The 144,179-nt window shown below is 34.5% G+C and overlaps 5 protein-coding genes across 6 annotated transcripts; 1 reads left to right on the forward strand and 4 right to left on the reverse strand.

The window, feature by feature from the left end:
* Positions 1-8,569: 8,569 nt before the first annotated feature.
* Positions 8,570-16,298, reverse strand: LOC131804733 (ornithine decarboxylase 1-like). The gene is made up of 8 exons (XM_059127856.1): positions 16,168-16,298; positions 12,739-12,933; positions 12,429-12,678; positions 12,232-12,355; positions 11,067-11,240; positions 10,751-10,996; positions 8,892-8,960; positions 8,570-8,831 (listed from the first exon to the last, which is right to left on the reverse strand). Exons 2-8 carry the CDS (start codon positions 12,911-12,913, stop codon positions 8,625-8,627), a joined length of 1,245 nt encoding a protein of 414 aa, XP_058983839.1. The 5' UTR covers positions 12,914-12,933; positions 16,168-16,298; the 3' UTR covers positions 8,570-8,624.
* Positions 16,299-21,254: 4,956 nt separating this feature from the next.
* Positions 21,255-26,754, reverse strand: LOC101893438 (ornithine decarboxylase 1). Its single transcript, XM_005187842.4, has 7 exons — positions 26,507-26,754; positions 26,198-26,447; positions 26,003-26,126; positions 22,182-22,355; positions 21,877-22,122; positions 21,504-21,566; positions 21,255-21,433 (listed from the first exon to the last, which is right to left on the reverse strand). Exons 1-7 carry the CDS (start codon positions 26,679-26,681, stop codon positions 21,260-21,262), a joined length of 1,206 nt encoding a protein of 401 aa, XP_005187899.1. The 5' UTR covers positions 26,682-26,754; the 3' UTR covers positions 21,255-21,259.
* A 1,860-nt stretch (positions 26,755-28,614) lies between these two features.
* Positions 28,615-29,429, reverse strand: LOC131804738 (ornithine decarboxylase 1-like). The gene is made up of 3 exons (XM_059127871.1): positions 29,182-29,429; positions 28,873-29,122; positions 28,615-28,801 (listed from the first exon to the last, which is right to left on the reverse strand). Exons 1-3 carry the CDS (start codon positions 29,354-29,356, stop codon positions 28,630-28,632), a joined length of 597 nt encoding a protein of 198 aa, XP_058983854.1. The 5' UTR covers positions 29,357-29,429; the 3' UTR covers positions 28,615-28,629.
* Positions 29,430-35,648: 6,219 nt separating this feature from the next.
* ODC (ornithine decarboxylase) lies at positions 35,649-38,024 on the forward strand. Its single transcript, NM_001286891.1, is given in 7 exon segments — positions 35,649-35,900; positions 35,973-36,222; positions 36,566-36,689; positions 36,749-36,922; positions 36,998-37,246; positions 37,694-37,765; positions 37,824-38,024. Coding segments are annotated over 7 exon segments (1,191 nt in total). The 5' UTR covers positions 35,649-35,725; the 3' UTR covers positions 37,971-38,024.
* Positions 38,025-46,559: 8,535 nt separating this feature from the next.
* On the reverse strand, positions 46,560-81,134 carry LOC131804730 (insulin-like growth factor-binding protein complex acid labile subunit). Of its 2 annotated transcripts, XM_059127855.1 has the most exons (9): positions 80,731-81,134; positions 59,917-60,659; positions 58,148-58,370; positions 57,955-58,091; positions 57,743-57,895; positions 57,485-57,665; positions 47,011-47,150; positions 46,728-46,940; positions 46,560-46,663 (listed from the first exon to the last, which is right to left on the reverse strand). In XM_059127855.1, exons 2-9 carry the CDS (start codon positions 60,371-60,373, stop codon positions 46,641-46,643), a joined length of 1,527 nt encoding a protein of 508 aa, XP_058983838.1. In that variant the 5' UTR covers positions 60,374-60,659; positions 80,731-81,134; the 3' UTR covers positions 46,560-46,640. The 2 variants fall into 2 exon arrangements, with proteins under 2 accessions (XP_058983838.1, XP_058983837.1); XM_059127854.1 differs by having other exon boundaries at positions 46,560-46,940.
* Between the last annotated feature and the right edge of the window lie 63,045 nt (positions 81,135-144,179).

Raw genomic sequence — 144,179 nt, forward strand, 5'->3', positions numbered from 1 at the left:
CAAACACAAAAGGTCACGAATGAAATAAAATTAAATTTGTTTATGATCATCGTTATTGTGTTTGAATGGTTTCTCATTCCCTCTCACCTCTGCACCAGGGGTCATTTGAACAGACACAACAACAACGACAACATAATGATGATGCTCACTTAATGTTAAGGACAAAATGGGCACACACAAGCACTCACACACACACACACACACACACACACCACAATAACTCACCGAAATATTTGAAATTGAATTTAATTGAATTGCATAATGACACCCCTCGAACAGCCTCTCATTCTCTGGCACTTCATCGCTTCTCAAAATGATAATGTTGTCTTGATTGATAAATCCCCCGCCTCCTCTGTGCCGCGAACGACCTTCAATAATCATCAATGTGGCAAGATTTAAATTTACGATGCATAATATTTGCCATTGTAAATTATTTTAATGTATTCAGACATACCTCTCAAACAAACGAACGACCGACCGCCCGTCCACTTCATTTCGCAGGACGACACTGACAAACATATCAATTACACACTTTATTGGAAATTACCATCACAACTTTTAGGAAGCTACGGACGGTCGCCAAAGGGCGAGAATATTTGTTCCGGTTATTGAAATCGAAATGAAAATGAAATTATTAATAAAATGTTAATTTTCCAGTTCAACTGATATTTAATGCAAGTCCCGTGTGAAGTGTCAATAATACTCATATGTGTGTATGCGATGTTTGGGTGTGTGTGTTTGTGGTATATGCAAGGCATGTTATTGGCCTTTGAAATGAGTGCATAGAATGGCATACATTTCATTGAAGGCATTTAAGGGTGGATATTCTAAACACTAGCATTATTTCTCAAGTATTGTAAAGACCAAGAAGACTTCTTGTGAAACAAATCAAAAATTATTCTTCTGTAGAAATTTAGAAAATGCCATCTCCTTAGAAGCTCAACTCGAAAGAGCAAAATTATCAAATATCACCATCGTATGGCACATTTCAAATAAAAAGAATAATTTTTTGTTTGATGGGCAGACATACTCCTTGTTGTAATATATGAAGAAAAAAGTATCGTTTATTATACCCTCAGCCATATGGCTACAGAGGGTATATATCATTTGATACGGTCAAAACGTGTCTAGTCGAAATAATGGTTTCTTTGGACCAAATCCGTTTCAGAACATTTGGAGTCGATCTACCGATGTCCGTCCGTCCGTCTGTCTGTCTGTCTGGCTGGTGCGCACGATAACTCTCGAAGGGAGTATCCGATTTGATACAAACTTAGTACATCGTAATATTTTTGTCAGACTTAGATGGAGTTCGGAGATGGGCAATATCAGTCCACTCCTTCTGGTACCTCCCACACAAAATGTCAAAATTTTCAAAGAAAATAATTTATTGCACAGAAAGAGAAAGGATAATCCGATTTTGCTCGAACTTTGCGAATCCTAATATTTTCATCAGTGCCAGGTCAGGTGCGAAAATGGACAATATCGGTCCACTCCATCAAGTACCTCCCCCACAAAAGGTCAAAATTTTGAATAATTACAACTCCTATAAAATGTGATGTAAGAGTCCGATTGTCTTCAAATTTCACACATCCGAATAATTTTATTAGCCCAAGGTCTGGTGTGAAAATGGAATGTATCGGTCCACTTCTTCGGGTAAGTCCCCCACCAAAGGTCGAAATTTTCAAAAACAAAAAAAAAATTTTTTTTTCTGCACATAAAGAGAAGCAATAACCCGATTTTGCTCAAACTTTGCAAATCCTTATATTTGCATCAGTTCTAGGTCAAGTGCGAAAATGGACAATATCGGTCCACTCCATCAAGTACCCCCCCCCACAAAGGGACAAAATTTTTAATAATTACAACTCTTATAAAATGTGATGTAAGAGTCCGATTGTCTTCAAATTTCACATATCCCAATATTTTTATTAACCCAAGGTCTGGTGTTAAGAGGGAATACATCGGCCCACTCCTTTTGGTACCTCCCCCACAAATGGTCGACATTTTCAAAAATATATATAAAATATATTTTTTGCACAGAAAGATTTTGCCCTAACTTTGCAAATCCTAATATTTGCGTCAGTGCTAGGTCATGTGCTAAAAAGGGCAGTACTGGTCAACTCCATCAAGTACCTCCCCCACAAAGGGTCAACATTTTGAATAATTATAACTCTTATGAAATGTGATGTAAGGATCCGAACGTCTTCAAATTTCACACATTCCAATATTTTTATAAACCCAGGATCTGCTGTTAACATGGAATGTATCGGTCCACTCCTTCTGCTACCTCCCCCACAATTTTGTCGAAATTTTGAATACCCATGAAGCTCATAAAACGCCACATTAAGATCCGATTCCATTTAGGCCGGGCACATCTCAATATTTCTATCAACACAAGATCTGTTATAAAGGTGGTATAGATCGAACCATTTCTTCTGGTACCTCCCCCATACTTAGGGTTCAAGATTTTGAGAAACAAAACGCCCAAATAAAGCGAAATAAGCATCCAAATCTCTTCAAATTTCACACATAAAAATTTGTTTGCTAACACAAAATCTGTTATGAAGTTGATATATATCTGCGAACCCCTTCTGGTACCTCACTCACAAAGGGCCACAATTTTCAATAATTTTATCTGTCATAACTTTCGAAGCAATTTAACAATTCTTTACTACTTGCTATGCTCAAATATTTCTCTCAATAAGAAGCCTGATATGAATATGACATTTATCGGAATTTATGATTTCGCATAAAATTGGACATAAATATCATTTCTTGTAATTTAGCCCAATATTTCGCTCAATTTTTTTTATTTGTATCAGATGAAGTATAAAAATGGAAAATTCCGGTATATGGTACATCACGCACATTTTGATATATTTTGGGTCTGATACAAAATGGACAATATTGGCCCATTCCTTCGGAACCGGCTCCATAGAGGGTCAAACGTTTGAATAACTGTAACACTAGCCAAATATATTTCGATTATTTAATCGAACATAGGTTGAGGGTATATATCGGTCAGCAATACCGACTGATACTTTTTAACTTGTTTTTATATGACTCCCATATTAAAAAAAGTAAAAAAGCAGCTAAGTTCGGTTATAAGGGGACTATACGATGACGTGTACCTACGTGTTTTGTCATAAGCTGTAGTGCCCATTACGAAATTTAAATACGAAATTTCCTATAATCACGGTGAATAATGTTGCTGAAATCACCAAAATACCGACTATCGAGAGGTATCGTTACAAGGGGGCTGTACGAAGACGCCATAGGGGGCTATACGAATTATTGTTATAGGCTCTAGTACCCATTCCGAACTTTAAATATGAAATTTGAAATAATTCAGGAAAATAATGTCGTTAAAGTCATGAAAATACCGAAGTACCGTTATATGGAGGCTATACGAAAACGTGGACCTACATGGCCTACATTTACATTTACGAACTTAACCTGCCTACTGGTAAACTATGCTTGTATGCAAAATCTTATTCTTCTATATCAATTCATTTGAAAGATAGCGTGATTACAAAAGACAGACGGACACCGCTAGATCGTCTTAGAATTTTACGCTGATCCAGAATATATATACTTTGTATGGTCTATTATGAATATTTCGAGAAGTTACAAACGGAATGACGAAGCTAATATATACCCTCCATAATATGGTGGAGGGTATAAAAAAAAACATTTTTAACCTAAAATCGGAAGAATTGGAATTGCCAAATTCCATCCCATTTGGACAAATATTAGACGCCTAGTGCACAATAAAAGGTAAATCGGACGAAGTTATATATGGGAGCTATATCCAAATCTGAACCGATCTCGATAAAATTTAGCAAATGTATTTCTGAGCTGTATTTGATATATTTCCCCAAATATTGTTGTTGCATAGTGCATATTACGGCGGCGGTTGACAAAAATAACAAATCGGATGAACAATATATATGGGAGCTATAGCTATATCTGAACCGATTTCGATCAAATTTGGCATACATATTTTCAGGTCTAATTTGGGTGTATGTGCAAAATTCCATACAATTCGGGCTGATATTACACGTTTGTTGCACAATAAAAGGCAAATCGGACGAAGATATATATGGGAGCTATATCTAAATTTTGACCGATTATCTCCAATTTCAATAGGGTTCGTCCTTGGGCCAAACAAAATATCTTTTCAAAATTTCATCTGGATCGGGCAATAAATGCGACCTGTACTTTGTTTACAAAAATACATGGACAGACGGACGGACAGACGGACGGACAGACGGACGGACATGCATAAATCGATTCAGAATGTGATTCTATGCAGATCATCAAAGGAACTATGGGTCTATCTCGTTTCCTTCTGCCTGTTACAAACAAATGCACAAAGACATAATACCCTGACCACCTTGTGGTGTAGGGTATAAAATCTGCAACAAAGTCAAACGCCATAGTTTTTACATTTTTTTAATTTTATTGAATGAAAGCAAAAAAGGTCGGAAATAGCATCAAATATTATTCGAATTGGTCACCTTTGGTACGAATTATGGCCTTCAAACGGCAAATGAAACTGGCACACACTGTCCGAATGTTGCTCTGCGGTATTTTGGCTCATTCCCGGCGAAGCGTTGCTTGAGTTGATCGACATGATTGGTATTTTTATTCCCAACCTTGATTTCCAAAATACTTCAGACACAATAGTCCAACGGATAGGTATCTGGATATTTTGGTGGCCATTGTGCGCTGGAAATGAAGCGAGGAACCTCATTTTGTAACCATTCTTGGATGGCGCGTGCTGAGTCTTGTTGGAAATGTCCGGGGTCTGCGGCCAAAATGTTTAGGTGCCCAAGTCTTTTTTAAATACGAGCGGAGAACGACAATTGGCTGTTATGGCGGCCCACACCATCACCCTGGCCGGCACTTGAGTTCTGGTGGCCAACCGAAGGTGCACATTTTCAGCTGACTTCTATGGCAAGTAAACACGATCATTTTGTTTCTTCACAAACTGATGGATAAAGAATGTTTTCTCATCGGAGAAAACCAAATTTGGCAGTTCACCACTTTCGGCCTAGCGAAACAACTCTTTAGTTTTTTTGAGTCTATTTTCTTTCTGTTGCGGTGTAAGTTCTTGTACATTTCAATAGCTTTACCCTGAGCTCATTTTCAATATTTGCCGATATGTTCAGCTCACGAGCCATTTTTCGGCCACTGCGACGTGGGTTTCGATCAAGTTATAAAATTGCTTAACATAAATGCAGATCTACATATATCTCTAACCTTAAGTATATATTAGCCTTTATAGCCTAACTTCGGTCATGTGCGCTAAAATTTGTCAAATTTGCGAAAAATTATGGATTTGGTGCACAATAGGAGCTATATTTAAATCTGGTTTAATTGAACCAATTTCATTAGGATTCGTCTTTGGGCCAAACAAAAATTTTTCATTGCAATCGAACATGTAATTTGCTTACAAAAATACATTGACAGACGGACGGACATGCATAAATCGCGCCAGAATATGATTCTATGAAGATCATCAAGACGAGCTATGGATCTATCTTTTTATACCCTCCAGCATAGTATGGAGGGTATATTATATTACCTCGAAATATACATTTTAGTCCCCACAAAAATGCCGTCTGCCCGTCTGTGGAAATCACTCTAGCTTCCGAACGAAATGAAGTAGATTGATAAAATTTTATTCAATTGTATATTATGTCTGTAGGACTTTTGGTTTTGAAAATTGGCCATGTTGGTCCACGTTTTGGTATAGCCCCCATATAACGGAATTATTTCAAATTTGGTATTTGAAATTCGTAATGAATACTACAGCCTAAGACAAAAATTGTCTGCGCAGATCCACGTTTTATAACCATCATGGTCCACGTCGTCGTATAGACTCTAATATAGGTATTTTTAATATAATATATTAGGTATTTTTAGGTATTTTCTAGATTTTAACAGATTTTTTAACGGATTTTAGTTTTTTTGAAAATTGTTAAATTTGTACCAAATGGTGGAGGGTATTCAAAGTTCTGCTCGGCCGAACTTACAGTTTTTTTACTTGTTTTTTCTAGTTTCGCATTTGAATACTGTAATCGCTTATGACAAAAGTTGCTATGCAGGTCCACGTGGCTGTATAGATTCTAACATAACGGCTACATTCGGTATTTATACCCTACACCACAAGGTGGTCAGGGTATTATGTCTTTGTGCATTTGTTTGTAACAGGCAAAAGGAAACGAGATAGACCCATAGTTCCGTCCGTCTGTCCATGTATTTTTGTAAACAAACAGTTCGTATTTATTGCCCTATCCAGATGAAATTTTGCACATATCATTTGTTTGGCCCTATTGAAATTGGAGATAATCGGTCAAAACTTAGATATAGCTCCCATATATATCTTCGTCCGATTTGCCCTTTTTTGTGCACCAAATGTCTAATATTTGCCCAAAAATATGGAATTTTGCACATACAACCAAATTAGGCCTGAAAATAAGTATGCCAAATTTGATCGAAATCGGTTCAGATATAGCTCCCATATATATTGTTCATCCGATTTGTTATTTTTGTCCTCCGCAGCCGTAATATGCATTCTGTAACAACAATATTTGGGGAAATATATCAAATGCAGCTCAGAAATATCTTTGCCAAATTTTATCGAGATCGGTTCCGATTTGGATATAGCTCCCATATATATCTTTATCCAATTTCAAATTAATTGTGCACCAAATGGGCATTACGAGTCCGATTTTAAAAGATACAAATGCTTCGGCATATTGAGTCTTTTGAACTTAAAATTATAATTATAATCGTAGCGTGTATGGTTGAACTCTCCCATAAAAACTTTTAATTGTTATGTGGAGCTCTACTAAATTAGCAAAATGGTGTAGGGTATCATAAAGTCGGCCCCGTCCGACTTTAAGCCTTTCTTTACTAGTTATACCCACCACCTTGGTAAGGAGGGTATATTAACTTTGTCATTCCGTTTGTAACATCCTTAAATATTCGTCGTAGACCCCATAAAGTATATATATTCATAATCAGCATAAAATTCTAAGTCGATTTAACGATGTCCGTCTGTCTGTCTGTCCGTCTGTCTGTCTGTCTGTCTGTCTGTCCATCTGTCTGTCTGTCTGTCTGTCTGTCCGTCTGTCTGTTGAAATCACGATACAGCCCACAGTATTTCACGTAGAGCGCCAAAATTTTGCAGAGCAATTCGCATTGTGTCTAGGATGGTTGGTATTGAAAATGAGATATATCGGTCCACGTTCTGGTATAGTCCCCATATAACGGTACCTCCCGATATTCGGTATTTTGATGATTTATGCCACATTTTTCCACGGATTTGCTTGAAAATTTGGTATTTGTAGGTCATAACGGGTCCCTGTACGTGTGGCAAAACATTGCATGTATAGGCCTACGTTTTGGTATAGCCCCCATATAACGGTACCTCCCGATATTCGGTATTTTGATGGTTTTTGCCACATTTTTTCACTGATTTGTCTAAAAATTTGTATTTATGGATTATAATGGGTCCTAGTTCGTGTGGCGAAACATTGTAATTATAGGTCCACGTTTTGGTGTAGCCCCCATTTAACGGTATCTCCCGATATTCGGTATTTAAATGGTTTTTGCCACATTTCTTCTAATGTTTCTTTAGGTGGAGGGTATTAAAAGTTTGGCCCGGCCGAACTTAATGTTTTTTTACTTGTTTTATTTTAACAAAATTTTTAACGGATTTTATTTTTTTTGAAAATTGCTAAATTCGTTCCAAATTGTAAAGAGTATTCAAAGTCCGGCCCGGCCGAATTTACAGCTTTTTTTTTCTTTTTGTTTAAATTTTGCCTCTCCTATTTTTTGTGGGTCTTATATCTTGTAACAGTATAAAGTTTTGATTCCCTTTTTGAAAAATAGTATATTAGTTGTTTTAACTGACTTTTATTTGAGTTACAAAAACAGAATACAATTATTATTTTGACTTGTCTTTTAAAAATGTGCGCCGAAATCTATCCTCCTTATTATCGTGTATTGCAATTTTATCGAAATACAAAACACTATTTCGACCATAACCATTAAAACGTGTTGTTAGCGGTATGCTGTAGGCACCCATATTGGGGAATATCAAGAAATCTCCACACTCCAAATTGGGTAATTCCAGACTGTCACCAACCTGTATAATAAATGATTTAAGTTCCAAATTCGTATATTTTATGTTGATTTTACAAATGCGAGATCATACCTTATCAAGGGGATCACAAGTGGGACCCCACAATATCGTTTTGTATGTTGGCATTACAACAGCTTCCTCTCCATCCTAGGAAGGTGAATAAGTGATCGTTATGATAATATAGATTTCAATACTGAGTGATTTGAAAAATTATGTCTTCATAGAGAGGAATTCTTAAGGTTCCAACTTTGCTAAAGCCATAAAAGTGCGTTCACATACATTCACATCATTTTTCGGGTAAACCATGATAATTGACTACTCACAATAAAGTCGAGGGTTAATTATCACTCTTACCCCGTCTAAAGATTTCGTATGTAAACGCGCTATAAAAACAATCAAAATTAAAGACTGGGTTTCTAAGGTTTTATTATTGCTTTGAAAATGTCCATTATAATGTTTTTGTATTGATTTAAACGCCCGGATATGAAGTAATGCGCATGCTTCTAAATTTCTCCTCGACATTATCCTCCGTTAAGATGGTTCTATCAAAATATATAATATTTGGCGATCCAAACCCATTGAAACGTGTCGACAGCGGTAAGCTATAGGCACCCATATTGGGGAAAATCAAGAAATCTCCACACTTCAAATCGGGCAAATCGAGATTTTCTCCAACCTACAACAACACGATGACAACTTTGGGGACATCATACATATTTAAGTTGTATATATTTACCTTATCCAAAGAGTCTCCAGTTGGACCCCACAAAATTGAATTAAACGTTGGCGTAATATTTTTGTTATCCTGAAAAGATGTTCAGTTTTGTATTGATAAAAAGTATTGGAGAAATTGTAATTCATGCCACTCTTCAATAGATAGGAGATAGGATCTTAGAGTGCAGGTGTAAGATATTTCACGCATTATTGTCGAAGACATTCTATATACTATTGGAAAGTTCCCTCCCTATATAACCTTTGGAAAATTATATTTTTATACCCTACAACACTATGTGTTCGGCCGCGTAGCAGAGGCCGAAAAATGGCTCATGAGCTGAACATATCGCAACATTCCATTCGGAAAATATTGAAAAATGAGCTCGGGGTAAAGCCATTGAAATTCCGAAAAGTGTAAGAACTTACACCGCAACAGAAAGAAAGTAGACTCAAAAGAGCTAAAGAGTTGCTTCGTTTGGCCGAAAGTGGTAAACTGCCTCATTTGGTTTTCTCCCATTAGAAAAAATTCGTTGTCCAGCAGTTTGTAAACAAACTAAATGATCGTGTTTACTTGCCAAAGAGGTCATCTGAAAATGTGCACCTTTGGTTGGCCACCAGAACTCAACCGCCACCCAAGAATGGTTACAAAATGAGGTTCCTCGCTTCATTTCCAGCGCACAATGGCCACCAAAATCACCGGATACCATTCCGTTGGACTATAGTGTCTGGAGAATTTTGGAAAGCAAGGTTGCCACTCAAAAATACAAATGTGTCGATCATCTTAAGCAAGCGCGTCGTCGGAAATGGGCTAAAATCCAAATCCAGTGGGTTTACCCAGTTATATGTAAACGTACTGTTGATCGTTCTCGATAAAATTTGGCAAAGGTATTTTCGAGCTCTATAAAATATCTGGTACCAAATATCATTGTTGTCGAAAGCATATTGCGAATTTGAGCGACTTAAATACCAAATCGGATGAAACATATATATGGGAGCTATAGCTACATTTGAACGGACTTTCTCCAAATTCGATGTAATTGCTTCTAGACTGAATTCGGCCGTATGTACAAAATGCAGGACTTTTGGACTAATATTGGCCATATGGGAGCTATAGCTTTATCTGAACCGATTTTCATTAAATTTAATGTACTTACTTCTAGACTTAATTCGGTGGGACATGCCAAAATTCAGTTCATTTGGACTGATATTGGCTATTTGGTGCACAATTAACCCGAAATCGGTTAAGTATATGTATATTGGAGCTATTTCCAAACCTGAACCGATCTTGATAAAATTACGAAGAGTTATTTCTGGGCTCTATAAGATATCTGGTACCTAATATCATTGTTGTCGAAAGCATATATCTGAACCGATTTTCTCCGATTTCGATGTTCTTGCTTCTAGACTGAATTCGGTCAGATATGTCAAAATTCAGGTCATTTGGACTGATATTGTCCATTTGGTGCACAATTAAATCATCTCAATCGGCTAATAAATGCGACCTGCATTTTGTTCACAAGAATACATTGACGGACGGACAGGCGGTCTGACATCGACTCAGAAAGTGATTCTATGAAGATCCTCAATAGTACCTATGGGTTTATCTCGCTTACTTTTCCATGTTACAAACAAATGCCCGAAGACATAATACCCTTACCACTATGTGGTGTAGGATATAAAAAACATGGATGTATACGTAAACAATGATCAACACACGAACATTTTATATCATTTCAAACTTCACCAAACAATTGGGATTAGGAAGTTGGATTTAGAAATAGAGTCGATTTTAAATGACTAGTCTAAATGGACAATAATATGATGTCTACATTAGATTCGCAAAGAAATAAAACCCGAATAAGTTAAATCAAGTTTACTTACCAACAAATGTTCGACGACAACTTTATAATTTTCCGTCACGACATTGTTGAATGACACATAGACCCCATCATTCAAATAATAATGCTTGATTATGCCACCATCGCAAGATTTCGCCTCCCGCTTCGAATGCACCTTACAAATCAAAGTGTAAGCCGACTCCACAAAATATCTTCCAGGCTCCGCAATGATGTTCACATTGTCCTCTGGGAAATTGCGTTCCAGAGAACGGCACACAATATCAGAGATCTAAGAAAAAATATTGCATATGAAATAAATAAATTAGAAAAATACCCCCTCCTTTGACAGTTCTTCAAACCTTTTTGAACGTCACATTATCACTGCCCGGAAATCCCCCACCAATATCCAAGAGGCTCATATTGAATCCGAGTTTCGTACCAAAATCAAAAAGAATTTTCGATTCAGTGATTGCCCGATCATATGCTGGCAGCTCATTGCAACCGGTACCCACATGGAAACTAATACCAATTACCTACCAAAATAAGAAGAAGTAAATTACTTAAAATGCTCATGAATACAGGATGAGATGAAAAACTGCAACCAATTTCAGACTGCTGTCATTTCTAAGCCACTCGGCCGACAGCTGTTAAAATTATTCCAGTGACAGCTCATTATATTGTTTACAAGCGCACAAAAGCATTTTGTTGAGAGTTTTCCAGAAAAAAAGTTATTCGTGGTGGAATTCAAGCGTGATAGTGTGATTTCTTTATGTTTAGCTTGAAAACCACAAGTGGCAATCGTTAGAGCACTCCAGCATTTATATGTGAATAAATCTTTTGTGTCTCGTACCATCGCTCGTTACCGTGCTACTGTTAGCGTAGCCCGACGTCTAGGAAGTGGACGGAAGGAAACAGCAACATCAGCAGAAATGGTTCGGACACCAAAATCTCCGGATACCAATCCGTTGTATAATTGTGTCTGGAGAATTTTGGAAAGCAAGGTTGGCACTAAAAATACCAAAGTGTCGATCACCTCAAGCAAACGCTTCGCCGGAAATGGGTCAAAATACCGCAGAGGAATATTCGGGCAGCATGTGCCAGTTTTATTGGCCGTTTGAAGGCCATAGTTCGTTCCAAAGTTGACCAATTTAAACAAATCTAAACTTATTCTGAAATTTTAAGCTATTTTCGACAATTTTTCTTTCATTCAATAAAATTTGAAAAAAAAATGTGAAAACTATGGCGTTTGACTTTATTGCAGTTTTTTATCTCACCCTGTATATTAGCCTCTATCAAATTAATTGACAATCTAAATGGCTTGTTTTTTTTAAAGCCTTTTTGGTATGTTTACATTTGAGCTTTTTGCTGGATTACCCACTTCGATGAGTATTTATTTGAAATATATATAACGAAATTGACCATTTAAAATGTAAATATACTACTAGTTCGTTTACAAAGGTTACGGTACTTACCAACTCAGTGCTACAGTTCGTTTCACAAACTCAGAATTTGGCCAGTACTCACCTTTAAATTCAATTCTTTGGCTAGTAACATTAAAGCCGGAGCCTCTGTCTTGACATTGCAACCAAATTTTTCACCAAAAGACAATTTGACATCGGTGGCATCGCAACGAATGCGTATTACCAAACTGTAGGACAAATGCAAAAAATATGATTTTCGAAAAATAAAAAATAAAAAGAGTCAAGGAATCGAACACCTACTTGGATTCCGGAAAATGCTGATGTAACTTCAGTATTTCATATTCTGAATCAACGATAGAGGTCATAACACCCTTCGCCTTGGCATAGGCCACATGTGTCAATGGCTTACACGGCTGGGCAAATATAATGCGTTCGGGCTCAACATTCTCAGCCAGAACCAATTTTATTTCACCCATTGAGGCACAATCGAAATTGGCACCCAAATCAGCTAAGGTTTTGAGAACCACCGGATCATCATTACACTTTACAGCTAAGGGGAAGAGATTAAGTTGGATATGACATGGAGATGTGTAATAATTGCATTGGTTACCATAATAGGGCTTAACTCGTGGCATCAGCTGATTCCATATCTCATATTTCCTGCGAAGATCATTTAGATCGCACACAAACAATGCCTCATCGGTGTCTTGCAAGCCTTGCTCTTCAATCACTTTTTGAATGTTGATTTTATTGTTATAGAATTCAATTCGGTTGCCTTTTATCATTTTTTGTTGTTATTGAGTTTCTGGTGAATTTTAAAGAATTACATAAGTAAAACACAAGTAAAAAAGCTGTAAGTTCGGCCGGGCCGAACTTTACGTACCCACCACCATTTCAAACGAATTTGGCAATTTTCAAAAAATAAAATTCTTATAAAATCTTAAAAATACCGAATGTATTCGTTATATTAGTGAACGTGGACCTGCATAGACAACTTTTGTCATAAACCATTACAATATTCAAATGCGAGATTCGGTGAATAATGTAACTAAAATTATAAAATTAAAAAAAAAAAAAAAAACAAGTAAGCAAAGGCTACAGTCGAGCGGGGCCGACCGTTGAATACCCTACAACACTATAATAAACGATACAGTTTATATAGGCGAGAAACTCGAAAGAATTCCACAAGATAATGTGACAAATGATAAAAGAAAACCATCATGTTTCGTTCTCTAATTGTCGAATAATAGCAACTTAAACTAATTTGCTCATTTCCAATTTATTGGCAGATTTTGCACGTAGATGGTCTTCCTAGATCTGGAACCAATATTTCCCAAAGACCTATAATCTCTCAGAAGTGGCAAAAGATTAACATTTATTATTGGTTTTTGACTGAAACGCATCTATATGAGATACAGACATTTGACTATATTCTTCAACTAAATCAGCGTTAACGAAATAGTCAGAAGTGCGTCTTTCCTGTATTTGTGAATTCTCCAAGAAGTCACTGTAATGGACGTTTTCGTATATTGTCTACAAAAGTTGGCAAACTATTTCACACATTGAATATTTTTGGATGGCCATCCAAAACTGCTTGGCTTTTGCAATGTCCGGTAACCCACATTCAAATGTGCGTGAGGATCGGGCGATATTACGATCTGCCGACAATTTTGCAGTTTTTTTGGTCCATTTCAACCCCTAAATATATGACGATCATCTCCAAAAAGAGTAGGCTTCTATTCTGACCCTCATCTTATCCCTATGCAAAATTTCATAAGGATCGGGCCATAAATGCGATCTGTATATGATATCCTGATATTCTAACTACTTAGTTTTGTTAGCTGTAGAAATATTACCAAATGTTTAATTTAAAATAAAAATAAGCCAAAAATATGACAAAATTGAAAAAATATGAGAAAATGTTACAAAATCAATATTTTTATCTTTAGAGAGATATTTTTATGCGATTTTTTTAGACGTTTTTTCTTTCCTGCCAAAAGGCCATTCTGAATTAATGAGAACTGTCGAAATCAGTTCAGCCGTTCTCGACATATAAGGGATCTTTCAAGCATATCTTCTTTGATAGACATATATATCGCACATATTTTGCTATATATCCGATTAGTTGGATATTAACATCAATGTAAAGGTCAGAAGTAACCTTGTCATGGCTTTGTGATTTCGCCGGGATTTAAAATATTCGCGGTTTAATGAAAAATTTAGATTTTTTTCAACACAAAAGATATGGTCTATTTTTCCCGCTAAATATTGTCCGATGACCACCCAAATTAGTAGGCTACTTCCCCGCCCTAAACTCTAGCTAAATGCGCAATTCCGCGTCGATTGGTCTATAATTGCGACCTGTAAAGCTACTGCAAAATCAGGAAATTTTTCAGTTTTTGGTCCATTTTAACCCCTAAATATTATGCGATCATCTCCAAAAGAAATAGGGTTCAATTCTGGCCCTAGCACCACCTTCGTTCTAAATTTCGTGAAGATCGGGCAATAATTGCGACCTGCAGAGTGATTACAAATTAACATGGACAGACGGACAGACGGACGGACGGACATACATAGCTAGATCGACTCAGCTCGGCGAGCTAGGAAGATCCATATATACTTTCCTATATGGGAAACCAATATTTCGAGGTGTTACATAAATTCTGGCCCACTCAAACTTATAATACCCCCAACACATAGTGTTGTAGGGTATAATTATCATTATATGGGGGCAATATGAAGACGTGGACCTGCACAGACAATTTTCTGTCATAGGCTGTAGTATTCATTACGAACTTCAAAAAAAAAATTGAAACAATTCCGGTGAATAATGTCGCTAAAATCATAAATTTTCTGTCATAGGCTGTAGAATCTATTACGAACTTCAAATACCAAATTTGAAATAATTCCGGTAAATAATGTCGCCAAAATCATGAAAATATCGAATATCGGGATATACCGTTATGTGGGGGCTATACCAAAACGTGGACCTGCACGAACAATTTTTTTGTCATATGCTGTAGTATCTATTATGAATTTCAAAAACCAAATTTGAAACGATTCCGGTGAATAATGTCGCTCAAATCATCAAAATTCTGAAAACAAGAAGGTAGCGTTATGTGGGGGCCATACGAAGACTCGGACCTGCATTCAAACATTTTTGTCATAGGCTGTAGTACCTATTACGAACTTCAAATACGAAATTTTAAATATTTCTTGTAAATAATTTCGTTAATATCAAGAAAATACCGAATATCGGAAGTACCGTTATATGAGGGCTATACGAAAGCGTGGACCTGCACGGACAATTTTCTATCATAGGATGTAGTTTCTATTACGAACTAGGAAATACCAAATTTGAAACCTTTTCGGTGAATAATGTGGTTTAAATCATCAATATACCAAATAAGAAGGAGGTACCATTTTATGGGGGCTATACCCATTTTATGGTGACCTACATGGCCCATTTTTAATACCAAAAGTCCTACAGACATAACACACACTAAAGAAAAATTCTAAAAGTCTAAACTTACTTCATTTCGTTCGGAAGCTAGAGTGATTTCCACAGACGGACGGACATACGGATATCGCTAAATCGACATAAAATTTAATGCTGATCAAGTATATATATGTATACTTTGTGGGGTCTAAAATGCATACTTCTTGGTGTTACAAACGGAATGAAAAACTTAATATACCCTCCATACTGTAGTGGAGGTATAATAAATTCGCTGAATTACTATTTTGTTAATTGATCGACCCGATATCGACGAGCAGAGCCAATTTTAGTTGTGTGATTTCTTTACATGCTTTATTTTATCAGATCATTTTCGTACTTAAGATGCATAAAAATCACCAAACAGAATAAATGCAAATGATTGATGCTTCTAAGGATTTTTGTACATCTGATTTTACAGATTTAACTTAAAATTGAGTTCGCGTCAATTAAAAATCATATTTTTGCTGAATTGTGTTATTATAATTTTTGCAGTGTATTTATACGCCGTTCATTAAAATAATAATCGAATATTACACTTACTGCCAAATATATATAACGTAGATTCACACTCTGTTTTGCACTTTTCAAACACTATTAATTTCAATTGGATTTGTTCTTTTCTAAACAACGTTCTAATTTTAAATTAATAATTTATTTGGATTATTGGAACTCGCAACTAAGTGCTGTGTGTGTTAAGTTCACTGAAGCTATACTTCACTTAAATCGAAAACGACCCTATTTATATTTATCTATGGGATAATTTGTCATTATCAAATTGCATAATAAATATTTATCAGTTCCGCAATGGTAATATATAAATATTGATAAAAATTTAAATATTCGGAGTTTTTATTAGAAATTCACATTTTTCTGTGACTTAATTATGGTGTTACATATGGGGGTTATTTAATTCAATTTTTTTTAGTAATTACATTACACCACATTGTGAGAAAGGAAAGAATTACAACTTGCTTTGACGTGGATGTGACGGACAGAAAAGTTCTGTTAATCTGCCTGGAAAAGTTCTGTTAATGTGCTGTTGAAGATCATACAGCTCATGTACTCAGAGAATGTAACATCTAAAAAAACTCAGTTTTTCAGATAAAAGGGCTGGACAATTAAAAGGTCAGACATCCGATATTTTAAAATGTCGATCTTTTGTTTTATAATAATATAACGCTGTACCAAGTTTGGACCAAATCGGATACTCCGTTCGAGAGTTATCGTAGCTAGATCGACTCCAAATGTACTGAAACGAACTTGGTCTAAAGAGACCAAGGGTCTAAAATCGTTATCTCATTTTGACATATGATAATGATGATATATGATCAAATGATATATACCCTTTCTAGCTTAATGGCTGTGGGTATTGAACAATTCAAGCCCAGAAAAGTGATCACAAACAAGTAAAAAAGTATCAGTCGGCTTTGCCAACAGATGTATACCCTCAGCCAATGTTCGGTTATTTAACAATATTTTGAAATTTGTGACTCTTTGCAGGTGAGGTACTAAAATGGGTTCGCAGATATAAAGCATCTTTACAACAGATCTTGTGTTAGCAAAAATGTTTGTATGTGTGAAATTTGCATAGAGTTGGATTTTTATTTCGTCTTCTTTCAGCTTTTTGTTTTTCAAAATCCTGAACTCTATGTGGGGGAGGTGCCAGAAGAAATGTTCCGATCTCTACCATCTTTATAACAGATCTTGTCTTGATGAAAATATTGACACGTAACAAGTCTGAATAGAATCTGATCTAATAATTATTCAAAATAGGTACTTGATGGAGTTAGCCGATATTGGTCATTTTCACACCGAAGCATTGATGGAAATATTAGGATTTGCAAAGTTGGAGCAAAATCGGATCATCCTTTCCCTTTCTGTGCAGTAAAATATTTAATTTTTGAAAATTTCCATCTTTTGTTGCGGAGGTACCGGAACGAGTGGACAGATATTGCCCATCACCTAACTCGATCTAAGTTTGATAAAAATATTACGATGCACCAAGTCTGGACCAAATCGGATACTCCGTTCGAGAGTTACTGTGCGCAACAGCCAGTCAGACAAACATACGGACGGTCGGATATAGCTAGATGGACCCCAAATGTCTTCAAATTATATACACCCTCTCTAGCCAAATGGCTAAGGGTATAGAAAGTATTCAATAATTCAAGCCTAGAAAAGTGATCACAAAAAACTAAAAATGCCGAAAACTCAATATTTAAGGAATTATGGCCATTTCAAAATGTACAATTACTCATGCTTTAAAAATTGATCACAAATAATAGCTAAAATCGCCGAAAACTCAATTTTTAAGGAGTTATGGCCATTTTAAAATATTCAATAATACATGCATAGAAAAGTGATCACAAATAATAGCTAAAAACGCGAAAACTCAATATTTAAGCAGTTATGGCCATTTTAAAAGATTTTCAATAATTCATGCTTTAAAAAGTGATCACAAATAATAGCTAAAAACGCCGAAAAATAAAAAAAAATATTCAATAATTCATGCCTAGAAAAGTGATCACAAATAATAGCTAAAATCGCCGAAAACTCAATTTTTAAGGAGTTTTGGCCATTTTAACATATTCAATAATTCATGCCTAGAAAAGTGGACACAAATAATAGCTAAAAACGCCGAAAACTCAATACTAAAGGAGTTATTGCCATTTTAAAATATTTAATAATTCATGCTCTAGAAAAGTGATCACGAGTAATTGCTAAAAACACCGAAAACTCTATATTTAAGGAGTTATTGCCATTTTAAAATATTCAATAATTCATGCTTTAAAAAGAGATCACAATTAATAGCTAAAACGGCAGAAAACTCACTAATTGAGGAGTTATGGCCATTTTAAAATATTCAATAATTCATGCCTAGAAAAGTGATCACAAATAATAAGTAAAAACGCCGAAAACTCAATATCTAAGCAGTTATGGTCATTTTAAAATATTCAATAATTCAATAATGATTTTGTGATTTCTTTATATTTGGCTGAATAACCACAAGTGGCTATCGTTAGAGCACTCCAGCATTTAAATGTGAATAAATCTTTTGTGTCTCGTATCATAGCTCGTTACCGTGATACTGGTAGCGTAGCCTGACGTAAAGCAAGTGTACGGAAGAAAATCGCAACAGCAGCAAAAATGGTTCGAAAAGTAAAGAAGGGACGCTGTGACCGAAAAATGGCTCGTGTGCTGAACATATCGCAATATCCCATTCGGCAAATATTGAAAAATGAGCTCGGGGTAAAACCATTAAAATTCCAAACAGTGCAAGAATTTAAACTGCAACAGAGAGAAAAAAAACTCAAAAGAGCTAAAGAGTGGCTTCGCTTGGCCGAAAGTGGTGAAATTGCCGAATTTGGTTTCCTCCGATGAGAAAACATTCGTTGTCAGCAGTTTGTAAACAAACAAAATGATCGTGTTTACTTGCCAAAGAGGTCAGCTGAAGATGTGCACCTTCGGTTGGCCACCAGAACTCAAGCGCTGGCCATGGTGGTGGCGTGGGCCGCCATTACAGTCGATGGTCACTCTCCGCTCGTATTAATCGACCGTGGCATCAGAATAAATGCCGAATATTATCGCGAAAATATTCTGGAGTATGTATTAAAGCCTTTGGCACGCAAACATTTTGGCCACAGACCTTGGACATTTCAACAGGAGAGGATTCCATCGCACTCAGCATGCGCCACCAAAGAATGGCTACAAAATGACGTTCTTCGCTTCATTTCCAGTGCACAATGGCCACTAAAATCTCCGGATACCAGTCCGTTGGACTATTGTGTCTGGAGTATTTTGGAAAGCAAGGTTTGCACCAAAAAATAACAAAGTGTCGATCACCTCAAGCAAGCGCTTCGCCGGGAATGGACCAAAATACTGGAGAGCAACATTCGCGCAGTGTGTGACGGTTTCATAATTCGTGCCAAAGGTGGCCAATTCGAACAAATCTAAACTCATTGTAAAAGTTGATGCTATTTCCGATTTTCAATAAAATTCATTCAATAAAATTAAAAAAAAAAACATATAAAAAAGCTGTATGTTCGGCCGGGCCGATGGAGGGAATAAAAATTTAATTATTATGGCGTTTGACTTTGTTGCAGTTTTTTACTTACCCTGTACATTATATTTAGGAAAAAGTTTAGAAACTCACTTATTATACATTCTTTGTCCGCATACAAAGTAACTGGCATTTGCTAGTATTGGTATATTAGAATTGTCCGAGAACGTGTTTTTTTTTTCTCCGTTGGACTCAGTTGTATTGAAGCAGGAGAGTGGGAATATGAACCTATAGTGCGATTCTATAACTAGTTAACGACTGAATTACTGACCGGCCAATGAATTGCGATAATTGTTATTTACTAACATTTTATTACGAGTCCGCTTTTTTCTATATCCTGCTCCATACATAGCATGGAGGGTATATAAAGTGTGAGATTCCGTTTATAAATCTTAGAAATAATAAGATTGTACAGACATATCATAGATACTAAGTACCTATTAAACTGCAACCAAGAATCAAGTGCAGAGCAAGTGCAAGTGCTGTCATTTTAGTTTTAGAACGTTAGATTCGAATTTGTGTTCAATTTAATTAGACTTCATGCTTTGTTTGTCTGACAGAGGAGTTGAACTGGTAATATTTTAATTGGTATTAGGGCACATTATGTTCTCAGTTTCTGATACAAAAAATGTTTGTCCACAAACTCTTCGTATTTTTGTTATTTTTGTACCCCGTAGCCGTAATATGCACTCTGTAACAACAATATTTGGAGAAATATATCAAATACAGCTCAGAAATACATTTTCTAAATTTTATCGAGATCGGTTAAGATTTGGATATAGCTCCCATATAAAACTTTGACCGATTTACGTTTTATTGTGCACCAAACGTCTAATATTTGTCCAAATGGGATGGATTTGGCACTTACGACCGAATTGAGTCTAGAAGGTAGTATGTCAAATTTGGTGAAAATCGGTTCAGATATAGCTATAGCTCCCATATATACTGTTCATCCGATTTGATTCCTTTGAACTTTAAATTATAAATATATTTATAATTATATAATTATAATTGTTATAATTATAAACATAATTGTAATTATAATTTAAAGTTTTAATTATAATTATAATAATATATATAATAAAAATTATTAATTATAATTATAATAATTATAATAATTATAATTATAGCGTGTATGTTGAATTCTCCCATTAAAACGTTTAATTGTTATGCGGAGCTCTACTAAATTAGCAAAGTGGTGTAGGGTATCATAAAGTTTAAAGTTTTCTTTACTGGTTATTTTTGATGCGGAGATTGAAACCACCTACTTTAGGTTTTTTAGGTTCTCGTTCTGTGTCACTGTTATTTATTACTTGGTAATTCATTTTGTTTTATATTGCAACATTCTTGTACAGCAGAGTACTCGCACAGAATCGTCATTATTTGTTGCCTATTTGTAGGGGGTATGTAGTTGTCATTATAAGATTTGCTAAAAATTACGTATATGTCTGCAAATTTTTAGGTGGGAGAGGATTTGCAAAGTGAAGTACAATAATTTAGACAATTTTTATTTCTTTTTATTTAAAATAACATAATAACCTTGAGTTTTTTATATTTTTATATTAAGTGTATTCATCTTATTTTATTTTCCCTGCCACCATCAGTTGAAGCTTTATCTAAGTATAAGATATTAGATGGACCCCAGCCATTAAAACGTGTAGCTAGTGGTATGCTGTAGGCACCCATATTAGGGAAAATCAAGAAATCTCCACACTCCATGTTAGGAAGTTCCAGGTTTTCACCGACCTATAATTTAGGGTAAAATGGTTATTTATAATAGGTTATATTGTAGTATAAAATATTTAAAGACACTTACCTTATCGTAGGCATCACAGGTGGGACCCCATATTGTCGTTTTGAATTTGGGCAATAAATCATCCTGAAATTTTTACTACATATTTATGTTGCTTGATAAAGAATCAACCTTAAGTTTTCGCAAAAGCCTGAGACTTCCCTTTTACAATTATGGAGCCAAATTATCGCAGTCGATTTTGGAAAAAATCGATGGAATATGTATTTTATTATGATTGAATGTTATGCTATAGACATTTTCATCAATCTAAAATGCACATAAATAATTTCATCTCGATCGAAACGAATGCAAGAATTTGGCCCCAAAGTGATGAAACAAATTGCAACAGTCGATTTTTGTAACATTTACTAGAGTGGAAACACAATCCCCTACTTACCAACAAATGTCGCACCAGTACATGATAATGTTCCACGACAACATTTGCAAATGACACAAAAACTCCATCGTTTATGTAGTAATGTTTCGTTACACTTCCATCTGGCAACTTTGTCTCACGCTTGGAATGGATTTTACAAATCAACGTATAAGCGGATTCGACAAAATACCTGCCGGGCTCAGCAATTACGTTTATGTTTTTCTCAGGAAAGTTACGCTTAATGGAGCATTTAATGATCTCAGACATCTGTAGAGTTAGATTTGAAAATTTCGCTAAAAGTAGAAAAAACTTGGATAATTACAAACCTCTTTGAACTTGTTATAATCACTGCCCGGAAATCCACCACCAATATCCAAGAGAGTCATGTTGAAGCCATGTTTCGTTCCAAAATCGAAAAGTTGTTTTGCTTCAGTTATGGCTCGATCGTAGGCTGGCAGCTCATTGCAACCGGTACCCACATGGAAGCTAATACCAATTACCTAAAAAAGATGGTAGATATTGAAGTGTGTCGTAGGTTATAAAAAGTTATGCCATTTTAAAATTTGCTGAATGAATCTGAACTACCCTACTTAGATCAGCTGTCAATAGGTTGAGTAGATCAGCTGCAGTTTAACGATTTGTCATTGTCATTTTAAAGTATAGATGAAGTAAGCGAAATTTAGGATTAAGTGCCGTTATGGTTTGTATATCAGAACTATGATTTCGTCGCAAACGTAAAATGATGAATTAAATGTTTAAATTAAAGTTGACAGCACTGTTGCTATCGATAGGACTTATTGTCTACTTTACCAACAAACGTCGTTAATTACCGAATTTATTAGAATTTTAATGTTAAAGATTTTTGTCAATAACTCTTACTCTCTAACATGAATCGCACCACAGGAAAGGATAGAGTTACATACGCCGAACTTTGAATACCCTCCATACCGTTTAGAACGAATTTGTAAATTTTCAAAAAATTAAATCCGTTAAAAATTCTGTTAAAATCTTAAAAATACAGAATATAGCCATTATATTTCGATCTATTCGACCTAAATGAGCTTTGTTTGTCATAAGCCACTACCATTTTCAAATTAGAAACTTGAAATAAACGGTGAATAATGTAGCTAAAATCATCAAAATCCCGTATATAGGGAGGTACCGTTATATCGGAGCTGTACGAAGACCTGGACCTTCATAGACAATTCTCTGTCAAAGGCTGTAGCTTCCATTACGAACTTCAAATACGACATCTCAAACAATTTCAGTGTGTATTGTACCTAAAATCGTCAAAATACCAAATATAAGGAGGTACTAATATATGGGGCCTATACGAAGTTCTGGACCTGCATAGACAATTTTCTGTCTTAGGCTGTAGTATCCATTACGAACTTCAAATGCCAAATTTGAAACTCCTCCGGTGAATAATCACGCAAAACTCATCAAAATACTGAATATTGGGGGCTACACGAAGACGTGGACCTGCACAGACAATTTTCTGTCATAGGCTGTAGTATCCATTACTAATTTCAAATACCACATTTGAAACAATTCCGGTGAGTATTGTAACTAAAATCGCCAAAATACCGAATATAGGAAGGTACCGTTATGTCGAAGCTATACAAAGACCAGGCTGTAGTATCCACTACGAACTCCAAATACCACATTTGAAACAATTCCGGTGAGTATTGTACCTAAAATCGCCAAAATAACGAATATAGGGAGTTACCGTTATATGGGGGCTATACGAAGTTGGTGGACCTGCACAGAAAATTTTCTATCATAGCCTGTAGTATCCATTACGAACGGACAAAAGGATAGACGGACAGACTGACGGACGGACATCGCTAAATCGACATAGAACTTTATGCTGATCAAGAATATATTTACTTTAAGGTGTCTAAAATGTATAAAATGTATTCGAGGTGTTACAAACGAAATGACAAACTTAATATACCCTCCATATTATAGGGTGAGGATAATGATTATAATACGCTCTTTCTCACAACTATTCACGGCGACAATTCGATTGTTTCTTAATTTATCGCGAGCGATAAAGTTGCAGAGCGCACAAGCATTTACAATCCCTCGCAAGCATAAGCAATGAAAAACCACTAAAGAAAGTCTTTTAAGTTGGGTTGGGCCGACTTTATGACACCCTACACCACTTTGCTAATTTAGTAGAGCTCCGCATAAAAATTAAAATTTTTATGGGAGAATTCAATCATACACGTCGTGATTATAATTATAATTTAAAGTTCAAAAGACTAAATATGCCGAAGCATTCGTATCTTTTAAATTCGGACTTGTATTGCCCATTAATTTGAAATCGGATAAAAATATATATGGGAGCTATATCCAAATCGGAACCGATCTCCATAAAATTTGGCAAAGATATTTCTCAGCTGTATTTTTCCTGAATATCGTTGTTACGGAGTGCATATTACGGCTGTGGGTAACAAATATAACAAATCGGATGAACAGTATAAATGGGAGCTATAGATATATCTGGACCGATCTTCACCAAATTTGACATACTAGACTCAATTCGGTCGTAAGTGCCAAATTCCATTCCATTTGGGCAAATATTGGACGTTTGGTGCACAATAAAAATTAAATCGGACGAAGTTATATATGGGAGCTATATCCAAATCTTATCCGATCTCGATAAAATCTAGAAAATGTATTTCTGAGCTGTATTTGATATATTTCCCCAAATATTGTTGTTACAGAGTGCATATTACGGCTACGGGGACAAAATAACAAATCGAATGAACAATATAAATGGGAGCTATAGCTATATCTGAACCGATTTCGATCAAATTTGGCATACTTATTTACAGGCCAAATTCGGTTGTATGTGCAAAATTCCATACTATTCGGGCTGTTATTACATGTTTGGTGCACAATAAAAGGCAAATCGGACGAAGATATAGATGGGAGCTATATATAAATTTTGATCGATTATCTCCAATTTCAATAGGGTTCGTTCTTGGGCCAAACAATTGAGTTGTGCGATTTGCCTTTTATTGTGCACCAAACGTGTAATATCAGCCCGAATAGTATGGAATTTTGCACGCACGATCAGATTAGGCCTACAAATAAGTATGCCAAATTTGATCGAAATTGGTTCAGATATAGCTATAGCTGCCATATATATTGTTCATCCGATTTGTTACTTTTGTCCTCCGCAGCCGTAATATGCACTCTGTAACAACAATATTTGGGGAAATATATCAAATGCAGCTCAGAAATGCATTTGCTAAATTTTATCGAGATCGGTTCAGATTTGGATATAGCTCCCATATATAACTTCGTCCGATTTACCTTTGATTGTTCACCAAACGTCTAATATTTGTCCAAATTGGATGAAATTTGGCACTTACGGCCGAATTGAGCGTAGAAGCTAGTATGTCAAATTTGGATTGGTTCATATATAGCTATAGCTCCCATATATACTGTTCATCCGATTTGTCATATTTGTTACCCATAGCCGTAATATGCACTCCGTAGCAACGATATTCAAGGAAATATATCAAATACAGCTCAGAAATATATTTTCCAAATTTTATCGAGATCGGTTCCGATTTGGATATAGCTTCCATATATATTTTTATCCGATTTCAAATTAATTGTGCACCAAATGGGCAATACAAGTCCGAATTTAAAAGATACAAATGCTTCGGCATATTTAGTCCTTTAGTCCTTTAAATTATAATTATAATCATAGCGTGTATAATTGAATTCTCCAATAAAAACTTTTAATTGACATGCGGAGCTCTACTAAATTAGCAAAGTGGTGTAGGGTATCATAAAATCGGCCCTGCCCGACTTTAAGACTTTCTTTACTGGTTTTTATTTGCATCTTTTTATGCAGATGCTAATAGAGTTTATTCTTTTCTGTCAAAATGCCATTCTGGATTGGAGAGAATTGTCAAAATCCTACCAGTCATTCTTAAATTATGAGCGGTGTAAGTAGCATCTCCTTCTTTGATATATGATATTGTATGTGTTTTGTAGAAGAACTGCAATATCAGGAAATATTTTCCGATTATCTTAAAAAACAATAGGCTTCTTTTCTGACTATACACCTAACTTCTTACAATTTTCGTTCGTTTTCACCTGATTTAGTTATAAAATCACTTACATTCAATTTCAATTCCTTGGCCAATAACATTATGGCAGGAGCCTCGGTTTTAGCATTGCAGCCAAATTTTTCACCAAACGACAATTTCACATCGGTAGCGTCACAACGTATTCGTATTACCAGACTATCGAAAAAAGTGCAAAATAAATTATCCTCAAAAAAACAAAATTTGTCTGCAATAAAAACATCACCCACTTTGACTCGGGAAAATGACGATGTATCTTTAAAATTTCAAAGTCAGAATCAACTGTACTGGTTATAACTCCATTCTCCTTTGCGTAGGCTAAATGCGTCAAAGGTTTACAAGGCATGGCAAATATGATGCGTTCTGGTTCAACATTTGCATCCAGTACCAGTTTTATTTCACCCATCGAAGCGCAATCAAAATTGGCGCCCAATTTAGCCAGGGTTTTAATAACCATGATATCATCATTACATTTGACAGCTGGAAAATACAGCTGATGCTATTCACTTCAGGAAATTTCGAAAATACTATTCTCTTACCATAATGGGGTTTAATTCCAGGCATTAGTTGATCCCATATTTCATATTTCCTGCGAAAATCATTTATATCACAGACATACAACGCATCATCGGTGTCTTGCAGGGCCTGGTCTTTAATCACTTGCCTTATATTTATTTCTTTTTTATAAAATTTTATTTCGTGGCCTTTCGTCATTTTGTGTTGAGAAAAGAAGATTTTGAAATGTATGTTTGAATCGATCAACGTTTTCGAGCGAACAAAGACGGATTTTTTTTGTTGGGTAGTGAAAGTGAAATATTCTTAAATATAAAAAAGTAGAAAGAAATAAAAGCAAAATAAGGGTATTATTGTTTATTATTTTATCACTAAATGTTTATCAGTATTTGATTTGTGATGACCATAAAGAATACATCAACAACTCCATAAAATTTGGCAAAGATATTTCTCAGCTGTATTTTTCCTGAATATCGTTGTTACGGAGTGCATATTACGGCTGTGGGTAACAAATATAACAAATCGGATGAACAGTATAAATGGGAGCTATAGATATATCTGGACCGATCTTCACCAAATTTGACATACTAGACTCAATTCGGTCGTAAGTGCCAAATTCCATTCCATTTGGGCAAATATTGGACGTTTGGTGCACAATAAAAATTAAATCGGACGAAGTTATATATGGGAGCTATATCCAAATCTTATCCGATCTCGATAAAATCTAGAAAATGTATTTCTGAGCTGTATTTGATATATTTCCCCAAATATTGTTGTTACAGAGTGCATATTACGGCTACGGGGACAAAATAACAAATCGAATGAACAATATAAATGGGAGCTATAGCTATATCTGAACCGATTTCGATCAAATTTGGCATACTTATTTACAGGCCAAATTCGGTTGTATGTGCAAAATTCCATACTATTCGGGCTGTTATTACATGTTTGGTGCACAATAAAAGGCAAATCGGACGAAGATATAGATGGGAGCTATATATAAATTTTGATCGATTATCTCCAATTTCAATAGGGTTCGTTCTTGGGCCAAACAATTGAGTTGTGCGATTTGCCTTTTATTGTGCACCAAACGTGTAATATCAGCCCGAATAGTATGGAATTTTGCACGCACGATCAGATTAGGCCTACAAATAAGTATGCCAAATTTGATCGAAATTGGTTCAGATATAGCTATAGCTGCCATATATATTGTTCATCCGATTTGTTACTTTTGTCCTCCGCAGCCGTAATATGCACTCTGTAACAACAATATTTGGGGAAATATATCAAATGCAGCTCAGAAATGCATTTGCTAAATTTTATCGAGATCGGTTCAGATTTGGATATAGCTCCCATATATAACTTCGTCCGATTTACCTTTGATTGTTCACCAAACGTCTAATATTTGTCCAAATTGGATGAAATTTGGCACTTACGGCCGAATTGAGCGTAGAAGCTAGTATGTCAAATTTGGATTGGTTCATATATAGCTATAGCTCCCATATATACTGTTCATCCGATTTGTCATATTTGTTACCCATAGCCGTAATATGCACTCCGTAGCAACGATATTCAAGGAAATATATCAAATACAGCTCAGAAATATATTTTCCAAATTTTATCGAGATCGGTTCCGATTTGGATATAGCTTCCATATATATTTTTATCCGATTTCAAATTAATTGTGCACCAAATGGGCAATACAAGTCCGAATTTAAAAGATACAAATGCTTCGGCATATTTAGTCCTTTAGTCCTTTAAATTATAATTATAATCATAGCGTGTATAATTGAATTCTCCAATAAAAACTTTTAATTGACATGCGGAGCTCTACTAAATTAGCAAAGTGGTGTAGGGTATCATAAAATCGGCCCTGCCCGACTTTAAGACTTTCTTTACTGGTTTTTATTTGCATCTTTTTATGCAGATGCTAATAGAGTTTATTCTTTTCTGTCAAAATGCCATTCTGGATTGGAGAGAATTGTCAAAATCCTACCAGTCATTCTTAAATTATGAGCGGTGTAAGTAGCATCTCCTTCTTTGATATATGATATTGTATGTGTTTTGTAGAAGAACTGCAATATCAGGAAATATTTTCCGATTATCTTAAAAAACAATAGGCTTCTTTTCTGACTATACACCTAACTTCTTACAATTTTCGTTCGTTTTCACCTGATTTAGTTATAAAATCACTTACATTCAATTTCAATTCCTTGGCCAATAACATTATGGCAGGAGCCTCGGTTTTAGCATTGCAGCCAAATTTTTCACCAAACGACAATTTCACATCGGTAGCGTCACAACGTATTCGTATTACCAGACTATCGAAAAAAGTGCAAAATAAATTATCCTCAAAAAAACAAAATTTGTCTGCAATAAAAACATCACCCACTTTGACTCGGGAAAATGACGATGTATCTTTAAAATTTCAAAGTCAGAATCAACTGTACTGGTTATAACTCCATTCTCCTTTGCGTAGGCTAAATGCGTCAAAGGTTTACAAGGCATGGCAAATATGATGCGTTCTGGTTCAACATTTGCATCCAGTACCAGTTTTATTTCACCCATCGAAGCGCAATCAAAATTGGCGCCCAATTTAGCCAGGGTTTTAATAACCATGATATCATCATTACATTTGACAGCTGGAAAATACAGCTGATGCTATTCACTTCAGGAAATTTCGAAAATACTATTCTCTTACCATAATGGGGTTTAATTCCAGGCATTAGTTGATCCCATATTTCATATTTCCTGCGAAAATCATTTATATCACAGACATACAACGCATCATCGGTGTCTTGCAGGGCCTGGTCTTTAATCACTTGCCTTATATTTATTTCTTTTTTATAAAATTTTATTTCGTGGCCTTTCGTCATTTTGTGTTGAGAAAAGAAGATTTTGAAATGTATGTTTGAATCGATCAACGTTTTCGAGCGAACAAAGACGGATTTTTTTTGTTGGGTAGTGAAAGTGAAATATTCTTAAATATAAAAAGTAGAAAGAAATAAAAGCAAAATAAGGGTATTATTGTTTATTATTTTATCACTAAATGTTTATCAGTATTTGATTTGTGATGACCATAAAGAATACATCAACAACTAATTAAAAAGACGATTATTGTTTGTGTGTTTATGCGATCAATCTGCTATCTAATTTTTATTTTATGGAAGTTTTTATCTACTATGAAGTGGATGGTATACCCTACAATGGACTGGTGGATATATTTGAAGCTTTATTCACCTTGTAATGTATTGGAATATTTTAAACGATCAAATGCCATTTATGAGAACAATGGATTTTTATTAGCCGAATGGCCACCAAAGCCATATAATTTAAAAAAAAATTAAAACGCTAAGTGGTTCTGTTGTTGTTCAGATCTATATCATCCAATAGACAGCGTAAACCATTCATTTAGGAAAATTGTTCAAATCAATCATTTTGGAAAAGGTAAGGTCCAATGGAACCGACGGATAATTTTTTCTTAACAATTTCTAGATCATTAATCTGATGGTCCTGGAAAAATTGATCGATTGATTGGTAGATTGATAAAATCTTGCTGAGATATATTTTAAGTCAGAAACATTTTTGGAATGAACCTGTACTACCAGCCATATAGTCATATTTTTGACACATCTCTGCAAAGAACTGTCCTAGAGATCCAAGTTTAGGTATAGTCCTCATGCAAACTGTACCCTCCGATATTCGGTATTTTGTTGAATTGTGTCACATTTTCCACTTGGATTGTATTAAATTTGGTGTTCAGTGTTCATAGTGAATACTACCTCTGCTGACAGAAAATCGCATATAAGCCCCTATAACGGTACCTCCCACTATGCGATATTTTGATTATTTTAGTTAAATTTTTCAAAAAGTAATAAGCACCTTTGTATCGCTGGCAGATAATTGGCTCTAGAGGTACACATTCTTATATAGCCCCGTATAACTGTAACATCTTACATTCGGAATTTTGACAATGTAAAAAATATATCACAAAATATTCACATTTTATTAGTACATTCCAAGCCAGTAAAGAAAGTCGTAAAGTCGGGCGGGGCCGACTTTATGACACCCTACACCACTTTGCTAATTTAGTAGAGCTCCGCATAACACGTTATGATTATAATTATAATTTAAAGTTCAAAGGACTAAATATGCCGAAGTATTTGTATCTTTTAAATTCTAACTTGTATTGCCCATTTGGGGCACAATTAATTTGAAATCGGATAAAGATATATATGGGAGCTATATCCAAATCTGAACCGATCTCGATAAAATTTGGCAAAGATATTTCTGAGCTGTATTTGATATATTTCCCTGAATATCGTTGCTACGGAGTGGGTATTACTGCTGAGAGTAATAAATATAACAAATTCGATGAACACTATATATGTGGGAGCTATAGCTATATCTGAATCGATCTTCACCAAATTTGACATGCTAGCTTCTAGGCTCAATTCGATAGTAAGTGCCAAATTGCATCCCATTTGGGCAAATATTAGACGTTTGGTGCACAATAAAAACGTAACTCGGACGAAGTTATATATGGGAGCAATACCCAAATCTGAACGGATCTCGATAAAATTTAGCAAATGTATTTCTGAGCTGTATTTGATATATTTCCCCAAATATTGTTGTTACAGAGTGCATATTACGGCTGCGGAGGACAAAAATAACAAATCGGATGAACAATATATATGTGAGCTATAGCTATATCTAAACCGATTTAAAATTAAATTCTGCCATACTTATTTTCAGGCCTAATTTGGTTGTGTGTGCAAAATTCCATACTATTCGGGCTGATATTACACGTTTGGTGCACAATAAAAGGCAAATCGGACGAAGATATATATGGGAGCTATATCTAAATTTTGACCGATTATCTCCAATTTCAATAGGGTTCGTCCTTGGGCCAAACAAATGATTTGTGCAAAATTTCATCTGGATCGGCTAATAAATGCGAACTGTTCTTTTTTTACAAAAATATATGGACAGACGGACGGACATGCATAAATCGACTCAGAATGTGATTCTATGCAGATCATCAAAAGCAACTATGGGTATTACTCGTTTCCTTTTGCCTGTTACAAACAAATGCACAAAGACATAATACGCTGAACACCTTGTGGTGTAGGGTATAAATAGCAAAGACATGAAACTATAAAGACTGGACAAAATCCATATTTGCTTTAAATTTTCTATTAGGTAGTAGATGGCAGGCGATATAACAGAAATGCATTGGAAATTTTAGAAAAATATGTTATTCCGATATCGGAAATACGTGGAAAAAAGTATCAGGTATGATAGACATTCTCTGGAAAATCTATTCCAGAGCATTTCCTTGTACATTGAATCGATAAAAATCAACAACAACCCTTAAAATGTGTCAGCTCTGTTAAAGTATAATATAATGCTATGTCAGGATATCGTGACATAACAAATTTTTCCACTATCAACGCCATCTATTGAACAAAAGTAACAATGTAATGTCCCATCTTATTAAATTATATGTCTTTGAAAATAGTAAGTAAATATGGAGAAAAAAATCATGCAAAATAAAACATTACATTTGTATATTTCAAAAGTCAAAATAAAAAATTTCAAATTTCACATTATTACTCGATTTTTTTGGATTTTATCTTTTTCTACCCAGAGACAATCCCCAACAATATTTAGTTGGTAAAATCTATATATATAGGGTAAGTGTGCCTAAGTTCGGCATGTCCCAGTAGTCGGCACTTTTTATTTTCAAACCCAAATAAATGAAAATATTATAACTAAATATATTGCCAGCTATCTTTGTGTACAATTTCGCTAAGAAAAGATGATTTATTCTAATAAAAATTAAATTTTTGCCTGTGAAGGTCCTCAACAATCCATAATCTTAAGAAAAGTACAATAAATGCGTCACATCAGTTTAACTAAACAAAAATATTATATTTTAATGAATTAATTTATTATTATTATTAATTATTCTTACAAAAAAATTGGTACGCCGACTGTTGGAACATGCCATACCAACAATTGGCAAGTGGTGCCGACTACTGGCAAAAAAGCATTGTTTTAATAAAACTACAAATTTATGAAATTTAATAAAAAGTTATTAAAACTTTATTTATATATACAAAACTTTATTTATTATACAAAGTTTTGAATCTGAAAAATTAACTTTGTAATAATTGAAAAGTTCCAACCAGAATGGTGAGCGATTAAAAACGCGAAAATCCTAAAAAGGCCGACTACTGGATCTCCCCATCGGATCTCCCCAGCACTAAACTCTAACCCGACGATTGGATTATGATTACGCCCTGTAACAGCAATCATGAATTTTTATGTTTTAGATAGGAAGATTCATATATAAAAATATTTCAAGGTGTTAAATAATTTTTGGCCCAATCAAACTTTAAATACCCCCAACAACACTATGTTGTTGGATATAATAATTAAGCGAAAAAGTGATAAAATTGAATAAAAAAAGACGTATAAGCAAAAACGCGGACCGAACTTTTAATGCCCTTCACCATGAAGATGGGATTGAATATTGGATCAACTTCCATTTTTGCAGGTAAAATCGGTTGGAAAAAAACCTGTAACTTCGATGGTACCGGGTTCCTACCAAAAAAGTTGACAAAGTGTCAAATATCAAATTTAATAAGATGTACTGATAAAAATGTGACTAAAATGACCAAAATACGAAATATTCGGATGTACCGCTTTGTGAGGAACCAAAGAATTAAAAAAAATAAAAGAAAACAAGTTAAAAAACAGCTAAGTTCCGCCGGGCCAAACTTTTCATACACTCCACCATTTGGAAAGAACTTGAACTATTTCAAAAAAAAAAAAAAAAAAAAAAAACAAGTAAAAAACATTTAAAAAACATTAAGTTCGGCCGGGCCAAACTTTTAATACCCTCCACCTTATGGTAAAGGAAAAATTAGAAGAAATGTGGCAAAAACCATTAAAATGCCGAATATCGGGAGGTACCGTTATATGGGGGCTATACCAAATTGTAGACCTACACATGCAAGGTTCCGCCAACGGAGCTAGAACCCATTATGACCTACAAATATCAACTTTCAGAAAAATACGTGAAAAAAATGTGGCAAAAATCATTAAAATACCGAATATTGGGAGGTACCGTTATATGGGGACTATTCCAAAACGTGGACCTATACATACAATGTTTCGCCACACGAACTGGAACCCATTATGACTCACAACTACCAATTTTTAGACAAATCAGTGAAGAAATGTGGCAAAAACCAACAAAATACCGAATATCGGGAGGTACCATTATATGGAGGCTATACCAAAACGTGGACCGATATACCTCATTTTCAATACCAACTATCCTAGACACAATACCAATTGCTCTCCCAAATTTTGGTGCTCTACGTCAAATAATGTGGGCTGTATCGTGATTTCAACAGACAGACGGACATCGTTAAATCGACTTAGAATTTTATGCTGATTATGAATATATATAATTTATGGGGTCTACGACGAATATTTAAGGATGTTACAAACGGAATGACAAAGTTAATATACCCTCCTTTCCAAGGTGGAGGATATAAAAAAATCCGAAAACTCCCACTTAAATTAAAACCTTTATATGGGGACTATACGAAGACATGGACCTGCATGAAAATACAGGCTATCGGTAGGTACCGTCATATGGGGGCTATACGAAGACGTGGACCTGCATACGAAATTTTTTGCCATAAGTTGTAGTACCCATTAAAATCTTTCCGGTGAATAATGTTGCTGAAATCGTCAAAATATCGAATATCGGTAGGTAGCGTTATATAGGGGCTATACGAAGACGTGGAGTTGCATACAAAAATTCTTGTCGTAGGCTGTAGTACCCATTGCGAACTTCAAACACGAAATTTGAAACGATTCTGGTGAATCGTTTCATCGGGAGGTACCGTTATATGGGGGCTATACGAAGACGTGGACTTTCATACACAAATTTTTGTCTTAGGCTGTAGTACCCATTACGAACTTCAAATACGAAATTCCGGTAAATAATGTCGCTAAAATCATGAAAATACCGAGTATGGGGGCTATACGAAAACGTGGACCGACATGGCCCATTAACGACAGACAGACTGACGGACATAGCTAGATCGTCTTAGAATTTTACGCTGATCCAGAATATATATACTTTTTAGTGTTTATTATGAATATTTTGAGGAATTACAAACGGAATGACAAAGTTAAAATACCCTACATAGAATGATGGAGGGTATAAAAATGGAGGGGGTTATAGCAAAATGTGAACCTATACATGCAATTATTTGTCGCAGGAGGTAGAACCCATTATGAACCTATATATACAATGTTCTGCCACAGGAGGTAGAACCTGTTACAAACTCTAAGTACGAATATTAAACAATTCCGATTGAAAATGTGGCATAAATCGTGGGGTGGTACAGTTATATGTAGGCTATAAGAAAAAGTGGACTTGTAATGTCAGTGTTCTGTCACTGGAGGTAGAACCCGTTAAATACTTGAAGTACCGAATTTTTAACAATTGTGTTAGAAAATGTGATGTAAGTCGTAAAAATATCGAATATCGAGAAGTAACGTTATATGAAGGATACAGAAAAATGTAGATATATAGAGACAATGTTCTGCCACAGGAGGTAGAATCTGCTACAAAGCATAAGCTTTAAACAACTCTGTTAGAAATTTTGATTTAAGCAGTCAAAACACTGAACTGTTATATGGGTGCGATAAATGAAAACTTGGAACGATTTGGGCCATTTAGGAACTTAAAAAATAGTTTGGCCTTCTCTCTCAATTCGCTTCAAAGATAGCGTGGATACAAAAGACAGACGGACATCTCTAAAACGACTTAGAATTCTACACTGATAAAGAATATTTTTACTTTGTTGGGTCTAACATGAGTATTTCAATGAGATCCAAACAGAATTAACTTTGTCATTGTCATAAACTTCCACAGTATGGTTGAGGGTATAATAAGACTTTTAAAGACCGATCAGTTTTATGTAAATCGTGAGTACCGGTGACACAGCCAGTAGTAAGTCAATAGTGGTTTTTTTTCCAGTGCATACGGAAAAATTCTCATTTTGTACTGATAACCTCTGACCACATCTTAAGTGAACAAACTCAATACGTGAAATGTGATGGACTAAATTCTCAAAATAGTCTCACCCTAGACGTCTAGCCAAGCACAGCAGTCAACCCAGAATTGAATCAAATAAAATTTCTAATCTGAAAACATGTTCAAAGAAAATGAAATTAATTTCTATGAAAATGAAATCGATTTGAAACAAGTGATTGCCGGACAAAATTTACAATCCGCCGATGAGGCTTTATTTGTATGTGATTTGACCCGTTTAAAGGAGAAATATGACATGTGGACCAAATATATGCCAAGAGTGAAGCCCTATTATGGTGAGTAGCAAGTGCCGAATTCCAAGTCAAATTCAGTGAATCACTCTTTGTTTTGCGCTTCCTACCATATAGCTGTAAAATGCAATGATGATGGTCATATTGTCAAAACTTTAGCTGAGCTGGGCACTAATTTTGATTGCGCTTCGAAGGGTGAAATAAAACAAGTTCTGGATTTGGGTGTCCATCCGGATCGTATAATTTTCGCCCAGCCCTGTAAACCAATTTCACATTTGGAATATGCCAAGGAAATGGGTGTTATGACCAGCACTGTGGATACTGAATTTGAAATCCATAAGCTGCATAAACATTTTCCAGAATCAAAGTAAGTATAACCCTGGGTATTGGATTTTCACTTACAATTTTTTTGGAAAAATCTGAAAATTATCCTTAGGTCCCTGAAACTTTTCTCTATGGAAAAATTCCTCAAAATTTCTAATTCCGAGGACCGGTTTTTTTTTTTATCAAAAAATCTAGTATTCGATGATTGTTTTTCCATAATATCAATTCGAGTCCCTGAAATAGAAAAGAAAATTCATCAGGTCCCTGAAATTTGGTTTTTTTCTATAGAAAGTTTTTCAGCTGTTGGGATTCATTCCATAGAACAAATTGTAAAACGAAGAATTATTTTCACTAAAAAAAAAACATTTCTTGTATATTCCTTATAGCTTGGTCATACGTTTCCGTTGTGAGGCCAAGGAGGCCCAATGTCCCTTGGGAGATAAATTTGGATGTGATGCTGAAAATGAGGCCACATCTCTAATGCTTTTGGCAAAGAGTCTGAACTTGAAGGTATTGCAATTTATATTTCATTTCTAAGGTGAACTTCATATTGTTTTGCCAAATTCCAGGTTATTGGCACAAGTTTCCATGTTGGTTCCGGTTGCAACGACCTACCAGCCTATGATCGAGCCATTACCATAGCTAAAAATCTCTTCAAATTCGGTGCATTACTTGGCTATGAAATGAATTTGCTTGATATTGGTGGTGGTTTTCCGGGCAGCGATAATAAGAAATTTGAAAAGGTTAGTTGCCATGTTCGGAATGAGACTTGTGTTTTTATGTTATTGTTTTTTTTTTTTTTGGTTTGTATTTTGTAGATTGCCGAGATTGTTAACAAATCTCTGATGCGTCATTTTCCCGATGATAAGGTTAATATTATCGCTGAGCCGGGTAGATTTTTTGTCGCCTCCGCTTATACTTTGATTTGTAAAATTCATGCTAAGCGTGAAGCCCGCTTGCCCAATGGAAAGCTGCTGACTAAAATGTATTATCTGAATGATGGCGTTTATGGGTCATTCAATTGCATTCTGTATGATCATCAACATGCTGAGGTGCAACATTTTGTGGTGAGTAATCGAAATGTATAGAAGGTATTGGGGAAAGAGTGAAATCGAGCGAAGCAAACCCATATGTCAACATGGATAACCCATCCACTGGCGTCAGTACAACCGTGTCTGTTTTTGTGTATCAAGAAAAATTTCGTCTTTCCCTTGCTGCATCACATCTTCACTTAAAGAGCTTTTCGCTGCAAACGAAGTGCTCTTCAGGTCACTTTCACACTCTTGAAAATCCTTCAGAGTTCTTAAGAATTCAAAGTGACTTGCTGCGCCTAAGTGGCACTTCAAAGCTGACTTTTTGGTTTTCAGTGTCAATTGTTTCAAAATAAAAGAGAAGGTCAGGTTAGATGTTAAAAAGATTTAAAAAACGAAGAAAATTATTTAAAAATTTATATTTAAAAATATTTTTTTTATTTGTTGTTTTAATTGTTGAAAATGTCAAATTTATATTTTTAGGACGAAGAAAACGCCGAAGTACCGAAATTTAATTCCCTGATATGGGGTCCAACATGCGATGCCTTGGATAAGGTAATAATTTCTGGAGATAATTTGTCTTTAATTAACTGACCTATGCATCTCATTTTAGATCGCCGAAGATTTACAATTGCCCGATTTGAAATGCGGTGACTTCTTGGCCTTTCCCAATATGGGTGCTTACACAATACCCATTGCCAGCCCGTTCAATGGTTTTATGCTACCCAAAATCTTATATTTTCATAAAGCAAAAATCTGACTAATATTGGAAATAATAATAAAATATGTACAGAATTTGGAAGTTGATAAAGAACAAAAGGTGTTAAAATATTTATTTCATGGCATTTATGAAACATTACAAAAATCAAAAAACTGTGTCAATTTGGGCTGTCCGAATTTCACTGTATCATCCATCTGGGGTAAACTTAAGAACCAACATGGTAGAATTAGGAATGCATACAAATTTCAAATTAGAATATCCAACTTTAAATAAGCATAATTGGATATGCTCTGCCGAATTTCAAAGAAACAACAAATATGCCTGATGAGTCGCTTAACCAACGGCGAAACGTGTTGCATATTGGTAAGTGTGTGAGTGTCTGGCTTTCCTTTTCACTCATCTCGAAAGGGAAATAAATATACAAACTAGAAACACATGATCTTCGCCTTAACAAGGCAAAACACAATTCAGTAAAGAAGGTTCAAAAGTCGAGCAGGGCTGACTCTATGATACCCTACACCACTATTTATATTCTACTCTACTACTCGTAATAAATAAATGTTTGTATTGGAAATTTGTGTGAAGTATATCAAACGAATGCATATGATTCATTCGATGCATGCATATTATGGCTTTAGATCAGTTAGAATTTGAAAATAAAAGCAAATCGGATGAACAATACATATGGGAGCTCTAGCTATATGGCAACCCATTTTCACAAAATTTAACACATTCTTTCAGTCTGAATTCGGTGGTATATGCCAAAATTTATTGCATTCGGACTTATATTAACCATTTAGTGCAAAAAAATATATTAGGGAGCTATAGCTATACAGGGTGAGATAAAAAACTGCGACAAAGTCATATGCCATAATTTTGACATTTTTTTTAATGTTATTGCATGAAAGCAAAAAAATGTCGGAAATAGCATCATATTTTAGAATAAATTTAGATTTGTTCGAATTGGTCACCTTTGATCACATTTATGGTCTTCAAACGGCCAATAAAACCGTCACACGCTGCCCGAATGTTGCTCTGCGGCATTTTGGCCCATTCCCGGCGAAGCGTTTGCTTGAGGTGATCGACACTTGGTATTTTTTAGTGCCAACCTTGCTTTCCAAAATACCCCAGACACAATAGTCCAACGGATTGGTATCCGGAGATTTTAGTGGAAATGAAGTGAGAAACCTCATTTTGTAACCATTCTTGGGTGGCGCGTGCTGAGTTCTGTTGAAATGTCCAATGTTTGTGTGTCCAAGGCTTTAATACACCCTCCAGAATATTGTCGCGATAATATTCGGGATTTATTCTGATGCCGCGGTTGATTAATACGAGCGGAGAGCGACCATTGCCTGTTATGGCGGCCCACACCATCACCATAAACAATCTACGTCTTAACTAATTTCTTTAAACAATCCACGCCTTAACTAATTTCTCGCCTTTAAAAAAATCTTTAAAAAATCCACGCCTTTAAAAAAACTTTAAAAAAATCCACGCCTTTAAAAAAACTTTAAAAAATCCACGCCTTTAAAAAAAACTTTAAAAAAATCCACGCCTTTAAAAAGAACTTTAAAAAAATCCACGCCTTTAAAAAAATCTTTAAAAAAATCCACGCCTTTAAAAAAATCCACGCCTTTAAAAAATCTTTAAAAAAATCCACGCCTTTAAAAAAATCCACGCCTTTAAAAAAATCCACGCCTTTAAAAAATCTTTAAAAAAATCCACGCCTTTAAAAAATCTTTAAAAAAATCCACGCCTTTAAAAAAATCCACGCCTTTAAAAAAAACCACGCCTTTAAAAAAATCCACGCCTTTAAAAAAATCTTTAAAAAAATCCACGCCTTTAAAAAAATCTTTAAAAAAATCCACGCCTTTAAAAAAATCTTTAAAAAAATCCACGCCTTTAAAAAATCTTTAAAAAAATCTACGCTTTTAAAAGAATCTTTAAAAAAATCCACGCCTTTAAAAAAAACCTTTAAAAAAATCCACGCCTTTAAAAAAATCTTTAAAAAAATCCGCGCCTTTAAAAAAATCCACTCCTTTAAAAAATCTTTAAAAAAATCCACGCCTTTAAAAAAATCTTTAAAAAAATCCACGCCTTTAAAAAAATCTTTAAAAAAATCCACGCCTTTAAAAAAATCTTTAAAAAAATCCACGCCTTAAAAAAATCTTTAAAAAAATCCACACCTTTAAAAAATCTTTAAAAAAATCTACGCTTTTAAAAGAATCTTTAAAAAAATCCACGCCTTTAAAAAAAATCTTTAAAAAAATCCACGCCTTTAAAAAAATCTTTAAAAAAATCCGCGCCTTTAAAAAAATCCACTCCTTTAAAAAAGTATTTAAAAAAAATCCACGCCTTTAAAAAAATCTTTAAGAAATCCACGCCTTAAAAAAAACCTTTAAAAAAATCCACGCCTTTAAAAAAATCTTTAAAAAAATCTTTAAAAAATCCACGACTTTAAAAAAATCTTTAAAAAAATCCACGTCTTTAAAAACATCTTTAAGAAATGAGTTCTGGTGGCCAACCGAAGGTGCACATTTTCACCTGACCTCTTTGGCAAGTAAACACGATCATTTTGTTTGTTTACAAACTGCTGGATAATGAATTTTTTCTTACCTGTGAAACCCAAATTCGGCAGTTCAGTTCTTTAGCTGTCTTGAGTCTATTTTCTTTCCGTTGTGGTGTAAGTTCTTGCACTTTTTGGAATTTAAATGGCATTACCTCGAGCTCATTTTTCAAGATTTGCCGAATGGAATATTGCGATATGTTCAGCTCACGAGCCATTTTTCGGCCACTGCGACGCTGGTTTCGATCAAGTCGCTTCTTTACTTTCCGAACCATTTCTGCTTGCTTTCGTCCGCTTCCTTGACGTCGGGCTACGCTACCAGTATCGCGGTAACGAACGTGGTACGAGACACAAAAGATTTATTCACATTTAAATGCTGGAGTGCTCTAACGATAGCCACTTGTGATTTTCTAGCCAAATATAAAGAAATCATACTATCACGCTTGAATTCCATCACGAATGCCTTTTTATACCCTACACAAGGTCAGGGTATTATGTCTTTGTGCATTTGTTTGTAACAGGCAAAAGGAAACGAGATAGACCCATAGTTCCTTTTGATGATCTGCATAGAATCACATTTTGACCTCCGCAGCCGTAATATGTACTCTGCAACAACAGTATTTGGAAAAATATATCAAATATAGCTCAGAAATACATTTGCAAAATTTTATCGAGATCGGTTCAGATTTGGATATAGCTCCCATATATAACTTCGTCCGATTTACCTTTTATTGTGCACCAAACGTCTAATATTTGTTCAAATTGGATGAAATTTGGCACTTATCACCAAATTGAGTCTAGAAGCCAGTATGTCAAATTTGGTTCAGAATCGGTTCAGATATAGCTATAGCTTCCACATATACTGTTCATCCGATTTGTCATATTTGTTACCCACAGCCGTAATATGCACTCCGTAACAACGATATTCAGGGAAATATATTAAATACAGCTCAGAAATATCTTTTATCGAGATCGGTTTAGATTTGGATACAGCTCCTATATATATGTTTATCCGATTTCAAATTAATTGTGCACCAAATGGGCAATACAACTCCGAATTTAAAAGATACAAATGCTTCGGCATATTTAGTCCTTTGAACTTTAAATTATAATTATAATCATAGCGTGTATGATTGAATTCTCCGATAAAAACTTTTAATTGTTATGTGCAGCTCTACTAAATTAGCAAAGTGGTGTAGGGTATCATAAAGTCGGCCCCGCCCGACTTTAAGACTTTCTTTACTGGTTTTTTTTTTAAAGCCGAATATACTCAGAAAACATATCTTTTTATTGTATCATAGTTAGGCCCTTCTATACTTACCATCTCCCTTGAAGTTTTTTCCCCAAAAAAAAGTCTTTCCAATTTTGTTTACTCCGCTCTAAAGTTTTGTGGAATGGATGTATTGCATCCCCATTACAGTTTCGGTTCCATTTATTTAAAAAATGAATATAAATTTTTGTTATCGCTCTATATAAAATTTTTATATAAAGTACATTATAAAAATTGAAGAATTAAAATTATAAAAATTTATATTAAAAAAGTTGTATACTTTTATACCATTGTTAAAAAAAAGATAATATATATTAATATAAAGCGATATTATCAACTCTTTTTAATAAGCTGACCCTTGTGTTATTTGGAGTTGTAGTATAATAACGGTTTATATTGTTAACTTTTACATAGTTTAATTTGAGTTATAACATAGTTTTTATGTAAGCATGTAATTTATAAAAAACAATATTCTGCATATAAAAAGGAACTTAGTCTTATAAAACCTTTGTAGAATTATTTGCCTGTCTGCTATATTTTATATGCTGACCTTTTGATATGTAATAAGCAGATCAGTTGTAAATAATTTAGAAGGTTTTGATTATAAATACAAAAAGGCAATACCAAAAATATTGATAAAAATAATTATAATAATATTTGGAAATTAAAATAGAAATAATAAAAACAATATCAAAAAATATTTTTTTTTTCAAAATATTTGCTTTTAGTTTTGTTTTGGTTTTTGTGCTTCTTAAAAAGCCCCTTTTCCTGTGGCACTTAAGATGATATGTTTCGTCTGAATTTGGTTTTGCTTTTTTGTTTTCTCCAAAAAAAATTCTGAGATGATATGTATTTCGTTTTATAAGCTAATAGCGTTTTTTTTTTTCTTATAATAATTTTTCAAAAATAGTTTTTTTTTCTTTTTTCATGTTGTAGTTTTTCAAAAAAAATGAGCTACAAACCACTTTTTTTTAATTTTGTTTTGCCCTTAAATCAGTTCTTATTTTGCATTTAATTTTTATTTTCATTAATTTTTTCTCAAGCATTTTATATTACTTTTTCAGATCCTTGAAAGAAAGAAAGGGATGTGAGATTTTTTAACTCTCTTAACTGTTATGCATTAATTTTGTAGAGTTTGTGTAGTTGTAGCTTCTGTTTTCATTACACTTAGTTGTAAACATTTAATTTTATTTGTATATTTCTTTTTTTTATAAAATTTCTCTAAAATATTTTCCATAAATACGTTTTAGTAAAAAGGAAACAAAAAAATAAAGAATTCATTAATGATTGTATCTCACAACAACGATAACATTTATATATATGTACTGTCTATATATTTTTATGTGATTTTTGTACCGATAAGCGGGTTTAGGGTTTTTCATTTGTAATATTTAAGATTTAAGGATTTGTTTGAATTTTCCATCAGATGTTAAAGGGAAAAACTACAAGGAAATGACCTTAGTTTCATGTCGATTTTTATATGTATGTATGTTCCTGTTCCTCGAAGTGGTCAATTGTTAGACATTTTTGGAACGGCTTGCTTGTAAAAGCTCATATTTTGCCTAATGGTTTTCTGGCTACGTTCGAGCTATGAGTGTCTGTAGATGTAAATCTTTCAACGGTGCGGACAAGGTTTTCGATATGGTAATAAGTCGTCTACAAGCGAGGAAATTATAAAGAAATCGTATAACTAAAGACTTCCTTCGTGTCCTCACTTCTGCATGTTTTTTTTTTTTTCAATTAGTATAACTCGTATAGGTGAACCATAGATTTAAGACCTTCGATATTTTTGGTATACAGAGTATACTTTATGGGTATTTCATAGGCAGTAACCGTTCTATTTGATTCATGTATTTTTAGAGGATACATAGAACTCTGCAAAGTTCTTTTAAAGTGAAATATTTCTATAAAGAATTTGGAAAATTAAATTTGCATTCTGATGGAACATTTTCTATAGATATTTTATTCGAAAACATAAAATCGATCAACATTCGGACTGAATTTTTTTTTATTATTTAATATGGATGATTTTTTACTGCATTAGAAACCCTTTTTCGCATTGCTTGCATCAATATCCTTTGAGTCTTAAAAAAAAAACAGTTAACATTTTAACACAACTTGGGTTGAGAGTTGTCGTTTCTGAAGCAGGTGGTTTTCTTTGTAGAAATAGTATTTGCGTGGCAAGTGATTTTTTACACATTTTTTCTTTATTGTAAAATTTTTAATTTAATTTTTTTATTTTTTGTTCAAAAGAAGCTCAGAAAAAATGTTTCAATTTATTAGTTAAGTGGACTTTTCGTAGACTACTTTGGGGGAAATTACAACACTGATTGGTTGTTAAATATTAGTTGTTCTGATAAAAAAGAAGTTTATAAAGATCTCTCACTTTTTGATTTTGTAAGGACTTTGAATGTCAACAAAATTATCATCAGGGATCTTGATGAATCCTTTTTTCCTTTCCTTTCAAAAAATGTTATTTACATATATATATATATATATATATATATATATATATATTTTTTTTTTTATATATTCCAGGTATCTTGAAAAATCCTTTATATATATATATATATATATATATATATATATATATATATATATATATATATATTTTTTTTTTTTTTTTATATATATATATTTTTTTAACCTTAGGGATATTAGCGGTTTGAAAAATTCCAGGTATCTTGAAAAATCCTTTATTCGTAAATTCAAGAAATGTTATTACATCTTAAAAAATGTGTACAGGAGACCTGAAGAAAGTTTTTCTTTCAGAAAATGTAACCCAATTCATTGGTTTCCCTAAGGATAATTTTCCCAAAAACATCTTTAAATTCTCTGAGGATTTCTTTATCAAGTTAGTTGTTTCTATAGAACAAAAACCTAAGATTTCCCATGACTGTATTTCCGACATCGATGAGAATTACCCTTTATATTATTAAATAAATAACTTTGGAACTCCGATATCTTACAAGAAGAATCCTCATATTCCTTACAAATACGACTTTAGAATTTCTTACAAAGAAAGTATTATTCGGATAGACTGAGGTCTAGTTTTTCTGCAGAAAAAATCCATTACGTTCCTTTGAAGATCTTTTTTAATTCAACATCCAAATGGGGTAAGATGTTTCCCATAAAAAAATCCCATGGACCCTGACTTTCCAAGAGTAATACTTAGAACCAGAGAACTAAAACTTTAGCATTTTCTAGGTTTCCTAGGTATTCCCTGCCTTACCCCCTGGTAAACATTACCATCGTTCTCCACTCATAAACAAACGTTGTTTTTATAAAAACAACAATAATGGGATTTTGCCTGACGATTTTGCAAAAACAAAATACTATGGTATCCCAAACAAGCAAGCCAAACACTGTTCTTTAGCATTTTCTATAAAAAGTATTCTTTAAGTCGCCTAAGATATCCTCAGAATCAGCAAGGTTTACGTAGACAAAAAATCATCAGGTCCCTTTGGAGTACTTTTTTTTTTGCTGCCGAAAAAGTTTCTTTCATTCATGATAATATAATATATATTTTTTATTATTTAATATCTTTCCCATAGAAAAAATCCTACAAAGGTCTCTGATTTATCAGGGAAAATTCAAATTCTGAGAATTACTATTTAAAACTCTGGGACCATTAGGAGTATATATAGAAAATCTTCCGGTCCCTGAGGATTACATTTTTCCTCGCAATTCTCCATTTTATTCCTCGAGTCTATTGAGGATCGCATTTTTCTTTTAGGCCCGTTACACTGAAACTTACAGTGAAAACTTCCAAAAATATATAAATTATTATTTTTAGCATTAAAAATGCAAACATTTAAAAATATTTAACTTTTAGTTAAATTTAAACACAGAAAAAATTAAAAATAAAATTTTTAATTCATTTTTGGTATATTTTTAAAATATAAATTAACATTGTGATTATGTTCAAATTGTTTATATTAGTTTATTATTTTAAATAAAGTAAAAAAATAATCCTTAATTACAAAATTAAATATAAATACATAATGTTAGTTATCATTAAAAATCAATATGAAGATAAAAATAAAACAAAAAAATATAAATTATAAAAATAATATATAAAATGCTTTATAATTTAAAAAAATATATATATGTGTAGATGCTCTGTTCCAGAATCTGCACGGATCGAAAAAATAGTACTAATAGTACGTTTTTTTGAATTCCCCATAAAGTATGCTACAAAAAAGTTTACTTGTTAATTTCTCATTTCCATTAGTGTTTTCCTAAAAACTAGTGATATGTTTTCGATATAGTGTAGATATTTTGTTTTATGTTTGTTTGTTTTTTTTTTCAAAAAGTTGCAACCATTTATCCCTAGAAGTTACTTGATTGATAAATACATTTAGATGTGGTGTAAAAAAATGAAAATGGAAATAAAGAAATCCAGACCTTAATAATAGATTACACAGACACATATATTGTAAAGTTTAGTGTGTGTGTTCAACAGTTGTCTTACATGTTATATAAATATAATAAGGATATATATATTCCTTTTCTTTGCTATTTTCTTTTTCCTCATCATTAAAAAACCCCGAGAAATAGCAATGCTCGTACTTAAACTAATTTTTTTGGATGTTGTTGCAGTTGTAGTTGATATTCTAGTCTGTTTCTTTTTCTGATATGTAATTGTTTCTTCTGTACGTCTTGCTGTTCATACAACTCGTGTCTGTATGTTGCACAAATAATTTACAACAATTTGTTATTTTAGCAACATTTCGTGTTGTTTGTTTTAACTTAGCTTTTCATTGGTGTCTCACACATACATGTGTAGTAGTTGTTGTTGTACAAAATAAGAGAGTGTCGATAGTCGTAGTAGTAGTAGTTGGTATAGTTATATATTGTAGCGTGCGTTTGTTTACCACTTCCACCACATGATTCCTTTAAAAAGTACACAAAAACGTCACAAGCATATTTACTGGCAGTAAACGCCATAACAACACACCATTTGTGTCCAGTAAATCACTTGCTTCACTGGACGACAGACCGGCACAGTGCATTTTCTCCAGCGGCATCGACTGTACGAAATAATCCCGATTCTCCACGGGCATATGACAGATGGGTTTCTTTTTCTGAGCCATTTCATCGTCTTTGTTCTTGAGATCCTGCAGGAGCTTGGGGAACCAGGTCAACTCGCACGAGCACACCAAAGGATTATCTGAAAGTAAATTGTTGTCATAAGAGAACTTTTATTGTTCGAGCTATTTCCGGAGATATTGTGTACTTGCCTGTTATATCGATTATTCGCAGCGTGTCGATGATGTGCTCCATGATGTCTTGCGGTAAGCGAGTCAATTTATTATTTTGAATATTTAATGTTTCCAGAGAATTTAAATTTTCAAATATCATGCTAGGTAATACCTTGATACTAAAAGAAAGGTTTATTAAGTACAGGTGTTCAAATAATTTTTCTAATTTTAAAAAAAATTGTAAGCTTTTGTTTTCAAATATTCTTTTAATAAATGGTTTGGTTTTAAAGAGACGTTATGAATTTTTAAACACACATTTCGATGGATCATTGTGTGTGTATTATACAGGTAATCAGATATATTATTAAGGAGCTTATTATTAAACAGCTACGCAAAGGCTATAGTCGTGCGGGGCCGACTATGTGATACCCTACAACACTACAATATGTTAGAAGCCCCCTTATGTCCAAATCCATTTTGGAAGATTTCGATTTTGAAATTATGTCCCAGATATTACCCTTAGCTTTTTGACCAGGGACATTTGCCCAAAATTTACCCACTCCGCCATGCTGTGGTTTTACAGTTAAATATAATCCAATGATCATCTAAAATGCTAGACTTATTTCCTGTTCTTAATTATCTTTTCATGCAAAATTTGTTGTCGATTGGTTTCAATTTTGTGATCAGGAAAATTTTTCTGGTTTTGATTCTTTTGAACCCCTAAATATTTTGCGATCATATCCAGAAGCAAGAGTCCTTCTGTATTTTCAAATTTACACTCATCTATATGATTTGCTTGTCTACGATATTTGGCTACATTCGTCAACGAAGTCAGCATAAAAAAGCCAGAAGTTCGCCTTTTGTGTGCTTTGGATTTCGCCTTTAAGTTATATTCAGCGTTTCGGTAGAACAAAAAAATATGTGTATTCTGTGTCATTATTGGCATCTTTTTATGCGATTTTTTGAAATTTTATACTTTTATGCTAAGAGGGCATTCTGAATTGACAAAATTTGTCAAAATCGGTCCAGCCACTTTTGGAGTTATAAGCATTCTAGCTAGCCTCCCCTTCCTTTGTATATACACATTGTATATATTTCGCTATGTATATATATCCGATATATAGACTATTGGCCTCTACGTAATGGTTAGAATTGACCTTTTCGTCTATTTGTGATTTCGCCGGGATTAAAAATTATTCGCGGTTAAATGGAAAATTAAAGTTTTATTAGACACAAATGTTATGGTCTATTTCAACCACTAAATATACCCCAGTGACCATCCAAATTAAAAGGCTTCTGACCAGCCCTAAGCTCTAGCCCCATGCTAACTTCCGCGTCGATTAGTCAAAGCAATAGGCTTCTACCATAACCCCACCTCCATTTCCAATTTCGTGAGGATCGGACCATAATTTTGACCTGTATCGTGATTACAAATTAACGTGGACAGACGGACGGACGGACATACATAGTTAGATCGATTCAGCTCGTCGAGATAGGAAGATCCATATATACTTTCCTATGTGAGAAACCATTATTTCGAGGTGTTACATAATTATTGGCCCAATCAAACTTATGATACCCCCAACACATAGCGTTGTAGGGTATAAGAATCCCGAAACATACAGGGCCGCTCCCATTTTTATTGCTTTTTAAAATATATACTTGCCGAAATTTCAGTTAGTTTCTCGGCTTATAACTCATAATGGCTGCATCGATATTGACAATTCGCGATACATTCCAATAGTATGTGAATACAAATATTTTTATTAAAAAACAAGTAAGCAAAGGCTACAGTCGAGCGGGGCCGACCGTTGAATACCCTACAACACTATAATAAACGATACAGTTTATATAGGCGAAATACTCGAAAGAATTCCACAAGATATTGTGACAAATAATAAAAGAAAGCCATCAGGTTTCGTTCTCTAATTTTGGAATAATAGCAACTTTAACTAATTTGCTCATTTCCAATTTATTGGTAGATGTTGCACGTAAATGGTCTTCCTAGATCTGGAACCAATATTTCCCAAAGACCTATAATCTCTCAGAAGTGGCAAAAGATTAACATTTATTATTGGTTTTTGACTGAAACGCATCTATATGACATACAGACATTCTTCAACGAAATAGTCAGAAGTGCGTCTTTCCTGTATTTGTGAATTCTCCAAAAAGTCACTTACATGGACATTTTCGTATTTTGTATACAAAAGTTGGCAAACTATTTCACACATTGAATATTTTTGGATGGCCATCCAAAACTGCTTGGCTTTTTGCAATGCCCGTAACTCCCATTGAAATGTGCGTGAGGATCGGGCAATAATTACGACCTGCTGACAATTTTGCTGTTTTTTGGTCCATTTCAACCCCTAAATATATGGCGATCATCTCCAAAAAGAGTAGGCTTCTATTCTGACCCTCATCTTATCCCCATGCAAAATTTCGTAAGGATCGGACCATAAATGCGATCTGTATATGATATCCTGATATCCTAACTACTTAGTTTTGTTAGCTGTAGAAATATTACCAAATGTTTAATGCAAAATGAAAATATGCCAAAAATATGACAAAATTTAAATAATATGAGAAAATTTTACAAAATCAATATTTTCATCTTTAGAGAGATATTTTTATGCGATTTTTTAGACGTTTTTTCTTTCCTGCCAAGAGGCCATTCTGAATTAATGAGAACTGTCGAAATCAGTTCAGCCGTTCTCGACATATTAGAGATCTTTCAAGCATATCTTCTTTGATAGACATATATATCGCACATATTTTGCTATATATCCGTTTTGTTGGATGTTAACATCAATGTAAAGATCAGAAGTAACCTTGTGATGGCTTTGTGATTTCGCCGGGATTTAAAATATCACGGTTTAATGAAAAATTTTGAATTTTTTCAACACAAAAGATATGGTCTATTTTACCCGCTAAATATTATCCGATGACCACCCAAATTGGTAGGCTTCTTCCCCGCCCTAAACTCTAGCTACATGCGAAGTTCCGCGTCGATTGGTCTATAATTGCGACCTGTATAGCTACTGCAAAATCCGACATTTTTTCAGTATTTGGTCCATTTTAACCCCTAAACATTTGGCGATCATCTCCAAAAGAAATAGGGTTCTATTCTGACCCTAACCCCACCTCCATTTTAAATTTCGTGAAGATCGGACCATAATTGCGACCTGTAGAGTGATTACAAATTAACATGGACAGACGGACAGACGGACGGACGGACATACATAGCTAGATCGACTCAGCTCGGCGAGCTAGGAAGATCCATATATACTTTCCTATATGGGAAACCAATATTTCGAGGTGTTACATAAATTCTGGCCCAATCAAACTTATAATACCCCCAACACATAGTGTTGTAGGGTATAAATACTATTATGTCTTTGTGCATTTTTTTGTAACATGGAGAAGAATGTGAGATAGACCCACAGTTCCTTTTGATGATTCGTCCGTCTGTCCATGTATTTTTGCAAACAAAGTCGCATTTATTGTCCGAACCAGATGAAATTATGCGCAATCAATTAGCTTGACCCAAGGACGAACCCTATTGAAATTGGAGATAATCGTTCAAAAAGACAAATCCGCCGAAGATATGTATGGGAGCTATATCGAAATCTGAACCGATCTTGATTTGCTGTATTTGATATATTATATATATATATATATATATATATATATATATATATATATATATATATATATATATATATATATATATATAGCATTTTCAGATTAAATGAAACCTTTTGCAATTCAAATGAATCTTTTTGCAGCGGGAATGAAACCTTTTGCAGTGGAATTGAAACCTTTTGCAGTGGAAATGAAACCTTTTGCAACCGAAATGAAACCCTTTGCAACCGAAATGAAACCTTTTGCAACCGAAATGAAACCATTTGCTACCGAAATGAAACTTTTTGCAAATCAAATGAAACTTTTAAATTTATAGAAGGAAAAATAACAAAACATTTATATTTTTAGTAGTTTTTAAATTAAATCAATTAATTATAACTAATATATTGACAAAGAGGATTTTTTATTGATTCTAAATATCTACATTTATTTATATTATTTCTTAAATTTTCAATTATTGTAATAAAAAATGGTTCTTTATTGATTTGATATAAAATGCTTCAATATTATTAAATCCCAAATGCTTAACGCTAAAAAGAGAAATTTAAACAAATTTTGGCCTTTATAGGTATGGCCAGGACTGAAATGTGAAATTAAGCTTTACCACAATTTTTTATAGTTATAGTATACTATTAATCTTTCCTAATAAAGGATTCCCGCTTCGCAGCTTTATTTATTATGGAGATAAAGTAGTCGTGATTTCAGTAGACAGATAAGTGGAAATCATTAAATCAACTATGATCATGATTGTATATACTTTATGGGATCTACGACGAATATTTAGAGGTGTTACAAACCGAATGACAAATTTAATATATCCTCCTTTCCATGGAGGAGATTATAAAAAGGTACCTAATTCGGGTCCTTTGAAAAAAATACCTTGAATAACTTTTTTCAATCATTCTGCATCTACACTTGTGTTTTATGTAAGCTTAAGAAAAAAAATTATAAAAACATAGTTATTAATAATCAATAAAAATTCCTCTTTAACTATATATTAGTTATAATTAGTTTATTTCATTTTAAACCTACTAAAAATAAAAATGTTTTGTTATTTTTCCTTGTATAAATTTAAAAGTTTCATTTGATTTGCAAAAAGTTTCATTTCGGTTGCAAATGGTTTCATTTCGGTTGCAAAGGGTTTCATTTCGGTTGCAAAAGGTTTCATTCCCGCTGCAAAAGGTTTCATTTCCACTGCAAAAGGTTTCAATTCCACTGCAAAAGGTTTCATTCCCTCTGCAAAAAGATTCATTTGAATTGCAAAAGGTTTCATTTAATCTGAAAATGCTATATATATATATACATATTTGCTATTTTTGTCCTCCGCAGCCGAAATATGCACTCTAACGATATTTGGGAAAATATATCAAATACAGCAAATCAAGATCGGTTCAGATTTCGATATAGCTCCCATACATATCTTCGGCGGATTTGTCTTTTATTGTGCAACGAACATGTAATATTGAAATTTGTATGTCAAATTTAGTAAAACTCGGTTCAGATAGTTTAGATAGCTCTTTTTTCTCCACATCCGTAATATCCACTCCCTAATAACGATATTCAATGAAATGTACCAAATACAGCTCAGAAATACCTTCGACAAATTTTATCGAGATCAGTTCAGATTTGGAGATAGCTCCCATATACGTATATCTGATTTTAAGTTAATTGTGCACCAAATATATCAACATATAAGCCAGAACTGAAAAGGCACAAATGCCTCGGCAAATTTAGTAGAAATCGATTCAGAGGATGATATTCCTCTCATATATTAGTCATTTTGGACATTTATTTATAACTAAAATCATAGTTGATATGACTCAAATTTCACAAATTTCCCATAAAAACTTTTATTTGTTGTGTGATGTCCACTAAATATGCAAAGGGTTGTAGGTATCATAAAGTCGGCCCGTCCGACTTTTAGTTTTTCTTTACTGGTTCATGATTAGAAAATACTTCTTAAAGCATCAAAACACTCAAAATCTTAACATACTTTTAAGTTGCGGCTATGCCTAATGAGGAACCAATATTTAACAGTTATTGCAGTTTAGTGGCAGTATTAAACATAAACTAGACGTATATATTCCTATCATCCTAGGAATATTGTATAAAGGTTTTAGAATGCATGAGGTGGATAAAAATAAATAACTTGCAACATGGTCTTCTAAAAGTTACGAATTCAAATTACTTTTGATTGGAAAATGTTGATAAGGCCTTTAAATAATACTGATAATTGAGGTTGGAAAAAATAATGGAATACGACGATATAAAGACAAAGAGGTATTGGTGTATAGGAAATAAATCATAAATTGGACTTTTGTTTTTTTTTTTTTTTTTTGACAGAGGATTTATAAGCTCGGAAATGCTGTTGATTCCTTCCAAATCCCTTAAATCGGCAAGTTATATGCGTAGAAACAGTATTAAAGGACTAGATTTAACTGTACTAAAATCATCAAATTCCAAATTGGAGTACATTTACATTGAAGAATATTAGAAGATAATATTATATGATACCTATATATAAATGAGGACAAATATATATCTTTATACCCTACAACACTATGTGTTGATTTGGCGAAAAATGATGTAACACCACGAAATATTGATTTCCCACATAGGAAAGTATATATGGATCTTCCTATCTCGCCGAGCTGAGTCGATCTAGCTATGTATGTCCGTCCGTCCGTCTGTCCATGTTAATTTGTAATCAATCTACAGGTCGCAATTTTGCCCGATCTTTAGAATAGAGGTGGGGCTAGGGTCAGAATAGAACCCTATTTCTTTAGGAGATGATAGCATAATATTTAGGGGTTGAAATGGACCAAAAACTGAAAAAATTCCTGATTTTGCAGTTGCTCTACAGGTCGCAATTATAGACCAAACGACGCGAAAGTTCCAATTTTGATGGTCATCTGGTAATATTTAGTGGGTGAAATAGTCTCAACATTTGTGTTAAATAAAAATCAAATTTTCCATTAAACCTCGAATATTTTTAATCCCGGCCAAATCACAAATAGACGAACAGGTCAATTCTGACCGTTACGTAGATGCCGATAGTAAAAATATCGGTTATATACAGCGAAATATATACAATGTTTATATACAAAAGGAGGGGATGTTTGTTAAAATGCTAATATCTCAAGAATGGCTGGACCGATTTTGACATATTTTGTCAATTCAGAATGCTCTCTTGACATAAAGGTATAAAATCTAAAAAAATCACAGAAAAATATGCCAATAATGATGCTTATATAGATTTTGTAGTATCGTGTGACATTTTTTTTATTTTTTCATAATTTTTATCGCATGCTATTTTTTTAATTTGGCTTTTAATATTTTGTAATATTTTTTCACCTTACAACACAGTTTGGGGATATTTTATAAGTATTGCAAATATCGTCCGATCCCCACGAAAATTTTCACAAGGGTAGGGTTGGGCTCAGAAGGGCTAGGCCTATTGTTTTCAAAGATGTCCGCAATATGTTAGGGGGTTGAAATGGACCAACAACTAAACATTTTACTGATTTTGCAGCCGTTATAAAAGTCACAAATAGAAACCAAAGGACACGAAATCTCGCATAAAGTTAGAGTTTAGGACAGCGGGCACAATGGACCACTAATTTTGTGTGGAAAAATACCAGCATTACTTACAGGGGATATCCGAAATACACAAAAGGTGAACCTCTGGCTTTTTTATGCTGATTTCGTTGCCGAATATAGCCAAATATCATAGACAAGCAAATCATATAGATGAGTCTAAATTTGAAGATACAGAGGGGCTTCTTGCTTTTGGAGATGCTTGCAAAGTATTTAGAGGTTCAAATTAACCAAAAACAGAAATGTTTTCCGATCACACAATTGAAGCCAATCGACACGCCTGTGAAGAGAGTTAAGGACAGGGAAGAATTCTAGCATTTTGGATGGCCATTGGATTTTATTTAGCTGTAAAATGGACTACAACAACTAACAGCCCGAAGGAGTGCATAAATCTTGGGCAAATGTCCCTAGTCAAAATCCTAATTTCAAAAGCGAAATCTTCCAATATGGATTTGGGCATAAGTGGGCTTCTAACATATTGTAGTGTTGTAGGGTATAACATAGTCGGACCCGAACGACTATAGCCTTTGCTTACTTGTTTTAACCTGAATTATCAAAGTGTTTCACTCTTTTACATTCTTTATGGGGTCCCAAACTGTTATAAACCGATGACATCTTATTTTTGATACTTAAAGTTATGTGACATTGACATTTTTTTTTGCAATTGATGTTAACTTCAATTACTATAATAGAGAGAATAAATGAGAATAATGAGAATAAAAACTGCAAAACATGGAAAATATATATACAAGTGTATTTTCAAAATTTCCTTCACACATCACAAATATTATTATTAGAAACGGGTTGAAAAGAACACAACACAATGAACCACAAAACCAAAAAAAAAAAAAAAAAAAACATCAATAAGCATAAACAATGAAAACCGGCAAATTGTAGATTGACTGCAGTTGTAAGCCAAAATTTTTATCAAAGTTTAGGCTCAAAGACATAAAACTATAAAGATTGGACAAAATGCATATGGGCTTTAATTCTTCAATCAGGTAACAAATGGCAGGCGACATAACAGAAATGCATTATATTATATTATACTCTATATTATTATATTATATTATATATTATATTATATTATATTATATTATATTATATTATATTATATTATATTATATTATATTATATTATATTATATTATATTATATTATATTATATTATATTATATTATATTATATTATATTATATTATATTATATTATATTATATTATATATATTATATTATATTATATTATATTATATTATATTATATTATATTATATTATATTATATTATATTATATTATATTATATTATATTATATTATATTATATTATATTATATTATATTATATTATATTATATTATATTATATTATATTATATTATATTATATTATATTATATTATATTATATTATATTATATTATATTATATTATATTATATTATATTATATTATATTATATTATATTATATTATATTATATTATATTATATTATATTATATTATATTATATTATATTATATTATATTATATTATATTATATTATATTATATTATATTATATTATATTATATTATATTATATTATATTATATTATATTATATTATATTATATTATATTATATTATATTATATTATATTATATTATATTATATTATATTATATTTTATGTCCTTGTTAGGCTTTTTCAAAAAGAAAAGCTAAGCCTTTACAACTTATATTAGGTTCCTAAAAATATGAATTAAGCACTAATAGTATGGGCCAGCAACGCGGTCCGGGTCAGCTAGTAATTTTATAAATTTCTATAGTTAGTCTTGATTTAGACTTGGCGACTTTATTCTCAGTAAATTGTTCTACCCTCCACCTTGCAAAGGAGGGTATATTAACCTTGTCATTCTGTGTGTAACATCCCTAACTATCCATGATAAACCCCATAAAGTACATATATTCATAATCGGCAAAACATGCTAAGTCGATTTAACGATGTCCGTCTCTCTGTCTGCAAAAATCACGACACAGCCAACATTCATAGACGTAGACCTTCAAAATTTGGCAGGACAATTTGTATTGGCCCCCGTTTTGCTATAGCCTTCATATAACGGTACCTCCCGATATTCGGTATGTTGATGATTTTCGCCACATTTTTTTTCACGGATTTGTCAAAAAAGTGGATTTTTAACGGATTTGTTCAGGAATTGGTATTTGAAGGTCATAATAAGTTTTAGCTCGTGTGGCGAAAAATTGTATGTATAGGTTCACGTTTTGGCATAGCCTCCATATAACGGTACCTTACGATATTCGGTATTATGATGATTTTTGCCACATTTTTTCAAGGATTTGTCTAAAAAGTGGATTTTTAACGGATTTGTCCCGGAATTGGTATTTGTAGGTTATAATGGTTTCTAGCTTGTGTGGAGAAACATTGTATGTATAGGTCCACGTTTTGGAATAGCCCCCATATATCAGTAACTCCCGATATCCGGCATTTTGATGATTTTTTGCCACATTTTTTATGGATTTGTCTAAAAATTGATATTTGTAGGGTATGATGGGTTCTAGCTCGTGTGGCGAAACATTATATGCATAGGTCTACGTTTTGGTATAGCCCCTATACAAGGGTATTTTTTTATGATTTTCGCCATATTTTTTCACGGATTTGTCTAAAAATTAGTATTTGTGGGTTCTAGCTCCGGTGGCGAAACATTGTATGTATAGGTCCACGTTTTCGTATAGCCCCCATATAACGGTACCTGCCGATAACGATACCCACCGATATTCGCTATTTTGATAATCCTAGTCACATTTGACATATAATTGTTTCAAATTTGGAATTTTAGAAGATTTGATAGATGGTAATCCTTAAAGTATAAAATTGTCTATAAAGGTTCCCGTTTTGGTTTGGCTCCAAATAACGGACTCACTCATTTGATGGTTTTTTTTTATAAGTTTAACAGCATTATGCGAAAGATCTTACTGGTATATGAAGTTTAAAGTGAAACACGCTTCAATTCAGATAATTTTATATAAAAATGTTTCCTTTACCCTAATAGTTCGGCCCGGACGAACTTACTTTTTTTTACTTGTTTTACATTTTTCATAGATTTTTTTAGATCAACAAACGACATCCACTTTGTTTTTTTTTAAATATATTGCAACCCCTCAATGAAGCATTATTGTAAAATCCCAAAATATTGTCTTTATTTTAGAAGATTGAATGTCTCTCTTTCCAACACAACCTAATATTCTTTTAAATAAAAATACTAAATCTTAAATTCATGTTTAACTTACTCATTCTTTTGCAGATTTAAAAAGGTCAGGGAATCGCCATAACCAGTGAAGGCATCATCACTTATAACGCTAATATTATTATTTCTCAAATCCAAATGGCGTAGACGATGCAACGGCCTCAATGCCTCACTGGGTATGGCTTGCAAATTGTTATCACCCAAACGGAGATATTGAAGATTTTCTGAAATAGAAATTGCAACAGCATTTTAAGAACAACTCTTGAAATAAGAATAGATTGTTGTTTCAGATCATAAAAACCTTCCAATCCCTTAAAGGCATCCTTGTCAATGCTGGAAATTTTATTGCCTTCCAATTCCAAAGAATTTAACAAACCGAGATGAGAGAAAACATTGGCTGGTACCGAAGTAATCATGTTGTGGGCCAAAATCAAGGAGTCCAAACTTTCAAGACCTTGGAAATAGAGAAATATTAAAAAATTTCGAATATGATTCACACATTTTAAGATTTACCGGCGAAATCGCCTTCCCGTATGATTTTGATTTTATTTTCTTGAATTTCCAATTTCTTAAGGTTGTCTAGAATTGAAAGTGCCTGTTGTGGCACCATGGTCAATTCATTGCCACCCAAATTTAAACGTTTGAGTTTCCTGAAATTTTAGAGATTTTCATAATTTTGTTTAGTTGTTTTAGTGGTAGTACTTACTTTTCCAAGCCCCGGAAAGCTTCTGGTTCCACATTGTTGATCTTGTTCTCATACAATGTCAGAATTTCCAATGTATCCAAACCCTCAAATGCATTGTTATGAATCACCGTAATTTTGTTGTGATTCAAATTCAAAATTAAAAGATGATAAAGATGTTTCAAGGCCGTCGAGGGCACCGTTTTCATTTGATTGAGAGAAACATCCAGTTGAGTGAGACCCTTACCTAGAAAGATCAACAAAGAATAAATTGAAAGAAATTGAATCTTGATGATACACGACCAAGAGAGAACTTTTGAAGACGATCATAAGAAAGTCTCTTGAAGTTTTTTACCCTTCGAGAGATTTTCTTCTGAGTCTTTGCACTGAAAAGAGGAGTCTTTAAAGATCAGTAAAGGCGAGTCTTTAAAGACCTCCTAAGACCGTCTAAGAGAAGATTTTAAATAACGCTTAATATAGCTTAATAGACCAAGTGAGCCAAAGCTTTATAGACCATCAAAACCGGATAGTGTTTAATATAAATATAAAATTGTCATTAACGACTCTCTTCGCCTAAAAAGACGTTAGGCGAAGAGAAGAAAGGAAGGCCAAATGATGATCAGGAGGGCATCTTTAAAGACGACCAGAAGGGCGTCTTCATAGACAACCGGAAAGACTTCTTTATAGACAACCGGAAGGACTTCTTTATAGACGAGCGGAAGAATGTATTTATAGACAACCGGAAGGACGTCGTTATAGACGACCAGAAGGACGTCATTATAGACGACCAGAAGGACGTCATTATAGACAAACAGAAGGGCGTCGTTATAGACGACTAGAAGGGCGTCGTTATAGACGAACGGAAGGACGGCTTTATAGGAAGAATGTATCTATAGACGACCGATTTTACAGAAGAATTCCGACTTCATAAAAACAAGTAAAAAAGCTGTAAGTTCGACCGGGCCGAACTTTCAAAAAAATAAAATCCGTTAAAAATTCTGTTAAAATCTTTAAAATACCGAATGTAGCCGTATATTAGGGTCTATACAACGACGTGGACCTGCATAGGCAACTTTTGTCATAAGCTATTACAATATTCAAATGCGAAACTTGAGAAAAAAAACTGTTCATAATGTAGCTAAAATCATAAAAATACATAATATGGGGAGGTACCATGGGGGTATAAAACGTGGACCTGCACAGACAAATTTCTGGCATAGGAAGTAGAGTCCATTACGAACTTCAAATACGAAAATTGAAAAAATACCGGTAAATAATGTCGCTAACATCATCAAAATATCGAAAATCTGGGGTACCGTTATATGGGGGCTATACGAAGACGTGGACCTGCACAGACAATTTTCTGTCATAGGCTGTAGTATTCATTACGAACTTCAAATACCAACTTTGAAATAGTTCCGGTAAATAATGACCCATTTTCAATACCAAAAGTCCTGCAGGCATAACACTCATTTGAGTAAATTTTTATCAACTTACTTCATTTCGTTCGGAAGCTAGAGTGATTTCCACAGACGGATAGACGAACAGACGGACGGACACTGCTAAATCGACATAGAATTTTATGCTGATCAAGAATATATATACTTTGTGGGGTCTAAAATGTATATATAGAGGTGTTCAACGATACGAATGATAAACTTAATATACCCTCCATACTATGGTGGTGGGTATAAAGATTGAAGTACAATTTCAAAAAGAAATCGGAATCTATAAAGCCTTCTTCTTTACGGACTCATTTTTGGACGTATAAGTCTGCTACTACTACTACTTACCCAAAGAGCTGAGAGAATTCTCCTCGATGGCTGCCAAACTGCTGTTGTGAATAGTCAAATGACGAATGTCCAATGCCAGAAACAGGAAACCCTGAAGTTTTGGCAAATTGTTGTGGCGCAATTTCAAATAGAAGATGATGGGACTTTTGCCCTTCAGAGTACTCATCGATTTGGTGATGTGAGACAGGTCGGTGGTTTCACACAGGATGTCCAGGCCATTCTTCTTCACGCTACAGACACAAGGAGCAATTTCATTGTGCTCGGGACAAACTTGCTGTGGCGTCTGATTGCCCTGAGCTGCTGCCGGTTGCCAGCTCAGGAGGGTGAATGATGTCAACAACAATACGAGAACAATGGTGTTGGTTGTGAGAAATTTTGTTGTCATCGTCGTTGTTGATGAAGAGGATGATGACGACGGTGATGTCGCACGCGAACGAGCTAAGCTGATTAATGGCATTTTGTAAACTGAATCAACGCTGAATGATGTCTATGATGTCGGGGTGAGAACAACTTGCCACAAATGTTACTAGTCTCCGTTTCGCTTGTATTTGTTGTCGTCGTTGTAGCAGCAGTGTCTCTACTCAGCTCTTTTAGGGAATGGATCTCCTCTTTGGAATGTTTCTCTTGTGTTTTGTGTTGCTTCGTTTGCTAATCCAAAAGCTTTGGACTTGTTTGTTTATTGGATTCTATTAAAATCTTTGTTAAATGAACGATGACTGACTGACCTGACCAACGATAGACAGCTTTGGGGTGAGCATCAGAATCGGTGCGCCATAGAAAGAGATAAAACAGAAAAGGAGAGAGAGAGAAAATTAGATTAATTTATTGTTTGTTTTATTTATTTTGCTGGAATATATATGTGCAGGGGTTTGCAAGTAGCTTGTATTTGAAAATAAAGCACAGTTTTGTTATAATTAAAAAGCATTAACAAAAATAGGCTGTTTTTGGAGAATATGGATTTGTCAAATGATAACAACCTACATATTGTTATGCAGATTTAATGTCACTTCTGTCACTTGACCTACACCACCAGTTCCTTAGCATTTATTCGATTCACCTTAGATTTTATTCGATTAATTCACTTTATTTTTTTCCAGGACTGCGAATTTGTGTAATTTTAACATCGACTAAAAAGTTATACTCCAAAGAATCCTATTATTTCACATTGAGAAACATTTATATTTTCGTTATATTATTGCCCCTCGATTTGAAAGTATATATATGAACTTAGTAATTCTGACTTAACTCGTTAATCCGGTTAATCGTTCTGCGTGACTGAAGTTGACATCAAATGTTATGTTAGATAGCAAATTGCGAAAAGTCACGTGGAAGGATTGCTATCTACTGGATAACTGTGGAAGATCTTGTAGACATTTCATAAATACAGAAGGAAATAAAAGCTCTTCAACCTGCAAAACTTTTACTAAAAGACATATTTTATGCATTTTATGAGAGATCAACGGTTTTCCTGCAATGTGGCAACTCTTTTCTTTACTAAAAGCTCTTTGTCATAAGCTATTGCAATATTCAAATGCGAAACTTGAAAAAAATCTGATTATAATGTAGCTAAAATCATCAGAATACCGAATTTAGGGAGGCACCATGGGGGTTATAAAACGTGGGCTGTAGTATCCATTACGAACTTTAAATACAAAATTTGAACTAACTCCGGTAAATAATGTCGCTAACATCATCATAATACCGAATATCGGGGGGTACCGTTATATGGGGCTATACGAAGACGTGGACCTGTACAGACAATTTTATGTCATAGTCTGTAGTATTAATTATGAACTTCAAATGCGAAATTTCAAACAATTCTGGTAAATAATGTCGCTAAAATCAACAAAATACCGAATATCGGGGGGTACCGTTATATGGGGGATATACGAAGACCTGGACCTACATGACCCATTTTCTGTCTTAGGTTGTAATGTCCATTACGAACTTCAAATACCAATTTTAAAATAATTCCGGTAAATAATGTCGCTAAAATCTTAAAAATACCGCATATCGGGAGGTACCGTACCGGGGCTATACGAAGACGTGGACCTGCACAGTCAGTTTTCTGTCATAAGCTGTAGTATTCATTACGAACTTCAAATAACAACTTTTAAATAGTTCCGGTAAATAATGTCGCTAAAATCATCAAAATGCCGAATATGGGGGGGGGGTAACGTTATATGTGGGATATACGAAGACGTGGACCTACATGACTCATTTTAAATACCAAAAGTCCTGCAGATATAATACACATTTGAGTAAAATTTTATCAATTTATTTCATTTCTTTCAGAAGCTAGAGTGATTTCCACAGACGGACAGATAGACGGACGGAGGAATATTGCTAAATCGACATAGAATTTAATGTTGATCAGGGTGTTACAAACGGAATGACAAATTTAATATACCCTTCATACTATGGTGGAGGGTATAAAAATCTCATGCGATCAAAATGCGGTTAGCCGATATCTCCCAAATTCACACCATATCTTGCGTTCGTAATGATATTGGGATATGTGAACTTTGAAGATATTCGAATGTTTATTTGACATTTTATGAGCGTTTTCTTATTCAAAATTTTGACCCTTTGTAGGTGAGATACCATAAGAAGTAGGTGGATGAATCCCATCTCCAACCAGCTCTTGTGTTTGTAGAAATATTAAGAAGTTTGAAAAGAATCGGATGCTCGTTTCACCTTTTATGAGCGTCAAGGTTATTGAAAAATGTTGATCCCTTGTGGGGAATGTACCAGATAGAGTGGTCAGATATATTTAATCTGCATGCAAGACCTTGTGTTGGCAAATATATTGAGATGTGTGAAAATTCAGTATTATTGGACTCTTAGTTATAATTATTCAAAATGCTTACCCTTTGTGGGGAAGGTACTTGATGGAATGAGCCAATATATTTCACTTTCGTTCCTGAACTAACTCTGATAAAATTATTGCTCAAAAGTTTGCTCAAAAGTTTGCTCAAAAGTTTGCTCAAAATTCTGCGATCCTTTCTGGTTCTATAAGGTAAATTAGTTTATGTAAAAATGCTGAACTTTTGTGTGGGGTGGTACCAGAAGGAGTGAACCAGTATTGCATATCTCCGAACTCGATGTAGTTTTAATAATAACCCATAGATCGACTTTAAATATCTTGAAACGGATTTGGTCCAAACTCACCTAGAAACGTTATTTCCATGAGGCACGTTTTGATCGTATCAAATTATATATACCCTACGTAGCCCTAGTTTAAGTAGTTTAAAAGTAGTAGTTTAAAAATAGAACGCTATCGTAGGGCTAAGTCTAATATATTTAATGTATTTTTTTAATTATCATTGTCGATCCACAGCGTGTCTTTAAATGATCAGAAATGAAATCCAAAACACATGTTAAGTCATGAGGTCCTTTGAATTTAGCTACAAAAATTACAGACTACAAAATCTCTGTTCTGACTCCAGATGGGCGTTTTTGCTTAACCCACTTTAAATAGGATACTTATGTATAATATCTTGCAAAATATTGGGTAATTTATGTATCTCTCCCTTGTTATCAAGTTAATAACACACCCACATGTTAATATCTGTTGTTATTTATTCCTCTTCACCTTTAAATTGCTACTTAAACTTTTTCCATGTTGGCCACCCAACCCCCCCCCCCCCCCCCCAATGGGGGGGGGGGGGGGTAACGTTATATGTGGGATATACGAAGACGTGGACCTACATGACTCATTTTAAATACCAAAAGTCCTGCAGATATAATACACATTTGAGTAAAATTTTATCAATTTATTTCATTTCTTTCAGAAGCTAGAGTGATTTCCACAGACGGACAGATAGACGGACGGAGGAATATTGCTAAATCGACATAGAATTTAATGTTGATCAGGGTGTTACAAACGGAATGACAAATTTAATATACCCTTCATACTATGGTGGAGGGTATAAAAATCTCATGCGATCAAAATGCGGTTAGCCGATATCTCCCAAATTCACACCATATCTTGCGTTCGTAATGATATTGGGATATGTGAACTTTGAAGATATTCGAATGTTTATTTGACATTTTATGAGCGTTTTCTTATTCAAAATTTTGACCCTTTGTAGGTGAGATACCATAAGAAGTAGGTGGATGAATCCCATCTCCAACCAGCTCTTGTGTTTGTAGAAATATTAAGAAGTTTGAAAAGAATCGGATGCTCGTTTCACCTTTTATGAGCGTCAAGGTTATTGAAAAATGTTGATCCCTTGTGGGGAATGTACCAGATAGAGTGGTCAGATATATTTAATCTGCATGCAAGACCTTGTGTTGGCAAATATATTGAGATGTGTGAAAATTCAGTATTATTGGACTCTTAGTTATAATTATTCAAAATGCTTACCCTTTGTGGGGAAGGTACTTGATGGAATGAGCCAATATATTTCACTTTCGTTCCTGAACTAACTCTGATAAAATTATTGCTCAAAAGTTTGCTCAAAAGTTTGCTCAAAATTCTGCGATCCTTTCTGGTTCTATAAGGTAAATTAGTTTATGTAAAAATGCTGAACTTTTGTGTGGGGTGGTACCAGAAGGAGTGAACCAGTATTGCATATCTCCGAACTCGATGTAGTTTTAATAATAACCCATAGATCGACTTTAAATATCTTGAAACGGATTTGGTCCAAACTCACCTAGAAACGTTATTTCCATGAGGCACGTTTTGATCGTATCAAATTATATATACCCTACGTAGCCCTAGTTTAAGTAGTTTAAAAGTAGTAGTTTAAAAATAGAACGCTATCGTAGGGCTAAGTCTAATATATTTAATGTATTTTTTTAATTATCATTGTCGATCCACAGCGTGTCTTTAAATGATCAGAAATGAAATCCAAAACACATGTTAAGTCATGAGGTCCTTTGAATTTAGCTACAAAAATTACAGACTACAAAATCTCTGTTCTGACTCCAGATGGGCGTTTTTGCTTAACCCACTTTAAATAGGATACTTATGTATAATATCTTGCAAAATATTGGGTAATTTATGTATCTCTCCCTTGTTATCAAGTTAATAACACACCCACATGTTAATATCTGTTGTTATTTATTCCTCTTCACCTTTAAATTGCTACTTAAACTTTTTCCATGTTGGCCCCCCAATTTTCTTTTCACTGTGCAAAGCTCACAATGAACGAATGAATGAATGACTGGGGCATATCCAAAGCAGAAGAAGCAAAAGAAAACATCCAACAGATGACTACAAAACGTGCTTTGTTTACGCTGTTGAGCGGATGGATGGGTGGTTGGCGGTAAGCTGGCTGGTTGGTTATTGCCACGAATAATGATGCTGCTTGCTGCTGAACGGAGGAAGTAGGAGGAAGGGGGTCTGACTCAAAAAGAGATAAATAAATAAACGTTTTTGCACTCTGTGAATGGAGATGAATTTATGCGACTTGCGATTCATCATTTGCGTATTTCTCACACGTTTCTACAGCTATTTGTAACGATTGCTCGTTAGTGTGTTTGAGCGTGTTTGTATGGGTATTCTGTGCTTGCTGTTAGACTCGAGCGGAATTTAAATTGATCCAATAAAGAGAAGTGCCATTATACGCCGCAGTGGCAGGGTAAATGGATACTTTTTTTCTTCAAATCTGCATCATTTGATTTGGCGCTGTTTTTGTTTGGACTTAACTAAATTATAAATTTATGAATTGTCTGATTTTTTTCCCTTTTTTGCATGATTTACACATGGGTTGTGAGTGGACGGGGGGTTCCTTCACCACCACAAAAAATGTAAAATGCACTGAAAGTGCATTTATAAATAGATTTTATTTAATGTTGCCTAAATTGCATTACTATTTATTAGTTTCACTATAAAGTGGGACAAAAAAGTTGATCGGGGAGAAATAATACAATACAATACAGCCCATCAAGAGGAGATTCAAGTTATCTTCATAAAATAAATTTTTGAGGCGGGCTTATGGAAAATAATTAGCTGGTAAAAAAGAACATAAATTTCATGTAAAAAGCTACGAATATTACTTTTTAATGCCCAAGGGAAGCACAATGTTCAGATCAAGGGTTCTAATCAAAAAATTATATGCCCCCCCCCGCAAAAAAAAAAAAAAAAAAAAAAAACAAAAAAAACAAAATAAAAAGATGTTAGTTCGGCCGGGCCTCCCTCCACTATATGTATCGAAAATTTTTGGAAATTTTCAAAAAAAAAAAAATAATTATAATAATAATAATAATAATAATAATAATAATAATAATAATAATAATAATAATAATAATAATAATAATAATATTAATATTAATAATAATAATAATAATAATAATAATAATAATAATAATAATAATAATAATAATAATAATAATAATAATAATAATAATAATAATAATAATAATAATAATAATAATAATAATAATAATAACTAAATAAATAAAAAATTGAATCCGTTAAAAATTCTCTTAAAATCTTAAACAAGGAAAAAAGCTGTAATTTCGGCCGGACCGAACTTTCATTTGGAACGAATTTGGCAATTCTCAAAAACAATAAAATCCGTTAAAAATTCTGTTAAAATCTTAAAAATACCGAATGTAGCTATTATATTAGGGTCTATGCGACGATATGAACCTGCGTGGGTAAACTTTGTCATAAGCCATTACAATATTCAAATGCTATATAAAATCAAAATGCCGAATATCGGGAGGTACTGTTATATGGAGGCTAATACCAAACGGTTATAATGTCGATACCGTTATATGGGGCCTATACGAAGACGTGGACCTGCACAGACAATTTTCTGTCGTAGGCTGTCCATTATCCATTACGAACTTCAAATATCAAATTTGAAACAATTCTAATGAAAAATGTCCCTTAAATCATTAAAATACCGAATATCGGGAGGTACCGTTATATGGGGGCTTTACGAAGAAGTGGGCCTGCACAGATAATTTTCTGTCTTAGGCTGTAGTATCCAATACGAACTTTAAATACCAAATTTGAAACAATTCCGGTGAATAAATTCGCAAAAATCATGAAAATACCGAATATCGGGAGGTACCGTTTTATGGGGGCTATACCAAACCGTGGACCTATATGGGCCATTTTCAATACCAAAAGATATAACATACATTTGAGCAAAATTTTTTCAATCTTCTTCAATTCCTTCGGAAGCTAGAGTGATTTCCACAGACGGACAGACGGGCGGACATCGACATAGCATCATAAATCGACATAGAATTTTATGCTGATCAAGAATATATATATACTTTGTGGGGTCTAAAATGTGTATTTCGAGGTGTTACAAACGGAATGACATACTTAATATACCCTCCATACTATGGTGGAGGGTATAAAAATATAGAATATAGGGAATTACCGTTATTTTGAGGCCTTTCACATGCATGCTGTATTATCCATTATGAAGTGCAAATATGAAATTTGAAAGAAATCCTCAAACTAACGGTTGGTATGGTTATATGGGGGATTTACAAAGACATGGACATGAAATATAATTTTCTGTTATAGGCTGTAATACCTATTACGAACTTCAAATACGAAATTTGAAACAGATCTGGTGAATAACGTCGCTAAAAATACCGAATATAAGGAGGTAACGGTACCTATATAAGAAGACCTGGATCTGTACAGCCAACTCGGAACTTCAATAACGAAATTTGAAACAGATCTGAAAAATGTCGCAAAAATCCTAAAACACCGAAAATAAGTAGGTGCCGTTATATGGGGGCTATACGAAGACGTGGACCTGCATAGTCAAATTTTCATCAAAGACTGAAGTTCTCAGTTGGAACTTCAAATACGAAATTTGAAACAATTCCGGTGAATAATGTATCAAAAATCATCAAAATACCGAATATAGCGCTACCTCCCTATATTCGGTATTTTGATGATTTTTGATACATTATTTACCGGAATTGTTCCAAATGTTTGGTTTTGAAGTTCCTACTGAGAACTATATATGGGGGCTACACAAAGACGTGCATAGCCAATTTTCTGTAAGAGGCTCTAGTGCCCATTACGAACTATGATTAGGAAATTTGAATCGATCCCGGTGAAGAATGTCGCTAAAATCATCAAAATACCGAATATAAAGTGGTACATTTGAGTAATATTAATATTATTAACCTACTTCAATTTGTTCGTAAGCTAGAGTTATTTCCACAAACGGACAGACGGACGGTCATCGTTAAATCGACATAGAATTTTATGCTGATCAAGAATTTATATACTTTGTGGTGGCTAAAATGTATATTTCGATGTGTTACAAACGGAATGACAAACTTATTTACAAAACCGTTCCATATCTCAGTCCTAGACATCAACAGTTATCGCAATATTAAACCTCATGGCTCTATCCCTTCACATTTTGCCAAATTTTTGTTAAGCACCATCAGATACTACAATATAAAATTTCGAATTCCATCTCTATCCTATCAACCAATATAGTACCACTTATAATCTTTCGAACAATTATATCACACATTTCTAAAACCATCTCCATATTTTTACAACATCAAATTCGACCTTTATATCAAATTTCGGGATTCCAGCTCTTCCGGTTCACACGAATCCAAATTGTAAGTTCAGTGCAAATAAGAACGAATTTCCAAAACTTCCTCCCACATCCCATAGGATGCGGGTTGATGCTGCTAATTATAAAGAGTGGAAATAAAATTTGTCATTTTTTCTCATTATTTGAACCCTTTTTTGCCACATCCTTCTAGTCCGATACTTTAATACATATTTTATGTATTAAACTCTCGATAATTTTTTTTCAGCAATCAAACTAAACTATTTACCCCATTTTTCGGATTCATGCATTTCATTTTTATAACCAAAACTAAAAAACTTTCCCGAAAGAAAATTTCTACGAATAGTTTCATTTACATAATTGATTTCGAATCAATATCATTTTTGTTGTACAAAGTGGCGTTTTTGAGGTTTTGCCAATCATGCTGATGATGATTATTGCTTTTGGCATTTACCACTTTCTTTTTTTTTCTTGTGTAACTTTATCCTTTGAGTCCTCAGTTGTATGCATTCAAATCACATTTATTTCTGTTGAATTTTGAGCGTAGTCAAAAAAGGACTTTTTCATGGACATTTTGTGTTGGCAACAAGAATGAAGTGAAAAGGCAGTGGCATATCAAAAATCTCAATGAACTCTGTAGCCGCACAGCCAGTGTGACTGAAGGGTAAAAAGAGAATGTAAGCACTCATGTTTACAATGAACTCTTCTATGGAAAAGTAATGCTAAAGTAGCGCTTTTGTGGTTAACATACAGTTGTCGATCTAGCTATGTATGTCCGTCCGTCCGTCTGTCCGTCTGTCCATGTTAATTTGTAATCACTCTACAGGTCGCAATTATGGTCCAATCTTCACGAAATTTAGAATGGAGGTGCGGCTAGGGTCAGAACAGAGCCCTATTTCTTTTGGATATGATTGCATGATATTTAGGGGTGGAAATGGACCAAAAACTGAAAAAATCCTGATTTTGCAGTTGCTCTACAGGTCGCAATTATAGACCAATCAGAGCGGAAGTTAGCATGGGGCTAGAGCTTAGGGCTGGGCAGAAGCCTTCCAATTTTGATGGTCATCGGGTAATATTTGGTGGGTGAAATAGGCCACAACATTTGTGTTAAATAAAAGTCAAATTTTCCATTAAACCGCGAATATTTTTAATCCCGGCGAAATCACAAATAGACGAACAGGTCAATTCTGACCGTTACGTAGATGCCGATAGTAAATATATCGGTTATATATAGCGAAATATATACAATGTGTATATACAAAGGAAGGGGATGTTAGTTAGAATGCTTATATCTCAAGAATGGCTGGACCGATTTTGACAAATTTTGTCAATTCAGAATGCCCTCTTGGCCTAAAAGAAATAAATCTAAAAAAATCGCATAAAAAGATGCTAATAATGGTGTTAAAATAGATTTTGTAGTATTTTGTGACATTTTTTTCATATTTCATATTTTTCATATTTTTTATCGCATGTGATTTTTTTTTTTAATTTGACTTATAATATTGAAGAGTATATTTTGTAATATTTTTTCATCTTACAACACAGGTTGGGTTTATATACAGATTGCAATTATCGTCCAATCCTCACGAAAATTTTCACGAGGGTAGGGTTAGGCTCAGAAGTGCTTTCAAGTGTTTTCAAAGATGCCCACAATATATTTAGGGGTTGAGATAGGCCAACAACTAAAAATGTTTCTGATTTTGCAGCCGTTATAATGGTCATAAATAGAAACCAAGCCAAGGCGATATCTTCTGAAATACACAAAAGGCGAACTTCTGGCTTTTTTATGCTGATTTCGTTGACGAATAGAGCCAAATATCGTAGAAAAGCAAATCATATAGATGAGTCTAAATTTGGAGATACAGAGGGGCTTCTTGCTTTTGGAGATGATTGCAAAATATTTAGGGGTTCAAATTAACCAAAAACAGAAATGTTTTTTCGATCACACAATTGAAGCCACTCGACACGCCTGTGAAGAGAGTTAAGGACAGGGAAGAATTCCAGCATTTTCGATGACCATTGGATTGTATTTATCTGTAAAGTGGACTACAACAACTAACAGCCCGACGGAGTGAATAAATGTTGAGCAAATATTCCTTGTCAAAATCCTAATTTCAAAAGCGAAATCTTCCAATATGGATTTGGGCATAAGGGGGCTTCTAACATATTGTAGTGTTGTAGGGTATAACATAGTCGGCCCCGCACGACTATAGCCTTTGCTTACTTGTTAAATATAAACTTGTTATTCTAGAAATATTCACCTTAATAAATATAACGCAATGCTAGACTTCAGCCCTGTCCTAAACTCTAACCTCATGCAAAATTCAGTGTCGATTGGTTTTTAATTGTGTCCTGTAGAGTGATTTTCCGATTTTGGTCCATTTGAATTCTTAAATGTACATCTTCAAAAACGATAGGCTTCTATTCTGACCCTAAGGTCTAGATTTTGCAGTTGTACTACACCAACCAAGGACCGATGGGATTTTTTTATGAAGTTAGAGTTTGGAACAGCGGAGAAGCCTACCGTTTTGGGTGGTCATCGGATAATATTTTGTTGTTGACATGGAAATAGAATTTTGTTTGAAAAAATACTAAAATTACTGGAATCACAAATAGATGAAAGGAGCACTTCCGACCTTTACATTGATGCTGATTTCGTTGACAAATATAGTCAAATATCGGAGATATAGGAAATCATATAGAGGAATCTATATTTTTAAATATTGTTTTGAGCACCCATTAACACGACACAGGACGTAAATATAGGGCAGATGCTTCGAAGATTTGCATGACATTGTGGTTTCAATCGAAAGCCAAAATAAATTGTTTTCAGGACTGTGTGGCATTATTTCGAGAATGAAAAGGACCAAAACATACATTAAAATATAATGGGACATCTGTCCTTCCCAAAGAGCGAATGAGGTTTTGACGAAGTACTGGATATGGGGATGTTCTTTAGGGGACACGAATTATGGCCTTCAAACGGCCAATGAAACCGTCACACGCTGCCCGAATGTTGCTCTACGATATTTTGGCCCATTCCCGGTGAAGCGCTTGCTTGAGGTGATCGACACTTTGGTATGTTTCAGTGCCAAACTTGCTTTCCAAAATACCCCAGACACAACAGTCCAACCGATTGGTATCCGGAGATTTTGGTGGAAATTGTGCGCTGGGATTGAAGTGAGGAACCTCATTTTGCAACCATTCTTGGGTGGCGCGTGCTGAGTGCGATGGTGCTGAGTCCTGTTGGAATGTCCAATGTCTGCGGTCAAAATGTTTGCAAGCCCAAGGTTTTAATACACCCTCCAGAATATTTTCGCGATAATATTCGGCATTTATTCTGATGCCACGGTCGATATATACGAGAGGAGAGCGACCATCGGCTGTTATGACGGCCCACACCATCACCATAGCCGGCGCTTGAGTTCTGGTGACCAACTGAAGGTTCGCATTTTCAGCTGACCTCTTTGGCAAGTAAGCACGATCATTTTGTTTGTTTACAAACTGCTGAACAACGAATGTTTTTTCATCGGTGAAAACCAAATTCGGCAGTACACCACTTTTGGTCAAGGGAAGCAACTTTTTAGTTCTTTTGAGTCTATTTTCTTTCTTTTGCAGTGTAAGTTCTTGCACTTTTTGGAATTTCAATGGCTTTACCCCGACCTCATTTTTCAATATTTGCCGAATGGAATATTGCGATATGTTCAGCTCACGAGCCATTTTTCGTCCAATGCGACGTGGGTTTCGATCAAGTCGCTTCTTTACATTTCGAACCGATTCTGCTGATGTTGCTGTTTGCTTTCGTCCGCTTCCTTGACGTCGGTCTACGCTACCAGTATCACGGTAACGAGCGATGGTACGAGACACAAAGGATTTATTCACATTTAAATGCTGGAGTGCTCTAACGATAGCCACTTGTGGTTTTCCTGACAAATATAAAGAAATTACACTATCACGCTTGAATTCCATCAAGAATAACTTTTTTTATGAACAATTCTCCCCGAAATGCTTTTGTACGTTTGTAACAATATAATGAGCTGTCACTAAAATAATTTTAACAGCTGTCGGATGAGTGGCTTAGAAATGACAGCAGTCTAAAATTGGTTGCAGTTTTTTTATCTTGTCCTGTATTTCACTCTAATTTGATACCACATGCTATTGAAAATCATTTAAAATTTAAATACATGAGGTATATCATGTATTAGTTCCACACGATTTCAAAGTTCAACCGCTCTAAAGTCAAACTACGTTTATAAAGTCATATTACGTTTATATTAACGTTTATTTGTCATGGATAGAACTGCTGATCCGAATTATCCATTTTTTCTTAAATTCTTTCAACTATTTAATTCCGTCAAATGTTTTCACGCCCGGTTTGATACAACCAACCAACAGCACCATACCATTACTTCCTCATCTAATTCCTCTGATTGAAATTCCAACGCCCTAGCGAGCTTCTCTTATTACAAAGTTGACACCACTGTTTAAATACTGCCTACATCGAATTCCAACAACGCCACACAGCCGACTGAATACCAAATTCGTACACAGTAAAAGCTACTCATTTACATATGTCTGTACATAGCCATTAGGATGAGGATTTCCCTTGTAAATATGCAAACTTTTATGTTCGACCCCTATATTCGTCATCCTTTACATTTCCATTTCTGGGCAAATGAATGTGGCGGACAATGTAGGTCAATTACAGTGCTAACCGACTGGGTTATACTAAAAAGAAAACATGATTCTTTTTTTTGCTCTTTTGAAATCTGATTTTGTTCTTTTGAAATCTGATTGCAATCAAAGTATTTACAGTAACGAGTTGTGTCATAGCTCAACAAGGATTCTTTAGCAGCTTCGAATGGACGTAAAGAGGGTTAGCACTTGTCATGCCAAAATGCCTATCAATAACAGCCATTGACTGACCCTAAGGTTTAATGTAACTTGGCATTTTTGAAATGTTTCCCAGGTTTGTTTTCGTTCAAGTGAAATGACAAATTATCAAATGTCATTTGGCGGTTCCTGAAGGGGTCGATGACCACCATTTTATTTCTTGTTTTCTTGAAAATTCTAATGAAAAGTATTATTTTCAAGTTAATTGAATGATGGGAGGTGGGGTTAAAGGTGATGATAATCATGACAAACCTGGGTGGTGGGTAACGAATTATATTTTTAGAAATTAGACACTTAACTTTATGAGTCAGTGTCTTTATGGCGATTTTGTCTTTGTGTGAAGTAAAATGCGGTTTGCAGTAGCATGTTTGTTCGCCGAAAAAAAAGAGAAAAAAAAAAAACATAATTAATATTCTACGAGCAGCCACGAAAAAGGGTACACGTGAAAAAAGCAAACGTTAACGAAAAGTTTTCCTTGATTTTATGAAATTCTAATGACATAAATTAGAAGGGTCTAAGTTAACCTTTTGAAAGGTAAGTGTCTCTGGGAGTCCATAAAACGATAAAAGAATGCGAAAAAAACTTTCCGTTCAAATGTCAAGTTTTTTTGATGTAACTTTTATAAAGTTACAAGACAGTTATTGGGGGATGATATCTAATCAAAGTTAACTCAAATCAGGGATTTCATGAAAACAATGCATACATTTTGGGGAATAATCAGAATGGATTTTATTTTATACATATTCGATGGAAAGACATTTCGATTAATAGAGATAGCTACATTACTGAATTTACTGTTGCAATATATAACAAGTAAAAATCAGCTATGTTTGGCCGGGCCGAACTTTTAAAGCTCTCCACCATATGAAAGGAACTTGAAATTTTTCAAAAAAATATTCGAAAACTATCACTTAAATGAAAACCGTCATATGGGGGCTATACGAAGACATGGACCTGCATACGATATTTTTTGTCATAGGTTGTAGTACCCATTCAGATCTTCCAATACAAAATTTTAAACGATTCCGGTGAATAATGTCGCTTAAATCACCAAAATACCGAAAATAGTGAGGGGGTTATATGGGGGCTATACCAAAACGTGGACCTACATGGACCATTTACAAAAAGTCCTGCAGACATAATATACATTTGAGTAAAATTTTATCAACCTAATTCATTTTGTTCGGAAGCTAGAGTGATTTCCCCAGATGGACAGACGGACGGACATCGCTAAATCGACATAGAATTTTATGCTAATGAAGAATATATATACTTTGTGGGGTCCATACTATAGTGGAGGGTATAAAAACATTAAGTTAGACCGGGCTGAACTTTTAATGCCCTCCACCATTGGGTATAAAATATTCAAATGTGTTCCACTTTAAACTACATTTACCAATACGGCCGTTTGGATAATGCAGCTAAACTTATCAAAAGCGGGTACTTATATAGACAACCTTACGACGATTATTCTCTATAACGAGTCTTTAATGTCAAATTAGATTATCAAAATTACGAATATCGGGAGGTACCGTTATATGTGGGCTATACGAAAGCATATACCTATACATACAATGTTCCGCCACCGGAGTTAGAACCCATTAAGACCTTCTAATACCAATTTTTAGACAAATCCGTGGAAAATTGTGTCAAAAATCATCAAAATACCTACTATCGGGCGGTACCATAATGCGGGACCTATACACACAATGTTCCGCCACCGGAGCTAGAACCCATTATGACCTACCAATACCAATTTTTAGACAAATCCGTGGAAAAATGTGACAAAAGTCATCAAAATACCGACTATCGGGAGGTACCGCTATATGGCGACTATACCAAAACGTGGACTGATATATCTCATTTTCAATAACAACCATCCTAGACACAATACAAATTGTTGTACCAAATTTTGAAGCTCTACGTCAAATAATTTGCGCTGTATCGTGATTTCAACAGGCAGATCATGAATATAATACTTTATGGGTTCTACGACGAATATTTAGGGATGTTACAAACGGAGTGACAAAGTTAATATACCCTAATTTTCAAGGTGGAGGGTATAAAAATATTCTTTATTTTTCCAGGACGGCACCAACGAAAACTTTTTGTTGAAATAAGAAGTGGAAGTTTAAATAAACAATCAGGAATGGTAAAGAAATCACAAAAGTCCTACAACGCTACAACGTATTTGGATATTTCATATACATACTTCGAGTTCGAATTCTGTCATATGCGCCAAAAAAGATCTTGTCAAATTACATCAATTTTCCATAGGATTTTTTCTTGGGCTAGTTTCTAATGACTACAAACCAACGATACCAAACTGTAGATCATTCAGTGGAAAACTGTAAGTAAAATCTTCAAGATCCGAATAATTGGGAGCTGTCGTTCCACGATAGCGTGAATGTTCTCTGCCTTAATGTTGTTACCTCCATATAAGGTTATTTTCCTAATGTGAAATGATACTGTGTAGTTTTTGTATATCATGTTTTTCATGCAATGAGGATCCAAATTCGAAATACTTTCTGCCATGGAACAATAAAAAGTAAGATATAGCTACCAGCTGCTTACAACTTTTTTCTAAGTGTGCCCGTCAGATTATATATAGCTCCCATATATCTTCAACCGATTACGGTTTAATTGTGCACCAATTGGCCAATATCAGTCCAAAACTCCTGCATTTTGGTACATCCGACCAACATCAGTCTAGAAGCAAGCACATCGAATTAGGAGAAAATCGGTTCAGATATACCTGTAGGTCCCACATCATCATCCCATTTGGGGGTTAAAGTCCCTCACATGCGTATTATGCACTCCCGAAGAATGATATTGATATCTGTTAAATTTTATAGAGATCGGTTCAAATTAGGATATAGCTCCCATATATATCTATATATATATATATATATCTTTATCTCATATCAGGTTTACTGTGCAACAAATGGCTAATATCAGCCCAAATGGACTGAATTTTGGCAATTACGATTGAATTCATCCTGTAAAGCAGTACTTTTGTAATTTGGTGTAAATCGGTTCTGATATAGATATAGCTCCCATATACACGTTTTATCCGATTTGGGGTTTAAACTCCCTCACAAGCGTAATATGTATTCCACAACAATGATCTTTGGTACCAGATATCAGATACTACCCCAAAATACCTCTGCCAAATATTATCAAGATCGGTTTAGATTTTGATAAAGATCCCATATATATCTTCAACCGATTTCGGTTTAATTGTGCACCAATTGGCCAATATCTGTCAAAAAGTCCTGAATTTTGGTACATCCGACCAAATTCAGTCTAGAAGCAAGTACATCGAATTCAGGGAAAATCGGTTCAGATATAGTTATAGCTCCCATATATATGTTTCATCCGATTTGGTGTTTAAGTCCCTCAAATTCATAAAATGCATTCGACTGTTGCCAAATTTTATCGAGAACTGCTAAGATTTGGATATAGCTCCCATATATATCCTTAATACGATTTCAGGTTTATTGTGCAAATAATGGCTAATATCAGCCCAAATGGAATGAATTTCGGGACGTACGATTGCATTTTGTGCAACTTGGCTCCGATATATATTTTTATACCCTCCACCATACATAGGGTGGAGGGTATATTAAGTTCGTCATTCCGTTTGTAACTCATCGAAATAATCATTTTAGGCCCAACAAAGTATATATATTCTTGATCAGCGTAAAATTCTAAGACGATTTAGCACTGTCTGTCCGTCTGTTGTAATCACGCTACAGTCAAAACGAGTTAAGATATAAAGCTAAAATTTTGCACAGATCCCTCTTTTGTCTGCAGGCAGGTCAAGTTCGAAGATGGGCTATATCGGTCCACGATATCATATAGCCCCCATTTAACAGTACCCCCGATATCCAGTATTTTGATGATTTTAGCCACATTTTCCAATGGAATAGTCTGAAAATCCACACTAGGAGTTCTTTGTGAGCACTTTGTTCCCTAAAAGAGAATTGTCTATATAGGTCCCCCATATAAACGTATCCCCCCGACATTCGGTATTTTGATGATTTTAACCACATATTCTAATGGAATAGTCTGAAAATCCACACAAAGAGTTCTCTGTGAGAACTTTACTCCCTGAAAGAGAATTTTCTATATAGGTCCACGATATCGAATAGCTCCCATATAACGGTACCCCCGATATTCGGTATTTTGATGATTTTAGCCATATTCCAATGGAAAGGTCTGAAAATCCACACAACGAGTTCCTCGTGAGTACTTTATCCCTTGAAAGAGAATTGTTTATATATGTCCACGATATCGTATAGCCCCCATATTTTGATGACTTTTCCAAATGGTGGAGGGTATTCAAAGTTCGTCCCGGCCGAACTTACTGCTTTTTTACTTGTTTTTAATATAATCCTTCTCCAAGTTATATTATGCACTCTATAGTCAACTAAAAGTGCTCTATAGCCAAATGTTGATAGGCATTATGATCTATTTGAAATAAATTCTTTTGTTACGGGAGCTCTACTAAATTTGCATAGTGGTGTAGGATATCATATAGTCGACTCCGCCCGACTTTTGACTTTTCCTTACTGGTTTTTGTTTGTCACATTGCTAATCAAGAAGACTCCTTTCTTGCTTTCTAAAAATTCACTTTCGTCGTCCAAGAAGAGTCTTTTCTGGCCAGCTGTGGAAAGTCACTTTGATCATTTGTTAAAGAATAGGAGCCTATTGCTTGGAGATAATCTCATAATATTATATTATATTATAGACCAATCGAACGGAAAGTTAGCAAGTGGCTAGAGCTTAGGGCTGGATAGAAGCCTTCCAATTTTGATGGTCATCGGTTAATATTTAGTGCGAGAAATATACCATAAAATTTGTGTTAAATACAAGTCAAATTTTCCATTAAACCGCGAATATTTTTAATCCCGGCAAAATCACAAATAGACGAAAAGGTCAATTCTGATCGTTACATAGATGCTGATAGTAAACATATCGGATATATAGCGAAATATATACAATGTGTATATACAAAGGAAGGGGATGTTAACTAAAATGCTTATATCTCAAGAATTGCTGGACCGATTTGGACAAATTTTGTCAAATCAGAATACCCTCTTGGCATAAAAGTATAAAATCTAAAAAATCGCATTAAATGATTCCAATAATGATGTTAATATAGACGTTGTAGTATTTTGTGACATTTTTTTTTTATTTTTTCATATTTTTTATTGCATGCGATTTTTTAAATTTGACTTATAATAATGAAGTGTATATTTTGTAATATTTTTTCACCTTACAACACAGGTTGGGGTTATTATATACATATTGCAATTATCGTCCGATCCTCGCGAAAATTTTTACAAGGGTAGGGTGAGGCTCAGAAAGGCTAGGCCTATTGTTTTCAAAGATGTCCGCAATATGTTTTGGGGGTTGAAATGAACCAACAACTAAACATTTTTTTGCAGCCGATATAAAGGTGACAAATGGAAACCAAAGGACACGAAATCTCGCATGAAGTTAGGGTTTAGCACAGAATTTCAAAAGCGAAATCTTCCAAAATGGATTTGGACATAAGGGGGCTTCTAACATATTGTAGTGTTTGTAGGGTATCACATGGCCGGCCCCGCACGGCTATAGCCTATGCTTACTTGTTCGGTTATGTAAAGGGTAGCAACTAAATTTTCTCTGTAGAATTCGGCACAGATTGCATTATGATTGCCTTTGGAGGATATCTTATGAGGTAGTTTAATTAGTGACACTAAAACTAGAAATATTTCGTATTAAGTACAAGGTGAGGTGTGGTAAAATGTGGCAGTGAGAAAACTAGAAACAATTAACTTTTCTGATCAGAAAGTTAGGAATATAAGTACTATTTTCTCAGGTTCCCAGAAATGCTCTATTGAGTTGCATGTATAAAAATTCTTTTTTGCCATATTTTGGTCTTCTATATGTCGCCTGTAATATCTCTAGGTAGTCTATAACTACTGATTTCTTTTATATTTATAAGTACTCTACTGACTGTAGTGTATATGTTCCGTTCTCGCTCCTTGGCTTGGTTCATATACAATCCCTTGGATCTTATATGAAGAACTTGCTTTCAAAATATTCCCGTGTTTGATTTTTAAATATCTTCTCATGACCTTCCAATGCAATTCAAGTCCGGTCTTTTTAAGAGACCCACTAATTGACTTGTCGCCCCCTCTTAGTGGTACATACCATGTATCTTCTGGTTGTGACTAAGACTAAACTATTGAAAACCAAAACCTGTTGTTTAAAAATTCCTAAACATTAGCTACGCCACATCATTCAACCCCCTTTCCCCATCCCCCAAAAAGATCAAAAGGAATTTTGTTTGTTTGCTAACTTTCAGTCCATAATTCTATGAAAAAAGGTTATCCTTAGAGTAACACATTTGTTTTCATTGTGTGTATTGATTACAGGGAAATTGTCAGGGGGTTGGGGTGGTTTTTATTTGACTTGAAATGGCAACAGATACACTTTTGTAACTGTTACTGGTGGAGCTGATGTTGCCTGCTGCAGCTGTGGTTATGGTACTGGTGCTGATGGCAGTCTACAACTTTGGGGCACTGCTGTGCGTAAAACTCGGTCGTTGGGTCGTCGAAATCTTCGCCGCTGTGTGCGTATGTGTGTAAATTGTGTATGTATAACAAGTTGTGGCGGGAAAATCGATAGCAACCCCACACACATACACGGTCGTATACAGCCCGAGGATAAAATAAGGACTAAATCTTATTTACAACCACCCCCGCCCTTGGACCCCGCTCCGAGTTATACAAAGGAAAAAGTTAAAGCACAAGTTTTCAGCAGGTATGTATGTGTGTTGTTTTTCATGTTAAGGCTTTAAGTTGTTGTCTTCCTATCTTGTTTTCCTTTTTGTTTTCTTGGCGGGTAGAACGTCTACTTCGCCGTTGTCGTCATCGTCGTCGTCGATGTCGGGTTAGTATAATTGTTGAATGTAACTAATCAAGGAGGTATGATTTCATGGTGAATTCTTTCCCTTTTTGTCAGAGTGGGTCTTGTCTTCGTCTTCATTACAACTCACGCAAATACCAAAATAATTATATTGTTCGCATTATTGTTTTTGTTGTTTTGTTGTTGGTGGACAGTCATGGGGCCAAAATGTGTTGCTGTATTGTGGGGGAGTTGTTGAGTGGTTGGAGTTGGGGTGTGGGGTGTTGCTGATAGTCGAATTATTTATTGTTAGGACACACTTTTCTTTATGGCCATTTGGTGTGGTTTTCCTAACAAATTATGGAAAACTTTATGGGCAAATTTTTGTTAGTTTTTTCTTTGTGTTGTTGGTGTAGATATTTGAGTCTTTTGTAGGTGTTTCCGTTTTAGGATTTTGTTTTTCGTAAAAAAAAAATATTCATGTTCCACTTTCATTCACCTGGTTTTTTAGATGATACTTCGTTGTTATTTTTCCTGCGGTGGTGGTGGTGGTGGTGGTTGTGGAGGTCCTGTTGGTGCGGGGGGGAAATTACAAATCCTAGATATACACTTTTAGATTATTTTTATATAACTTTCATTCACTGCTACATAATCTGCATTTTTCGTTTTAGATCTATTTGATTTGCTTATTTCCAAATATATTTATGGATTTTTTTTTTAGAAAATTCACTATTTCCACAGATTTGCTTACACACAAATTTTTAAAATCTGTTTGTCCCGAGCAATGCTCCCTTTTCTTCTTTGTAAAAAAAGAAATTTTCTTTTGTAGTTGTAATATTCCGAATTCCTTCAGTTGTGCCTGCTACAGTTCGAAATTACAACACGCGCGTACAACCGTTGACAACGAACTGAGAGTTCTGAAATAACGACACAGCCGTGTCATATTGAAAGCTGTCCTGTTGTGTGTAAAAGCTTTGTGTGAGAGACTTGAAAGCCACATATATATTATGGCAGAGGATACTGTTAAAATGAAAAAAATGCTGTTCTACAATAAGGGTAGTGTTTCCGCTTTGGTTTTTATTTTAAGACCCAACGCCATAGGATTTGGAACAAAATAAAGCTAGCCGTCAAAAATATTTCGATGTTGCCGTTACTATCAGATAACAGTGTGCGACAAAATTAAAAATTTTCAAAAATTACAGGAAAAAATTGACAGATTATGAAAGTAGAGTTAACAAGTTAAAAAGCAGTAAGTTTGGCCGGGCCGAACTTTGAATACCCTCCACCATTTGGATCAAATTTGGAAATTTTCAAAAAATAAAATACTTAAAAAAATTCTGTTAAAATTTTAAAAATACCGAATATATCCATTCTATTGGGGTCTATGCGACGTGGACCTACATAGGCATTCGTTGTCATAAGCCATATTTAAATTCGAAACTTGAAATAAACGGTGAAGCTAAAATCATCAAAATATGGTATATAGGGAGGTACCGTTATATCGGAGCTGTGCGAAGACCTGGACCAGCATAGACAATTTTCTGTCACAGGCTGTAGCATCCAATGCGAACTTCAAATATGACAACTCAAACAATTTCGGTGGGTATTGTACCTAAAATCGTCAAAATACCGAATATAGGGAAGTACTGATGTATGAGGTCTAGACAATTTTATGTAACTGACTGTAGTTCCTATTACGAACTCTAAATATGTAATTTGAAACAATTCTGGTGAATAATGACGCTAAAATTATCAAAATACCGAATATTGGGAGGTACAGTTATAGGGGGGCTATACGAAGACGTGGACCTGCACAAACAATTTTCTGTCTTAGGCTGTAGTTTTCATTACGAACTTCAAATACCAAATTTGAAACAATTCCGTGAAATAATATCGCTAAAATCATCAAAATACCAAATATCTGGAGGTACCGTTATATGGGGGCTATATGAAAACGTGGACCTACATGGCACATTTACGAACTTAACTGTCATCTTCTAACTTCTTAACTGTCTACTGGAAAAATAAACATATGTGCAAAATTCTAGCCTTCTATCTCAATTCGTTCGAAATATAGCGTGATTACAACAGACGAACCCTATCGAAAGTGGTGAAAATCGGAACAGATTTAAATATAGCTACCATATATCTTCAACCGATTTCGGGTTAATTGTGCACCAATTGTATGTTGATACATCCCACTGAACTGAGTTTAGAAACAAATAAATCAAATTTGGAGAAAATCGGTTCAGATGTTTCATCTGATTCGGGGTTTTAAGCCCCTCACATGCGTAATATGCACTCCAGAAGAATAATATTTGGTTCCGGACATCATATACTGCTCGAAAAAAATCTGTCAAATTTTATCATGATCGGTCCAGATTAGGTTTATTGTGCACCAAATGGATAATATAAGCCCAAATGGACTGCATTTTGGCAAGTCCGACAGAATTCATCCTATAAACCAGGGGCTTGATTCTTGTTCTATGAAAATATGAAATAAAGAAAATTTCCTTTATAAAATTTCTCATTTGACATTTCTTCTCTTTATAAAAGTTTTCATTTCACATTTTCATAGAACAAGAATTGAGGCCCAGTAAATCGGTTCAAATTTAGATATAGCTCTAATATATATCTTCAACCGGTTTTGGGTTAATTGTGCACCAAATGGCCAATTTCAGTACAAATTTTGGCACATCCGACCGAATTTAGTCTAGCAGCAAGTACATCAAATTTGGTGAAAATCTGTTGAGATATAGCTATTGCTCATATATATATATGCTTCATACGATTTGGTGTTTAAATCCCTCACATTCGTAATATGTAACTGCACAAGAATGATATTTGGTACCAGATATCAGATACACCTAGAAATTTTATCAAGATTGGTTCAGATTTGGATATAGCTCACATATATATCTTCAACCGATTTCGGGTTAATTATGCACCAGATGACTAAAATCAGTCGAAATGACCTGCATTTTGGCACATCTGACCGAATTCAGTCCAGAAGCAATCTGATTTGGTCTTTAACTCCCTCATATTTGTTATATGCACTCGACAAAAATGATATTTGGTACCAGATATCTTATAGAGCTCGGAAATACCTTTGCCAAATTTTATCGACATGGGCTCAGATTTGGATATAGCTCCGATTTATATCCTTAATCCGATTTCAGGTTTATTGTGCAAAAAATTGGAATGGAATGACTTTCGGGACGAACGTTTCCATTTGGTGGAACTCGGCTGCTACCTATATTTATACCCTACACCACAAAGTGGTCAGGGTATTATGTCTTTGTTCCTTTGTTTGTAACAGGCAAAAGGAGACGAGATAGACCCATAGTTCCTTTTGATGATCTGCATAGAATCACATTCTGAGTCGATTTATGCATGTCTGTCCGTCCGTCCGTCTGTCTATCCGTCTGTCCATGTATTTTTGTAAACAAAGTACAGTTCGCATTTATTGCCCTATCCAGATGAAAGTTTTCACAGATCATTTGTTTGGCCCAACGACGAACCCTATTGAAAGTGGTGAAAATCTATCAAAATTTAGATATAGCTCCCATATATATCTTCGTCCGATTTGCCTTTTATTGTGCACCAAACGTGTAATATCATAGTATGCAATACAACCAAATTAGGCCTGAGAATGAGTATGCCAAATTTGATCGAAATCGGTTCAGATATAGCTATATATATTGTTCATCTGATTTGTTTTTTTTTTTGTCCTCCGCAACCGTAGTATGCACTCTGTAACAACAATATTTGGGGAAATATAGCAAATACAGCTCAGAAATGCATTTGCTAAATTTTATCGAGATCGGTTCAGATTTGGATATAGATCCCATATATAACTTCGTACGATTTTTATTGTGCACCAAACGTCTAATATTCGTCCAAATGGGATGGAATTTAGCACTTTCGACCGAATTAAGTCTAGAAGCTAGTATGCCAAATTTGGTGAAATTCGGTTCAGATATAGCTATAGCTCCCATATATATTATTCATCCGATTTGTTATATATGTTACCCACAATCGTAATATGCACTCCGTAACATCGATATTCATGGATATATATCAAATACAGCTCAGATTCAGATATAGCTCCCATATATATATTTATCCGATTTCAAATTAATTGTGCACCAAATGGGCAATACAAGTCCGAATTTAAAAGATAAAAATGCTTAGGCATGTTTAGTCCTTTGAACTTTAAATTATAATTATAATCATAGCTTGTATGATTGGAGAGTTCAAAAACTTTCAATTGTTATGTGGAGCTCTAGTAAATTAGGAAAGTGGTGTAGGGTATCATAAAGTCGGCCCCGCCGGACTTTAAGACTATCTTTACTGGGTTTTAATATAACCTTTCTCGAAGTGATATCATGCATTCTATAACAATCCTATTTGGTATAAGAATGTCTACCTCAAATTTAGTAAAAATCGATTCGATATAAGTTCCCTCTGAAAAAAAAATTATAACTGCTCTAAAGCCAAAGATTAATAAGTGGTATGATCTACTTAAAATACTTCAAATAAATTCTTTTATTGCAGGAGCTCTACTAACAAACCGAATTCAATCAAATTTTCCAAAACACAGACGGGCAATTAGACAGTAAAAATATAAAAAAAAATTGCGGCGAATTCGAATGAAAACGAAAATAAACGGAAATGTATACTTTTTATTGTACTTTTGAAGTTTGTACATTTCTTTTGTTCCCAGACTTACATTAAAAAATGAACTGCAATCTTTTAAAGTTGAATGGTATTTCTGTTGCTATTAGAGGGATTCGAGGTAGAAACACATCTGAAGCTACATACTTCCACATAATAAAAGTAGACTCATTTAAATTGTTCTGTTAGCATTGCACCATTATAAAGGCATGGTGGGTCTATGTTTCTTAATAAAATAATGTCCAAATCTAACCCGGTTTCATTATAAATGGACTAAACTTTTTTTAGACCAATTCCGTCACTCATTCCAAATTTCATTTAAATTGGAGATATATAGCGCGTTTGGTGCATCAAGTACCCAAAATCGGCCGAAAAGTTTATATAGGAACTATATCCAAATCTGAATCGATTTTAATATAAAATATTCCAAATTTCATTGAAATTGTGGAAACATAGCTTGTTTGATGCTACAAATTATATAAACTGATTTCAATAAAATTTGGCAAATATTTTTTTGGACCAATTCCGATACATATTCCAAATGTAATTGCAAACAGTGAGTTTGGTGCATCAAAAACATGAATTCGGCCGAGTATATGCATATGGGAGCTACATCCAAATCTGAACACATTTCACTATAATTTGTCAAATTTTTTTATACCAAATTCCGTTACACAATCTAACCTTAAAGTCTGTATCTATCTGATGCTGAATCTCCAGTTCCAAGTGGAATTTAAAAAATATAAATAGCCTATATTACTTTCAGGGGGTACTATAGTATGTGCGGAACTTTGAAGGAACATTCAAATGTACAAACATTTTCCTCTTTTATATGAATAGAAGAAAATGTGTCAATTGACAAAAATACACTAATACAATAAGCGCCATCTAGGCAACGCCCTTTGTTTGAAAAACTCGTTATAAACTTCTATAACTGCATTACCATATTAGGGAATAGCTAGGAAGAGGTATTTGAATTTAAACATATTGTTGATAAGCAAGTTAAAAATGATAGAGCAGTTTAGTCTGTTTGTCAACTGGTGTTCAGCGCCATCTATAATCACTGAGAAAAACTTTATAAGTGTATGGAACTGCATTACCATCGTTGTGAGAACAGTTTTCAGCGGTGTATGTCTTTACTTTTCTAAATTGGAATTCCAACATTGTCCCTTTTCTAATAAGGATCGTGTCTTTGGTGAAAATCCAATATTATCGGTAGCAGAGTATTTCATATTCATGTTGGTCGACAATAAAGTGTAACACATATAACATACATTTAGGGCAACGTAACTGCAACGTATCAGTAACATATAGTTGCAGGATTTTGTTGTGGCGCTAGGATGTAGTTATCGATTTGGGGTGGAAAACTCTACTAAATTATTTATCCTAATGTCTCAACATCAGATGCAGGGATGCCAACCCGTGTGAAGTAAAAATCGCTACAGACAAGTTGTTAAAACCCACAACAAATCTCTACTGGCTAAGAGCAAAACATACACCACAAGTAGCGGAAAAACCACTAACTTGGCATCCCAGGTCACAAATTTAATAAATTTTAAGTAAGTCAAAAGTGGTATTCATAAAGAAAAACTGCAATAAGGAAGATAAATAGATTTGTAAATTTGTTTAACATTAACGATGAAACACTATCAATAGTGGCCAAAGACAGTGAAACCCATACGAAGAGACTTTTTCCACTATTTCAGAGCAAAGGTTATTAATTGGTCTGACAATTGACTGTGTTCAATTGAATATAAATTTAGATTTGAGGAACTCCATAATTTAATTTTAATATTTTCTCTCCACAAAAATAACCGTATTCATTAGCGTAGGTTATATGTAGACCGACTTTCGATTAATCGATGTACCGGCATTTTGAGTTGATAAATTGTCTTTTTGAATCGTTTTTTAATTTAAAATTTACGGCATTTTTGTAGACTTTTTATATTTATTTGGGTGAAACAGAATTCAAGAATTAATTGGTATGATCCAAAACTGCAAGAAGGTAAAATCTTTTACTACGATAACCGATTTTCCTTTTATGATTTCGAAAAAATTGCAAAACTAGTAGATTCTTGCAGGTTCTGGAACAGAGCAAATGTTTTTGTACCGTACAAGACTATTGGTCTGTTAAAGAACTGCAAGAATATAAACATTTTTACAACGATCATTGATTTTCTCTCTATGGTATCGGCATATGTGTTATGGTAAACAGGTTTGATTGGGCCAAAAAATATGTAAGGCCTCGAAATATTGGTCCTGGGCCTAAAATGTTATATATGGATCTTCCTATGTTCCGAGCTAGACGACTTAACTATGTGCTTTTTTGTCTGTTCATGTTAAATTGCAATCACGCTACAGACCACAAATATGGCCCGATCCTTACAAAATTTTGCATGGAGGGGTAGTTAATGTCGGAATAAAAGCTTATGATTTTCGGAGAATCATAACGGATGATGGCGAAATATTTAGGGGATGAAATGGACCAAAAACAGAAATGTTTCTCCATTTTGTAGTTGATCTAGAAGTCACAATTAAATTTTGCATGGGGCAATGCTTAACGGCTGGACAGAAGTCTACCAATTTGGATGGTCATCGAATAATATTTAGCGGGTGAAAAGACTATATATGTATTTTATGTAAAAAAGAGAGGAATATCCTCCTCTGAATCTATTTCTACTAAATTTACCGAAGCAGTTGTGCCTTTTCAATTCGGGCTTGTATTACCCAGTTGGAGCACAATTAACTTGAAATCGGATAAAGATATATATGGGAGCTATATCCAAATCGGAACCGATCTCCATGAAATTTGGCAAAGGTATTTCGGAGTTGTATTTGATATGTTTTATCGAATATCGTTGTTACAGAGTGCAAATTACGGATACGGAGGACATAAATAACAAATCGGACGAATATACTTGCAAAGACCTAAAATGGTAAAGACTAGACAAAATGCATTTTGAGCAAATGGTTTGTGTCTACAATACATAGAGTAACAGCTCATGGCAGAGACATGTTAATATAAAGACCACAGTTACAGAAACGAATAACCAATAAAAATTTGAAAAATCCAAAAATTTGGTTTCGAAATTTAATTCTATAGACCTTTCCAATAATTTGCATATTGCTTTAGCGGTTTAAATCAGTTAACATTGGTGACTATGTAGTTATGATATCGTAACAACAGAGGTATTTTCACACGGTTGCCATGTTTTGACTCTGTCTTGTCCTATCTTTACACTTCTATGTCTTTGATACTTGTTCCTAGACCCAATTTGGTCGATTTTGATCAAATTTGGCATACTTGTTCCTAGACCCAATTCGGTCGATTTTGATAAAATTTGGCATGTTTTTTAGGCCTAATTTGGTTGTATGTGTAAAATGCCATACTATTTGGGCTGATATTACACATTAGGTGCACAATAAAAGGCAAAACAAAGATATATATGGGACCTGTATCTAAATCTTAACCGATTATCTCCAAATTCAATATGGTTCTTGGGTCAAACAAATGATTTGTGCAAAATTTCATCTGGATAGGGCAATAAAGGCGACCTGAACTTTGTTTACAAAAATACATGAACAGACGGACGGACGGACATGCATAAATCGACTCAGCATGTGCTTCTATGCAGATCATCAAAGGAAACTATGGGTCTATCTCGTTTCCTTTTGCCTGTTACAAAGACATAATACCCTGACCACCTTGTGGTGTAGGATATAAGAAGGGGATGTTAGCTAGGCCGCTTATAGCTCGAGAACTGGTCTGGACGAATGAACGGTTAGACGTATTTTGACAATTCTGACCAAATCAGAATGGGCTTTTGGTGTCAATAAAATGTGATTGCTTTTGCTTTTTTAGAAATCGTATGTTTTTGAAACATATTGGTTCCATATCTTTGACGATTATTGGTAAAGAGGAGCTTTAGGTTCAGCATTTGCTTCAATTTTGTAGTAGGTATAGGGATGCTTTTTTGTGGAATCTTCAGATTTGCAGAAATTTTTTTTAGCGTTGTAGTTCGATCCTGCCCGACTATAGCCTTTGCTTGCTTGTTTTGGTTTAGAATTTATTTTATAATAAAAAAAAAAAACAAGTAAAAAACATTAAGTTCGGCCGGGCCAAACTTTTAATACCCTCCACCTTAGGGTAAAGTAAACATTAGAGCCCATTATGACCCACATATACCAATTTTTAGACAAATTCATGGGAAAATGTTCCAAAAATCATCAAAATACCGAATATCGGGAAATACGGCTATATGTGGCTATACAAAAACGTGCACCTATACATACAGTGTTTCGTCAAAAGAGCTAGAACCCATAAAGACCAACAAATACCAATCTCTAGACAAATCCGCGATGAAATGTGGCAAAAACCATTAAAATGCCGAATATCGAAGGTACCGTTATATGGGGGCTATAGCAAATCGTGGACCCATACATGCAATGTTTCGCCACCGGAGGTGGAACCCATTACGATCAACAAATACCAATTTTTAGACAAATCTGTGAAAAAATGTGGCAAAAATAATCAAAATACCGAATATCGGGACCTATACACGCAATGTTTTGCCACACGCACAGGGACCCGTTGTGACCTACAAATACCAATTTTCAGACAAATCCGTGAAAAAATGTGACATAAATCATCAAAATATCGAATATCGGAAGGTACCGTTTTATGGGGACTATACCAGAACGTGGACCGATATATCAATACCAACCATCCTAGACACAATACAAATTGCTCTGCTAAATTTTGGAGCTCTACGTCAAATAATGTGGGCTGTATCGTGATTTCAACAGACAGACAGACGGACAGACAGACAGACAGACGGACAGACAGACAGACGGACATCGTTAAATCGACTTAGAATTTTATGCTGATTATGAATATATATACATTATGGGGTCTACGACGAATATTTAAGGATGTTACAAACGGAATGGCAAAGTTAATATACCCTCCTTTCCAAGGTGGAGGACATTTTCATTTTGACTTTTGAAATGTAAAATAGTGTAAAAAGTGTTTTTAGGATAGCACAAAGCAGCAACGGACAAAACGGTTATTTATAGATGTATAAAATAATTCCAGAAGAGGATACAAAATAAAAAAATGATTTTCACCATATAAAAGAAAGTTATGCTAGTTACTACGCTTATAACTCAAGAACAGCTTAACGGATTTTGAAAATTCATAAAATTTTGGAATGGTATCTTGGCAAAAGAACCGTGTAAAAATAGCCAATAAAAATGTGAATAAAAAAATAATTTTGGCGTATTTTTTTCCATTTGACATACTATATTGAAGTGTACATTTTTTATTGTTTTGAATTCTAAATGAATAATATTAAAAATTAAATGAGAGCGCAATGCGATGTTAAATGGCGATCTTTCATGTCTAAAGTTGGCATCTAGCTTTCAACACCAGGAACTACATCGTGCTTCAGCTGGACCTACTTCTTTCATATGACAATAATCCGTCCAATGAGAACTCAAAATGCAAAATTCATTGGGATTGCAATCAATGAAATATCGAAAATAGTAAAGCGAATTGGACATTTAATAAGAAAAGGAATTATATCCTTCCAGAAATTCTTCCTAAACTTTTATTAAATCGCTTTTGCAGGTCATGATATGGGCCATAATCCCGTATAAGGGTACAACCCGATTACGAGCATTTTTACGCTTTAACCATATTTTTCATACTAATTTCGGCAAATGTTGGTAATTTGAGAAGAAACCATCCTTGCAAAAAATGATCACGTTTTGGTATAACCATCATATGATTTAAGCTATTTTCGGGGACTTGGTCATTTTTTGCGCTTATTTGGCATCTTTGTTTCTAAGGGGTTAGAAAAGCTCTTCTTAATTTTTAGAGTAAGTTACATCTTGGTCTTGACCACACTGTTCAATGGCTAAAAAATTGTAGAACTCCGAAATGTCAAACTGGGACTCATTCAGTCGGAAATTGTGGCAGAAAAATGAAAAAAATTACGAATAATAGAAAGTATCACGGGACGGAACATTTTCTAATCGTCATTGAATTATACAATGATAATGTGGACTTTATGGGGTCTCCAAAGCACAATTTAAATGACAAAAGATTAATTCCCATCTTACAGCACAGTAATTACAGAATAATTAAACAGTAATTATCTTTAACTATTCTGAAATCATTCCGCCGTTGGAAATATAAATTCCAAATTACATCTCATTTGAATGGAAAATGTCGCTAAACTCTTTACAATACCAAAAATTGAGCTGAGTTTTCACATGGGGCTATTATAGAAGTTCTATAGGTTATATAGGTATAGGTATAGGTTTTTAGAACTCAAATTAAAGCCTATGGCTGCAAAATAAGATAATATTTATGCTTATGCTTTAAAAAAAGTGCATTAAAGACTTCAAGCTAATAAAACATAAACTAATTAATGGAGCTTTTCTTTGCACCATGGACGTTTAAGAGGTTTCCTTTCACAGAATAGATTTTCATTCGACAGATTACCTTTCGTAAGTGTTCCTTTTTCCATAAAATACCTTCTGGGGGAATCTTTGTCAGAGAAGAGCTTTTAGATTTCATCCTTCCGTATAAGAAATTTTGAAGGCATTTGACATTCGGGATGTCTTTAAAGGCCTTCTGAAAATAGACTACAAGTGGTACTTCTCCTTTCATCAGATGAATCTTTGCATTCTTTCTTTACATAGATGACATTCAAAAGACCACTTTCTAGAAGTCTTTCTTTCATTGAAGTTTTTTGGAATTCTACTCACTGTAGAAACTTTGGTGAGATTTTCATTATATAGAAGACCTCTTGTGTGTCTTTTCTACATAGAAAATATATTGGATGTCTTCTTTCTATAGTAGACATTTAAAAGGGCTTCTTTTCAATAAATACTTTTAAGAGGCCTTCTTTTCAAAGAAGACCTTTAAGAGGTTTCCTTTCTATGGAACACCTTATCCAGTTGTTGTTTCTTTTAAGAACCTCTATAGGTGGTTCCTAATCAAGTTTCATTTATATAAGTTATCTTGGGGAATCTCTTTAATGCATACCTCTTGCAGTTTTCCTCATTTAACAACTTTAGAAGGTAATACTTCCACAGAGGAATATTCTTCCCACAGAACCAGAAAAACATTTTCGAGGCATTATTTAAAGAGAAGACCTTCTGGATATCTTTTTCCGAAGAAGATTTTTGAAGAGATTTAAGAAGATTTTAAGAGCATTTATCTACAGCGAGGCTGAAGTAGGTTTTTCGTCCAGGCCTTGAGTCCTTATCTCAAAAGAAGTTCAACAAGCAATGTACTACCTATATATATTTTGGGATCCTTTCGTTGTTGCAAAAAAGTTAGGCTTAATCCCATCATTCTTGTTTTAATAAAAACAACTTTTGTTTATAAGTGGAGAAAGATCTTCATTTGCGGACGCCATCCTGTAGATATTTTTCTAAAGGGGAACTTTCAAATGCATTTTATAAAAGGAAACATTTTTGTACGTATAACGAATAACCAGTACGATTCAAGACATACTGGACGCATTTTGTCTAAGTAGTCCATTAGGTCTAAAATTCTTAGGTGTTTTGTCTAAGTAGGCAATTTTCGGGCCAAAGGAAACTTTTAAACTTAACAAGTTAAAAAGCAGTAAGTTCGGTCGGGTCGAAATTTAAATACCCTCCACCATTTGGAACGAATTTGGCATTGTTCGTCATAAGCTATTACCATATTTAAATTCAAAACTTGAAATATACGTGAATAATGTAGCTAAAATCATCAAAATACCGTATATAGGGAAGTACCGTTATATCGGATCTATACGAAGACCTGGACCTGTATAGATAATTTTCTGTTCAAGGATGTAGCATTCATTATGAACGTCAAATACGACATCCTAAATAATTTCGGTGAGTATTGTACCTAAAATCGTCAAAATACCGAATATAGGGAGGTACTTATATATTGGTCCTAGACAATTTTCTGTCAGCGACCATAGCTCCCATTACGAACTCGAAATACGTAAGTTGAAACTACTCCGGTGAATAATGACGCTAAAATCATCAAAATACCGATACCGTTGTATGGGAGCTGTACGAAGACGTGGACCTGCACAGACAATTATCTGTCATAGGCTGTCGTATCCATTTCGAACTTCAAATACCAAATTTGAAGCAATTCTGGGGAATAATGTCGCTAAAATCATCAACATACCGAATATAGGGAGGTACCGTTATATGGGGGCTATACGAAGACGTGGACCTGCACAGACAATTTTCTGTCTTGGGCAGTGGTATCCATTTCGAATTTCAAATACCAAATTTTAAACAATTTAGGTGAATAATGTCGCTAAAATCATCAACATACCGAATATAGGGAGGTACCGTTATATGGGGGCAATACGAAGACGTGGACCTACATGGCCCATTTACGAACTTAAACTGCCTACTGGCAAAATAAACGTGTGTGCAAAATTTATCCTTCTATCGCAATTCATTCGAAAGATAGCGTGATTACAAAAGATAGGCAGACGGACATCGCTAAATCGACCTCCACAGTATGGTGGAGGGTATAACAAGTAAAAAAGCAGTAAGTTCGGCCGGGCCGAACTTTAAATACCCTCCACCATTTGGAACGAATTAGAAAATTTTCAAAAAAATAAAATCCATTAAAAATTCTTTTAAAATCATTAAAATATCAAATATAGGAAGGTGCCGATATATGGGGGGATATACGATATTGTGGACCTATAAAGACAAATCTATGTCTGCGTGTAAAGTACTCACAAGGAACTCCTTGTGTGGATTTTCAGATAATTCCATTGGAAAAAGTGGCTAAAATCATCAAAATACCGAATATAGGGGTGTACCGTTATATGAGGGATATACGATATTGTGGACCTATATAGACAATTCCATTTCAGGGGTAAAATGCTCACAAAGAACTCCGTGTGTGGATTTTCAGACAATACGATTGGAAAATGTGGCTAAAACCAAAATACCGAATATCGCGGGGTACCGTTATATGGGAGCTATCCGTTATCGTTAACCTATATAGAGAATTTTCTGTCGGGGGGTAAAGTTCTCACAAAGAACCCCTTGTGTACAAAGTACCCCTCGGGGGTACCGTTATATGAGGGCAATACGATATCGTGGACCTATATAGATAATTCTCTGCCGAAGTATAAAGTACCCACAAGGAACTACTTGTGTGGATTTTAAGACAATTCCATTGAAAAATGTGGCTAAAATCATCAAAATGCCGAATACCGTGGGGTACCATTATATGAGGGCTATACGATATTGTGGACCTATATAGATAATTCTCTGCCGAGGTATAAAGTACCCACAAGGAACTACTTGTGTGGATTTTCAGACAATTCCATTGACAAGTGTGGCTAAAATCATCAAAATACCGAATATCGGGGGTACCGTTATATGGGGGCTATACGATATCGTGGACATATATAGCCCATCTTCGAACTTGACCTGCCTGCAGACAAAAGAGAGATCTGTGCAAAATTTTAGCTTCCTATCTTAATTCGTTTAGACTGTAGCGTGATTACAACAGACGGACAGACAGACGGACGGACAGGGCTAAATCGTCTTAGAATTTTACGCTGATCAAGAATATATATATACTTTGTTGGGTCTAAAATGATTATTTCGATGAGTTACAAACGGAATGACGAACTTAATATACCCTCCATACTATTTTTGGTGGAGGGTATAAAAATATAAAAGGCCCTTAAGAAGTTTTCTAGGGAAAGAAACATCTTTTGAAACGTAGCTGCTTACTTTACTTATTTGTAATTTGAATTATTCGCTAATATATATTATTGCAATGTTATTCCTAATTCCTATTAATCTCATGGTTGCTTGCTTTTGGACTGACTGACTTTGAACTGTTCTTTGTTACCTGACGGTGGAATTAAACGAATGATTATTAATTAACAGGATTTGTAACACGTTTCGCGTTGCAACCATCAGCGGCAGCATAAAAAAAACTCCAACAAATTACAGACTACATCATTGTCATTTAGCCCGAAAAAAAGTGTTGGATTGCAGCCCTTTGAACATAACCGACAATTGACTCCAATTCCAATGCCCAATATGAGTCCGAATCACGTGTCATGTAAATTTGATGTCATTCATGCCACAACCATAGAAAAACAAGGTGTTGCAAAAGGTTGTAACAATGTTGCCACAAAAAAAGGAATGTTAGTAGTTGGTCGTTACGCCACCAACACCATCGCCGTTTGAAATGTTCTTTGTTTTTAGGGAAAGGTTTGCTTAAGCATTTTTTTCCTTTTTCGAATTCACAAATCAAACTAGATTTTTTTGATTAAGAGAAATGGAAGAGCGATATGAATTTGGGAAGGAGGTTTGCGGATATAAGGTGATCACAACGTGTTGATTGTCTTCCGATTTGACATGGTAAAACATGTATTTAGAATCCTTTTTTATTTATTTGATAAGGCAGCGATAACATCTCCCCTCTGCTGCCTCCCAACATCCTTTCCATCACCCACCCACCTACCATGGAGTTTTTTTTCTCAATCTCACACCCACAATTTGTTTAAGATTAAAGAAAAAGTCAATCAATCTCCTTCTTGTCGGTGTGTATCGAGTGTGAAGGCAAGGATAACTGCAAGGATTTACAAAGAAGAAATAATAAAGAACAAAATTTAAATTACATGTAAATCCTTGTAGATGTTATCCGTATTCTTAGCATTAACGCCCTTCCGTTTTGCCAGCCTCACCGGCCTTATTCTCCTTTCTCATCACGGTTGCCTTTTCCCTTTTCAAACAGCTTTCAATTTCGTTGTAATTTTCTTTCGATTGAAACAACAGTTGCAAGTTTATCATCAACCACCATCAGTATCTGCCGTACCCCACCTCCCTGCCGAGGGTTTGCTCCTGTAGCTGCTGCGGCTTCTGCTGCTGAAAAGTAACTTGACATGAATTTGACAAGCATACTCTCGAGATTCAGCGTAAACAATTCGTAAGATGTGCGTAAAGGAAAGTCTTTGTTGTTATACGCTTTAAACGGGATAGATTTACTGCCTGATGCCTTTATTTTGTGTTACAGGAATACGAGGCGGGTGTGCTCAGAAATGGAAAGAGAGAGATAAAGAAAATAAGAAATTGTGATAATAAATGGAAACATGAATGCAGTTAAATAAGTTAAGTAAATATGCAGGTATTTTTTTAGAAGTTGGAAAATTCCTCCACTAAAGCAGCGAACTTGATTGCGACTTCTATCGAGGGCTATCAAATTTAGATATTTTAAACTTTAAAAAACATTTTCTAAAGATTACACTGTGCAACACAAAACATAATTAGGTGGAAAATCCTGTCTTCATAATGCTAAAAAAGAAGACAATTGTGACATTTTCGAATTAAGATTTCCCCGAACCTGTTAATTTTACGTATACAGGGTGAGATATAAAAACTACAACGAAGTCAAACGCCATCATTTTTACATTTTTTTTAATTTTATTGAATCAAAGCAAAACAATTTCGGAAATAGCATCAAATGTTAGAATAACTTTACATTTGTTCGAATTGGTCAACTTTGCAACCGTCACACGCTGCCCGAATGTTGCTCTGCAGTATTTTGGCGCATTCCTGGCGAAGCGCTTGCTTAAGGTGATCGACACTTTGGTAATTTTTAGTGCCAATCTTGCTTTCCAAAATACTCCAGATACAATAGTCCAACGGATTGGTATCTGGAGATTTTGGTGGCCATTGTATGCTGAAAATGAAGCGAGGAACCTCATTTTGTAACCATTCTTGGGTGGCGCGTGCTGAGTGCGATGGTGCTGAGTCCTGTGGGAATGTCCAAGGTCTGCGACCATAATGTTTGCGTGCCCAAGGCTTTAATACACCCTCCAGAATTTTTTCGCGATAATATTCGGCCTTTATTCTGATGCCATGGACGACTGATACGAGCGGAGAGCGACCATCGGCTGTTATGGCGGACCACACCATCGCCATGGCAGGGGCTTGAGTTCTGGTGGCCAACCGCACATTGGTAAGTAAACACGATCATTTTGTTTGTTTACAAACTGCGGGACATCGAATGGTTTCTCATCGGAGAGAACCAAATTCGGCAGTTCAACACTTTCGTCCAAGCGAAGCAACTCTTTAGCTCTTTTCAGTCTATTTTCTTCTTGTTACGGTGTAAGTTCGTGCACTTTTTGGAATTTCAATGGCTTTAAACTGAGCTCATTTTTTAATATTTGCCGAATGGAATGTAGTGATATGTTTAGCTAACGAGTCATTTTTCGTCTTCTTTACTTTTCGAACCATTTCCGCCGATGTTGCCGTTTTCTTCCGTCCACTTCCTTGACGACGGGTTACGCTACCAGTATCACGGCATCGAGCGATGGTACGAGACACAAAAGATTTATTCACATTTTAATGCTGGAGTGCTCTAACGATAGCCACTTGTGGTTTTCCAGCCAAATAGAAATCACACTCTCACGCGTGAATTCCATCACGAATAACTTTTTTTCTGGAAAATTTTTACCAAAATGCTTTTGCGCGCTTGTAAACAATATAATGAGTTGTCACTGGAATAATTTTAACAGCTGTCGGACGAGTGGCTTAGAAATGACAGCAGTCTAAAATTGGTTGCTGTCAATACTCGATATGATTTCCTTATAACGGTTGGCCCGATCCAAGTTATTTTGAAGGTCTAAATTTTGGTTGTTGATTGTTTCAAATCGTAGATCTACATCAACAACTCTTGGTTTTTTATATTTTTCTTCATTTGTCGACACCGAGTTTTGGTTGTAGGCAAAATTACTTAGTTTGATTTTAAGCAATAAACTATTACTTTGAACCGACAGCTATTGCAAATGGCTGTGTGTTTACATTACCCTTTGATGGCTTATTCGGCTCAAAAAAACTCCGCACTTCAGGTTTTAAATAACATTAACCAATTTGACTACCAACTTATCACACGGCCCTACTACAAAATATTAATTTCTTTTTTATTTGTTTTTGTGTAAATATTCACAACTTATAAAAGTCTTAATGTCAGTTATAAAGGAAAAAATCCCAACACTCAAAGGAACCACAAATAATATGAAAGGCAAGGCGAGCTTTTGCCGATCTGTTTGCAACATATTAGACAGCGGCAGTGGTGGCAGCGGCGACGATGACGACAACAACAGTAACAACCAAAATGCCACAAGAACAAAGAAAGTCTTTACGTTGAATGGTTTCATCCTTCGGTGTGTGGTAAGATGTCTTGTTAATGCAAGTGAGTCGGTAAATAAATGTGGGTAGGACATGCCCGAACACATTCACACGCACACACATTTGCTTACACACATATTTTGTTTCAATTTCCATTCCATCCATATGCTTATTATATGCCTTGACTTTAGCTTTGGCTCAAAGACACGTGGCAACACACCATATCTGTCAGCTTTCCAGCCTTCTTTCATCTCTCACGCCAAGTTTTACATCAAATTTCACAGTTGGTTGAATCGAATGGACGACGGACCGAATGAACAAACGACATCGCCTGGCATCAAGGCAACCAGAGTAAGACCGGTCGTAACCATAACCCATTCTTCAATTACCCTTTCGTGTGCAGGGGCACACTTGCAAAAAAAAAAAATAAACAACAACAACAAAAAATCCGATACAATTTTTAAGTTCATGTGTCAAGCCAGACCAAGGCAAGTTGGCATGAGCGAGTGCGGGTGTGAGTGTATACCAAAGAAACATTTCGGTAATCGCATCCTAATTGCAAGAAAATTACTCCCACGTGCTTTGTTGCTTGTAACCTGATCATTGTTGTCCTCCTCCTCCACAGTCTACGTCTTATCGTCGCATGCCTTCTCTCATTGTTGTATGTGGCTTTAGCCTAAAAATCTTCATTCATTCAATGGATATTCTGTCTTGGTATTCAATAAAGTGTCATTATGTGTGTTTAACTTTTCCCAAGCAATCATTTTGGAAGATGATTTCTTTGGGGACTTTCTTATCATATATCATCCATTATAACAGAGGTTATAGGTGGGATAGGGAATTTCTATGTCTAAGCAATGGGTTTTCATTGAAACCGAATTATTTGTTTCTGGCGATTGAAATATTAGAAATCTATTGATTGTGAAGTTCTGAAAGCAGTTAGATTAGGAATATAATTAATAACTTCTAAGCAAAGAGTACAGTCGTGCGGGGCAGACCATGTGTTACCCCCTACATCACTATAATACATTGAAAAACTTCCTTAGGTCCAAACGTACCTTATCGAAATAAGGATTTAAGACCCTAGGTCTCTTTAGACAAAATCCGTGTCGTGGAGTCGATCTAACAATGTCCGTCAGTCTCTCTGCTGGCTGATACGTACTGTAACTCTTGAAAGGAGTATCCTATTTGGTCCAAATTCGGGTCATCGGAATATTATTATCAACTTACTTACTTAATATAAGTTCGGAGATGTACAATATCGATCCACTCCCTCTGGTACATCCCCCACAAAAGGTCGAAATTTTCAAAAAAAAAATATATATATATTTACTGCACGGAAAGAGAAAGGATTATAAGATTATGTTACAACTTTGCATATCCTAATATTTGCATCAGTCCTATGTCAGTGGGAAAATGGACAATATCTACATCAAGTACCAACCCCACAAAGGGTCAAAATTTTGAAAAATTATCACTCTTATAAAATGTGATGTAAGAGTCTGATTGTCTTCAAATTTTCTATCAACTCAAGATCTGTTATAAAAATGGTAGAGGCCGGATCGTTCCTTTTGTTACCTCCTCCATTAAGGGTCAAAGTTTTGAATAGCCAAAACGATTTTAAAATCGGAACATTTTTGCTAACACAAGATGATATATATCTCCGAAACCCTTCTGGTACCTCACCCACTAGGGGTCACAATTTTAAATACTTTTAAATGCCTTACACTTGCGATATCTAAATATTTCTCTCAACCATAAACATGAGGTTAATATTGAATTTAAGATTTCGCATATAATTGGTTGAATAAAGGTTCCCTTAAGAAACATTTCTATATCTACTATATAACAAAAGCAACTTTTAGACCAAATTGCTTCACTTTTCGAAAAATCATCATAGGTCTGGAATCGGTATTTTCCAAAAACATAAAAGCTCTAGAGAAGCTTGGGTATTTGACGAGGCAAATTATCCTTGAAATAATGTCACATGATACTGAAAAAGTTTCAATTTAGTTTTTGGCGAAAACCTCAAGGTTATCAAGATGATAAATGTACGAGTTGAGTATCCAATTATCTTAAAATTTCACACATCCCAATATTTTTTACTAAAGTTAGGTCTTCTTTCAACCGCAGATCTATCTCGATCCTCTCTTTCTGGTTAAACTTTTGACTAACAATTATTCCTATAGAATCGTAATTAAGACCAAAATACGAAATACTATGGTATCCCGAACAAACCAGACAACAATGTTCTCTTCGATTTTCTTTAAATTTTGCACATCCTAATATTTACATTGTGGATTACTATTTTTTTTCATTTGTAGTGTCTGATTTAGCATCTTTTCTGTCGTTTAGCATTTTAACAACTTCTGACAACACTGATCGTCACCTGTACGTTAACAAATTTTCAAATTGCGTGAAATAAGGGGAGTTCCCTTTTCTTTCTGGTGCTAAGAACAACTGTTTGGTTGTGGTAAGAATTTGGTGTGTGATTCGCCAGAGTACATTAACGCCGGCTCCCTTTTTTGTGGGAGAAAATGTTGAAACTTAGTGTTTTTTAATAAAATTACTCAAAAATTAGACGATAATATTAAAAAATAATGAAGTAATACATGTTCCAAAGGTTGCACGTTATCATATATTCATAATTAGCAAAAAATTCTAAGTCGATTTAACGATGTCCATCCGTCTGTCTATATGTCAGTTGAAATCAAGATACAGCCCCATTATTTGACGTAGAGCGTCAAAATTTAGCAGAACAATTTGTATTGTGTCTAGGATGGTTGGTATTGAAAATGATATATATCCGTCCACGTTTTGGTATAGTCCCCATTTAACTGTATCCGCCGATATTGGGTATTTTAATGATTTTAGCCACACTTTTCGATGGAATTGTCTGAAATTCAACACAAGGAGTTCCTTGTGAGTACTGTACCCTCTGAAAGAGAATTGTCTTTATAGGTACACAATATCGTATATCGCCCCATATATCGACACCTTCCGATATACGGTTTTTTTTTTTTTTTTTGAAATTTCCTAATTCATTTCATATGGTGGAGGGTATTCAAAGTTCGGTCCGGCCGAACTTACTGCTTTTTTACTTTTTCTAATTATGAATATTGGAGAAATTTTTTTTGAAAATATAGCAACGCTATTGGGATTTGACATGCCTTTTGCACCCTATTTATTTATTATTATACTATACTTTTTACAGTAGTTCAATAGTTTAATTTAACAAATTTACATATAAGAATTCGAATATACGTGCTGGATGTTGATAAGTCTGAAGAGTAACATAAAAGATCGAAAACATGATACTAAACGACCAATTTTATTTATGTCTCTTTTTCGCTTTTCTGCAACGTCAGTCTTATGACTAAGAGGGTAATGTCATTTGATACAAAGAAAATAGTTTACCTTATAAAAAGAGAAAGAATCATCCAATTGAAAATCTATGGAAATTGTAATTAACGGATCAGATTTGAATATAGCTCCCATACATAGTGTCGTCCGATTTCATAAGTAGTGCACAATACAAAGGTAGTGCACAATACAATACAATACAAATGCGTAATATCCATCCGAATCAAATCAATTTAGGTACACGCAGCCAGGTTCAGTCTAGAAGTATAAATAGCAATCGGTTCAGATTTCGATGCTACCATATATATTTTCGTCCGATTTAAATTTTATTGTGCGCCACATGTTTAATATGTAACCAATATGGATGGATTTCGACACATCCGAGTGAATTCAACCCTGAAGCAAGTACTTCTAATTTGGTGAAAATCGGTATAGATATAGCTCCCATATATATGATTCATCCGATTTGGGTTTTAAGTCCCTCACATTCGTAATTTGCACAAATATAATTCAAAAACATTTCTGACAAATTTCATCGAGATCGGTTCAGATTTGAATATAGATTCCATATATATCTTCATACAATTTCATATTTATTGTGCACCAAATATGTAATTTGAGGTCAAGTTGGCTGGATTTTGGCACATTCAACTGAATTTATCCTGGAGCAAATACGACACTTGTTGAAACTCTGTTCCCATATATATATAATCTCTTTAGATATTTTTTAAGCGAAATGATGCATTAAAGAGATCGTGACAGAGAGCAGACGGTGTGACAGCTATTTTTATTGGGAGCGCTTCATTAGCGTTCGCATATATGGTTAACCGAAAATACTTTTCTTAGTAAAAAAGAAAAGCGATATCAAATATGAAACCGTTTCTATGCATGCTAAAAAACACCTTTATTTTTGGTGCGTTTTCGCACCCGTCGGCGTTAATGGGATAAGGACGTAAAAAATGTGTCAAAATAAAAGAAAATTAATAAGTTTGGAACTAAAAATGGACGTAATAAAATGTTTTAAATCGGGAGAAAAGGCTTTTTGTTATGCTTTTTCTTAATTTACTGTTTTGTAATTTCTTTATAACAATTAAAAACATTTTTTGAAGTAAATGGGGTAAATAAAAATGAATGCATTTTTTTGTTTTGTTTTTTTTTTTTTTTTTTTTTTTATCAAAAATATAGCATTTTTTGCTTTGTTTTGAATATTATCCCTAGTAAATTAAATTTCAGTGCATTTTGTATATGTATAAAAAAGGCGATTCGATTTGTGTCGTTTTGAGTTGCGTCGCGATTCTCCTTAATTAACTGAGGGTATATATCTGTCGGCAAAACCGACTGATACTAAAGAATCTGTTATTCGTTTAGCATCCAAAATGCTAGGCTTCAGCGCTGTCTTAAATTCTAACCTCATAAAAATTTCATGTCCATTGGTCCTTATATGTGAACTGTAGGGCGAATGCAAAAATCTATACAATTTTTAGGTGTTTGATTCATTTTAAATAATAAATATTTTGCGAACATCATGGTTTGGAACCAACGGTCTTCTATTCTGATCCTAACCACACCTTCAAAAAAAATCGCCAGCGACAAGAAATTGCAATGAAAAATGAAAAATATGACAAAATACTACAGAAAAATATTTACATTTTTCTAGATTTTATTCCTTTCTGCCAAAAACCCATTCTGAATTGGCGAGAATTGTCAAAATCCATCCAAACGCTTTTGACTTATAAGCGGTCTAACTTTAATTACACTTTTAGTATTTTTTATGTAAAAGTTATGGTCTATTTCACCTGCTAAAAGTTATTCGAAGACCATCCAAATTGGAAGGACTTTGTCCAGCCCCATACAAAATTACGAGTCGATTGGTCTATAATTGTGACCTTTAGAACAACTGCAAAATCAAGAAAATTTTCGTTTTTGACATATTTCAACCCCTCAATAGTAGACTTCTATTCCGACTTTAACACCATCGCAATGCAATATTTCGTTGGATCAATATTTCGCGGTGTTACATAATTTTTGGTCCAATCAAACTTATAATAACCCCAAGCACATGGTATAGGGTATATTCATTCTCATGCTATACCATTACATCGAAACTCTTAAACTTGTCCAGTGTGGTAAAGTGTTTTGTACGGATGTTTTACCCAAAATACTCCTTATTTTCAGACACGCTTTTAATGTTTTCCTACTATTACTATTATTCAAATAGTCTCTATTATTCGTTTACATTTTTAACATACTAAACAAGTAAGCAAAGGCTATAATCGTGTGGGGCCGACCATGTGATACCCTACAACACTACAATATGTGAGAAGCCCCCTCATTTCGCTTTTCAAATTATGTCACGGAGCACTGCCCAAATATTACCCTTAGCATTTTGACCAGGGACAGTTTCCAAATATTTATGCACTCCGTCGTGATGTTAGTTTTTGTGGTCCATTTTACGGCTAAATATAATCCAATGATTATCCAAAATGCTAGAATCCTTCACTATATTCTCAGACGTGGCGATTAGCTTCAATTGTGTGATCAGGATTTGTTTTCTGTTTTTGGTTCATTTGAACCCCTAAATATTTTGCGATCATCTCCAAAAGCAATTTGGCTATATTCGTCAACGAAATCAGCATAAAAAAGCCGGAAGTTCGCCTATTGTGTATTTCGGATAACACATGTAAGTAATGTTGGTATTTTTTTTACACAAAAGTAGTGGTCTATTCTATCCGCTGTCTTAAAATTCTAACTTCATGCAAGATTTCGAGTCCTTTGGTTTATATTTGTGACCTTTATAACGGCTGCAAAATCAGGAACACTTTGAGTTGCTGGTCCATTTCAACCCCTAAATATATTGCGGACATCTTTGAAGCCCTTCTGAGCCTAACCCTACCTTTGTAAAAATTCCGTGAGGATCGAACGACAATTGCAATCTGTATATACATAATAACACCAACCTGTGTTGTAAAGTGCAAAAATATTACAAAACATACACTTCAATATTATAAGTCAAATTGAAAAAATCGCATGCGATAAAAAATATGAAAAAATAAAAAAATGTCACAAAATACTACAAAATCTATATTAACATCATTATTGGTATCTTTTTATGCGATTTTTTTAGATTTTATACTTGCATGCCAAAAGGGCATTCTAATTTTACAAAATTTCTCAAAATCGCTCCAGCCATTCTGGAGATATAAGCATTCTAGCTTACATCCCCTTCCTTTGTATATATACATTGTATATATTTCACTATATATATCCGATATTTTTACTATCTGCATTTACGTAACGGTCAGAATTGACCTGTTCGTCTATTTGTGTTTTCGCCGGCATTAACAATATTCGCGGTTTAATGGAAAATTTGACTTTTATTTATCACAAATGCTATGGTCTTTTTCAACCACTAAATGTTACCCGATGACCATCAAAATTGGAAGGCTTCTGCCCAGCCCAAAACTCTAGCCCCATGCTAACTTTCGCTTCGATTGGTCTATAATTGTGACCTGTAAAGCAACTGCAAAATCAGGAAAATTATTCTGACATTAACCCCACTTACATTTTAAATTTCGTGTAGATCGGGCCATAATTGCAACCTGTAGAGTGATTACAAATTAACATGGACAGACGGACGGACACACATAGCTAGATCGACCCAGCTCGTCGTGATAGGAAGATCGTGTTACATAATTTTTGGCCCAATCAAACTTATAATACCCCCAACACAAAGTGTTGTAAGGTATAAAAAGGAAAAACAAATTCTGTCAATATTAAATTTGTTCAACTTTGAAAATTTGTAGGCCAGACGTATTTCGGTAATACTAATTTAAGTACATATATTGAACTTTTTAGCGATGATTTAAGGTAACGCTGCTAGACAAAACTCCCGTTTAGTTTTTTGTAATATTTTGTATATATATTTTTTTGCGACGGAAATGTCCTGTTTTACACTTAGATACATCTATCACGAAAAATAAATTAAATATACACACAATTTGCCTCACTATTTAAAAGAGATTTCAATTATTTATTCAACATTAAATTATCCAACCAGTCGTCGAGCTATTCATTGAATTTAAAGTGCAGCAGACAGAGAGCGGGGAACAAAAAGAGAAACAAAAATCAATTTAATTGAAATATCATTACAGTTTCAAATACATTGTGTCTTGTTGTATGCTGCTGCTGATGATGTTGGTGTTGTCGTCGCCTCTGAACACATTTGTATGCCATATTTTGGGAAAAAAAACTCGTTCAATACAGCTTGGTTTCATGGCAGCACCAAACAGAGGTCGAGGCGACGGCAGCAGGAATAGCTTTGACAGCAACACTGTAGTATAAATAACAAAATAGCATCACTTAAATGAATTTAACCACAAGTCAAATGAAAAGATACACGGATAAATACATGTTGTATCCACAGATTCATACATATCAATGTAGCCCTCATCCTTTCCAAAAGTGGTGAATGGTAATACATACAACAGTCGGGTTGTTGTGTTTTTGGGTAGGTACATAACAGAGTTTCCATTTACCTTCTTAGTTACATAAACGAATACGCTCCAATGTACATACAAACAACATACATATAGTATTGTACACATTATGTATGTCTGTAGTGGAATGAGTACAATATTCTCAAAAAGAGAATATGAGGTAAGTGCCACAAAGGATACATATACACACATACATACGTACACATTAAGGCAGACAGACTTACACTGCAAATCAACGAAATAAGTTATAAAATGCTTTATAAAAGCAGTAGGCCTTGGAACTACTGAGATAGAAATTCTAATTGTCCTCTGCAATAAAATTATAATCTATTTTATCGTTCGTTAAGAAATGAAATAAATAAAATTAAAAGTTCGCATTGTGTTAAATATTTTTTATACCCTCCACCATACTATGGAGGGTATATTAACTTTGTCATTCCGTTTGTAACTCCTCGAAATACTCATGTCAGACCCAACAAAGTATATATTCTTGATCAGCGTAAAATTCTAAGTCGATTTAGCGATGTCGGTCTGTCTGTCCGTCTGTCTGTCTGTCTGTCCGTCTGTCTGTCTGTCTGTCCGTCTGTTGTAATCACACTATCTTTCGAATGAATTGAGATAGATGGCTAAAATTTTGCACACATGTTTATTTTTCCAGTAGGCAGGTTAAGTTCGTAAATGGGCCATGTAGGTCCACGTTTTCATATAGCCCCCATATAACGGTACCTCCCGATATTCGGTATTTTGATGATTTTAGCGACATTATTCACCGAAATTGTTTCAAATTTGGTATTTGAAGTTCCAAATGGATACTTCACCCTAAGATAGAAAATTGTCTGTGCAAGTCCATGTCTTCGTATAGCCCCCATATAACGGTACCTCCCGATATTCGGTATTTTGATGATTTTAGCGACCATTTTCCCGGAAGTAATTTAAAATTTAGTATTTGAAGTTCAAAATGGATACTACAGCCTAAGACAGTAAATTGTCTGCGCAGGTCCACGACTTCGTATAGCCTCCATATAACGGTACCTCCCTATATTCAGTATTTTGATGATTTTAGCGACATTATTCACCGGAATTGTTTCAAAATTGGTATTTGAAGTTCGTTATGGGAACTACAGTCTGTGACAGAAAACTGTCTGTGCGGGTCCAGGTCTTCGTATAGGCCCCATATATCAGTACCTCCCTATATTCGGTATTTTGACGATTTTAGGTACAATACCCACCGAAATTGTTTGAGATGTGGTATTTGAAGTTCGTAATGGATGCTACAGCCTGTGACAGAAAATTTTCTATGCTGGTCCAGGTCTTCGCACAGCTCCAATTTAACGGCACCTCCTTGTATACGATATTTTGATGATTTTAGCTACATTATTCACCGTTTATTTCAAGTTTAGAATTTGAATATGGTAATGGCTTATGACAAACAATGCCTATGTATGTCCACGTCGTATAGACCCCATTTTTTTTGAAATTAAAGTATTTCATTTCAGGTTTGTTCTCTGTCGAGAAAATATTTAATTTATGCTAACTGTGTGGCATAGTTCCTATATAACAGCACCTCCAAATGTTATTGAGAGATTCTCGTTCCAAAGCGACATACATTTTTGCCTTATGGCTGTTAAGGCCATATTGGCTGTAATTTCTCATTTTCTCGTTGGATAAAAAAATAGCCACGCGCAAAAATACAATACTGATCTAGGTTTTTACACATTACCGATTTGGAAGTTGTAATGGTCATTTATATACGGCTTTGCCGTTACGGCTACAGAGAGTAGAAATCATAAAAATAACCGTGGGGATAAATCCGATTTCCAGATAATTGGCACCGATCCAGCAAGTTCCGCCATGCTCTAAGCCTGTCTTGTTAGAATGGGAGTGTACGAATCGGTCTATGTTTCTGAAAAATTTAAATTCAGTTGAGGTGAGCCAATATCGATCCATTTCTTCTGATTGCTCACACACAAACGGTCAATTTTTCCAAAGAATTATGCGTCTAATAAAAAGTGCGTCGTAATATTTCTGTGTGTGTATATATTTTGAAAAATCATAAATCTCATTAAAAATTCTCCCGTTACTAAATCTATTTTACAGATATCTATTAATCTATTTTACAGATATTCATCCATCCTTTCTCTTCCCCACAATGAGTAAATATTTTGAATGGTGAATAGTCTCCCATGAATTGTAGACATCAGGCCAGCGGTCTTTGAGTTATAAGCGTAAACTAACACATCTTTATGTTATATATATATAGATTGATATGTTCAATATGCATGGCAACATGCAAGCAACATCTGCTTCTCAGATACCGATGCTTTTTAAGAGGACATATGTTTTTGGAAAGTATTGGTTGCACATTTATGATGATTATTCGAAAGGAGAAGGAATAAGGCCCAATATTTGCTTTTATAAAGTACTAGCTGGCCCGCTGGCATAAAAAATCCCAGATCTGACTTATGTAAGCGGCACAATTGTTATCATAAATAATGACTCCATAGTAACTTCTAAATAGAAATAAATATTCTGGCCCAAAATTACAATAGAAGTTCACCTACCGTCGGTGTTAGATATTGTGAAAAGCCTGATCTTATTTTTCAGCCATGGGCTTTAATTTGAGTGTTAAAAACCTATATGATATGGAACATCTACAATAGGCCCATGTGAAAACTCAGCTCAAATATTGGTATTGTAAAGAGCTTAACAACGTTAGCCACTCAAATTAGCTGTAATTTGGAATTTGTACTTCCAACGTTTAGAATAACGTACTACGCGGTATTTAGTTTTGTCCACCTCATAATTGAGAGCAGAGTGATTTCAGAATAGTCAAAGATAATTACTCTTTTACACCCATTACCGTAAGATGGGAATTAATTTTTTTTTGTCATTTAAATTGTGCGTTGGAGACACCATAAAGTCCATATTTTTCATCATAATTCAATGACGATTAAACAAATGTTTGGTCCCGTCTTACTTTTTAATATTCGTAATTTTTTCATTTTTCTGCCACAATTTCCGACTGAATGAATCCCAGTTTGACATTTCGGAGTTCATTTCACAAAGACATACATCCCAAATCTACAAATTCAATAGAATACAAATTTTCCTTTTCTGGCCACTCATTGGTTGGGAAAGTGGACTTGGAGTTATACTAATGTGGGGACTATAATTGCACGGATTATTGTCATATGAAAGAAGTAGGTCCACGTTTAGTTGGTCATTTTTGTTTGTTAAAATGAGTTCGCATCTTCCAGCTGAAGCACGATATACGTCCTGAAAGCTAAATGCAAATTTTAGACATGAAAGATCGCCATTTACATTTTTATTGGCATATTTTTACGCGACTTGTAAAAAACCGTCAAGCCGTTCTTGAGTTATAAGAGTAGTAACTAACATAACTTTCTTTTATATGATGAAAATAATTTTTTATTTTATATCCTCTTCTGAAATGATATTATTCGAATGGATCCACTTACCCAACAAATGCATAATATCTATAAATAGCAGTTGTCGCTTTGTACTACCCACACATGTAAACATCATATTAGAGTTGGAAGAAACAACAACATTTTCATTTTGTCTTTTGATAGTACAATAGTAATGTTTTAGTTTCCATGATTTTTTTTCCATTTTGACTTACTTTTTTCTAATGTACATTTATAGTGTTTTTATACCCTACAACACTATGTGTTGGGGGTATTATAAGTTTGATTGGGCCAAAAATTATGTAACACCTCGAAATATTGATTTCCCACATAGGAAAGTATATATGGATCTTCCTATCTCGCCGAGTTGAGTCGATCTAGCTATGTATGTCCGTCCGTCCGTCTGTCCGTCTGTCCGTCTGTCCGTCTGTCCATGTTAATTTGTAATCACTCTACAGGTCGCAATTATGGCCCGATCGTCACGAAATTTAGAATGGAAATGGGGCTAGGGTCAGAATAGAACCCTATTTCTTTTGGAGATGATCGCATAATATTTAGGGGTCGAAATGGACCTAAAACTGAAAAATATCGGATTTTGCAGTAGCTATACAGGTCGCAATTTTTGACCAATCGACGCGGAATTTCGCATGTAGCTAGAGTTTAGGGCAGGGATGAAGCCTACCAATTTGGGTGGTCATCGGATAATATTTAGCGGGTAAAATAGACCATATCTTTTGTGTTGAAAAAGTTCAAAATTTTTCATTAAACCGCGAATATTTTAAATCCCGGCAAAATCACAAAGCCTTGATAAGGTTACTTCTGATCTTTACATTGATGTTAACATCCAACAAAACGGATATATAGCAAAATATGTGCGATATATATGTCTATCAAAGAAGATAGGCTTGAAAGATCTCTTATATGTCGAGAACGGCTGAACTGATTTCGACAGTTCTCATTAATTCAGAATGGCCTCTTGGCAGGAAAGAAACAACATCTAAAAATTCGCATAAAAATATATCTCTAAAGATGAAAATATTTATTTTGTAAAATTTTCTCATATTTTTTTCAATTTTGTCACATTTTTGGCATATTTTCATTTTGAATTAAGCATTTGGTAATATTTCTACAGCTAACAAAACTAAGTAGTTGGGATATCAGGATATCATATACAGATCGCATTTATGGCCCGATCCTAACGAAATTTTGCATGGGGATCAGATGAGGGTCAGAATAGAAGCCTACTCTTTTTGGAGATGATCGCCATATATTTAGGGGTTAAAATGGACCAAAAAACTGCAAAATTGTCAGCAGGTCGTAATTATCGCCCGATCCTCACGCACATTTGAATGGGGGTTAAGGGGCATTGCAAAAGCCAAGCAGTTTTGGATGGCCATCCAAAAATATTCAATGTGTGAAATAGTTTGCCAACTTTTGTGACAAAATACGAAAATGTCCATTCCAGTGACTTTTTGGAGAATTCACAAATACAGGAAAGACGCACTTCTGACTATTTCGTTAACGCTGATTTCGTTGAAGAATATAGTCAAATGTCTGTATGTCATATAGATGCGTTTCAGTCAAAAACCAATAATAAATGTTAATCTTTTGCCACTTCTGAGAGATTATAGGTTTTTGGGAAATATTGGTTCCAGATCTAGGAAGTCCATTTACGTGCAACATCTTCCAATAAATTGGAAATGAGCAAATTAGTTAAAGTTGCTATTATTCGAAAATTAGAGAACGAAACGTGATGGTTTTCTTTTATTATTTGTCACGATATCTTGTGGAATTCTTTCGAGTATCTCACCTATATAAACTGTATCGTTTATTATAGTGTTGTAGGGTATTCAACGGTCGGCCCCGCTCGACTGTAGCCTTTGCTTACTTGTTGTAGATATGTTTTTAGCCAAATCGTTTGAAATATGGTAAAATCAGTAGGTACCTTTATATGGGCACTTCTCCGAAACATCGACCTACATTGAAAACTATCTTCTACCCCTTATAATCCAAGATGACAAATAGAGGCCAAATCGATAACGATACAGTTTATATAGGTGAGATACTTGAAAGAATTCCACAAGATATCGTGACAAATAATAAAAGAAAACCATCACGTTTCGTTCTCTAATTTTCGAATAATAGCAACTTTAACTAATTTGCTCATTTCCAATTTATTGGAAGATGTTGCACGTAAATGGACTTCCTAGATCTGGAACCAATATTTCCCAAAAACCTATAATCTCTCAGAAGTGGCAAAAGATTAACATTTATTATTGGTTTTTGACTGAAACGCATCTATATGACATACAGACATTTGACTATATTCTTCAACGAAATCAGCGTTAACGAAATAGTCAGAAGTGCGTCTTTCCTGTATTTGTGAATTCTCCAAAAAGTCACTGGAATGGACATTTTCGTATTTTGTCACAAAAGTTGGCAAACTCCTTCACACATTGAATATTTTTGGATGGCCATCCAAAACTGCTTGGCTTTTGCAATGTCCGGTAACCCCCATAATTACGACCTGCAAACAATTTTGCAGTTTTTTGGTCCATTTCAACCCCTAAATATATGGCGATCATCTCCAAAAAGATTAGGCTTTTATTCTGACCCTCATCTTATCTCCATGCAAAATTTCGTAAGGATCGGGCCATAAATGCGATCTGTATATGATATCCTGATATCCTAACTACTTAGTTTTGTTAGCCGTAGAAATATTACCAAATTCAAAATGAAAATATGCCAAAAATATGACAAAATTGAAAAAATATGAGAAAATTTTACAAAATCAATATTTTCATCTTTAGAGAGATATTTTTATGCGATTTTTTAGACGTTTTTTTTTTCCTGCCAAGAGGCCATTCTGAATTAATGAGAACTGTCGAAATCAGTTCAGCCGTTCTTGACATATGAGAGATTTTTCAAGCATATCTTCTTTGATAAACATATAAATCGCACATATTTTGCTATATATCCGTTTTGTTGGATGTTAACATCAATGTAAAGATCAGAAGTAACCTTGTCATGGCTTTGTGATTTCGCCGCGATTTAAAATATTCGCGGTTTAATAAAAAATTTTGAATTTTTTCAACACAGAAGATATGGTCTATTTTACCCGCTAAATATTATCCGATGACCACCCAAATTGGTAGGCTTCTTCCCCGCCCTAAGCTCTAGCCACATGCGAAGTTCCGCGTCGATTGGTCTATAATTGCGACCTGTAAAGCTACTGCAAAATCCGACATTTTTTCAGTTTTTGGTCCATTTCGACCCCTAAATATTATGCGATCATCTCCAAAAGAAATAGGGTTCTATTCTGACCCTAGCCCCACCTCCATTCTAAATTTCGTGGAGATCGGGCCATAATTGCGACCTGTAGAGCGATTACAAATTAACATGGACAGACGGACAGACGGACGGACGGACATACATAGCTAGATCGACTCAACTTGGCGAGCTAGGAAGATCCATATATACATTCCTATGTGGGAAATCAATATTTCGAGGTGTTACATAATTTTTGGCCCAATCAAACTTATAATACCCCCAACACATAGTGTTGTAGGGTATAAAAACATAGCATGTCAAACTGAAAAAAATTTCGCGTGCTTTAATTAAGTAAAAATAGTTTTATCCACCCCATAATTGAGGGCAGAATGATTTCAGAATAGTCAAATATAATTACTATTTTACACTCATTACCGTAAGATGGGAATTCATTTTATTTGCCATTTAAATTGTAAGTGTGGGACCCCATAAAGTCCATATTTTTCATCATAGTATAATTCAATGACGATTCAACAAATATTCGGTCCCATGCTACTTTCTTATATTTCATGTTCATGTTTTCACAATTGGTTTCATATCTCTTGGTGGTTACAAATTCAATAGAATACAAAATTTTCTTTTCTGACCAAACATTAGATGTGAAAGTGGACTTGGGGATACTCCAATGTGGGGACTTTACTTAAATAAATTCCAATGTGACAATTATCTGTATAATGATTCCTTACCCCAGGGTAGCATAAATACAATTTTTTAGCCAAATCAATTGATGAATGTGGTCAAGACCAATATGGGCCCTACTTTGAAAATATCAAATTTTATGCGAAGAGGTTCACTACCCCCTTAGAAACAAATATGTCAAATAAGGGCAAAAAAAGTGTCCAAGACCCCAAAAATAGCTTAAATCATACGATGGTTATATAAATATGAAATCGAGTAGTAAAAGCGATTTAAGATATCTTGAATATTTGGGAAGAATTTCTGGAAGGATAGAAATACTTTTCTTACAAATGTCCCATTGGCTCTACTATTTTGCACCCTTTATATTTGGTATTTTACTGATTGTACTCTCAAAGAATTTTGCATTTTGAGCCCTCATTGGACGGATTATTATCACATGAAAGAGGCTTTTCGGTGATTTTTGTTTGTTTAAATATGTTCGCATCTTCCAGCTGAACCACGATGTAGGCCCTGGAGTTGAAAGGTAGATGTCAGTTAACATCGTATTTCGCACTTATTTCATTTTTTGGTGAAAAATTATACATAGTGAAAAGTTATTCTTTATTTCGTTCACAAAAAATCCACTGAATTCAAAAAAATTGACAAAAGAAGAATAACAAATTGAAAAAATCTTCAACTTGTTCGCTGATTAAGCAAATGTTTAAAGATCCTTACAAAGTTTGTCAAGAGAATGTACTTTTTTCGATTTTTTCCCGATTTGAGAATTTTTGCAATGAGATCTCTTTTCTGTTTTAACTTTGATGTGACCGCGTTAAATTATTTCGATATCATCTATTCCGTTTCGCCACCACATAATTCGGTACTACACTTCCATGTAACCCACCATCAATTTCAGTTCTCAAGAAATCAAGTCAATTAAATTAATTGGTATTAATATTCGAATTCAAAAATAAAATATAATAAACAAGTAAGCAAAGGCTACAGTCGAGCGGGGCCGACCGTTGAATACCCTACAACACTATAATAAACGATACAGTTTATATAGGTGAGATACTCGAAAGAATTCCACAAGATATCGTGACAAATAATAAAAGAAAACCATCACGTTTCGTTCTCTAATTTTCGAATAATAGCAACTTTAACTAATTTGCTCATTTCCAATTTATTGGAAGATGTTGCACGTAAATGGACTTCCTAGATCTGGAACCAATATTTCCCAAAAACCTATAATCTCTCAGAAGTGGCAAAAGATTAACATTTATTATTGGTTTTTGACTGAAACGCATCTATATGACATACAGACATTTGACTATATTCTTCAACGAAATCAGCGTTAACGAAATAGTCAGAAGTGCGTCTTTCCTGTATTTGTGAATTCTCCAAAAAGTCACTGGAATGGACATTTTCGTATTTTGTCACAAAAGTTGGCAAACTATTTCACACATTGAATATTTTTGGATGGCCATCCAAAACTGCTTGGCTTTTGCAATGCCCCTTAACCCCCATTCAAATGTGCGTGAGGATCGGGCGATAATTACGACCTGCTGACAATTTTGCAGTTTTTTGGTCCATTTTAACCCCTAAATATATGGCGATCATCTCCAAAAAGAGTAGGCTTCTATTCTGACCCTCATCTGATCCCCATGCAAAATTTCGTTAGGATCGGGCCATAAATGCGATCTGTATATGATATCCTGATATCCCAACTACTTAGTTTTGTTAGCTGTAGAAATATTACCAAATGCTTAATTCAAAATGAAAATATGCCAAAAATGTGACAAAATTGAAAAAAATATGAGAAAATTTTACAAAATAAATATTTTCATCTTTAGAGATATATTTTTATGCGAATTTTTAGATGTTGTTTCTTTCCTGCCAAGAGGCCATTCTGAATTAATGAGAACTGTCGAAATCAGTTCAGCCGTTCTCGACATATAAGAGATCTTTCAAGCCTATCTTCTTTGATATACATATATATCGCACATATTTTGCTATATATCCGTTTTGTTGGATGTTAACATCAATGTAAAGATCAGAAGTAACCTTATCAAGGCTTTGTGATATTGCCGGGATTTAAAATATTCGCGGTTTAATGAAAAATTTTGAACTTTTTCAACACAAAAGATATGGTCTATTTTACCCGCTAAATATTATCCGATGACCACCCAAATTGGTAGGCTTCATCCCTGCCCTAAACTCTAGCTACATGCGAAATTCCGCGTCGATTGGTCAAAAATTGCGACCTGTATAGCTACTGCAAAATCCGATATTTTTTCAGTTTTAGGTCCATTTCGACCCCTAAATATTATGCGATCATCTCCAAAAGAAATAGGGTTCTATTCTGACCCTAGCCCCACCTCCATTCTAAATTTCGTGACGATCGGGCCATAATTGCGACCTGTAGAGCGATTACAAATTAACATGGACAGACGGACAGACGGACGGACGGACATACATAGCTAGATCGACTCAACTCGGCGAGATAGGAAGATCCATATATACTTTCCTATGTGGGAAATCAATATTTCGAGGTGTTACATAATTTTTGGCCCAATCAAACTTATAATACCCCCAACACATAGTGTTGTAGGGTATAAATATTGGAATTTTCTCCATGTAATAGTACCCCCTCAAGTCCACCTTTTGGCGGACAAACAGACCGACATGGTTAGGGGGACTTATGAGGACTCTAATGCACAATCTGAGGTGTTAATGGGTTTAAAAAAGTAATTAACTTTGGCTATTCTTAAATCATTCAACACTCATTGATGAGGTGTACAAAATACCGTAAATTCTCATTGCTCATTTGACTGGAAAATTTTGCTACGATTTTTAGCATACTAAAAATTAATTTGATCCCTTATTTCATCCTTTTAAGGATCAAAACCCAGTAGTAGATATGGGGATGTTTCTTAGAGGAATCCTTATTCTAGTCAAAAGGGCTTCAGATCTTCTGAAACTTTACTCTTTACATATTATAGTGTTGTAGGGTATCAACTGTTCGACCCCGCCCGACTTTAGCCCTTGCTTACTTGTTTTTCAATTTATTGGTAATGTTGAAAGTAGACTGTTTCATTTACCTCATCCTTTCTCACTAAAAAACATTCGACATGCACATGTGTGCATTCCCTATCAAAATGAGCTCCAGTATATTCGGATACCAGGGAGATACCTACCTACATCACAAAAATATCGGGAAAAATATATACGCCAAAAACCGATATCACTAACTAAAAAAGAGATACGTACTATATGTATGTATATATACCTACAATACACACATAATTGTGAGTATAAATGTGGCAAAAAAAAAAGAAAGAAACAGATACAAAGTATTAATATCATTTGAGGCTACTACACATAACACAAATATCCGCACACATTTACGTTGTAGGCATACATATATAAACATAACAACAAAAACCCCTTATATACACACATTGTCTGAGTGAAGACTATTGTTGGCGCCCAACAAAAACCGATACGATTATATAGCATCACAAATTCCGTTATTGTTGGATGACACCACCCACCCACTCACTCACACCCAACCATTCACACACGCCAGAGAGTGACACTTCCCTTTTGGTTAGCAAGTCGGAGCGTACTAACATACTTTATATCCTCCCATTTTTCGTACTTAAGTTCCAAATGGAACAGCAGTTATCTCTTTCCAACCCATGGAGTTATGAGGGCCTCTTTTCGATATAACCACTAAGCCAAGGGAGTGTATCATCATCGTCATCATCCTCATTTATTATGGTTACGCACCACTTTTTTTCCACATTTGTGTTGTAGATTTTTCGGTTTCGGGGAAAATATGCACAGGCACCAATCGAGCGGTCAACAACAACAACAAGGCTAGGTATCAGCCATAGTTATCGTTCGCGGCAGTAGCAGCAGATATTCTCAGCTGCAGCAACAATGAACAAACGGACGGTTATGGTTGTAAATTCCTCCCTTCTACTTTTGGTTCTCTAGATGTGGTTGTAAGTATGTATGTATGTTTGTTTATGAGCCTGTTTTGTGAGTACTATGCAGAGTTAAACAGTAGCATATTGTGCGCATTCATTGTAGATATCTCTTTTATTCGTTATTGTTGTTGTTAGTTGTTTTCTATGGGGAGTGAGCTCTTAGCATTGCCAAGAGTTTCTTCCAGACAATATATTCGTTGTTATTGTTTTCTACATGTTCTCTTCCAAATAAGGTTCAGATTGCTTGTCGTATACTTCTTTATTTATATGAATGACTTTGGAATACTACTGTCGAACAGAGTTGCCGTTTATGATTTCATCAGCAGCTCAGAATTCTGATGCAGAAACCATGGCGAATAACCAAGGTAACTTGATGCTATCATACCATCAGAATTTTTGATTTGATATTCCTTCATTGTCAAATTAGTATTATGTAGTTCTTCCTTAAATATGAGCTTGCAGCTGGCAAGTTTCTTTAAAAAATTTAATTAAAAAATTTTAAATTAATATTTACACTTATTTCCAACCACATATTCTGTACTTTTCACTCCTTTTAAATGGTTGATTTTTGCTTCAAAGAACCATTTTACTGCAGCTAGGACAAGTATGAAGATGAACAATATCGCTGCTTGTTTTGCTATAATGTTGGTAGAACTTGTCATCCCGAATTTTCAGTCGAATTGGCCTTAATTTCACTGAGGGACATTTTTAGAGCAAGATTTCGTTTTAGTACAGAATTCATATATCAGGTATTGTGAAGATTTTCCAACATTTTTCATCTGGTTATACTGGGTTTTTATCCTTAAAATTTTAATGGAGGACTACAGTGGAACTAAGAATCCTAGAAAGTTTCCTTAAGATGAAGGGCTTAAAATCTATATTTTCAAGCTTGATACAAGATAAATAAAATTCGTCTTCCAAAGATATGGAATATATAACTGTGTCAAGGAACGCAAAAAATAATATATTACTTATTATTTTTGTAAAGTATGCTAAGTGCGTATGACGAGTAAATATTTCAGTAGTGGAATTCTCTAACTCAAAAGAATTTGTAAGCTAAATTTTGATATAAAAATGAAATAAAAGTTGACAACATTGGTATTTATCGGTAGCGACCACATTAATTTCCTTGCTAACTTACCGACAAATTTCGTTGATTACCGAAATTATAAGCATTTGAATGTTACCGACTTTTTTCGGTAACTAAGAAAATGAGTTACAGAATTCCATTACCGATATTTGAAAAATGACAAAGTTGAGTACGTCCGAAAAGGGTTGCCATTTTCATCTTAGCAAATAAGTCTCTTTCTATTGTTTTGCCATGGTAGAAACCTTAAAAATATCGGGCTATACCAAATAGTGGACCATAATTTTTGTAAAAATTTGCTTGAAATTGCTTATCAAGCCCTTAGAATACCGGAAATAAAGAGGAGGACAAATGCTGGATTTTGTGAGGAGAAATTCTACCATATGAAATTACAACCGATTCAGTGGGAAATTCTGGTTGAAAAAGTCGAAATATTGAAAATCGATAACCATACAGCTGTACGAGGTCTATGCCTAAAGATGATCGATCAAGGTCGCTTTTTATAACAATCATGCTAGACATAATGTTAACTATTGTGTATAAATTTATCGATTTCAATTGACAGAAGGACATCGTTAAACCTATTTAGAATTTAATTGTTAATATTTTGGGTTGTTGCAGGTGAAGTGATAATATCCCCTTCGATTTATGGTAAAGCTTATGAAACAATTATGCTATCCCCTTTCGGCAGGGCCGAACTTTAGATACCCTCCACCATTTGGAACGAATTTGGTGATTTTCAAAAAAATAAAGTCCGTCGAAATTCTGTTGAAATCTTAAAAATACCGAATGTAGCCGTTATATTAGGGTCTATACAACATCGTGGACCTGCATAGGCGAGTTTTGTCACAAGCCATTCAATATTCAAATGCGAAACTTGAAAAAACAATAAGTTCGGCCGGGTCGAACTTTTAATACTCTCCATCTTAGGCTAATGGAAACATTAGAACCAATTGTGACCCACAAATACCAATTTTTAGACATATTCGTGGGAAAATGTGGCAAAAACCATCAAAATACCGAATATCGGAAGATACTGTTATATGGGGGCTATACCAAAGCGTGGACCTATACATACAATGATTCTCCACACGAACAAGGACCCATTGTGACCTACAAATACCATTTCTCAGACAAACTCATAAAAAAATATGGCAAAAACATCAAAATATCGAATTTCGGGAGGTACCGTTATATGGGGGCTATACCAAAACGTGGACTTATAGATGCAATGTTTCGCCACAGGAGCTAGGACCCACTATGACCAACAAATACCAATTTTTAGACAAATACATGAAAAAATGACAAATACATGAAATTATGTGGGGACTGTACCAAAACGTGGACCGATATATGTCATTTTCAATACCAACCATCCTAGACACAATACAAAGTATTCTGCTAAATTTTGATGCTCTACGTCAAATAATGAGGCCTGTATCGTGATTTCAACAGACAGACGGACGGACAGACAGACGGACATCGTTAAATCCACTTAGAATTTTATGCTGATTATGACTATACATGGCGGCTATACGCTGTAATATCCATTACGAACTGTGGTATATTTTGGTGAATAATGTCACTTAAATTACGAAAATACCGAATATAGGGAGGTGTCGTTATATGCAAGGCGTGGGCTTGCATAGAGAATTTTCTGTCATACGCTGTAATATCCATTACGAACTTCATATACCTAATTTGAAGCAATCTCTGGTGAATAATGTCCCTTATATCATCGAAATACCGAAAATAGGGAGGTACCCTTATATGGGGGCTATACCAAAACGTGGATCTACATGGCCCATTTTCAACACCATAAGTCCTGCAGACATAATATACATTTGAGTAAAATTTTATCAACCCACTTCATTTGTTGGAAAGCTAGAGTTATTTCCACAGACGGACGGACATCGCTAACTCGACATAGAATTTTATGCTGATCAAGAATATGTATGTACATATTATATGGTACCATATATCATTGTTATGAAGTGTATATTACGAATCTGAGCGACTTAAACACCAATTCGGATGAAACATATGTGTGCTACAGCCATATCTTTGCTTCTGGCTTAAAACGATTGAATGTGCAAAAAGTCACTCCATTTGGGCTGATACTTACCATTTGGTGCATAATAAACGTCAAATCGGATGAAGATATACACGAGAGCTATATCTAAATCTGAACCGATCTTGCTGAAATTTGGCAGATGTATTTCTGTGGTATATCTGATATCTTGTTTTAAATAACATTGCTATCAAGTGCATATTATGAATGCGAGAGACTTAAACCACAAATCGGATAAAACATATATATCTGAGCTATAGCTATATCTAAACCAAATTTCAACTTGAGGGAAAATATTGCACATATTGTGCACAAAAAATTGAAATCGAACGAAACTTTATGTGGGAGCTGTATATAAATCTGAACCGATATTCACATAAATTGCCAGACATGCTACTGGACTTGGCCTTGTTTACTAAAATTCATTTGATTCGAACTTTTATTATTCAATTGGTTTACAATACTTATGAAATCGGACGACACTATATATGGGAGCTATATCGAAATCTGATCCGATTATCACCAATTTCAATAAGGTTCGTCCCTGGACTCAATCAGACAGTGAGTGTATAAATCGACTCAGAAAATGAAGATTATCAAAAGGAACATGGGACTATTTCGTTTCTTTCTTCATGTTGCAAACAAATGCACAAAGACATACCACTCTGTACCACAGTGTCGAGTTTGAAATTTTGAAGAAAAATCTAAATTATTTAACACTGTAATACTAAGAAAATATCAGATACCTATTAAAGTTAAAATAGAAGAGGCGTTTATCGACGTTTTGAAAGTTTACATCACAAAGTTCTCCACTCTTCCACATTTTTTGGAATTTTCGGATTAAAACTTCTTAAAAACCTTAAAATTTGGATTTTAGTGTCTTCGGTATAATTACTGATAATAATACCAGAATTATAATTTGGTCGCAAAGAGGGTTCTTTGATCCTCAAAATGTTATTAGCAACTCCCTTTTAACAAATATTTTGAAATTTTAAATATTTTTATGAAAATTACATTCGACATTTATATGTTAAGAGTGTAAATTCTATGTTTGCGTTTTTGTTTGTTTCTACTATGCGTCAAAATTTCCAATAATACTAAATTTTTGTGGAAAGTGTTAAGGGAAGATGAAGTAAATCAAATTTTATTATTAGTCTCTGAACAAGATAAATTTGTAATTATACCCTCCATCTTGGAAAGGAGGGTGTATTAACTTTTCATTCTGTTTGTAACATCCCTAAATATTCGTCGTAGACCCCATAAAGTATATATATTCATATTCAGCATTAAATTCTAAGGTTCCATATAACGGTACCTCCCGATATTAGGTATTTTGACGATTTTGCCACATTTTTCGCGGATTTGTCTAAAAATTAATATTTGTAGGGTATAATGGGTTCTAACTCGTGTGTATGTATAGGCCCACGTTTTGGTATAGTCCCCATACAACGGTGCCTCCCGATATTTGCTATTTTGATGATTTTTGCCATATTTTTTTAAAGGATTTGTCTAAAAATTAGTACTTGTGGATCATAAGGGGTTCTAGCTCCTGTGGCGAAACATTGTTTGTATGGGTGCACGTTTTGGTATAGCCCCCATATAACGGAACCTGCCGTTATTCGGTATTTTAATAAAAATTGGTATTTGTAGTTCATAATGGGTTCTAGGCCGGTGGCAGAACATTGAATATTTAGTTCCACGTTCTCCTATATCGCACATGTAACGATAACCAAAGATATTCGATATTGATAATTCTAGTCACATTTACACACATAAATGTTTCAAATTTGGTATTTTAGAAGATTTGATAGATGACAATCCTTAAAATATAACATTGCCTAAAGAGGTTCCCGTTTTGGTATGGCCCCATATAACGGCATCATTCAGTTTATGGTTTTTGATAAACCATAAACTGCATTATGCAAACGGTCTTACTGGTATATGAAGTTTAAAGTGAAACATGCTTGAATTTAGATACTTTTATATAAAAATGTTTCCTTTACCCTAAGGTGTAGGGTATTAAAAGTTAAGCCCAGCTGAAGTTAATGTTTTTTTTTCTCTTTTTCTCTTTATATGCACTGCATAAAATATCATCCCACAAGTGTGTCTTCTAAAATAATAACCTATAATTTTTCATTCTATTTTTGCTCATTTTAATAGTTTGGCAATAAATTGAAATATGCAGTGGTAACCCAGCTGCCGTTTTAACCATCACCGTCATTATCTGTCTTGTCTCGTTCCTGATATGTTTCGTAGTCTATTCATGCGCATTGTTATTCTGTACTGTTTGTTGTTAGTGTTGAGAAATTCATTTTTGCTGTTTCTGTTGTTGTTCTTCTTCATCTTTTTGGGAAATTGTATACAAAACATATACACAACAACGAAACTGAAAACCATTCTGAAAATAAAGTTTTTTTGCTTTCCTGAAGGGTTGAAGAGATTTGCACTTGGATTTCCCAGGAATAAAGGAGTTGAAATGTAAAGCTCCCCTTTCGAATCCCTTTGACCGAATTGCTTTTCCTTGAAATGCCCCAACGGTATTTTGTAGTTATTCATATCAGAAAAATTTATTTGTGGAATGAAAATGTTTGGAAAACTGCAATGTTTTCAAATAGGTAGGCGATTATTCGATTTTGATTTTTATATCCTACATCATCATGTATGTAGAATTCGAAAAAAGTGCTATATTAAAGTAGCGTTACTTAAATGCCAAAATTGATGTATGATATTTCTAATGATAGCTTTGTGGGGGAGGTATCAGAAGGAATTTTGCGATCTCTACCATCTTTATATCATACTCGCTGAAGTCTGTGCGCTTCGCTACCCCTTTGGTTTTTAGATGCATTCAAAATTGTATTTACAAAAATAAAATAATAAAAAAAAAACAAATTTAAAAATTAAAAAAAATATATTGCACTACTTTAATGCGTTAATAAACACAACAATTAGAAAAGCAGTAACATGACATGCATACACGAAGGGTTGTCCTTCGGATTTATTTATTTCATAGCAAATACCAAGCGTGCATGAAACTGCAATTTGTTGAAGTTGATTGGCATTTCTATTGCAATTAGTGAATTCGAGGTAGCAACATACTTCCCCGTAATAAGCGTATTTCAAATTAATTGTTGTGTCGTTTTTTTTTTTAGTGTTAGCCTAAGGCGTTGTGGGCCAATGTTTCTTATTAAAATCATATCCCAATCTGATCCGATTTAAATATAATTTTAAAAAAATTATTTTTACACCAAATTCCGCCACAACTTTCATATTTCATTGAAATTGGTGCGTCAAATATGTGAAATCGGCCGAGAATATATATTTGGGAGCTATATCCAAATCTTAACTAATTTCCATTAATTTATCACATTTATTATTATAACCAAATTTTGCCACACATTGTGAATTTTATTGGAATCGGTCATATATATCGTGTTTTTTGCATAACATGTATGAAGTCGGCCGAAATATATATGTTAGCTATACCCAAACCTCAACCGATTTCAATATAATTTGACAAATGTATATTCGTTTTTATTTCCGCTACACATTCCATATTTCATTGAAATTAGAGATACATAGCGTGTTTGGTGCATCAAATATATGAAATCGGTTGAAAATATATATGGGAACTATATCCAAATCTGAACCGATTTCAATATAATTTGACAAATTCATTTTTGCTGTCAATTTCGTTACTTATTTTAAATGTCATTAAAATTGGACATACATATCGTATTTGGTGTACCAAATACATGAAATCGGCCGAAAATGTATATGGGAGCTACATATATCCAAATCTGAACCGATTTCAATATAATTTGATAAATTTATTTTCGGATCAAATCCCGTTAAACATTCAAAATATCATTGGAATCTAACATTCATATCGTGTTTGAGGCATCAAATGAACGAAATCGGTCGAAAATTTATATGGAAGCTATATCTAAATCTGAACCGATTTCAATATAATTTGGGAAATCAATTTTTTAGATAAAATCCATTACACGTTTCAAATTTCATTGAAATTTGGGATACATAGCGTGTTTGGTGCATCAAATGCTTGAAATCGGCCAAAAATATATGTGGGAGCTATATCCAAATCTGAACCGATTTCAATATAATTTTGCAAATTTATTTTTGTTCCAAATTTCGTTACGCATTCCAAATTTGGAGACTGTATCTGTAATCGATCAATAGATATGTGCACACAAAATCTAAATTTTTGGGAGGTACCTCCGATTCTGATGCTATATCTCCACTTCCAAATGGAATTTCAAAAATGTATATAGCCTATGTTAGTTTCAGGCGATGTTGCAGTATACATGCAAATTTTCAGGAAAATCTGTTCAGCGGTTTTTAAGTCCATAAATTACAAACAAACAAACATACAAACATTTTCCTCTTTTATAAATATAGAAGAAGATAGAAGAAGAAGATATCATATGTTGTGTTGAATTCAATCCGATGCTAATTTCGTGTTTTATGAGCTTCAAAATTTTTACCCTTTATTGGGGAGCACCGATATATTCCATCTTCACGCCAATTATTTCCATTAACACAAGATCTGTCGTGATCTGTCGTCTCTCTGGTACCTCCCCCACAAAGGGTCAACATTTTGAACATCCCTGAAGCTCATAAAACGTGAAATTAACATACCATTCCATTCAAACTTAGTACATCTCAATATTTCCATCAAGACAAGATCTGTTATAAAAATGATAGACAGCAAAACGTTTCTTCTGGTACCTCCCCCACATAGGGTTCAAGATTTTGAAAAACAAAAGTGAAATAAGCATTCAACTCTCTTCAAATTTCACACATACAAACATAAAGGGTCAGAATTTTCAATACTTTTATCTGTTATAACTTGCGAAACAAGTCAGCGATTCTTTACAACTTGCTACATCTAACTATTTCTTTCAACCAGAAACCTGATATGAATATGGAATTTATGATTTCGATAAAATTGGATATAAGTGTGGGCTTTTAGATGAAGTATGAAAATGGTACCTCACACACATTTTAACATTTTCTAAAAATTATCACATATCTTATATAAAGTGAACGAGGTAGTCATATATGTTATATTTATTTATGTCCGATACAAAATATACAATATTGACCCAGGATTTAGGAGTTATGGTGCATACGAGAACTTTGTGACAAATAATTTTTTAAAATTTTTTGACTTAATTAAAAAAACGAACAAAAAAAAACTTCTTTGGACGTGTCGCTTGAGGGTTAAAATTCTCAAGCAAAATATTTCTCATATTGTAATCAGTAATAAAGCCGAAGACATTATATACCATAAATGCTAACCTTCCAAGGAATCTTAATCTGAAAATATCAAAAAATGTGGAAGGAATTTGTCTCCTCTAATTGTGTTTTAGCAATACTTTCAAAATTTACTGAGTTTCCAGGGCCATCAAACTTTTAAGTTGACGTTTCCAAAAGCTTTAAAAAAATATTTCTTAAAGGAGCGTTTTTGATCTTATATTGTGGATATTTGAAATATACTAAGACTTTATGCTTACTGTCATTTCTAAGCCACCCGTCCGACATGTGTTAAATGCCAGTGACAGCTCAATATATTGTTTACAAGAGTACAAAAGCATTTTGGTGAGAATTTTCCATAAAAAAGTTATTCTTGATGGAATTCAAGCGTGATAGTGTTATTTCTTTATATTTGTCTGGAAACCCACAAGTGGCTATCGTTAGAGCATTCCAGCATTTAAATGTGAATAAATCTTTTGTGTCCCGTACCATCGCTCCTTACCGTGATACTGTTAGCGTAGCCCGACGTCAAGGAAGTGGACGGAAGAAAACGGCAACATCAGCAGAAATGGTTCGAAAAGTAAAGAAGCGACTTGATCGAAACCCGAGTCACAGTGTTCCATCATATCGCAGTATTCCATTCGCCAAATATTGAAAAAAGAGCTCGGGGTAAAGCCATTGATATTCCAAAAAGTGCATGAACTTACACTCTTCGCTGGTATTAATCGACCGCGGCATCAGGATAAATTCCGAATATTATCGCGAAAATGTTCTGGAGGGTGTATTAAAGCCTTGGGCACGCAAACATTTTGGCCGCAGACCTTGGACACCGTGCCACTCAAGAGTGGTTACAAAATGTGGTTCCTCGCTTCATATCCAACGATCTATTGTGTCTGGAGTATTTTGGAAAGCACCTTGCTTGGCACAAAAAATACCAAAGTGTCGATCACATCAAGCAAACGCTTCGCCGGGAATGGGCCAAAATATCGCAGAGCAACATTGGGGTAGTGTGTGACTGTTTCATTGGCCGTTTAAAGGCCATAAATCGTGCCTTATCGTGCCTAATCTAATCTTATTCTTAAATTTAATGATACTTCCGACATTTTTTGCTTTCATTCAATAAAATTCAAAAAAAAAAAAATTGTTTGTTGCAGTTTTTTCATCTCACCCTGTATAAATTTAGTTTCATTAATTTATAAATACCTATCAACTACTTTATTGACTGGCATATTAACCCTGAACCTATTCCATTAGTTCACAGTGTTGTCTCTCTTAGCCATGGCATGTCGGAACCCAAAGCATGTCTGTACACTATAATGAATGTTACAAATTAGAGTATCGTTTGAATTGTTATTCGGTATAATTCTTGTCGTGACATGACCGACAGACAGAGTTACAGATGAGTGCCAGTGTTAAAATGAAATGGATTTTTTCCTCTTCATTCATTGGAACATTTCGAATGTTCTTTCTTTCTTTCATTCCTTCGTTCATTTCATTTGTGGTTTGTTACGGAGAGGAGAATCATGAAGGAGAAGCAGAAAAAATGTAAATTACATTAAATTAAAAGGAATTCTATTATACTTTCCTCGTGAAGTTTTTCTTGCTACTGGTACTTGTGCGGTGTAACACTCTCTTCACCTCCTCCCACCTCTTCTGCTTGTGTTCTCCTTTCCTTTTTGGCATTTTTTGTTATTATATTACGAAGTTGAGATTTTTTTTGGCTTTTTTGTTATTGTCGTTTGCATATTCAAACACAAAGTGTAATGGCGAAAAGGTCACTTGCATTTGTCAAGTGAATGGGTGGATGAATTCTCGCACTCAGTAAATTGCATGATTATTACATTCAGCTTTGGAAAATGTAGCAAACAAAGTATTTTATATGCTGATGAGAATGTTTTATGGGGGTCTGTAAGCGGGTACTTGTATAGATTTGTATATACTGTTTGTATTTGTTTAGTTATTGTTGTAATTATTTAAGGAGACTTTTTAGATTTTTTGAAGTTAATAGTTAAAAATAGGTTTGCTAAAATGTACAAATGTTTAAAATTAATTCTCATATTTTCTTATTTAAAATATTTTGTTAATATTAATCAAAATAAAGAAAATAAAGTAATTCCAAATCGTTATACCTGTTCAAAATATAGAGTTTATTAAATATAGAGGATAGAGTTATTAAAACTGTCTTTCCGTTTGGAACTTCTTAAAATATATATTTATGTTCAGCACGAAATTCTACGCTGATTTAAATAAAAACGTCCTCCGTCGCCCAGAGGTGTGAAATCACAAAAAAGGGAGATAAATTAAAAAAAAAAATAAATAAATTTTTGAAATATATGTTTTTTAAAGTATTATAGAATACAAAATTCTACTTCAGTTGCGAAAATTTTAAAACAATACATTGTTCAGTTTTCTAATTGCACAGTGATAAATTTAATAAATGTTTCACATTTTCGCAAGAAGAAGAAAACAGTTAGTTTTTGGTTTTTTGAAGAGTAATAATTTATTTTTTGTTTTTCTCATCAAAAGTCATAATTTTAAAATTGAAACATAAAATGCAGGTAGTTATGAGTGTTGTAGAATAAAAAAGTTTTATAAACAGTGATTTAAAAATATTTTAAAAATTAACTGAAAATATTATCATACCATATCCGAAGAGTATATAGAGTTCAAAAAAATAATATCGGGAAGGTCCTAAAATTTTAATTTTTTATTTTAGTATTGAATGTCATCTTTCATGGAAAAATACCATTCAAATAAAAACTGTTTATGGGGGCTATACGAAGACGTGGTCATGCATAAGTAATTTGTGTAGTAACGGTTTCGAACTTTATATACGAAATTTGAAACAATTCCGGTGAAAAATGTCGCAAAAGTCATGAAAATACAGAAAAGTAGTTGGGAGAAACTTTTTATTTGGATTTAAGACAATTTCATTAAAAAATTGGCTGAAGTCATCAAAATAGCGAATATCGGAGGATACCTTTGTAGGGGGGGGGGAGAGGGTAGTGCATATACGATATCGTGGACCTATATAGATAATTTTCTTGCAGGGATAAAGTACTCACAAGGAAGTCCATGTGTGAATTTTCAGACAAGCAATTTTCTGTCTCAGGCTGTAGTATCCATTGTGAACTTCAAATACCAAATTTGAAACAATTCCGGTGAAAAATGTAGCTAAGATTATCAAAATACCGAATATCGGAAGGTACCGTTATATGGGGGCTATACGAAGACGTGGATCTGCACAGACAATTTTCTGTCATAGGCTGTAGTATCCACTACGAACATCAAATACCAAATTTGAAACAATTCCGGTGAATAATGTAGCTAAAATCATCAAAATACCAAATATCGGGAGGTACCGTTATATGGGGGCTATACGAAGACATGGACTTGCACAGACAATTTTCTATCTTAGACTGTAGTATTCAATACGAAATTAAATACCAATTTTCAAACAATTCCCGTGAATAATGTCGTTAAAATCATCAAAATACCGAATATCGGGAGGTACCGTTATATGGGGGCTATACGAAGAAATGGACTTACACAGACAATTGTCTATTTTAGACTGTAGTATTCATTACACAAGCAATTTTCTGTCTCAGGCTGTAGTATCCATTACGAACTTCAAATACCACATTTCAAACAATTTCGGTGGGTATTGTAACTAAAATCGTCAAAATACCGAATATGGGGAGGTACCGTTATATGGGGGCTATACGAAGACTTGGACCTGCACAGACAATTTTCTGTCATAGACTGTAGTATTTATTTCAAACTTCAAATACCAAATTTGAAAAAATTCTGATGAATAATGTCGCTAAAATCAACAATGAACCGAATATCCGGATTTACCGTTATATGGGGGCTATACGAAGACGTGGATCTGCACATACAATTTTCTGTCATAGGCTGTGTATCTACTACGAACGTCAAATACCAAATTTGAAAGAATTCCGGTAGATAATGTCGATAAAATCATTCAAATGCTGAATATCAGGGGTACCGTTATATTGGGGCTATACGAAGACGTGGACCCACATGGCTCATTTTCTGTCTTAGGCTATAGTATCCAATACGAACTTCAAATACCAAATTTGAAATAATTCCGATGAATAATGTCGATAAAATCATCAAAATACCGAATATTGGGAGGTACCGTTATATGGGGGCTATACCAAATCTAGGTCCACGTTTTGGCCCATTTTCAATACCAAAAGTCCTGCAGACAGAATATACATTTGAGTAGAATTTTATCAATCTATCGTTCGGAAGCTAGAGTAATTTCCACAGAAGGACATACGGGCGGCCATCGCTAAATCGACATAGAATTTTATGCTGATCAGGAATATATATACTTTGTGGGGTCTAAAATGTATATTTCGAGGTGTTACAAACGGAATGACAAACTTAATATACACTCCATACTCTGGTGGAAGGTATAAAAATAAGCCGTATTGAAGGACTGCAAATTGTTTATCTTATATGTCTGGGAATGCATTAAATACACTCTCCCAGCTAAGCCATTAAGTTCTTTGGACAATTTGTTCAGTCAATCGTATTGGCTTTGTGTCACATAATCCTGCCTCAACGAAAGAAAGGGAGACACACAAACACAAATTGCCCACAATCCCCTGGACAATCAAACAAACATTATCGCTTTACACTTAAACTGGACCCGAGGGTGCACCGGTGTTTTGGGATTTGGTGGCAAAACCAGTTCCCAATTCGACAACAATTGGCAAATGTGATAATGAACTCTTAAATGCATATGTGACAAAATACCTACAGACATACAAACAAATACACGTCTGTGATAAATATTTCTATTGAATCAATGGATTTTAGATATTCACTCAGTTCTCGGCACTTTTAAAATGTCATTAAACACACAAACACATGAACTTACACACACACATACACGCACAAATACAACCGGAAAAGAAGATCTCAATTCATGGGTTGGTTTGCAGTTCATCGAAAATCGAAATCTGCACATTTTCATCTCTGGTGGTAACGGATGTGGGATTTATTGTCATCATCTATGACATGAGCCGGATTGTTTTAGTGACAAAAATCTCTAATATGCCATCGATAGTGTGAAAATGCAGCCAGCCAGCCAGGCTGGCAGGCAGTCAACCATTCATGCATGCAGGCTTGTCTCCTAAAATCAATATTCTCATCGTCATCATCACTGACAGCTTTATTGAGATGATCTATCTGCACTCCCATAATACGTTCACAACCATTTTGTTGTGTTTATTATCTTTTACATATGTGAGAAGGAATATGCGATGTGGAATGGGTGTTACGGTTGACGCTGATCATCCCCTTAATCTTTTACAAAAATCTTTAATCCCTCTATTTGGACATTTTCGAGTAAAAATACAATAACGCATCAAAAACAATCGTCTGAAAGATATACAAATAGTTTTGTGTTGAAAACTATTCATAAAGCCATTGAAGACAATGAATGTTATTAGTTCTGGAAACGCTTAATAGGAAATAATCGCATGTGTGACGGCTTGTTGTTATTAGTTTTAAAAGTCGTCTTCGAAATCTTTAAGCAGCTGATGATTACCTTTACCTTTTTAACAGATTAAACAAAATCTGAGGTAATAGTTGGCGGGTTTCTTTCATGATTTCTCATACCAAGTTACAATATTTTTGGTTTGGACAGGACAGACATTTACAATTTTAAATTTGGGCATAGTATAATATATATAGCGGTTAAAGTTATTAACTAACTTTTGTCTCGAATATACCAACATTTCACTAGACTGATCATTTCACGACGAAGTTGGGTATATTTTAAAGGGGTACCACAGTAGAAAAACCTCCACCTGATGAATACAAATACTTGCAAGATATAAATCAATAGTGTTCAGGGTATCTTACGGAACTTAAAAACAATATTGACAAATATTGTTTTAGAGTAAATAACGTTTAATTACTTATTGACAATTTTAAAACTGTTTTCGATTATACTTTTACATTTGACAAATTAAAATTTAAAAATTACAAGTAAGAAGACATTAAGTTCGGTCAGTCCGAACTTTTAATACCCACCACCATTGGGTAACGAAACATTTTTATGCGAAAATATATGGATTCAAACGTGTTCCACTTTAAGCCACAAACTCCAGTAAGATCGGTACTAGAATGGTTGGACCCGTTATATGGGGGCCATACTACAAAGGAAGTCTATATAGACAATTTTATACTCCAACGATTGTAATCATTTTCGAGTCTTAAATACCAAATTTTACATAATTTCGTGGGTAAATGTGACTAGGGCCAATATGGACAATGTTTTGACGCCGGTTGTAGAACCCATTATGAAGTACAAATACCAAATTTCACACAAATCTGTTAGAAAATGTGGCTTAAATCGTCAAAATACCGAATATCCGATGGAGTCGTTCAATGTGTGCTATAGAAAAACGTTAGTCAATGTTCAGCCATCGGAGCTAGAGTCCATTACGAATACCAATTTTTAGACAAATCAGTAGAAAAATGTGGCTAAAATCATCAAAAGGGAGGTACCATCTACGTCAAATAATGTAAGCTGTATCGTGATTTCAACTGACAGACAGGCGGACCGACAGGCTGGCATCGTTAAGTCGAATTAGAATTTTTTATATATACTTTATACTTTTATATATACTTTTTATATATACATACAGGGTGAAATAAAAAACTGTAACAAAGTCCAAAGGCATAATTTTTACTTTTATTTTAATTTTATTTAATGAAAGCAAAAAATGTCGGAAATAGCATCAAATTTTAGAATAAGTTTAGATTTGTTCGAATTGGTAACCTTTGTTACGAATAATGGCCTTCAAAATGTTGCTCAGTGGTATTTTGACCCATACCCGGCGAAGCTCTTGCTTGAGGTGATCGACACTTCGGTTTTTTTCGTGCCAACCTTGCTTTCCAAAATACTCCAGACACAATAGCCCAACGGATTGGTATCCGGAGATTTTGGTGACCATTGTGCGCTGGAAATGAAGCGAGGAACCTCATTTTGTAAACATTCTTTGGTGGCGCGTGCTGAGTCCTGTTGGAAAGTCCAAGGTCTACAGTCAAAATGTTTGCGTGCTCAAAGCTTTAATAACCCCTTCAGAATATTTTAGTGATAACATTCGGCATTTATTCTGATGCCACGGTCGAGCGAGCGGAGAGCGACCATCGGCTATTACGGCGGCCAACACCATCACCATGGCCGGCGCTTGAATTCTGGTGGCCAACCGAAGGTGCACATTTACAGCTGACCTCTTTGGCAAGTAAACACGATCATTTTGTTTGTTTACAAACTGCTGGTCAACGAATGTTTTCTCATCGGAGAAAACCAAATTCGGCAGATCACCACTTTCGGCCAAGCAAAGCAACTCTTTAGCACGTTTGAGTCTACTTTCTTTCCGTTGCGGTGTAAATTCTTGCACTTTTTGGAATCTCAATTTACCCCGAGCTCATTTTTCAATATTTGCCGAATGGGATATTGCGATATGTTCAGCTCACGAGTCATTTTACGCCCGCTGTGACGCGGGTTTCGATCAAGTCGCTTCTTTACTTTTCGAACCATTTCTGCTGATGTTGCTGTTTTCTCGGACAAGTTACATATGAATAACATCAGTCTGAAGTTGGTTGCAGTTTTTTTCATCTCACCGAATTTTACCTAATCTGAAGTACTTGCTTATAGGTTGAATTCGTTTTGTTTTGATATTCTCATGGAAGATTTCAAGGCCTTCCCATAAGAGGCCGCAAGGACTTTTTATAAACCACCAAAAGTTCTTCTCATAGAAGACCAAAAGGTTTTTGAATGATGTATATGTCAGAAAAGTATGTTATAAGTGTCACAAATTCTGGGAGGCTATATATGCTCAAAACCTAATAAACAAATTTAAGTGCAACATTTTTAAAAACCCTTTTCGGAATTTTTAGTACTCTAAATTCACAATTTAATTAAAACTTCATACATAGTACTAAATTTTAAGACTTTTAAGGTTTAATATATTATTCAAGTTTTTCCGTTTACGAAAAAATAATAGGAAAATTTGTACCTTTAGTTTTTAAGTTTACTGAGAAGGATATAAGTACAAAGATAGCATAATATACCCACATCCATGTTTCTGCCCAAGTCCCCATATCAAATTTCAGAACTTTAGCTCTATCGCTTCACCAAATACCAAATTCAGTAACACTAAGTACGTATATCCAAGAAAATTTTCGTATCTCCATCCTAGGCATCAAGAGTGACCCAAAATTAGTACCATTTAGTACTTTTCAAATAATAATGGTACACATTTTGCAAAACCATCTTCACATTTCAATTCCTAATAACAACAGAGACCTTGACATCATCAATACCAATCTTAGTACTATTTAGTACTTTTCGTACAATATCACGTATAGTACCATTTGTACAATTATAGTACATATTTCCAAAACTACCTCCATATGTCTAGGTTACACATGAACACTGGTCCTAATAGCGTATTTCGGATTTTAAGCACTATCTCTTTACACAATACCAAATTGTACCAAATAAAGTAATATTAAGTATTTTTCGTGCAATTGTACTTTCAAAACCAATTATTTATAACAAATCTACCATCAGCAGGTACCCAATACAGCATCATCCGTTCATCTAAACCAAGCTGTTACAAATTAAGTACCATTTGGTACCGTTCGCACTGTTAGTACACATTTTCAAAACCAACTTCCTATAGCAAACTTACTTTTCAACCTTGACTCTCATACTAAATTTGAAGTTGTTCTTCTATAAATAAAATAATTTCCATAGGTATACTAAACATATTTTGCTTTTGTGTGCCCTCGTGATTTGATTTTTTTTATTTGTAGAAGAAATTTCAGACCCTGGGGATATAGATTTTTTATACCCTCAGCCATATGGCTATAGAGGGTATATATCATTTGATACGGTCAAAACGTGCCTAGTCGAAATAACGGTTTTAGACCCTAGATCTCTTTTGACCAAATCCTTTTCAGAACATTTGAAGTCGATCTAGCGATGTCCGTCTGTCTGTCTGTCTGGCTGGTGCGCACGATAACTCTCGAAGGGAGTATCCGATTTGGTTAAAACTGGGTACATCTAATATTTTTGTCAAACTTAGATCGAGTTCGGAGATGGACAATATCAGTCCACTCCTTCTGGTACCTCCCTCACAAAATGTCAAAATGTGAAAAATGTGAAAATGGACAATATCGGTCCACTCCATCAAGTACCTCCCCCACAAATAGTCAAAATTTTGAATAATTACAACTCTCATAAAATGTGATGTAAGAGTCCGATTGTCTTCAAATTCCACACATCCCAAAATATATATTAATCCAAGGTATGGTGTTAAGATGGGCAATACCGGTCTACTCCTTCTGGTACCTCCCCCACAAAAGGTCGAAATTTGCAAAAATATATTCTTTGCACAGAAAGAGAAAGGATAATCCGATTTTACTCCAATTTTGCAAATCCTAATATTTGCATAAGTGCTAGGTCATGTCTAAAAATGGACAATATCGGTTAACTCCTTCATTAGCTCCCCCACAAATGGTAAAAATTTTGAATAATTACAACTCTCATAAAATGTGATGTAAGAGTCTGATTTTCTTCAAATTCCACACATCCCAATATTTATATTAATTATTAACCCAAGGTATGGTGTTATGATGGAATATATCGGTCCACTCCTTCTCATACCTCCCACACAAATGGTCGAAATTTTTAAAAATATACATTTTCTGCACAGAAAGGGAAGGAGTAATCTACTTTTGGAAAACATAACGCTCAAAGAAAAACAAAATAAGCATCCGACTCTCTTCAAATTTCACACATACAAACATTTTTGCTAACACCAGATCTGTTGTGATGATGATATATATCTGCGAACACCTTCTGGTACCACACCCACAAATGGACACAATTTTCAATACTTTTATCTGTCATAAATTACGAAACAACTCAGCGATTCGTTACAATTGCTATATCCAACTGCTATAATATTATTTATATCATATTTATTTAGGTCCCATACGAAATGGATAATATTGACCCATTCTTTCAAAACCCACTCCATAGAGGGTGAGGAGGGCTGAGGGTATACATCTGTCGACAAAACCGACTGATACTTTTTTACTTGTCTCTTATATTAATAAATGTCTCTTCTTTATTAGCATATCAACATTAATAACCCTTCATATTTTTCACCAGATTATTAAAAAAACTATAAACCTTTGCAGGAAAAATAAACACCCAATAAAAATATCAAACAAAATCTCAAATTACATTTGAGCTAGTCTGGAATGCAAGAAAATGGATGGTAATCCTTTGTTTTTCATTTACTTCTTTATTTTTAATCCAGAACATAGGGTCGATATTCAATAACAGATTTTCGAAAAACCGATTATTTTCTCTAAATAAAATGACAAAACTGATCAAACAATGGAAATGTGTTTGTCTGTCCGTGCACACATTCATCCAAACATGAATCCTTTTTGATCCGCACATGAGATCCAAACAATTAAGTAGGCAGACAAACCGAGGCCTTTAGCAATTACAGCAACAAAATATTTTGTCTCAAATTACTTTATTATTGCTCGATAATCCTTTAAATGTAACCACAACAAATACATAGACACCAAGTATGACAACAACAACTACAGCAATGTGTACAGCCCTCGGAAGGGTACTTTGGGAAAAACTAAATCATTCGAAACAATTTTTGGTGACAAAAATCATTTACACATTGACACCTTCTTCGCCCAATGAAATGCATCGTTTGTTGCTGCACGTGAACGCTACAAATGGACTGACAGGCAGCCAGTCAGTCACACAGCTAAAGAGTGGTGTGCAGACTAAGGTCCAGACACTGTTGGAAATTAATCCATCATTAGAGAAAGTGGAATGGGCCGTAAGCGGTTGTAGGACACATTGATGTCTAAATAATAAACTGACTGACTGATTGACTGGCTGAGTGAGTGATTGACGAAGTAAATCATTATAGAGTTTCATTGGTATGGGTGGGATGCTGCTATTGACAAATTGTTTTTATTCTAACAGTCATTTAAAATGTGTTAATAGGGTTGGACCTGCCATTGACAATACCATCATGTTTGAGCCACTGCTCACTGATATGTTCACTATAATAACTATAACATCATCATAATCCGAGGCATGTTGTTTCGATCAATAAGTATTAATATTATTTGGTTTCACAGCACAAACATGTCTAAGAGAATCAGTCCTCAGGAATTAGAATTTCCTTTACAAGGAATACTTTTTCTATTTTTCAATATCACTCGTAACTCGGCGAATTATCACGTTACTTTTCAATAGTTTACTATTATACCCTCCACCTTGAAAAGTGGGGTATATTATCTTTGTCATTCCATTTGTAACTTCCCTACATATTCGTCGTAGACCCCATAAAGTATATATAATCATAATTAGCATAACATTCTAAGACGATTTAACGATGTCCGTCTGCCTTTTGAAATCACGATGATGTCCACATCATTTGAGCTTCAAAATTTGACACAACAATTTGTATTCTGTTTAGGATGGTTGGTATTGAAAATAAGATATATCGATCCATGCTTTCGTATAGCTCCCATATAACGGTACCTAGATTTAGGTTAACAAGTAAATAACATAAAGTTCGGCCGGGCCGAACTTTTAATACTCTCCAACTTAGGGAATAGGTAAATGACAATTTTTTATATAAAAGTATCTGAATTCAAACGTGTTTCACTTTAAACTTCATATACCTGTAAGGCCGTTTGCACAAGGCAGATAAACTTATCAAAAACCATAAACTGAGTGAGGACGTTATATGGGGCCATACCAAAACGGGAACCTCTATAGACAATTTAATATTTCAAGGATTGTCATCTACTAAACCCTCTAAAATACCAAATTTGAAACAATTTCGTGGGTAAATGTGACTAGGATTATCAGAATATAAAATATCGGTGGGTATCGATATATGTGCGCTCTAGGAAAAGGTGGAAGCAAATATTCAATGCTTTGCCACCGGGCCAGAGCCCATTATGAACTACAAATAACAATTTTTATCAAAATATCGAATATCGGGAGACACCGCTATATGGGGGCTATACCAAAACGTGGACCGACACATACAATGTTTCCAATACCAATTTCTGAACAAATCCGTTAGAAAATGTGCAAAAATCATCAAAACACCGAATATTGTGAGGTACCGTTATGTGGGGGTATACCGAAACGTTGACCTATACATACAATGTTTCGCCATACGAGCTAGAACCCATTATGACCCACAAATATAAATTTTTAGGCAAATTCGTAGAAAAATGTGGCAAAAATCATCCAAATACCGAATGTCAGGAGGTACCGTTATATGGGGGCTATACAAAACGTGGACCTTTGCATACAATGTTTCGCCACCGAAGCTAGAACCCATTGTGACCTACAAAGACTAATTTTTAGACAAATTTGTGAAAAAGTGGAATAAATTATCAAAATACCGAAAATGGAGAGGTACCGTAATAAGGAGAATGTAGCAATACGTGGACCGATATATCTAGTTTTCAATACCAACCATTTTGGACGCAATAAAAATAGTTCTGCTTTGGCATTCTACATCAAATAATGTGGGCTGTATCGTGATTTCAACAGACAGACAGACGGACATCGTTTAATCGATATATATATATATATATATATATATATATATATATATATATATATATATATATATATATATATATATATATATATATATATTTAACCTGCTCACAAAAGACTGATCTATGCAATATTCTTTCTTTTTGGAAGGCTAAATCGTCTTAAAATTTTACTCTGATCAAAAATATATATATTTTATTATGTCTATAATGATTATATCGATGAGTTACAAACGGAATGACGAACTTAATGTACCCTCCATACTATGTATGGTGGAGGGTATTAAAATATGTATATGTGATTTTGACCAAGAAAACCAAATTTTTAACCCTGCCCAGGACAAATTTATACCTCAGCCAATATTCGTTTATTTAAATAAATATTTTGATTTGCGACATGATTATTCGAACTGTTGGCCGTTTGTGAGGGGGTTTCAAAGGAGTTAGCCAAAATAATGTAAACTCCCGATATTTGGTATTTAATTTTGTATGTAATTAAATTTGTTTAATTGTTCGTACCAAAGTATTCCACTTCTAATCTAATGCGAATCGAAAAATCATTGGTATGTAAAAAATTTAAAGAAAATCGATCATTTATTTCCAATTTTATGCGAATAATTGTCAATCAAAGTGATATCCTTTCGTGTGAGCGGTAATAGAAGGAGAGGGGAGATAAATTCTATATTCACATCAGATCTCTGCTTGAGAACCGCTGACTTGTTTCGCAAGTTATGAGGGATCTAAGATTGAAAATTTGCCTCGTGGTGGAGGTATCTGAAGGGAAAGGACGATATCTATCATATTCAAATCAGGGGGAATATTATAATATGTGAAGTTTAGAATGAATCGGATACTTACTTCGCATATTAAGATCGTTTTTGTTTCATGTTTATTCCAAATTTTGACCCTTTGTGGGGGTGGTACGAGAGGGTGTTGTCCGCAATATCACATCTTCACAGCAGATCTGGTGTTGGTAGCAATGTTGTGATGTGTGAAACTTTAGGAGAATTGGTTGCATATTTCGCATTTTATTAGAGTTACCACATCATGTGCTGAATTTGAAGACAATCTGACTCTTATTTCACATTTTATAAGAGGTATAGTTATTCAAAATTTCGACCAACAGTTTACTTAATGAAGTGGGTAAATTACTATTTTTGTATTCGTCTGATTAATTTAACCACACTTTCTATCATAATTCTTTACAATTCGGTACTTTGAGTTCGCAGTGAGTTCTACCTCCTGTGGCAGATCATTGTCTATATAGGTTCCTATGACCCCCATGTTACGATACCTACCGATATTCGGTATTCTAAGGATTATAGCCACATTTGTCAAGGAAATCATTTAAAATTCGATATCCAGAGTTAATAATTAGTTCGGTTTTTTGTGACAGAAGATTGCTTAAATAGGTCTATTTCTTATATCACCCATATAACGGTATCTCCGAATATTTGGTATTTCTATATTTTAGCCACATTTTAACAAATCTTTTAAAATTTGGCACTGGTAAAACTCGTAATATATAAGAAACGACTTTACGGTATTTTGAAGACTTTTTACTTTTATTTTCAAAGATTTTCTTTTACTCATGGTGGATGATATTAAAAGCTCGGCCGGGCCTAACTTAAGGCATTTTTACTTTTCAAATTTGCGAATGGATTAATGTTCTTACGTTAACACCAGAAGGACAAAATTTAGTATTTTTTACATCCAACATCATAATATAAAGGGTAAATTACGTTTGTCATTTCCTTTGTACCACCTCGAAATATGCACTTCATATCCTACCAAGTATATCTTGTTCGTCTGTATTTTTATCTTCGTATAGCACCACGCTCTTAGAGATTTAGATGAATGAAACTTCACTATATATACATTTACCTTTCAGGGAGTAAAGTGCTTGAAAAGAATTTGTAGTGTGGATTTTGAGATAATTCCATTGAAAAATGTAGCTAATATACGATATCGTGGACCTTCATAAACAATAAATTTCCAGGGGTAAAGTACTCAGAAGGAAATCCTTTCGTGGATTTTCAGACAGTTTCATTGAAAATTTTGGCTACAATTATCAAAATACCGAATATCGGCGGGTACCGTTGCATAGGTTCTATACGTTATCGTAGACTTATATAGACAATTCTCTTCCAAGGGGTAAAGTACTCAAAAGGAACTTCTTGTGTTTATTTTCAGACTATTTCATTGAAAAATGTGGCTAAAATCATCCAAATACCGAATATCGGGGGTACCGATTTATGAGGGCTATACGATATCGTTGACCTATATACACAATTCTCTTCTAAAGAGTAAAGTACTCAGAAAAAACTACTTGTGTGGATTTTTAGATTATTCCATTGAAAAATGTGGCTAAAATCATCAAAATACCGAATATTGGGGGGTACCGTTGTATGGGGGCTATTTGATATAGTGGACTTATATAAAAAATTCTCTTCCAGAGGACAAAGTACTTGTGTGGATTTTTTTTTGACCAGCCTGCACACAAAAGACTAATCTGGGCAAAATTTTAGCTTCCTACCTTTATTCGTTTTGAATCTAGCGTGATTACAACAGACGGACGGACGGACAGTCCTAAATCGTTTTATTTTACCCTGATTAAGAATATATGCACTTTGTTATGTCTAAAATGATTATTTCATTGAGTTATAAGTGGAATGACGAACTTAATATACCCTCCATACTATGTATGGTGTAGGGTATAAAAATAACAAAATGTAGTCGATTTTTTTTTGATTTGACATGCTTTTTGGAAAAGCGCGCCATATAGCCCAAATACTATCATGTTGTAGTGCATATCCAATCATTATGCTTCGAATTTTTATTAGAAAAGTGGATAGCATCTTCAGTCTAGAGTCCTGGAAAGAAATTTACATTAATTTTCCGCCTTCGTCTTTTTCAAAAATAGATCAGACTTTTATTTACCTCAAAAAAAAAAAAAAAAAAAAAAACACCAGATTTATTTGATACATATCTTCACCTCAAGCTATGCATCTCAGCTGTGACTAAAATAGCAGTAAATGTCCTTTCTTCCGTTTATGTCGCTTATTAACCCTTCATTTATAATGAGAACTAAATTTCCTCATCAAATAACCCATGATGCCCTAATCCTCTGCACCCCTTCTCCACAATGAAAACCCTTTTCGTTTGCAAAATATTTGTTTATATTTACCAAATGTACATATTTTGGGTCTTGTGTTGTGTGTGCTGCTGGGTCTTATGCAAATATTTGGGCCGTAGACCCTTCAGTCAGTCTTTCTGGGTGACATGTAAGCAGTCAAATGTTTTTATTCAAAACGCCAACCCTTTAACCAAAAAGTGAGCAAACAATGTGACAGTCGACGAGGAAGCAAAAAAAACTGTTGAACAAATTATTTATCTCAACTTTCATCACCGGCGAGTGATGAAGAAGCGTCAAATGATGTTGAATTCATTGTGCCCTTGATTCATTATCATCCTCAAGGGGCACTCAGGCACAATAAATACACACACACACACAATCTCTTTGGGAGTGTAGGCCAAAAAGGGCAACTCTCGGCGTACACTTTTTGTAGAAGTTTTATCACATTTGCGTGGTGTTTTTACAAGTTGTTAACATCATTTGTCGACCCCCTCCTCTTTCGACACCCACCCACCCAGCAAATAACGAACTAAGGAGATAAGGACAAATGAACTTGAATGATTGTAATGCATATTCAATTTTATGTACCCACACCAGCTCCTTCCCTGCTCCCCCCTCCACGACGATTTCATCCTCATCCTCAACCCCTCACCATTAGTAGTGTATGGCAGTTAGTGAGTCGTTGACAGAGTCTTAGAGCGAGCTGACAAACAGATTTTTTAATACACTTGAGAGCTTTTGGACAAACAACCCAACACTTGAACACATTATCTTAAACGCCTTTTGTGTTGGCTCTGTGCCCAGCCCCTCCGATTAGCGAGTACGGCATTTTGTTGAAAGCAATGACTAGAATGAAAATGAGGAAGGAAATAAAGAGTTGTTTGCTGCTCACTTCGACATATATACTTGAACATATTGAGCTATTTAATGAAATGCGTTTCGGAGGAGTTCCTTTATAAGAGGTTTGAATGTGGGTGTCGCGGATTGGTTAAATTAGTCAAATGACATTACAGTACAAATATAAGTTTGAGATGCAATAAGTGTTTTATTGCAATTTAATAACTTGTTTTATATTGTATATCTTAATTGATTTATATGACATTTAAAGGCCTGGCAGGGAGCCAATCGATTGCCTAAACCCAATATAGTTTGTCATTCCGTTTGTAACTCCTACAAAATACCATTTTAAACCTCATAAAGTGCATACATTCTTGATCATCAAAAGATTCTATATCGATTTAACCATGCCAGTTCGTTCGTCGGTCTGTCCGAAAATCACTTTAGCTTCCAAAAGAAATGATGTAGGTTGATAAAATTTTAAAAATGACTGTAAACCAATATTCGATATATTTATGATTTTCACCATAAATAGTTGTGTTCCAGAACCTAAAAGTTAGTACTAATTAGTGCTAATTCTACTACAACGCGTTCCCGTACTCCAAAAACTAGCAAAACTTGCAGCTCTCTCGAGAATAAAATGGCGCTGAGTGGTGCACATTTCTGCTTGTTTTAGCTACATGAATTTGGCCGAGCAGAAACGTGCAAATTGTAAATTTGACATTTAATTGGCAGGGCTAACAAAGTTGAAAAATGTATTAATACATTTCAATGTTCGCGTAACAACAAATGTAAAGAAAAAAGATTAACTTAAAGAATAAAGACTAATATTTGTCGTGCAAAAAACAAAAAGAGAAAATATGGAGCAACTGACGCATTCACTTTTGGATGATTCCAGCAGTGAAGAGGACGGGCTGAATGAGGAATCAGACGAAGAAAACGTATTGGAAAACAGTGCAAAATTAGTAAAAGGTAAAATTAAGCTTAGAATCAAAGACGTTTGCTTATTACTGCGAACATTTTTTTTTTATTTTTTAGGTTGGTTGTCTTCCCATCTTGTGGCATTAAGTCTTCTTGCAGACTTAACATTAATTTAACCGGCGCCTCCAACCATGTCAGGTCCTCCGGGTTGGGATTTGAGAAAACTCCACCTCTAAATACTCTTCAACGCATTCTGAAAACAAAACTTTCTAAATAAACACCATTCAAAAATAATTATTAATTTTAACTTATTTTCAATACCCATTTTTTAAATTTTGTCGTCCATTTCAGTAAGGTTTCACCAGTCCGATTTAGACTGTTTTCTTTTGGAATTTTGAATGTTGACATTTTAGCGCATTTCTGCTAATTTTCCGTTCCCTTATTTTTTAAGCAAACCTAAATGAGAATGGCATTTCGTACTGTTCTCTCTTCTGCTAGTTTTACTACTAAAAAAGTACTGGAACACAACTAATGTTTACAATTTGAGTTTGCGAGGCGTCCTTTTGTTAACCCTCAACCATAGTGTGGAGGGTATATTGAGTTTGCCATTCCATTTGTAACACCTCGACATATAAATTGTAAACACCACAAAGTATATTTACTGATGATCAGCACAAGATTCTATGTCGATTTAGCCGATTTGTACTGTCCCATATGCTGTAAAGTGGCAGTATGTGTTCCAAATATGTAAGAAATATCCTGGCATAGAACTGTCAATATCCGCCTTTTTATACCCTACACCACAAGGTGGTCAGGGTATTATGTCTTTGTGCA

This window comes from Musca domestica, unplaced genomic scaffold, assembly GCF_030504385.1.
Source record: "Musca domestica strain aabys unplaced genomic scaffold, Musca_domestica.polishedcontigs.V.1.1 48, whole genome shotgun sequence".
Classification (NCBI taxonomy): Eukaryota; Metazoa; Arthropoda; class Insecta; order Diptera; family Muscidae; genus Musca; species Musca domestica.

What these genes read in the sequence shown, in the direction of transcription:
- LOC131804733 (XM_059127856.1), bottom strand. Translation starts at nt 12,913, where the DNA reads ATGATAAAAGGCAACCGAATTGAATTCTATAACAATAAAATCAACATT. An exon ending in CCAAAGAATTGAATTTAAAG is followed by an intron (nt 11,241 to 12,231) that starts GTGAGTACTGGC and finishes TTATTTTGGTAG; the next exon opens with GTAATTGGTATTAGTTTCCA. An exon ending in CTGGAGACTCTTTGGATAAG is followed by an intron (nt 8,832 to 8,891) that starts GTAAATATATAC and finishes GTGTTGTTGTAG; the next exon opens with GTTGGAGAAAATCTCGATTT.
- LOC101893438 (XM_005187842.4), bottom strand. Translation starts at nt 26,681, where the DNA reads ATGACGAAAGGCCACGAAATAAAATTTTATAAAAAAGAAATAAATATA. An exon ending in CGTCATTTTCCCGAGTCAAA is followed by an intron (nt 26,127 to 26,197) that starts GTGGGTGATGTT and finishes TTTTTTCGATAG; the next exon opens with TCTGGTAATACGAATACGTT. An exon ending in TACTGGTGCGACATTTGTTG is followed by an intron (nt 21,567 to 21,876) that starts GTAAGTAGGGGA and finishes TAAAAATTTCAG; the next exon opens with GATGATTTATTGCCCAAATT.
- LOC131804738 (XM_059127871.1), bottom strand. Translation starts at nt 29,356, where the DNA reads ATGACGAAAGGCCACGAAATAAAATTTTATAAAAAAGAAATAAATATA. An exon ending in TGGAATTAAACCCCATTATG is followed by an intron (nt 29,123 to 29,181) that starts GTAAGAGAATAG and finishes TGTATTTTCCAG; the next exon opens with CTGTCAAATGTAATGATGAT. An exon ending in CGTCATTTTCCCGAGTCAAA is followed by an intron (nt 28,802 to 28,872) that starts GTGGGTGATGTT and finishes TTTTTTCGATAG; the next exon opens with TCTGGTAATACGAATACGTT.
- LOC131804730 (XM_059127854.1), bottom strand. Translation starts at nt 60,373, where the DNA reads ATGCCATTAATCAGCTTAGCTCGTTCGCGTGCGACATCACCGTCGTCA. An exon ending in ACGGGAAGGCGATTTCGCCG is followed by an intron (nt 57,896 to 57,954) that starts GTAAATCTTAAA and finishes TCTATTTCCAAG; the next exon opens with GTCTTGAAAGTTTGGACTCC. An exon ending in TGCCTTTAAGGGATTGGAAG is followed by an intron (nt 57,666 to 57,742) that starts GTTTTTATGATC and finishes TTTCTATTTCAG; the next exon opens with AAAATCTTCAATATCTCCGT.